General features: G+C 39.5%; 7 protein-coding genes and 1 long non-coding RNA gene across 8 annotated transcripts; 6 read left to right on the top strand and 2 right to left on the bottom strand.

The window, feature by feature from the left end:
* Positions 1 to 778: 778 nt before the first annotated feature.
* On the top strand, positions 779 to 14310 carry LOC135461740 (uncharacterized). The gene is given in 15 exon segments (XM_064738967.1): positions 779 to 956; positions 1786 to 1947; positions 2752 to 2839; positions 3647 to 3764; positions 4247 to 4370; positions 5495 to 5651; positions 6241 to 6431; positions 6788 to 6913; positions 7784 to 7951; positions 8512 to 8673; positions 9494 to 9705; positions 10274 to 10394; positions 11965 to 12114; positions 12585 to 12776; positions 13766 to 14310. Coding segments are annotated over 15 exon segments (2694 nt in total).
* A 9458-nt stretch (positions 14311 to 23768) lies between these two features.
* On the top strand, positions 23769 to 29611 carry LOC135461731 (uncharacterized). Its single transcript, XM_064738956.1, has 4 exons — positions 23769 to 23775; positions 24561 to 24638; positions 25896 to 25980; positions 28017 to 29611. The coding sequence occupies exons 1-4, from the start codon at positions 23769 to 23771 to the stop codon at positions 28564 to 28566; spliced, it is 720 nt and encodes a 239-aa protein (XP_064595026.1). The 3' UTR covers positions 28567 to 29611.
* Positions 29612 to 53695: 24084 nt separating this feature from the next.
* Positions 53696 to 56245, top strand: LOC135482305 (uncharacterized). Its single transcript, XM_064762221.1, has 3 exons — positions 53696 to 53799; positions 54420 to 54530; positions 55995 to 56245. Exons 1-3 carry the CDS (start codon positions 53764 to 53766, stop codon positions 56175 to 56177), a joined length of 330 nt encoding a protein of 109 aa, XP_064618291.1. The 5' UTR covers positions 53696 to 53763; the 3' UTR covers positions 56178 to 56245.
* Positions 56246 to 63430: 7185 nt separating this feature from the next.
* LOC135461730 (cytoglobin-2-like) lies at positions 63431 to 65485 on the bottom strand. Its single transcript, XM_064738942.1, has 2 exons — positions 65451 to 65485; positions 63431 to 63770 (listed from the first exon to the last, which is right to left on the bottom strand). The coding sequence occupies exons 1-2, from the start codon at positions 65483 to 65485 to the stop codon at positions 63431 to 63433; spliced, it is 375 nt and encodes a 124-aa protein (XP_064595012.1).
* A 12504-nt stretch (positions 65486 to 77989) lies between these two features.
* On the top strand, positions 77990 to 96893 carry LOC135476259 (uncharacterized). The gene is made up of 2 exons (XM_064756234.1): positions 77990 to 78306; positions 88496 to 96893. Exon 2 carries the CDS (start codon positions 90011 to 90013, stop codon positions 95165 to 95167), a length of 5157 nt encoding a protein of 1718 aa, XP_064612304.1. The 5' UTR covers positions 77990 to 78306; positions 88496 to 90010; the 3' UTR covers positions 95168 to 96893.
* A 6543-nt stretch (positions 96894 to 103436) lies between these two features.
* LOC135481983 (uncharacterized) lies at positions 103437 to 115260 on the top strand. The gene is made up of 9 exons (XM_064761788.1): positions 103437 to 103660; positions 105613 to 105747; positions 106862 to 107045; positions 107746 to 107866; positions 109478 to 109598; positions 110910 to 111092; positions 112034 to 112157; positions 112623 to 113048; positions 113762 to 115260. The coding sequence occupies exons 3-9, from the start codon at positions 106925 to 106927 to the stop codon at positions 114028 to 114030; spliced, it is 1365 nt and encodes a 454-aa protein (XP_064617858.1). The 5' UTR covers positions 103437 to 103660; positions 105613 to 105747; positions 106862 to 106924; the 3' UTR covers positions 114031 to 115260.
* A 1537-nt stretch (positions 115261 to 116797) lies between these two features.
* On the bottom strand, positions 116798 to 129842 carry LOC135469040 (sphingomyelin phosphodiesterase 2-like). Its single transcript, XM_064747561.1, has 8 exons — positions 129713 to 129842; positions 128450 to 128552; positions 127899 to 127975; positions 125441 to 125624; positions 124467 to 124670; positions 123819 to 123957; positions 123245 to 123370; positions 116798 to 121374 (listed from the first exon to the last, which is right to left on the bottom strand). The coding sequence occupies exons 1-8, from the start codon at positions 129745 to 129747 to the stop codon at positions 121034 to 121036; spliced, it is 1209 nt and encodes a 402-aa protein (XP_064603631.1). The 5' UTR covers positions 129748 to 129842; the 3' UTR covers positions 116798 to 121033.
* Positions 129843 to 129912: 70 nt separating this feature from the next.
* On the top strand, positions 129913 to 143039 carry LOC135469049 (uncharacterized). Its single transcript, XR_010444279.1, has 3 exons — positions 129913 to 129947; positions 133075 to 133330; positions 142775 to 143039. It is a non-coding gene; the product is annotated as an uncharacterized LOC135469049 (long non-coding RNA).
* Positions 143040 to 144179: the final 1140 nt, after the last annotated feature.

Here is a 144179-nt window from a genome sequence, read left to right as displayed (position 1 = left end):
TCAGTCAAAAGGTCACAAGTTTTGAATCAGAAAGTTTGCGTTAAATTTAAATCAGTCCAGAACGAGACTGGAAGAGGAGTAGTCTTGTGCATATCCCTTTATCTATATAATATTTATTTATTTGATTGGTGTTTTATACCATGCTCAAGAATATTTCACTTATACTACTGTGGCCAGTATTACTGTGAGAGGATTCACCTATATAATAGACCCAGCTTACATCATGTAGTCTTGCTGGCTTCCACTTCGGCTGTATGTGAGAAGGTCTTCAGCAACCTGTGGATGATCACGTGTTTCTCCTGGGCACTGTTTGGTTTCCTCCCATCATAATGCTGGCCGTCGTCGTATAAGTGAAATATTCTTGAGTATGGCGTAAAACACCAATCGAATAAATAAATAAACCACATCATGTAGATTTGTATTTACTGATAATACTAATTATAATACTGACTAATTCTGCTTGACCAATGCACGTGTGCTGGAATTTAACTGTTTTCATTGCCTTCTAAAGTCAGGAAGTTTGTAACTTTTGAAGACTTTCTCCAACTGCTATTGCTTCTCCCAACCAAATACATGTATGTAAAATTGTGGAGTACTGCATTAAACATCAGTCAAATAAATAAATAAACACAGTTGAACATATGGTCAACATTGTATTTCTCGCTAGTAATGTTTAGGTGTAATTACAACAGATGTTGATGCAGTTTTTATTAATTTTTAATTTCATGACTTCTCACTATAGATGAAGGTGATGAAAAACTGATGCCTGTCAGCCAGTATGGGTCGTTTCTATCGCTGTGCCGGGGAGGTCTTGTATGACACACAGCAAGACCCCAGGGGAGGACGCAAATGTAAAGTAAACCTGCCACAGAGCTGCCAGGCCTGGAGCTTCCTCCAGAGTCTTCAGCCCTTGTCAACAGCTTATCCCTCCTTCTGTCTGCGGGTCAAGTCTCTGGGTGAGAGCCTTCTTCAGTGCTTAATATGATTCCAGTGTTAAAATGTAATTTGATTAAATGAGATTTCACTGAATATGATTTGACTGATTGAGATTTCATTGAATATGAGATGACTGAATGAGATGTTACTGAGTATGAATTGACTAAATGAGATTTCATTGAATATGATTTGACTAAATGAGATTTCATTGAATATGAGATGACTGATTGAGATTTCATTGAATATGAGATGACTGATTGAGATTTCATTGAATATGATTTCACCAATATGATTTGACTAAATGAAATTTCAAATATGATTCACTACAGGGGGCCAAAGTGGTTAGCCTTCCTCTCATACTGCACATGGGAAGTTTCGCCAGCAACGTGCGGAAGGCCTTGGGTTTCCCTCAGGCCCTGCTCGGTTTCTTCCCACCATTGTATAAGTGAAATAGCCTTTGAGCATAGCGTAAAACACAAATCAAATAAATAAATAAATTTCACTACATATGATTTTATTGAATATGATTTCACTGAATATTATCTCACTAAACTGTACAGGTATTTTACAGGTTGTTAAGTTAATTACACGCCGCCATAGGCATTGTCAGTCAGAAAATGACCCACAATGTGCATGTTATATGAAAATATAGGCATTGAAATTTTTTTTGTTCTTGAAGTGTCTGACCATGCTTGTAAGTTTAGTACAGTACATGTAGTTATGTCAGGATAGTTTGCTACATATTTTTGGTAAAACTAAACATGTTTTAATAGTTTTTTTAGTTTTTTAATAGTTTTTTCTACTAATTCATTGATTTTAAGAATGTTGATGATTTTACATACATTTTAGGTCCTGAAAGCAAAATAGTTGCAGGCATCGCTGGAAGTGCTATAGAGGAAAACAGGGCCCCAGGACATTGGAATAACACAGTCGGTTACCATAGCAACACGGGCAGGTGCTACAGTTCCCATGATTCAACAGCTAACACAGGAGGAGAAGTGATTGGTCAAGGTAAGATCTATATGCAGAATTAAATCTTTGCAAATTCTTCCTGGTTTCTGTATACTGAGGCCACTTTCACAAAGCTTCCTAATTTTCCTAAAAATTTCATAACTTTTTTCATCAAAGTTACATCAAATTTTCTAGTTTTCTGAAAGTGACCAAAGAGTTTTAAATCTGTGCGTGAATCCAGATGAAATGTACAGCAGCAATGTATGCAAAGGGTCATTCACCAGTATGACTGGGTGATTTGTCTTGGCTCTATTAAAGTGTGACAAAAACTAAATTTATTTTTGTGTTTTCAATATTTGTATGAATTGAAATACAGGCACAAATAACTGTATTTGACCTAAATTTTGTTATTTAAAAATCCACTTTCAAAATTACATATAGGCTATAAAAGTATACCTTTAATGCCATAAGTTAACAGTTTTTGACAAGAAATTAGTCCCCCCCCCCAAAAAAAAAATGTTCAGTTGTGCTATAAGGTCTAAGAATCGGTCAGAATCAAATAAAGTGTGTGAGTTTAGAAATGCCAAACTTAAGGTGAGAAAGTAATATTAGAAATTGCATAGAAGGTTATCTCTATAATTGGAAGATGGTTTTTTTTGTTTGAGCTGGCATACTTTCAATTCAGACAATGAGTTGCATGCTGTATAGCTGTTCTTAATGTCATGCTGAACAGTCTGTATCGTTGGAAAGTGCACGGCGTTCACATACAGGCCTTCTTTTATATGCCCAAAGTCTCAAGCCGTACCTTAATACATGTTTTGGTTTAATGATCAAAAGATTAAACTTGTGTTTTGTTTTTCTTAGGTGACAAGCTCTCAGTCGAGGTGTCATACTTTGGGAAAAAGTCATCAACTATTTTTTTCTACAAAAATGGCCTTCCTGTTGCTACCCGGTATGTACAGTACATGTATATCAGTGGCGTGTAACTTTTAAGCTTGTGTTATATTCCATAAACTACAGTTGGTGTAAGTGGCTTGTATAGCCTTGATAGTTTCACAATCTTCCAGTAAAGGAACACCCTTCAAAAACTTCATCCCTAATATTCGTTGACACATTGTGTCGGAAAGCTGACATTTTTTTGACACAAAAATAATGACATTATGCTCACCAAGATAGCATTGGTGGGATCCAGCTACCAGCATTTAGTCACAGTAGGAGCAGTGAATATGTGTCCTCTCGTGATTGGATAATACTGAATATTTGACAGAGAACAGTCATACTTAGTACTGATGTTGTTCTGACTTAAATTTTCACATATTAGCAGTAATTATGGGGAATTCCATGACACACCTCTCATCAAATGGCTAGTGAAAGTCCTCTCCCAGTTTTCTTCAGATGATACCTCCAATGTGCTGATGTTTGCTTAAAAATATGTTTTTCAACATTTAGACTGGTCTTACACTGAAATTACATGTACTCTCGTCATAACATGTTAATTTGTTTAATTATATATTTGATTTGTGCGTTTCCACCATACTGAAGAATATTTCACTTATATGACGGTGGCCAGCATTATAGCGGGAGGAATCCACAGTCGTCCAGTCATGACATGTTAATAAATAATTTTGAAAAGCATTTGTTCATTAATAAACCCAAGCAAACAAAGGAAACATCAGTTATGAGGTGTAATAATATGATACAACAAAAATGAAGTATCAGTTTATAATCTCATTTATGAGTTGGTATGTCGTTTCTGCAGGTATCTGTTTGAAACAGACCACAGTCAATATTTCCCCTGTCTCTTTCTGGAGAAAGGACCAATAGAGTTGGAGGTGATCTGGCTGGTACCTGCTGTGGAGAAACAACCTATAACACAGGTCTGTATAGAAAAAATGCTTGTAACAGTTTTTGGAAAATTAAAAGGGTTTGCAAACAGCTGCAAAAGTTGCAGGACTGTATAAAAAAAAATGCTTGTAACATTTTTTAAAATTTAAATGGCTTGCAAACAGCTGTAATATTTGCTTTTCAAAGATAATTCTCCCCCCCTAAATATGTAAACTGCTGAAGTCTATTCGTGTTGTGTCTCCTTATGAAGTTGTATGTTGTATGTCAGTAAGTCTTCACACATTTAGTACAAATCACTGCTTGCAAATGTCATTTTATACAAACTGCAATTTATTAGGTGAAAACTGTGTCTTCATTTCTGGTGATGGTTGCTGTGTAGTACATCAAGAAATCTGTGAGTTATCTGGCAAGATCTGGTCTGGAGTTCTAACCACTTTCTTAAACCAGGGAAGCTGACCTGTAATTATATATTTAATATGTAAGCAAATAAATGAATAAACAAACACTTTTGCAGACCGACGTTTCACACTGGATCCGCTCACCAGCAACTAAATTTGACCAAAATGAAAACATCTTCATGTGTGCCAAGGACAAAGATGTAGAGGGTTTTCTTCAGGGGACAGTCTCTCTGGGACCAGGTCTGTAGTAGCTGAAACTGTCTGACACAGGACTGTTAGATCTCTGTCATAGTGTGAGTTAGGATGGTGTAAGGAAGGGCTGACCAGCTCAGGGTTTATGATGTTAGATGATGGACTCTGGTATGACGATGGCCATCCGGTATGACTGGGTGGGTGAACTGGTATGACTGGGTGGGAATCTGGTATGACTGTGGGGGCATCTGTTATGATTAGGTGGGCATCAGGTGTGTCTGGGTGGACATCTGGTATGACTGGGATGGCATCATGTATGACTGGGTGGACACCTGGTATGACTGGGTGGGCCTCGGGTATAATAAGGTGGGCATCGGGTATGATTGGGTGGTCATCTGGTATGACTGGGTGGGACTGGTATGACTAAGTGAGCATCTGGTATGGTTAAATGGGAATCAGGTTTGACCGGGTTTGTGAACTGGTATGACAGGGTGGGACTGGTATGACTGGGTGGGTATCGGGTATGACTGGGTGTGTATCAGGTATGACTGCGATGGCACTGGTATGACTGGGTGGGCACCTGGTATGACTGGGTGGGCACCTGATATGATTGGGTGGGCACCTGGTATGACTGGGTGGGCACCTGCTATGACTAGGTTTGTGAACTGGTATGACTGGGTGGGTCTCTGGTATGACTGGGTGGGACTGGTATGGCTAAATGAGCATCTGGTGTTGTTAGATGGGAATCAGGTATGACCGGGTTTGTGAACTGGTATGACTGGGTGGGACTGGTATGACTGGGTGGGTATCCGGTATGACTGGGTGGCACACAGGTATGAGTGGATGGGCACCTAATATGACTGGGTGGGCACCTAGTACATTTATGACTGGGTGTGTACCTGGTGTGACTGGGTGGGTGAACTGGTATGACTGGGCATGGTATCTCGCAGGACTGGGTGTGGTATCTGGAATGACTAGGGTGAGGACTAGCTACTTGAAACATAGGTGATCAAAGTAAAGTCTGAAGAAAATTAAGAGCAGTAATTCATTTTTAATGGTGGAATATTGATCCAGTCTGTTATTTGCAAATATTGTATTGAATATCTCAGTTCAATGACCAGAAAGAAGTGGTTATAAATTGCTCTTATAGTGCCACTTACTATTTGTCACAGATTTACCATTTTATGATGTAAAAGTGGAGGAGTGCACAGCAGAAGGGGTGGGGCCAACAGTTGCCATAGCAACTGTCAGTCCACTGAAGCCAACACCTCCATGTGTTTTGCTGAGAGACTATCTAAAGTGGGAACCCAGTAAGTGACTTGTTTATCAGTGTCAAGAAATCCTGTCATAGAGCTTCACTTTGTAGCTACAGAAACTGATCAGTGTGGCATTAAAATGAATAGATAAAATAAGTCTTTCTTAATAAGCTGGGAGGTAAGCTATATTTAATAGTGCACGCCTTATTTGATTTGGGTACATGTATGTTTGGCGAATTTACATAAGTTATTATACATCCTGCAACCCCTCCAAGTTAGGAGGGGTGAGAAGAAGATATACTAGCATTACTGTCCTTCTGTCCGTTGTCCTCTTTCCCCATGATGAAAACTTGTGCATGCATAATTTTCATGCCATTTATTGCAATGTTTATGAAGTCACCCTAGTCGAAGTGCAAAGAAGTTCACATGAGATTTTGTCTGCACAGTGTCATGTATTTTTTGTATGCATCTTTTGAATGACCTCACCTTGTTCCTTCTTAATTTTTCCTGATAATAAGTTCCACATTTACAAAATTACTGCCTTCAGGTTCTTACCATAATGATGCTTTTTCACAAATAAACAAGTAGTCAAAAGGTATTTTGGACACCTGCATTCTTGTTAATAACAGTATGATTCAATTCCTTATTGTTTCAGCCAACAGTGTGAAGACTGGAGATCACATAGGCTGGGGTGTCCATTACTCCCCTGAGCGCAGGGACAGACCTGACTTTGACCCCAGGGCTGAGCAGATAGTCCTGTGTTATGTGGTGAAGAACAGGGTGATGCAGTGCTTCCAGATGATGCTTCAGCCAACAGGTGGCTTTTACCCCATGGTGCTGCTCAGTCAAAATGGTACCACATAGTTTGTCTTTTTTTTGACCCAATGTTTTTACCTGTAATGTATATCATCATTTATTAACACCTGCCACATATTATTCTGACCTTGAAGATTTTCACTCTTCCTAAATTTATTTTTCTCTCTGGTCATCTGGCAGCAACCTATGGATGGTTATGCATTTCTGCTATGCTCTGCAGGATGTACTGCTCTTCACAGGCAATGGAGACCACCCATATATACATACAAACTGAATATAAGTCAGCATAATGGAGGAAATTGGGAAGGTTGTTTTCAAATGATTCTTTACTATTCATGTTTACTAAATTTCAATGCATTTTAAAATTTTCGGTCTTTGTTCTTCCTATGCCAGCATCAAAGATTAAGGTTGAGAATGGGAAGACAGTAGAGGCGGGTTTACTGAAGGAACTTGACAAGATTTACAGGGATCTGCTGGCAGACATTCGTGATATGCTGGAGACTGATGCTGTCAACAAACGTAAGGGCAAGCTTTTGTGCAAGGTGTATGGTTGTATGTCCATTGCTACATGTGTGAATTAATCAGGTGTTAGATGTAATATGCAGCAGTTCATTTCAGGCTAAAATTTCCTGTCAATTTGGTGCTGGCTGATATGCCATCGTTTGGACTTTGTGGGGGGGGGGGGTGAGTGGGGGATGGGGATGTGTACACTGGTGGTAGCTAAATAGAAGTGTGGCCAACCGTATCGGTAGACCACTGTCGTAAAGGTGTGCACCAGTCGAGGGTAGGTATAATGGTGGTGGAATACTGAAAGCCTGAGGTAGGCTCTGTGGTAGAGGTCAGCTAGAGGTCACTGGCCAGCCCTCTGTGAATGGAGAGGTCAAACATCAGTAATGGCACCAATCATAATCTTTGTTTCATTACCATGTCTACAGAAAGAAAAATCTGACATCCCTTTAAATACATAAAAAATTAAAAAAATCAAATACATTTGGTTGCGCTAATAGTGGCTTGTTGAGGATACCAACCTGACGTAGTCTTTACACTATGCTGACATTCTCTTGGAGAAATTTATTTTCCTCCATGTTTAAACTTGGTTGATGCAGTGCTGTGTACATGTATATGCAAAAATTCAACTAATGAGGATGTTTTACATTGCTTTAGGGTTTATTACCTTGAAGTATTTATTCCAAGTGGCTTTGAAAATGTGAATTTTTATGTTTTAAATTGTACAAACTCTGATTCGCTGTACAAAGTAGAGTGAATTACAGGCACAGTCTGTAGCTGACATTCTTCTGAGAATTGTAACTCCTAAATCTCTGTCAGTCTGTCAGTCTGTGAATGTATGTATCAGTCATAATCTTTTAGCCGTTCATGTGATTTATCCAGGACTGACCTTACCCATGCTGAGACTGTCTGAAGCTCTAGAGGTGGATATAACCCCTGATAACTGTCATGTGACTTTACCGAGTGCAGCCAGTGGCGTTCATGCCGTGCAGTTCCTACATCCATTGACTATAGACAGTTCGTACTTCTACATAGAGGTCAACAAACTCAGTAAGTGTTACAGAACTTTTACGTTAAGGTCAATAAATTCAGATAATCTGAAACCCTTCTGAACCTGCGGGTGGTCATGGGTTTCCACCGGGCTGGTTTCCTCCCACCATAACACTGGCCTCCGTCGTTTAAGTGAAATATTCTTGAGTATGCATAAAGCACCAATCAAATAAATAAATAAATAAATAAAAACTTTAGTATGATTTCTATATCAATGTCAACAAATTTGGTTAATCTTACAAATAAACTTCAGCATAGATGTCAACAAATTGCATTACTCTTACAAAACTGCTGCATCAGTTAATTTTACAAAACTTCTACATCTGGGTCAACAAATTAAGTTAATCTTACAAAACTTCTACAGGAAAATCAACAAATTCAGTAAATTTTACAAAACTTTTACATAGTCAACACACTTAGTGAGTGTTACAACACTTCTAGATAGTTAGCAATGAAGTGTTACAAAACTACATAGGTTCACACTCCATTAAGTATTTACAAAACTTCAATTAAGTGTTACAAAACTTCTACATGGAAGTCAAGAAGTCTACATGTTACAGGCAGCTTGTCCAGTGTGTCTCTGGGGGTGGCAGGCCCCAAAATGCCCCTTTCCTCAGCCCCTGGGTCTTTGCCAGCCAGTGTGGGTCTGTCCTCTAAACTAGGACAACTCCTCAGCAATGCACGCGCTACTGGGAACATGGAAGGAGAGACCTTCTCTGCAGGTATTACCTGATCAGTTAATTCCTCAATAATAATCCTAACCTTCTGTTTTATTTCATAAGTATATTTATATATTAATTTGATGAGAGTTTAACATTGGGCTCAAGAAATTTTGACTTGTAAAACAGTGGTCAGGGTTATGGGTGGGAGAAAACCAGGGTGCCCAATGTAAGCAATTTTTTTTTTAAACAATATTTTATTCAAACAAATGAACTGGATTGACAAACAGGCTGAGCCGATATGAAACGTCTTAATGTGAACCACTGACTTTTGCCATGCATTGCTCAAACCTAAAGCTGTAACAGAAACAGCAAGAACTGGATTTGAACTCGCGACCTCATTGATCAATGGCCTGATGGTCAGAACAAGCTTATATGATTAGTGTGCTGAGTCTAATGAAAGTGCTTGAATAGGTTTGTTTACACTCTGCTCTTATTTTGCATGACTACATAGACTGAATAGAAAAGACTTTCAGAATGTTGACCATTTCTTTGTCTGTTCATCTTTCTGTCTAGCACAACTCTACTTGCACTTAAGCTCAAGATTAGCACTTGCTGTGCAGTGCTACAGTGTAAAGTATGTGAAACTTGTGAAACACACTTCTGAAATATACTTGTGAAATATACACTACCTGTGTAGAAAAAATAACAAGTTGTGTGTTTAAATAACTACACTAATGGTCATTGCTAAGCCTTTCCTGAGTGATTTTATACATGGCTAAGCTTGGTGGGGGATCAGACTTCCATTTGCCTACATTTGCTGCTTTAATGTACATCTAGTTATGCGATTTACTGATCCCATAAGTGTGTTTGTCTTTTGTAGGTGATAAAATCGGAGTAAAAATCAGTGCCTTTGCTGACAAAGTAGCAGTGGTGTTATTCTTCAAGAATGAGCGTCCAATCGGCACGCGCTACCTGTACGAAGCGGAGCGGAATCGCTACCTGCCCACGGTGTCCCTATGTGCTAACGGGCATGATGTGGATATTAACATAGTCTGGCAGACCAGGGTGGAAAGGGGACCCCTTCTGAACACAGTGAGTTCAAACTGACTCTTTCCCTTCGAGTCTCGTGCAATTTAGGCATTTACAGTCCATGTAGTTTCTCTGTGTTGCGCGAAGAACGGTCTTGCCTCTATGTTTTATTTGGTTTTGTACCTCCATTTTCTCTTTACTGGACATTTTACCAAGTCATGTTGTCCTTTTTGAACTATATAGCTAACCATTCTCTTTGCTGTCATGGCCTGGCAAGAAAGTAAATTGTGTTGATATCTCATCGTGCATTGTTTTCAAGAGTTGTGGCCCCCTTGATGATGATGCATGAAGGTTGTCAGCTTTGTAACTGGAAACGCCAAGAAACATGTGGCTTTTTTTGGTTGTTACACAATTTTCTTGTGTAAATGCAAAAAACCGTGTGGAAGTTTTCCAGTCACTAAGATGACAGGTATGCATTTTTGTCTTATTAAAAAAATGGCACAAAGTCTGAATGTGTGTGTGTGTCATCCTGAATTGAGCTAACTGCCACAGAATGTCTCAGACAGGATATTGAAGTCAGATATTGGTATAGTTTTAGACATTTCCATCTTCTTATTTCAAATGCTTGCAGACAAATCCGGAACATTGGTGTCTTCCTGAAGGGTCCATGGTTGATGAGGATAACATTGTCTCAGTGATGCCTAATAGCAAGAAGGTGCAGGTATTGCAGGCTGCCTCCAGCTTACACACAGGTAGGTTGGAATGAGGACTAAGGTTTTCATTTATTAAGCAGCTTAGGAAAACATAAAAAGCCAGACTTAAAAGAGGAAAGAGCACAAGTTGTAGATGGAATACTGTTCTGCAGTAAAGAATCAGTGTCAAAATTTTAGACTTCCGAGAGCAAAACATTTTAACTGTAGCTGTGCTTGAATTTTTGGCTGAAGTCTTAAGACCTTTGATAAATGTAGTTCCTGCAGCTGATTCCACAAGCCATTTCTAACTTGTGTTAAAATCAAGGACCTCATTACAGTTCTTAGTTTTGGGCACTGGAAGTTGAAAGTTTGACCCATTTGTCTGAAGATTATATGCTTGTTTTTTTTTTGTTTTTTTTTAATGAGTTGTAATACATCGTACGTTGAAAATAGCTTGCAAGACTTGCCTGTCTATATATACAGTACATATATTTATATGTACTGTGACATACATGTCGGGGCCTCCGTGGCTCAGTCGGTTAGTGCGCTAGCACAGCGTAGTGACCCAGAAGCCTCTCACCAATGCGGTCGCTGTGAGTTCAAGACTAGCTCACGCTGGCTTCCTCTCCGGCCGTAAGTGGGAAGGTCTGTGAGCAACCTGCGGATGGTCGTGGGTTCCCCCTACCGGGCTCTGCCCGGTTTCCACCCACCATAATGCTGGCCGCCGTCGTATAAGTGAAATATTCTTGAGTACAGCATAAAACACCAATCAAAAAAAACAAAAAAACATACATGTCAGTGCTTTAGCGCCAAGTGCCCGAAGTGTGCCCGAAGTCACATTTGCTTAGTTATAATGCTGCTAGAACATACTGGGTTCATTTATTAACAACTTGACTGTGCAGTAAATTTGTTTAAAAACTGAACAATCACCTTGTTTTTTCTTGCCTGTTTGCATTTGGCCCGCGATCAAGGCTGGGAATGGTTATTCCAGAAAGCTTGTGATGTATCATGTGGGCTACTGCCAAAATAATCACAAAGTTATGGGTTTAGTCAAACTACTCCATACAAATATCTGGACCAGTGATGTAGCACATTTCTCCGTCTAAACCGCATATCCCATGTATGTTCAATAGATCAGACACACTGGATACACATGCATTAGGTGTCTTATAGGCTGTAAGAACCACTATTATGTTTCCCAATCGGTGTTGTTTTTCATGCAGAGTTGAATCCAGCCTGTGGAAGATTGAACCATATATCCCATGTATGTGTACATACATGTGATAAGGTACAGATGGGGGCCTCTGTGGCTCCGTTAGTGTGCTAGCGCAGCGTAATGACCCAGGAGCCTCTCACCAATGCGGTTGCAGTGAGTTCAAGTCCAGGTCATGCTGGCTTTCTCTCCGGTCGTAAGTGGGAAGATCTCCAGCAGCCTGTGGATGGTTGTGGGTTTCCCCCGGGCTGTGCTCGGTTTCCTTCCACCATAATGCTGGCCGCCATCGTATAAGAGAAATATTCTTGAGTACGGCGTAAAACACCAATCAAATAAATAAGGTACAGATGTATTAGGTGTAATATGGGCTGTAAGAGTATCTATGAAGTTGTTCACGGGGTGTTGTTTCTCTTGCAGAGTTTAACCACTATGAAATCCAGCTAGTGGATGCGTTTGATGACTGCTCTCCCCCTCCTGTGATCGCACTCTGCGCCGCATCACCCAGAGATCCTCCACTTAGCAGTCATTACACCCAGGACTTCATCAGGTTTTGGGCGACAGGAAAAGGTATATAGTACTAGTACACTCTTGTACATGTATATGTTGATCAAAATGTATCCGATTTTATGCAGCTTATTTATTATGGCATGGCATTGTCAGTTCACTCCGTCTTTCTGTCCGTTCGATCCGTCCGTACGTTTGTAAAAATTTGTTCACGTTTTGTCTCTCCAACCAGAGCAGAAGTCTAGTGAAAGCAATTTAAATTTACTGAATTATGCCCCTTTTTGTGACTGATATACCCCACATGTATTTGAAGAACTGCTTCACTTAAAGAATTTATGAAAGGAGATGTTGTGTGCAGGATTGTGTGTTGATATATTTCACTTTGCCTTGGCAGGTATATTTTGATTGAGCATTGTAGTTTTGTTTATGGTGGAAGAAACCAGGCAGAGCTGGGAGTAACTAAAAGTGCATGCAGTAAGCTCTTAGTTGTCTTAGTTCTTAACAATTCACTTCTAACTTGCTAACTCTTGCAGCGGCATCTTCTGTGCAACAAGGGGATTTTATCGGCTGGGGAATTATCTTTCCTAAACACAACTCTTCAAGGACAAGACGCAGGGAGGATCTAGTCATCTGTTACCTGACACTAAACCGGACTGTGGTTTTACGACGGGTCTTAGTGCTGCCACCTGGTGGATTTTATCCTGTGGTTATTTTACCCCCAGGAGGTGAGTAGACTTAATTATGCCGTAGACTGACTGGCAACTCCAGTATAAAATGAGCCAAAATTTGGCTCATGATTCTGTCTGATTCTGGTATTTTTTTTTGATTTTAGAAAGTGTTTTAAGGTTTGTTTGGAAACTAAGATGGTGTCTATAAAAGATAACACTATAAAACTGTTCTACTGGACAATGTATATTATTTACTGACCTTGCGGCGACAACCTATCGCCTTCAACAGAGTAAGGTGTTAAACAAACAGAATTCCTATTTATATGGAAGTTATAACTTCTAGCATTTTTACCTTTACAACCTAATTTTTCTTTTTAATCCATACATTTTGCCACTGATGCCTTACAATATGACACAGCTTTTGGACTGGTACTGGTCAGCTATTGCCTTCTCGTCATACAGGTGCTGACCGGATGCCTTCAGCTTCTTCTCTGAACTTTTACCAACGCTGTGTTTCTTCTTAGATTTCTTCTCCTTTTTCTCATGTTTAAAACTTCAATATAAATAGGAATTCTTTTTGTTTGACACCTTACTCTGTTGAAGGCGTTAGGTTGTGGCCGCAACATCAGTAAATAATGTACATTGTCCAGTAGAACAGTTTTATAGTGTTATCTTTTATGGTATACTAACCTGGATGTCTGAAAATCTACATTCCTATAAGATCATGTCTGTCATTAAGGTGAAATATTCTTGAAAACACATATCAGATACATGTAAACAAAACAGTCGACCTCAGCAGTAAAGCCTATCCAGGGTATTACACACGGGACATGCATTGGAATTATCCAAATTATTTGAATAATTCCAATTCGCAAAAAACTGTCAGATGAGTGCACGTACATGCAGATGCATTAGCATGGTCCATGGAAAAAGGTCACACACATAAATACAGTGTGATGAATATTCTATTACAGAAGACTTCTCAAGGATCAAATGACCGATTTGTTTCCAGAGTTTTATTAAAGCATGTTATCTGTTTCTTTCAGTGGCCAGAGTGAAGTTTGAGTTCGCAGCCTGTTGTATTGAGGAAGACCCTCTATCCTCGGAGGAGGTGCAGCAACTGATTGAGGATGCTGAGAAGAATCTTGAGGAAGAGGAGGAGTCCGCTAAGCTGTATGGGCCATCAAAGGGCAGTGTGATCAGCCAGGGTCCGGGCATCAGCAGGGATCTTCCCATGGGAAAGCAGCCAGGTATGGACAGGAATCAGGCCCTAGGGAAGGGCCCTCTGGGTAAAGATCCTGTCAGTGATCCCCGCAAACAACTGAATGCCACTTCATACAGCTTGAACAGCCTGGGCTTGTCAGATGATGAAGGGATGACATCTCGTGGGAAGGGCTCCTCTCGATGGTTGGACAGTCCAGGCAGCAACAAGAAATACAAGGACAAACCTGAGAAGAAGGAGAAGAAATCTAAGAAGAAACACAGCGTTGGTAAAAGTTCCGAGAAGAAGCTGAAGGCATCCGGTCAGCACCTGTATGATGAGGAGGCAATAGCTGACCAGTACCAATCCAAAAGCTGTGTCATATTGTAAGGCATCAGTGGCAAAATGTATGGATTAGAAAGAAAAATCAGGTTGTAAAGGTAAAAATGCTGGGAAGAACTGATTGAAAGGAAATTAGCTTTTCATACACAACTTGTCATAATCATTAAAGCTTTACGGACTTAGTATGTCTTATGGCTGACTTGTAATGTCAAGAGTCCACTTGTGTGACTCCCCATGAACAACATCTGACTCTTGCATACAACATCTGATGCTCACATACAACATTTGACTGTCATACAACATCTGACTCTGATACATCTGACTCTCTCACACAACATCTGACCCTCTCATACTACATCTGGCTCTTGCATACAACATCTGACCATTCTTTACATCTAACCCTCACATGCAACATGTCACCTCACATACATGTCACCCTTACATACATCTTACCCTTACATACAACATCTTACCCTTACATACATCTCACCCTTACGTACATCTCACCCTTACGTACATCTTGTGTTCTCTTTACATAGAACATCTCACACTTACAAACATCATCTCACCTTTACATGCACCTGACTCTTATATACAACATCTGACCTCGCATACATCCGACTTGCATATAACATCTTACCCTCACAGACAACATCTGACCATCTTGTACAACATTTGACGCCTCATGTGCAACATCTGACTCTTCGTACATGTGCACATCATGCAGAACATGCGACTCGTCATGTAGAGCATGACTCCTCATGCACAACATGTGACTCCTCATGCACAACATGACTCCTCGTGCACAACATGTGACTCCTCATGCACATCATGTGACTCCTCATGCACAACATCTAAATCCTCATGCACAACATCGGACTCCTCATGCACAACGTCGGACACTACATGACTAAGAGCCGATTGGACAACAGCTGATACAACTGTAGCTGACGAGCATTTCAACATCTGGTTGATGGCTATCATCTAGCTGGAATAGTGCCCCCAGTTGTTTGCTCCCGTAGACTGGGCAAGCTGGTTATTCACCTGAAGATGCATTTAAGTTCTTAATTCTATTCATGGCATTACAGCTCTATATCCACATCAGATATTCAGATTTCATAAAGACATAGCTCAACATCCAGGCACCTCGCCTAGTCATATTCTCTGCCATACTTAGTGATATTCTGTTTTTACTGGGGGCCGTGCATACGTAATTAAGTTCCTGGTAATTAAATGTACAGTTCCTGATTACCAGGAACATCTGGTTCCTGGTTATCAGATGTAGCCTACAGTTCCTGATTACCAGGAACATCTGGTTCTTGGTAATCAGATGTACAGTTCAATTTATTTGGAAAATCAGACTTGTTCATCTCATTATTATAATTTCAGATCAGGATTTCCTGTTTCTCTAGATCAAAAAGTCTTACCTAGTCATGTACTCTGATGTAGACCTACATGTGTGTTATGAACCATAAACAAAAGGTTTTGGTTTGACTGAGCCAATTGTCTTGGAACTGAGTCTGAATTATGAAATGTCATGCAGTGCCATTAGGTTTCATTTTTACTTTTACAGTTAAGGAGACCTGTACGCATGATAAAACTTACTAAGTTACAGCTGAATTATAGCTTTTATTAAATGTACTTAAGGTTTGTACATAATATATAGTTTACATAATATATAGTTTATACATATTTATAAAAATATAATACATAATTATAAGGTTTTTACCCTCTGGTGTATTTTATTCAGTATTCAGCTTGTCTCACGTTGGTCAGTTTGTCTGCTTAGATTTTGTTTTGTACACCAAACATGGATACAAATAACAGACTTTAATGTAGCCCACTTCTGCATGTCGGCCTAACTGCTTTCCCAGTGTCCATGATACTGTGATATGATATAAAACATTTTACTTGTTAAACTCCTCAGACTAGAGAGCATTTGTTATGTTTTGTTTTCTACAAGATTTCACTTTTTACATGATTCTTGAAAACATTTAAGTCCAGGATTGTTCCATTCTGTTTTTCATGCAAACTTACATGTAGGATGTCCATTCTAAGAACCTGATCATTTATTTGAAGACTTTTTCTTTGAATACTATTTGAAGTTAAGATTTTAAATTTCACACTTCATATGTAATTAAATACATGTTTGTGCTATTTATCTGTGATAATCAGTGAGTGATTTTTAATTTACTGTAGTATTCTTTAACTAGTAAGTGTTGAGGTTTTATTTTCAGTTTGATATTTGCTCTTCAATTTATCATGTGTTCAACTTATCCATATACACTAAGGTATATTTAAGACTGTATATTATGCAATTTACAATAATATAATATTTGTAGATCTGTTGTCAATAAATGTAGGATTTATGATATTGGAACCTGTGATTAAATGGAAGATGTCCTTTCTCAAAGACGATCCAGTGATACTTTACTATGTTTAGAAGAAAAAAGATTTTGTTTCCGGTGATACTTGTAGTTGTCTTCCATTCTATAATATTGCAATATGATAAGTACCCATAATTTAAATGAACCATTTGTTTATGTTTATTCAAAGACAGCCTCAAGCTGTATCTGATTTACTAAAATATCATTCTCCACATATATTTTCCACTGAAATACGTGTAGGTTCATGTAAATATTTTGAAATTATCTACATGAAGTATGCGAAAAAAAAATGAAATAAAAGGGCAAGTTTGTGTAATTGCTGATGAAACATTTGCTGTTTTGTGTTGTGGCTGAATTCAGGCCAGTTAAGGGGTCACTTTCACAAAGTTTTGTACATCAAATTCTTCTGAATTCAAATTCTTTTTTCTGTGTTTAAAATAATATCAGTTGCCTAGTTCAGGCCTGTTGATAAGATTTGTGAATGAAGTTAATATTAAGAAAATAGTTTTGGCTAACTTGTACTTCTTTTCGTACGTCTCCAAGCAAGTTATGGCAAGTTTAAAGCATATATCACTGGGATAATAGTATTCTATTTTTGTGTATCAAAATAAAAAAATGTACATTTCAATTTGTTTTATAACTGTGAAGTATGCATTTGCTTTGCTGGGTTTTCACAACTCTTTGAATATTAGTTAGATTCCATAATGCTGTAGTAAGACAAACAAAAGTTATTGAGGTGTAGCCTTAGTTTGCCAGTGGAGCAAGCAGACTAAAGCTAGTTCTGATACCGCGATATCTGAAATGCTTGTGCATGACCCCCTACATGTACCTGTCAACCACATTGCATTCCGAATGCATATCCGGACCCCTCACAGTGCAATTTCCGAACACGCTCTCAGACTCCCCACAGTGCAATTTCTGACACACTTCCAGACTCCTCACAATGCATTTTCCAAACACACTTCCACAGTGCAATTTCCAGACCCACTTCCAGGCTTCTTACAGTGCAATTTACAGAGCCACTTCCATGCACCTCACAGTGCAATTTCCAGACCCATTTCCAGGCTCCTCACAGCGCAATTTCCGACCACACCTCCAGATCCCTCACAGTGCGATTTCAAGACCCACTTGTTCACAGTGCAGTTTCTGAACACACTTCCAGGCTCCTTCCAGCCAGATAAGAGTCGTATCAGCCACCCAAGCTAGGACCAACTGTCCTACTTCCCTCCGTCTGCAGAACGAGATTAATAACAGCTGGAGTGGTTTAATACCGCAGAACTTCTGAGTTTTCTCTGTAGATTGTATTCTGATTGGATCGTGCATGTAGTAGCTACATGTGACTATGGTGCCTGGGCGTACTCTACTGGTCACACTGGAAAACGAGGACCTCTCTCCCACCTCCTCACACACGCTTCCAGCCTGTGTTAATTTTGTGCTGATCCTGCGAATGGTCATGTGTTTCCCCAGCTTCCTCCCACTACAAAGCCGGCCGCCATCGTATAAGTCAAATATTCTTGAGTGTGACGTAAAACTCCAATCAAATGACTAAATAAATAAATTCCATGCTGTACGATGGTATGTGTTTATTAACCTAATTGTGAAGACAATAGAGCACTTTGAGCATTTCCAGACCAACGTAGGCTGAAATTTTAGTATAACTGTCATGTCACTGCGCTTGTTTTCTTATCTAATGTCTTCTGCAAGGGGAGGTATAAGTTGCAAAAACGCCCCAAATACGGTAAATGGACGAGAGGCCGTATTTCAACCGTTACGTGTGACCATTTGCCAAGTACCACACTGTCGTCGCTACTCTGGTTTTACTCTCTGTACTTCATAAACATTCTAGTCTTTCATATATTCGATGAAACTTGCAGCCATGCAGTTGAGCCGCGAGATTGCAAACTGGCTTACGTCGACTCTCGCCCAAATGGGACACGTACTAAATTTACTTCCATACTGAACGAGGTGCCCACAAAAATGTAACGTTTACTCAGGGCTATCAGGAAGTTCTTCGTCAGCTCGTCTAGTGTTACAATTGATTATACGTATAGACGGTGTGTGAGGTTAGTACCGGGTTATATTTGACAAACCATACACATCGGTCAAGACAGACTGTCGTTGATCCATTCCAGGAATGACGGAGATAAGGACAGTCTTCAGTTTTGTGATAATCATAAAGCTATTCAGCTGTATCTCGGGCTATAATGGTAAGTATTAGTTCACGTCATATATGCTGTTGAATATGAAATCAAGAATTACCGACAATGTAGTATTCTGGAGATTTGTGTTACCTATAACGTTTTGGCACCGTAAGGTAGGCTGTATGCGGATAACAATTATGGAACCAAACAGCGTACTGTAGGCCTATTATAATTACAGGGTACATGTTAGCTTGTATAACCCAGTACGAATGGACTTATTTAAACAAACAGCTACACGTATAGTGCCCATTTCATTTGTCATTCTTCTTTTATACAGTGTAGTCATAAAAATGAAGTGAAATTGGTTTTGCCCAGTAATACATTATTTATGCTCCGTAATGTATATAGCACTTCATCTACAGTCCTAAATATATATTTCGTAACACGTACTAAAAACATGTAGTATACACTATTTGCATATGTGTGTGGGGGCGACCATCTCAAAGGTCATTTTTCTCTAAATGTGCAATTTGAACACACTTCTGAATCAGCATAGCTACACCAGCGACCTACATATCTGCCTGATGTTTGTACATAGCCTTCATGTTCTGTGTATATATTCACATATACACAGGAGCCTAATGGCCAAAATGGGCTGCATGTATATCATTTAATATATAGACCGAATCCGGGTTTAGATTTATATATTATAGGACCATGTAAGATTGCTCAGCCCTAGTGTTTCAAGCTAGAAACAGGAGTAACCCTGTATGTACTATGTTATTGGACCAACTTTATTGTCCCCGCAACTCTGAAACATACCGAAAGAGTTCAACAGGAGAAAATAGAGACAAAATTACCTGGAAAATTATGTTTTCGAATCCACTATATATAACAGAGGTAAAAATACCGCAACAGGAAAAAATGAACTTGTCAAATTTTTACAGAATGTAATCAGCTGGGAGAAGAGATGTCTATGCTTAACCATGAAGGGTGGCGGCTGTCATTTGCCCAGAAAGCGATAAATATAATAGGCCTATTTCGATATGCCGTTAGCTTGAAAAACACATAGAATGAACCCTAAAATGTCACGTGAGTTAAAACTTTAGCATGTTGATCAATTAAAGCAGGTAGCTTTATTTTATTTAATCATTTTTTGTTCTTCATCCAGAAAACACATGTGGATTGTGCTGAAGCAGTTCATTGCTCGTCATGTCGATTAACAACACACATGTAGAATCCTCTCGGTGGACTATCTGGACGAGTCCCTTTGTAATTCCAGTTCGTTTTTATTCGCAAAATTTTGGATCTATCCTTCATTCCCTATTCCTTGTCCCATCATATTCCTATTCATAACATACACAAGCAAAGGACGATTCAATGCGGGCAGATATCTGACAAGAATTTGTACCCTATACCCTATATTCATGATTATAGGGTGAATAAATTTGGGAATACAGCTTAACCTTTCAGACAGGAAGTTAAATATTTCTGATATACAGGCCTCCAGAGTGAAAATGAAATAAGCTATAAACCGATGTTAACTGAGTAAACATATAGGCTTAAAAGGGATGCGATATAAGAATTTTAACGTTTGAAATGTAGGTGTTGGTCGAAAAACTTTTTTTTTTTAAAAAGAATGAAAGTGAAAGTTTAATGAAAACTATAATTAAGCATATCTCATTATATCAAAACATTCGTATGCCAGCCGTCAACCAAAATGGACGTTCCCCGTTAATAATGACAAAGCCCATTCCCAAAACGACACTTAACACAAACCATCATACAAAGGACTAAGAGAGAATAGTAGATATGAAATTAGGTCGAAATCACGCAAAGAGAAGCAGTCAAAGGTAATAAAACTCTGATACAGTTGTGTTTTGATAGCAAGTGTTCATATATCCAACGTGGCTTTATACCAAAGCAAGAGTTCATATATCCAACGTGACAATATACTACAGCAAGTGTTCATACATCCACCATGGCGATATACCAAAGCAAGTTTTCATATATCCAACATGGCGATATACCAAAGTAAGTGTTCATATATCCAACATGGCAATATACTACGGCAAGTGTTCATATATTCAAAGTGGCGATATAATTCAAGACGATGAATGTTCAGCCCCCTAGCCCTGGGTTAAACTGAATTACACACAGTTATCATGAAGAGATTCTGGTTTGCATGTTATCGTTGTGTATATTGTTCATTTTTTGGAGCATTTAATCCCTGTATAACTTGTTCACATTATCTCACACCTACTGTTTTTGTTGTCTGGTTGGAAACACGTTCTGGACACATGAATTTATTATTTATACATCAGTGAAATTCCATTATTTCCTTCACTGATAAAAATGCTTCTGGAGATCTTGACCCTTCGTGGACCGCATTACAAGGCCGTTCACTTCCGTGAAATATATAATTCGCCAAAAAAGGAAGTAGAAATTCCTCATGTGCTTAATTTACGTAAATACCTATATTGCATTAGCATTAAGCACCAGATGTAGAATGTACAATTACATATAGACTTTGTTTAAAACTCTAAACAGGTTTTGTGAGCGCGGACGTGAACGAAATTGCAGGGCTTATGAATAAAATCAGAAATATGACGAAGATGGCACATTGCTTATTTTCTTCACGGATGCAACAGCTAAACTGATGCGCATTTATATACATGCAGAGAAAATGTCAATATATAAATAATAAATAGAATATTCGCGTCTCATGGGTTATCATTTCCACCTCTCACTCGAACAATATTTATGGTATTCAACCTTCACTGTGCAATATCCTCTATATCTTAAATTCAACCTGAAATTTACAGTTAAGCCTATATACATTGCATTAATGTATGTGACCATCTGAGTTCATATCACCACGATATGCGAGTTCATATCATCAGTCTCATACACGGTAGAGCGCATGCGCTGCTCTCTACGTTCGCTTTATAATCACTCCAAAGGTCAAGCTTGTCTAGTGGGGACAGTGATGTAAAATGAGCATAGGGAGCGGCACATGCGCTGTAAGGAGTATATACATATATGTATCAGTCTATCTAGGCATGCATTTCCGACGCTCAAGAACTCGCATCTTTGATTGTCTCCATGTGAGTGGGCTAACTTTACGGAAATGACATCGAAACACATGAGTATTTGGAGAACATTAAAACCTCCAAGAGCATTCTGTAATTCTTAGCATAAGATCACTAGCCAATTAAAGTAGTTCTCAACTGAGAGAAAAATCAGAAATCTTCCACTTTGTTGTTACCACAGATCCTGTTGGCAAATACCGCGACTGAAGCATGCAACCAATCACTACTGAATAAAAAATCATGGAATGTTTTTCTTTTTGTGTATTCAGTATTGAAATAAAAATTACTGAATTTATATTTATTCACAAAATAGAACATATATGTAGGCCTATATATCCACAACTTCTTGTCTTTTATCAATCACCAATCCAGATGTTTCATTTGGTGCTGATCCGGAAATACTTTGATATACTGTGTTTTTTCTTTCTCATTGAAGACACTATCTTTGGTTTTGAAGAGAAGAAAGCGGTTATATGTGATTCCGGCCAACTTCGACTGAAATGCAAATCTAATGACGTCATCGTTCTGACTGAGGTCAGGCAATACTACAACAACGTCACCTGCGCGGATAGCAGCTCGAAATGCCGCCAGCAAAAGAAGAATGAGGAGGACCTATGTTTTATGAAAGGAAATAGCAGCGTTATAGCTAGCCTACAGCACGGATGTGATCTCATGAAGCATACTGCAGGGCACTGTGAACTGCCTTTGGTAGCGGTAGGAGACATCACTGTACACTATGTCTGCTGGAACCATACAGGTATTCGTCATCTAAGTTCCTATACATACATACATTATATATTCTTTTTTTCATGTTATTGTGTATTAAATTTGATGGCAACATAACATGTTGAGCAATTCTAGACCAGTGACGTCTAAGAAGCTGTATATTTGTTAAAACCAAATTTTGCTTACACCATGGTCCTACGGAGCTGTGTAAATCGCTACTACTTAAGCATTTACATGAAAACAATTCTTAACTGAGCTGAATTTCACTGTTTATGTGTGACTGTCAACTGTCACAATGTCGTGGCAACTCTGTTATTAGCCTCCATGCTGTCTTTTGTATAAAAGAGATTATCGGTTTGGTCCGGTGATCCCTTATGTGTTATTAACCACACTTTGTTTTTCATTAAACCTTTGACTGTAGAATCGGTGGGCAGCTGCGAGGGTAATTGTGGGGAACATGTCCATGGTCTGAGTTGCGAGTGCGTCTCAGACTGTGTTGGACGCAAAGACTGTTGTCCGGACTATGGCTACCAGTGTGTCGAGGACCCGAAGGCAACTTGTGTGTTTAAATAATTTTACGACGGCTACAAATAGTGGAGAGTATTTTCGCAGTATTTGATATTTGCTGCTTTATTTCGTTTTTTGTACATAATGGCACTGGATGTTGATGTTTAAGTGAGAATAAGTGTTTATAAGATGTGATATACTACAATATTGACTTCACAAAAGCGTAAGCTCAGTAGGTAAACGTGCGATGTTGTACTGTATATGTACTTATGTACTCAGTGCGATATGTAACGAGTACATGTGTTGTATTGCTATTTTTCCTTTCATTTCAGCGACTTGCTGGGGTCGTTGTTTTGAAAAGTTTCAGCCCGGTAGTGGGCGTCCATGTCACTGTGACCAGAATTGCACGTTGTATGACAACTGTTGTCCGGATTATAAGGAGCTTTGTCAAGGTAACAGCAAGCAATACCATGCCACCGCCCTGATAGAACGATGTACGGATGTTTCAGGGTCATGAATAGAACGCTATTTGTCGGCTGTTGACCGGTGACGTACAAGGTTGGGCGTATTTTGCGAAATGTCCAATACCACTAAATTCTAATCAAGGTAGTACAAACTACGTAGGTGTATTATAGGAAATAGTTGCATGTAAAATGAAAAGTGTGAGTGTTGGTCTTACGATTTACGTGATAGGTGTTTTACGCAATTCTCAAGAATATTTCACTTATACGACGGCGACCAGCATTATGGTGGGTGGAAACCGGGCAGAGCCCTGGGAATGCCCGATACCATCCGCACGTTGCTGACATACCTTCCCATGTACGGCTGGAGAGGAATCCAGCATGAAATGGACTTGAACTTACAGCGACCGCATTGGTGGGAGGCTCCTGAGTAAATAGCGTGCTAACGATTGGTCTTGCGAATTTAACGGTCGTAAAATATTTTCGGTGTTTTTATACCTCACAGGAAACAATCATGCCCCCTCCCCCCCCCCCCACCATTTTGAGATTTTTTTCTTAAATATGTTGCCACGATATTATGCGAGTGTAAAATAACTTTACACCATACACGACTGTGTGACCATTGCCAAGTGGATGAATCTGTGAATCATTTTTTACTTAGATGTGAAAACTTCATAGGCAATCTCTGTTTAGGTCGCAACAGTGGGTAACCCGACTTGGGGTGAAACACCCTTCAGTACACGTCCTTCAAGAAAAGAACAGGGCTGGAATACCGTCGAGTTATTTGTGTCTTCTGGAAGATTTTAAGATGTCAGTTATTTTTTCTTTTCTTCTGAATAACCTGAAAGAGAAGATTTTGGATCCTCACCCCCCCCCCCCCCCCCCCCCCCCCCCCCCCTCAACACACACACACCGCCATTCAGTCAACCAGTCTGTGAAGCAGCCTGCCTGTGTGTCTGACTTTTGCTGGTTGCTGCTTTGTAGACTGTCCATCGGAGTGCGCTGGAGACGACCTAATATCCGGAGACAATAGAGTTGCGTCCCCTGAGACTGAGAGTACTAGTAAGTTGTTTTGCACCTCGATTTTTCGTAAGACTCCCGTCACCGTCAGATGACCTTTCCATAGCTTGCAACCTCGCCTTGTGTAAGACAGGCAGCCAAACGAGGCATCTAGACAGCCAAGTAGCTAGGTGAACCATCTCACTGTCTCGCTTACTACCTTGCTATGCTAAGTTATATTGCTGTCTCGCTTGTCTGGCTAACTCGCTTGGCTAACTCGTTCCGCGGCTGCCTCGCAAACTCGCTCCGCGGCTGCATAGCAGACTCGCCGACTGGCTTCATTATCTCGCTTCCGGCCCTGTATGGCCTAAACCTAAGCGGTGGAACTAATATATTAGCCCAAAATACACGCGAACTTCTAGTTGTAGCTGTATTCCTACGAGCTTAGGTGTAAAGCCGTAAGGGTACAAAAAGAACCACAGTAGCCCACATGACGGGCTGTATTTTCATCGAGTTGAACTAGATCGCCCCACGTTGGGTATATGATGACTTGCCATCAAAGCGCAACTATTTTATTATCGACAACTTATGTACCAGTATGGTACACGATGTAATACTGATTCGTCTGGAACAAACCTAGCATCTTTCAAACGTCCTTGTAAACTGCTGACTGCTAAGCTTTTATTTGCTTGATTCCGTCCTAGTTTCGTTCTTCACATACTTTCTTAGTTCTGCGGTGGTTCGTGTATATACGTCGTTTTGGTAATTGACCTTGCGGTTATTGATCTGGAACATTAATTTCTGTTGACGGCTGATATACGAATGCTTTTTGCGACTCATGGATTCATTTTAAAATAAGGAAGCATGAACACCATTGAACCATCAAATGGCAGTCTGAGAGTAGCCTATATGCATTTCTCCTTATCTTATTTATTTATTTGATTGGTGTTTTACGCCGTACCTAAGACTATTTTACTTATACAACGGCGGCCAGCATTATGGTGGACGGAAACCAGGTTCTCCTGATCTAGTTATAGGCATTTCAATATAGATCTGAGTATTGTTATATTAGCCTTAAGCTTTTGACATACGTTATCAAGTACTATTTTCATAGCCGTTGTAAGCCTGTGGATTAACGAGGTGTCACAATGAGCAGTTTAAGATGTATGGAGGGACCAGCTATTCAAAATTTTCAAGGTTTTCAGAGCTTCTGTGTTCGTTTAACATTTTGTCATTTTCGCCATTGGATATACATTTAATGGAGACATGTGGAGTATTTAAATTTCCATAAGACAAAGAGAGTGATTCTTCTTATTGCAGATGCTATTATTATCGGCCCTGTTATTGCTGGTGTCTTCATCCTTGTTGTCGTTGTCGTCCTCCTTTGCCTTTTTGTCAAGCGAAGGTAAGTCTAACTGCCTGATATACTAGTACACATATATCAGGCCTGTCTGACTATACTGACACTTTGTCTGATTATACTGACACGTTGTCTGATTATACTGTCACATGGTCACACTGTCTGATTGCACTGTCACACTGTTACATTGCCTGATTATACTGACACTTTGTCTGATTATACTGACACATTGTCTGATTATACTGTCACATTGCCTGATTATACTGACACTTTGTGTGATTATACTGACACTTTGTGTGATTTGTTTACAAAGCCATTTGCAGCGTAATCAATGTGACAATATAATCAGACAATGTTTCAGTATAATCAGACAATGTGACAGTGTAATCAGACAATGTTTTAGTATAATCATACAATGTGACAGTGTAATCAGACAATGTGACAGTATAATCAGACTGTGTCAGTGTAATCAGAGAAAGTGTCAGTATAATCAGACAATGTTTCAATATAATCAGACAATGTGACAGTGTAATCAGACAAAGTGACAGTATAATCAGTCAGAGTGTCAGTATAATCAGACAAAGTGTCAGTATAATCACACAAAGTGTCAGTATAATCAGACAATGTGTCAGTATAATCAGACAATGTGTCAGTATAATCAGACATTGTTTCAGTGTAATCAGACAGTGTGACAGTGTAATCAGACAAAGTGTCAGTATAATCAGACAATGTTTCAGTGTAATCAGACAGTGTGACAGTGTAATCAGACAAAGTGTCAGTATAATCAGACAATGTGACTGTATAATCAGACAAAGTGACAATATAATCAGAAAAAGTGTCAGTATAATCACACAAAGGTCACATTGTATGATTATACTGAAACATTGTCTGATTACACTGTCACATTGTCTGATTATACTGAAACATTGTCTGATTATATTGTCACATTGATTACGCTGCAAATGGCTTTGTAAACAAATCACACAAAATGTCAGTATAATCACACAAAGTGTCAGTATAATCAGACAAAGTGTCAGTATAATCAGGCAATGCGACAGTGTAATCAGACAATGTGTCAGTATAATCAGACAAAGTGTCAGTATAATCAGGCAATGTGACAATATAATCAGACAATGTGTCAGTATAATCAGACAAAGTGTCAGTATAATCAGGCAATGTGACAATATAATCATACAATGTGTCAGTATAATCAGACAAAGTGTCAGTATAATCAGGCAATGTGACAGTATAATCAGACAATGTGTCAGTATAATCAAAGTGTCAGTATAATCAGGCAATGTAACAGTGTGACAGTGCAATCAGACAGTGTGACCATGTGACAGTATAATCAGACAACGTGTCAGTATAATCAAAGTGTCAATATAATCAGACAAAGTGTCAGTATAATCAGACAAAGAGTCAGTATAATCAGACAAATTGTCAGTAGAATCAGACAGTGTGACAGTGTAATCAGACAATGTCACAGTATAATCAGACAATTTGACACTGTAATCAGACAATGTGACAGAGTGACAGTGTAATCAGACAATGTGACAGTGTAACCATTACATTTGATTAAACAGTCACATTGTCTGTGTGAATGTGTAATCATCACATTTGATTAAACAGTCACATTGTCTGTGTGACGGTGTAATCAAACTATTTGACTGAGTAATCAGACAATGTGGCATTATAGTGCGACTGTAATTAAGGTAGCATTATCATCAGACAACGTAACTGTATGAACAAACGATGTGATGGTGTAATCAGACAACTGGCCGTGTAATAAGACATCCTAGCAGGATAATCAGACAAAGTAGTAGTGTAATGAGACTGAGCAGTGGAATCAGACAATGTAGCATTATAATCAGACACCATATCAATGTATTCAGACAACCTAGCAGCATGATCAGGCATCGCAGCGTTGTAATCAGACAACCTATCAGCGCAATTAGACAACGTTATTTTAAAAAAAAATTGAAAGTGAAAGTTTTATGATCAACTTCATTTTGTGTCAGTAAGTGTGCTAGATTGTTTACCTTTGTGATTCTTTTCCTTTTTGTTCTTTTTTATTCTCTTAGAAGATACCGGAAGCAACAGGCTGCCCAAGGAATCCCTGTATCAGAAGAAGTCAACGCTGTCCAGACGCAAGGCGGGTCACGAGCGGTGACGTATGCTGACATTATGTTCCAATCTGACGAGAGTGACGTCACTAATGACGTCCTGAGCGTACAGTACGCTTCTGTACACAAACCTCGAAAGCAAGTTCCGGTTCTGCCGGAGGTGTCATGTTTGCAAACGTACGACCATATTCCTGAACGGTCATCGACTTTTACGACATCTCCAGATGCTCACTACAACACCCTTCAAGACTCCGGTTTGACAGAGGCCGCGAAGGAGGAGGAGCCGAAGCCAACAGCCGAGACGGAATACGACAGGTTAAACAGACTGCTGCCTGGAAATAATGTTGACGTTAACAAGCCACCGGATGACGCTGAATATGACACACTGAACCGTGACCTGCATCCGGACGGACACATGGACGTACAGACAGATAGAGTGACCCTAGCCCCTTATTTTGATGACACCGGGTCAGGTTATGAGTATGCTCAAGTTATCCCCAACAGGTGACAGCATGGAGAGCCAAACTTGATGCTCACTTGTTGGAAGTTTGTGTAAAAAACTGTCCCTTGACAGCTAGGCCTATATAAGAGCGAAGCCACAATGTTGGATTCTCGTAAGATATTTGTTCAGTATGCTATGATTGTTTAGCTATGGCCCGAGCATCCAATGACGACATCGGTGTTGCTAGTTGGGTGAACACAGTGGTCTCCCTTTCCAGGTTAAATATGGGACACTGATTGATTCGTCTTACACAAAGAATGTATTACACGTATTATCTAATCTGCCAGACGAATATAGGAATATACGGATGAAGTACTTTTCTGACGAAGAAAGTACGGTTTTCTGAATAGAGTGACGTCATAACAAGCGCTTAATAAATGGGATTCGTGTTTATTTCCATTTACTCATCGGGCTTCAGCATTAAATAGTTCTTTTTGTTCTAAATCTCCAATGGATCTTATCTTCTACATTGTTCAGTATAAGTTATCTGTTAACCAAACTTGACTTTAAAATCTGATTTCGTCATATTTGAAGGTCATCAGGGAATTACCAGGATCAGTGTCATTTCGTCCCTAATGCATGGACACCACAGTTACGTTATATTCCGTCAGTGTAAGATTCCTACCGCATTATTTGCAATCTACTTACAGATTTTTTTGAAACGTTTGTTTAAAGAATTCATGTTTCTTCTGTGAATATTTAATCCAGTTCAACTTTGTGTTCTCTCCAGAAAGTATTTTCTGATTATATTCCTCGTTGATATATGATACGGAATCTCTAACTTCTAAAAGAGGTATTGAACCGTGGTATTTCCATGCTGGTAACGTCTCGTCGAACATTTTCCTCCATGTTGTGTCAATAAGGCTTTCATCACAATGGCTAATTTACCCTTTTGCATTTCCCACTTTACTGCCGACTGTTTCTGACGCATGTAACTCCACAATCAATTTATGGCTTATGTATTAATACAGTATTTTTTCTGTATTCGATTTCACATGTATAAAATACATTTGTTATTTTTAAAGACGATGAAAATACAACCAAAACATTGTAATGCAAATTAATAGTTTAGATCTTATTACTGCGTTCTTAAGTTCATGTGTCGATATATATGTACATGAAGCGATATTGCAGCTTTTGTCGTTTAATATAAGCCATTGAGTAATTATTTACTGGGCTACATTGAGAGCTATATTCTTCGGGATGGCGCAATTTCTCCAATGAGCGCAGACGTGAAGTTGTTGACAATAGATTTATTTATTTATTTGATTGGTGTTTTACGCCGTACTCAAGAATATTTCACTTATACGACGGCGGCCAGCATTATGGTGGGAGAAAACCGGGCAGGAACCCACGACCATCCGCAGGTTTCTGGAAGACCTTCCCACTTGCGGCCGGAGAGGAAGCCAGCATGAGATGGAATTGAACTCACAGCGACTGCATTGGTGATAGGCTTCTGGGTCATTACGCCGCGCTAGCGCGCTAACCGACTGAGCCACGGAGGCCCCTCTGTTGACAATAGAGGCCTTTGTTATAAGTGACGTTATAAGTTCAACGTGTAACTTCAAACTAGAATAGAGAAACTAGTTCTGATTCGAAGTTACACCTTTGTACTATTATTAACTGAAGATCTCTATTGACTAAAAATACTCACGTCATTAACGCTGTAGAAAAGGCATGGTGTGCATGGTGTGCAGAAGAGACAATGGCTAAACATCTCTCCAAAATGGGTTGAATGACAGAAGTCTCTGCAAAGCAAAACAAAACAAAGAGCAACTAAATTTACTGTCCATAAGTCATAAACATTCATTGTTGCACGTTCTGTGACTGTGGTATACCATGTCTGGATTATGCAATACGGACAGGGCGATTGCAATTGGCCTTTTGGAGGCTAACACCGCTGTAAAACAGACTGCACGTCTAATGGGGGTGACACCAAACGCCATTCGAAAATTGCGAGCGAAATTTCTCGCATCAGGAGATGTTCAGGACCTGTCAAGAAGTGGAAGGCCCAGGGCAACCACACAAAGACAAGATCCACGAATCGTAAACGACGCACTAAGGAGTAGAAAGACATCAGGTATGAGGGTCTGAGTGTGCCACAAAAAAAACCAAACCACCCCCCCCCCCAAAAAAAAAAACAAAACAAAAAACGAATGCCATTTTCGACTCGCGGATTCAACTCGCTCGTCATGTCACTTAACATTCATTCTGAATTTCAGCACCAGGGATTCGAGATCATCTTAGAGCAGATGCCGGGTCGAGACAATTGAGTGCCCAAACAATCAGGAGGCGCCTACAAGCCCGCGGGGTACGTCTCAGGCGGCTGGTGAAGAAAGTCGTTTTGTTCCGCCGTCATAAGATAGCAGTGGGCGATGGGTTAGACGGCAATGCGGCAACGCTCTTTTCATTGACGAAACGCGTGTGTTTTTCCGTCGACTCTTGGAGAGGTGTGTGGCGTCGGCAGGGTGAACACCATGAAGAGTGCTGCGTGCAGCCAGTAGCCAGTAACGGACTTTGCTGGTGGCAGCGTAATGGTCTGGGCAAGCATGATTTTGACAGGCAAGACCGATCTGGTTCCTACTGAGGGAAACTTGAACACTGCTGGCTACGTTGGTCAAGCTCTCAGACAGCAAGTTTTACTGTAAGTAGCCGCCGTTGGGGATGGATTTGTCTTCATGGACGACAATGCGCGATCACATCGTGCAGGGATTATGAATGACTTCTTCCAAACTGAAGGCATTGACGGGATCCAGTGGCCCGCTTGTTCTCCGGATCTCAACCCTGTCGAACATCTTTGGGATCAGTTGAAACAGTCAGTCTGTCGTCGAGTTGGGATGGAGTCCACGCTTGACAATGTGAAACTCCTCCTTTCGGAAGAGTGGTTAGCCATCCCGCAACGATGGATCGCAAGCCTCATCAACACAATGCGAGCACGTTGTCGAAATGTGATACAATTTCGTGGCGGCTACGCACGATATTGATAATTACTAGTCATCGAGTGAAAATGATCGAATTCTGTTATAAAATAAAGAACTGCCGTTGGAAAGTCTGGTTGACTCCTTTTATGAAATTTTCAAAATCGATCGATTTTCAGTTTGCGCATGCCCTTTAGCGCAAAACTGCAACTGCACGTTGATGTACCGCGTGTATCAACGGATAGTGTGTGCAAGTTCCCGCCACGTTTTGGAGGGAACTTTCTTTGCGCTGTTTATACATAGATGTCTCAGTAGCACTTTAATTCCATTTGTCCATGAAAGCACTAATGCTGATATAATAAGATGGGTGATACAGTACGATAAAAGGCATCTAGCGATTCATTGTGAATCAATATTTTGAATAATTTATCTGTAAAAACATTGCTTCTGCCAAAACACAGGTTCAGCTGTGTGGTTGAGCTTGACTGATGTTGGTTTACAAAATTTAAAGCAGAGGCCTAAAACTACGAATCTTCATGCTGGAACTTTATCTAGTATGTACAAAATAGTCGCGGCTTCAAATCCATGAAAACGTACACATTAACTTTAATAAATATATCGCAGGTAGAAAGTGGCTATGAATCATCTGTACAGTTATTGGCCTTAACTAGTTTTAATGTTGAGGCCATCGTTGCTCAGTTGGTTAGCGCGCTAGCGCAGCGTAATGACCCAGGAGCCCCACACGAAAGCGGTCGCTGTGAGTTGAAGCCAAGCTCATGCTGGCTTCATCTCCGGCCGTAAGTGGAAGATCTGCCAGCAACTTGCGGATGGTCGTAGGGTTTCCCCCGGCTCTTCCCCGGTTTCCTCCTACCATAATGCTGTCGCCGTCATAAAAGTGAAAATATTCTTGAGAAACACCAATCATATAAATAAATGGGTTTTAATGTTCGTCGGACGTTAACTATTTTGTTGTGGTACTGGACTTCAGATAAGGTTGATCTAAAAGCTTGCTCACCGGAGCTTGCCCTGACTTTTCTCACCTATAATTTGTAGTTTCCAAATGGCTTTCTTTACATTACAAGCCGAATTTTTGAGCTTATTATATGAAATTATATGCTATGGACATATATTTATTCGTCAAATTTGTTTTGAAACCTCTTGCCTTATCATGCTTTAATCCCTTTCTGTATTTTTTTTTCTGTATTCCTATATTAAAATACACTATAAGGTTATTAGGGTTTCCTTTACATATTACCCAGCTTTCAGTGCGTTAAATATAGAGAGTTTGCCACAATGGCTAGGTTTATATTTCCTCATGTGCAGATGTGCAATGACACACTTATGCTTGACACTGTCGTTTTTAATAGCACGCGATTTATACACTTGGCATTAAAACGGAAATATTTCAGCCGAATCGCATACATTGTTAACAATTAAAGCACACTCAATATCTTTATGTTCCGGCTCCACCGCCAGCTGTTGCATTTGTTATGTAGTCCGTCGTTTGATACACTAATACTATAGCTTTTTATGTAGACAGCATCCCTGACAAACACTGCGTTGTCGGAAATCTTACATCACAATCGACGAAGAAGTCCGTGCAAATTGTACACGCTGTGTGAATTATGGCGGTAAGTGTTATCTGCTAACTTTAGTGAAGAATGTTTTGAAAATCCATGTATACAACCAATGAAAGTTAACTTGTCTTATATGCTGGTCGTGTTTGAAATTCATGTGAGGCTAAATCATGTTCTAGCGCGAGATTTACAATTTGTGAGATGGACCCGTGTTCACATAACAGTAGTATCAGTTTGATATTTCGGTGCGGAGATTTCCCATTGCCTGGCAGCCGTTGTGGTATATATAATGAGGTATTACAATGGTTACATGTCTCCTCAAGTCTGAAGCCATAAATAAATAGGCAAGTAAACTTGTAATATAAGTTGTTTTCCTGTGCTAAAATAGCAAAATTAGTTGCATCCGCCTATAATATACATGGACAGCTGCCCCATTCACTGTTTTATATATCATATGTTAAGTTATATACAAAGGAGCTGGCATGAAAATTGTATTTTCCGTCAGCTAAAAATATATGTATTTCTGTTTAAAAGAGTCCATATAACTGAGGTTTAGGACAAAAAATCCATTTCACTAATCTGTGTTTGCCAAGAATAGTTCGAATCATTGCCTTTCAGTAAATAACAGACTCATGCCTGTACTAGTTGTAGGGTTAAAATGATTCTGAAGTTTGAAAAAATTATATTGCAACCCGCTTTATAATTTGTAGGAATTTTATAACAGATTTTGAGCGTTAAAATTCCACAGGCAACTCTTGTATTTTGGGAATGATAATTATTTTGATTATTCTAAGATAATAGCAAAAAGCCATTAGTTCAATCTGTATATAAGTGAATTCGAAAGTCATTTGGTGGCAGATACACTAAGTATACATGTCTTCCTGGAAGGGACACCGAAAGTTGTTTGCTGAAAGCTGTATTGAGCAGAGAAAAACATTGGCAAAAGGTCGGAAGAAAGGAGGCAAAATGAAAGGAAAAGAGTCGAAAAAAGAAGTCGATATACAGCGCAATGCTGAAGAGCTTTCCACAATAATTTGTTTCTGACGTACCTGATTAAACCGCGTTCACACTGATTAAACTGCGATCGTTGAATAGGAAATGCTTTAAATATGTCATTCAATTTAGCATTTAACACATTGCCTCGCTTTACACACCCTAATTGTTATTCTGTATGGCACCCTTTGACCAATGAGATCGCACTTGTTGGAATCCAACCTATCTACGTTCATTATAAAGGAAAAAACAATAGATCAAATGTACATGTATACTGAAAGAGTACCCTCACAAAATTTAAAAAGCCTTCCTTTTTTCATTTTTGTTGTGCTGTTGTATAACCGAGATGTCATTCCGCGTTGGCAAAGTCGGGCACATCGAGGAAATCATGCATGTTTTCAGACTGATTTTCAGTCAAGCGTTAGTTCATCAGTGAATGCTTGGGGTTTAACGTTGTACTTAACAATTTTTCAGTCATACGACTACGAATGAATCCTTAGGGTGTATGTAATGAGCCTCCTTGTTGGACGGATTTCCACCTCTCTTTTATCTAGTGTTGCTTCACTAAGACGACTTACTGAAGGCAAGAAAGCCACCCAATCCGAGCCATTGTACTGATAAAAGGTCAACCAGTCGTTGCACTATCCCGTTAATGCTAAACGCCAAGCGAGAAAGCTGCAACTTTCTTTTTTTAAAGTCTTAGGTGTGACCCAATCCAAGATTAACACTGGATCTACCAGTCCCGAAGCGGACGCTCTAATAACTGAGCCATCGGGACCGCTAATATACTGTATGAGCAATATACTCTATGAGCAATATAATTAAATAATTTTATTTAAATCAACTTCCGGGAAGTATAAGCTTGTATTAAGCTTTATTTATTGAGCTGGCAGTATTACATACGGTATATAGGCGATGACACCCATGTTATCGTGCGCTGGGTAAGTTTACGTATATACATATCAATTATTAGACGCCAACTATGAACCATTTCACCATGACCATCAAGTTTTATTACTTATTTATATATTTTATTATTTGATTGATAAAGCTTGAACGAATGATGAACGATATCATCGTCCTTTCATAAGGTATCCTGATAAACCACTGATGAAGCCAATGTAGTAGGCTGCCAACAAAACAAACAACGCCATCCAATAGGCTGTTACTCATCCTCTGGCTGCCAACAAAACAAACAACGCCATCCAATAGGCTGTTACTCATGCTCTGGCTGCCTACAAAACAGGCAACGTCATCCAATAGGCAGTTACTCATCTTCTGGCTGCCTACAAAACAAACAATGCCATCCAGTAGGCTGTTACTCATCCTCTGGCTGCCTACAAAACAGACAACGCCATTCAGTAGGCAGTTACTCATCTTCTGGCTGCCTACAAAACAGACAACGCCATCCAATAGGCTGTTACTCATCCTCTGGCTGCCTACAAAACAGGCAACGCCATCCAATAGGCAGTTACTCGTCTTCTGGCTGCCTACAAAACAAACAACGCCATCCAATAGGCAGTTACTCATCCTCTGGCTGCCTACAAAACAGGCAACGCCATCCAATAGGCTGTTACTCATCTTCTGGCTGCCTACAAAACAGACAACGCCATCCAATAGACTGTTACTCATCCTCTGGCTGCCTACAAAACAGGCAACGCCATCCAGTAGGCAGTTACCCCAATTCTATCTGCCTACAAAACAGACAACGCCATCCAATAGGCTGTTACTCATCTTCTGGCTGCCTACAAAACAGACAATGCCATCCAGTAGGCTGTTACTCATCTTCTGGCTGCCTACAAAACAAACCATGCCATCCTATAGGCACTTAACCTCTATCATTAAAACAGACCACACCATCCAGTAGGCACTCAACCTTTGACTATCATCAAAACAGACCACACCATCCAATAGGCTGTCACTCACCCCCTGGCTGTCAACAAAACAGACAACGCCATCCTATAGACACTTAACCCTTGGCTCTCAACAAAACAGACCACGCTATCCAATAGGCACTCAACCTCTTGCTATCATCAAAACAAACAACGCCATCCAGTAGGCACGCAACCTCTGGCTATCATAAAAACATAAGACACCATCCAGTAGGCTGTCACTCATCCCATGATTATCAACAAAACAGACCACGCCATCATGTAGACACTCAAGCCTTGGCTCTAAGCAAAACAGACAACGCGATCCAGTAGGCACTCAACCACTGGCTATCACGCCATCCTGTAGGCACTTAACCCCCAACTATCATTAATACAGACAACACCATCCATTAGGCAGCCACTCAACTTCTCACAAAATGGCTATCCACAAAACAGAATGACAGAAGAGTAAATTTGCTGGAAGCCATCCACATCAAATAAATAAAGCCGAAGTTGAACAGCTATCTTTTTTTTTATCACAAATTCTTATAACATGTTCATCCACCAAAGAATGATGCTCACCAAAACTAATCCCTCAGCCACAGAATATTCATTTAATTGTGTGATTATTGTTTATCGTTAAAATACTTTTTTCACGTATACGATGTCAGTAACATAATATGGCCTACATGTTACTCGGCAAGCGTAGTCGTATGTGTAACGGTATTCATGTCCTCTCAGTATGTTGTCATAACTATGTATGTAGATGTCTCACTGTTGACGACATGAAAATTTATTTTGTTTATTTATTTATTTATGTTCGATTGGTGTTTTACACAGAGCTCCAGAATATTTCACTCCTGGTCAGTTCGCGCTTACATGCTCACGATGCAACAGTTACTTAGTAAACTTAATCTACATACAACGAGGAATCGAAGAACATACCCAGATGATGTCAGTTAGCAGTTATGGTGGATATCAGTTGCAGTAATACCGCCAGGGTTGCCAGGCTGCTCCAAAAAACAGCTTAGTTGTGTGACGATTTTACTCACAGAGAATTATACACACAGGTGAATTCACTGCATGTATTCTGCTAACAGTTTATCCCTGTTTTTACTGGAAGGTGATGACAAACAGTACTACTCAAGTCTCTATCACTACGCCAGGTAGTGAGAATGGTGCAGGTGAGTTTACTTCCTACACATATGCTTAAACATGAAACCGGTGGATGTCTATGTTATTGTATGTTAAATGCTCTGAGAGCACAGCATTTTCAGTAATTGTTAATTAAAATGTAATTTGTTACTATTTAAGCATTAACATGAACAGTTAGGATAAATCCTGAACTGAGGTAAATTAAAATGAGGCCGTATTTAGTGTACAGGTCATGTGTGATCATGTGCACTGTCGTCCCTGCTCTGGACTTACTCTACCGTCATGTAATGTATGTCTTTTGTTATATGCTAACAAAGAATTTAATAATCCATGCTTATCACTAGGAAAGCTTTATTCGGTTTGCAATGCAACATGACTTGTTCCTCAAGATAATCGTGACACAAGCATCAATTCGCCAAGTGCTGTCATCATCACGAAAGTGAAAGCATAAAATAACTTATGTCTGAGATGAACATTGAATCCACAGTTATACCGTTGTTGTTGTAGGCAAGTTTGTTGGCGAGTTGTTCGGTTTCCTTGTCTTCCTGGTTATAGCCGTGAATGTTACAATGTATCTTCACAAAAGAGCCTGGTAAGTCACGTACTGTAGACCGTTCCAGCCTGTTAATCTTCGGGACAGTCATAAACCATATTATTGTAAATAGGTCAACCGGATACCCCAAGCTTTAGTTGGATGTCGCAGTTTCTCCTTAATACCATAAAGTCACGATAGGGGCAAGTTTCAATTCCAAGATTTACAAGAACACACGATTCTCGTCAGTGCTCATGGACTAACTCTTTTTTAACGAGTAAAACTAGACACAGTTACGTATTACAAACGTTACAAGTACAACAGGGTAAGTCACTTTATTGGACCAACTTAGATGGGCTGTGTTCCCCCATTGCTTTCTTCTGATAATCGGCTGCGGAACACTGGACATGTGTGAACAGTCCATTAAGCTAATCCTAGAGACTTGAAATCTTGACTGTACCTTATTTTGCCACACGAGCGTCTGGTAACATGCGTACTACCTTACATTTTGAATCCTTCAGTATGTTCGCTAAACTGATTGTATTGGGATGTTCAAGCGTAAATGATTGATTTGAGTCTCTTTAAAGTACCCATTTTAATGATCAAAATTAAAATAACTGGGTCCATTATTTGTAAACAAATAAACCATAAATAGCTGCTGCATCGGAAGAAATCACAATAGGCGCACCATTAAATTGAAAGTTCATTTATCTTTGGTAAATCGTTAATCACTCAGTTTGTTACCATGGTAACTCTAATTTTTGTAGGTGGAAAAAGAAGTTGGATCAGGCGTGGATAACACTAAACAACTGCCTGTGTCGCATTAGAGAAACCTTAAGAAGGCTTTTCGCCCGCGTGCCGGATCTTTCTACCATTGTGGACCGGACAACTCTTACCGCTGTCGCCAGGCGTCCGAGTGACAACCGTGGACTGGTTGATAACCATTCCCCTAAATATGCAAACTTACCTGTCGTCCATCCTATCATCTACACTAATGACAGGAGAGACGAGCAAACCAGTGAAAACGTTCAGACAAGAGATTTTGCTGGAAGACATCCTGTAGACGAGCCTATCTATTGCCTAAGTACATTGGACGTGAACACGGGCGTGCCCACAGTCAACCCTAAAATCTCTGCCCCAATGGACCGCCATCAAAAAAGTAACACTGGTTATTACAATGTAACCGCAAAGAGCGACATTCAAACTACCAAAGAGCATGTGTCGAAGACGGTGGGAAGTTGGCCAGGCTGTGATGGATCGGAAAGCAAGAAAGAAAAACTAAGCTTGGCAAATCAGCCGCTCACAAGAGGGTTGGTTTCGAAACGTCGTCTAGATTTTCATGTTCGTGTTGCACCTAAACACAATCGGCTCAAGAGTAACGATAAAAGTACCACACGTCTTCAACCTGGTAACCAGTGGAGAGACGGCGGCGTGCCTCTTGAAGGAAAAGGCAATAAATCAGAGGAAATACAGAAACTAGAAACCAACAAATTGAAAACTGTCCTGAAAGGAAGATCAGCATCGGGATGCGAGAAGGCCCAACCTGCGATCCTGCCACCAATCTTTTTCCCCGGGGCTAAAACCGGCCTGTATGTAGTCGGCACCGTTGGACATCGACACGACAATCTCTGACTTAACTCTTTATTGTGTTTGTGAATATAGTATTGTCTACAATACGACTGTGACATTCTGTTGGGAGCTGTTTCGATTAAAAACAAAAGATTCCTCTCCAAGTTGACATGCATTCAGTTTGGTATATTCCGTTTCAGTCTGCTTCTGGAAAATCTCAAAAGCCTGAACAACCTCGAAAAAGCCTGAGGTAAATTGAAGTGGACGTATTTCACCGGTTATGTGTGACCATTTGCTAGTCATCACAATGTCGTCAGTGCTCTGGTTTTATTCTCTATCCTGAAGTCTTTTTTTGTATTATTTCACCTTGGTAAAGCCAGAAAAAAGTAGAGGAGAGACATAAACGTATCATCACAATGGAAAACAATGATCAAATGATGAAATGAAGAAAATCATTAGTAGTAATTTATTGAAATTATTTTAGTCATACACATCTTAAACATACTTCTCAACATGCAAATCAGAGTATTTTTGCACCAGGCTACAAAAGGCTCTGTCGATTCAACTGTTCCTATCACGATAATCACTCACTTTCCTCGCGAATGCGCATGCGCAGTCTTATTCACTGAGATTCACAGAAACTTCACCGAACAGGTAACACTTAGATAATATCACTGAAAATCAACTCACCTCACTAATAGAAGTGAAATTAACTAAGGCTAAAACAGACACGCACTTCAACAAGCTAGCGGATGTTTTTGTAAAAAAAGGTCTGGTTAATGTATAAAAGACGTAAGTTGATCCTCACTGTGTATACGATGTGTCAAATTGAACTTAATACGTGGGGAATATCAATGTAATAAATGACGTGCAGCGTAGAGCGTAAAACCAGGCAACACGACAATGTGATAATTGGCAAATAGTCACACGTAACCGGTGAAATACGGTCTCCTGTCAATTAAGCAACCATGGCTTAAACAGAATTACATGTAGGTGTCCTTAACTGCAGTTTAATGGAATTGCTGGTCTGGAATTACTAAAATGCTGCGTTTTAATGTACAACATTAAAGGACAGATTTCATAGGTATTAGCGAAGGTGAGGATGGGAAAATCTTAGAGGGAAGGCTCAACATTCACAAACTCCAACTACACAATATAACTACAACTGTGTCTTAGAATTGCTTTCTTTAAGTGCGAGTGGTTTGTGGCGCCGTGTCTTCCATGAATGCCCCCCCCCCCCCATTTTCATTAAATATAGGTGAAAAACAACTGGCTAAGCAAATGCATCAATTCAGAGAACAACATGTAGACAAACACTTATGCTCTATGGAGAACTTGATTTCAGATAAACAAGCAGGAAATAACCAAATATTTTTACTTAAATCTATCACTGATACTTTTCTTAGCTGTCGAAAAATTTATGTTGTGTCTGCATCGATTGCAAAGTGGAGTTCGATTCCGTTTGTATGATTGCATTATTGAATAAATTAAGAGCCTCTAGGATCATTTGCAAGATTCTTCAGTTTATTATTAACAAGTGTAAGTACAATGGTATTATATTCTGTACGCTTAAAAGTGGAGTTAAAATCTGATTTCCTGCACGAAAGTTTTAAAAGAGAAAACGAGCGATTGACTATCTACACTCATTTTCGTGTAGTTAGCATTATGAATTTTACATTAAACAATATGCCATCAGTTTTAATCAAAATCGATACAGTTTTATTACCAGGTATGCATGATAGCTGGCTTATCGTCTCAATAATTCCAAGTGTGAAATTGTCATATTTTTTCAAGTACAATGTCGTTCTGAATTAAAACTTTTGACAGTAATGAAATAGATGTTGTTGGCAGTTCTATATATTATGGTATTAAATTTATAGATACACATACAGATTTCATCGCTGAATTGATTTTACATATTCTTACATATGAAAGTGGGACCTCGCTGGCCCAAATGATTGCCAGTTGAGACTGTGATTTATTTCATTTATTTATTTGATTGGTGTTTTATGCCGTACTCAAGAATATTTCACTTATACGACAGCGGCCAGCATTGTGGTGGGAGGAAACCGAGCAGAGCCCGGGGGAAACCCACGACCATCCGCGGGTTGCTGGCAGACCTTCCAACTTACGACCGGAGAGGTTGAGACCATGAGACCCTGAACGAATGCAGTCACATGTCAGCTTTAATCGGTGATGTCAGCGGAGAAATCAAAATTGAACGATCGAACATGGGTAGAGTATAAAGATTATGTGTTAAGTTAGTGCATGTTTAGAAAGCTATATCGTAAAGTTGCATCCTTCACAGATAGTCCCAGTGTATGTAGTGACGAGTAATCAATGTTTGGACTTTGGACTGGTAAGGTATAGAGGCATTCGATGTATAGTATCAGCGAATCTGCTCAAAATGCAGTATGAACGTCACTGGTGAAGGATTTCATTTCAGTGTAGACTTTTGTGCATTTTTCTTTGAAAGTAAACCCAGCACGTCCGCAGCTGACCATACTCAAACATTTGTATAATATACAAGTTAGCACTTGAAGTACATTAGAAGTTTCTGAAGAGAGGCTTTAAGTCAATCATCGATTATGAATGAAAAAAAAAAATCATTTGAAAAATTTTGTAACGATCCATATACGGGAGCAAATATAATAAGAGACAACATTTCTAATTCCCTCAACTTCATAAAGTATAGGAACCAAAGGGCTATTTCATAAAGCCATGTCTTATTGAAGTCAAAATTAAAACGCCTAGTCACAGCCTTTTTAGGTTTTTTACGCATTTATCTGAAGATAATGTTTATGAGACGGTCACTAAATTAATTTCTAGTCTCTAAACATAAGCTTTAACATATCATATTTCACATTTCACACAAATGCCTTTACTAAATCGGTCCCAATTCCATGTACAAATCCAGTTTTGACTTAAGCAGAAATTCGAAAAGTGGCCTGAACACTTACGCTTATATTATATGAGATTAAACTGTGGACACTCAGTAAGAGCTCCGTTGTGACAATACGTTTTCAGCTGGATTTATGAAACAAAAAACTAAATAATATGTCAAAATGTTTGGATTTTGACTGAAACCAAAAGACACTGCGTGAAATCGGACTTTTGCGTTTAAATTCATCTTCGTGAAAATAATTTCATGTTCATACCACGCAGAGACAAAAGACTAATGTATGCAATACTGGGCGGAGTAGTGTTAAAACCGAATAGCGTGAGCAGGTTCTTCAGCACTAATGGCACTTGATCCGCCATCATGGTGAAAATATGGTCTCGCCCTATCATCGAGATAAGTATTTGTGGGCTTGACTTTTAAACAGTTATTGTACTTTCCTTATCAACCGTAAATCATATCACTTACAATTACTACACCCTAGCAAAATAACAGGTATCTCTAATTCAGTGAGAAAGCTTAACTTCGAAAACATTCTCTGTTGCGAATTGCCGCCATTTTACCAACAAATGTAAGGTTAAAGCGTATTAATTTTTTAACAAGAGTTATACCCTTTGGTCATTGTTGAGATAAACATGGCTCCCCAAGACCTGTGGGGCGCTATGTCTTATGCATGTTATATGTTTGCTGTACTATCAAACATTGAGGATGGAGTGCCGGTGTCAAGATATTAGCTCGAGTTTACCTCTCTCCATGTCAGGGAAGGTTTCGGATGGACAAACCCACGTCACAGAGAGTCAGCATTATTAAGGCGTGGTTCAATAGCAGGAAAAGAAGCCTGTGTTAATCTACAGCATCTTTCTTTGTAATTTGTCATAACACACCAGTGAAGAACGATGGGTCATATTTCTGTCACAACTGGATTCGCCGTTTTGCTATTGATAACAGGTAAGTGTCGAATTTATCTGAAAATGAAGCATTTTCTGTATGTGAATATGAAGAACGTTACATTCTGTTTAATGATTTTATTACTTCATGGAAATTTAGTCCCAGTATGTTGTCTTCGAGTATTTAAAAGGTTTTTTCATGACGTTCACTTAAAACCGGGTTTACACGGTGCGATTTGATGTATCGACTCGTCGAATTCAATCAGTAAATAGGACAAACACTATTTCACACGATTTCGTAGCAACTGAAAAATCGCATCGTGTGAACGCCGCTTATAAAAGAGACTGGTTGTATATCCATTCGTGGTATGAGAACGAATTCGACAAATCGTAGAGTGGAAAGGCAACTTAACACCTGCATCTGTATAAAGTAAAACGCCAAGGCAACTCCGTTAAGCTGCGTTCACACAGTACGATTGTTGTGTCGACCCATGCTCTATTTTATGCGTTGGTAGTATCCACAAATTACTTCTTCTGAACGTTGCTTATAAATAGACTTGTGCTACAGTTTCGTTCCACTTGTCGAATTCGATAAGTCGACATGACAAATCGCATTAAGGAGCTAACACAGTTAGGAGTAACGAAGAAAGTTATGCCAAAAAAATGAATGAAAAAGTTTTGAAGCATTTTTTATATCGTTTACTAACTCGTCTATTTTATTGATATCTTTCGTCCATGGTCCGAAATTTTTGGAAATGACGTCATCGATGAACTTAAAGCGAACATCGTTTATTCACCCCACCGAGTTGTTTTGACAGCTGTCGCCGTTGACGTCATGATCACAGGCTACTTCATTTCCGGACATACTGGAAATTAATGCCATTTTTAACTTCAAAAAAGAAAACAGAAGTTTTTATTGTATCTATGACACTGCATATTAAAAAATGAGAACTGAACGTGTCAATTATCGTTTAAATGTGTCTCATAGCCGACATGTTGTGTCTACACTGCTACCGTTTGTCATTTCTCATGCACAGGTACACGAGCCATGAACGCTACCGAGTCCAACGCTTGTTATGGTAATCCAGGCATTCAAGATACCAGCAACTATATTTTTTGTCCATCAGAATTGGAAATATGCATCGAAGAGGCCCGGTTTTACGAACATATTCCTACCCCGAATTGTCCGAGTAGCGAGATCACTGCTCCGTCTCCAGACTGCTGTAAGATACAGGATCAGCAATGTTATTGGAAAGGCAACGTGTCTGTGGTACAAGCCTTACACGACGACTGCAATTCCACGCGCTCCATGTTCGGTCAATGTTTGTTGCCTGCAGGAAGTAGTATATCCCCACCAACGACATCACTCTGTTCAAACGATAGTAGCATCCGGGTCCTGTTTTACACTTGCCGCAATGGTAAGTGAACTTCAGACTTTTCTGAAGTCATATATTATATTTCAAAAGTGCCTCGCATAAATGATAATTATTGTTTTACACCACATCAACAATACCACTTCTTTATTTATCTGCGAACATGTTTATGTCAGAAATTAACACTGTTCTAAAAGGTTAATGTCTAAAACAGTCAAAATCCTGGCAAAGGGATCTAAATTCCATAGAACTTCAAACGTTGAAACGCAAGAGAATAGCGCTGAAGACAAGGAGCAGAGATTTTTGGACGAAAATACAATCCAAAGAAATTTAGCTACAATTATATTTATAGATTATATTTCATCATAAGAAGTAATGAATTATAAAGTAGAGATTTCATAGTTTCATAACAATGGCTAAAATGCATGTTGTCAGTCACGTAGCAACAGAAGAAATTCAGCGCAGACCCCTCAAAACTTTCTGTATTTTGGGTAAAATATTTATCCTGTTTCCAGTTCATTGATGCCTCATCATTAGATACTACAGACAATATTTGTTATTTACCATTTTGTTTAGATTTTAAATCATTCATTAACATTAATGTGTGCCTCATATATTTTAACCCTGTCTCTTCAACCAAGGAACATGCCCGGATATTGTACCAGAAACAACAACAACAACCACCACCGAGCCAACCACTACAGGTAGTTTGATATGCTCATTGTTATGTATTATTATCATTTTAATAATGTTTCAAAACGACTTGTCTTTTCACATATAATAAATAATGAGGTGAAAAGATTTTTAAGGCAGTGAAATCGATTTTTTGATATTTTTTTTTATAAGTGATAATTATGTTGGGAAGAAACAAAACTACCTTAGGAAGGAAAATATACCACATGTAATTCGCAAATGTTTTGTTTTATGATAACGACAATTAAGTTTGATATTCATGCTGTGAACATCTGTAACTTTGATCGTTTTCACTTTGGAATCTAACTTTGACCACATGCCTATTACGTACGAGTTTACGCTTTCACAATATATATACATGTATATAAATGAACCGAACCGAGCTTGATGAATTTAAGACGTCGATATATATATATATATATATATATATATAGCGCAATGAAAAATGACATGGTTAGCCCGGTGTCAGTAAAACGTGACTGGATAGGGTATTACAGTGTATGTCTAGTGTCTTGGACTTCATACTTCAGCGGTGGCAGCACTTTTACGACATGAACTCGCACTGCAAGAAGACATAGTATATGTCAGTATAACTGGTGCGCATATATAGATATGATCGAGCTAACAGGAATAACTTATCTGTTTGAATGGGTGTTAATTACAAATAAAAAAGAAAAAAAACATCGATTTCATTGGTATTTAACACCGTACAGCCCATATGAAACATCACATTCAACTATGGTGATCCAGTTTTGAGGTTTAATTACGCGCTGCGCCCAGTATAAACCACCGTCCTTCAGCAAAAAGCTAACTTGATGACGAATCCAAACCATCGAGAACTGATCGGACTTAGTGACATCAACGCTTTAGATGAATAAGCCAGCTCCTGGCTTGATTCATTACCCTCGCACACTCCTTGCGTCTTTCCGTGCAGCGTCATTAAAAGTGTGGACTGCTCCTCTTTTGCTTGATTCCATCCTAATGTCGCACTTTCTAATTTCTTTTTCCTTGGTCGTTTATTTTAAACATCGTTTTTGACAATTTGCCCTTGCTCTTATTGACCCAGTGCGTTCATTTTGGTTTTTGGTTCACGGCTGGTAAAAGAATGTCTGTTTGGACACATATACCTATAAGTTCATTGTGCGTGGAATCTACACAAGTATCCGTTTATCTCTGGTATTTCAAGTTTACAATGAAATATTTATTGTATGTCAACACTTGAGACGAGGGCCACACTCATGGCGTTGTTGTGCACAGGTCAGTTACGGTGCACTTGACTTTTTGGTGCGTCAGAGAATCATGTAGAATGGTTTTGTGGTTTATTTCATTTAAATACGATTAAAGGTCAATGAGACCGAGCCCCACTACAGCAGTTGCTTTAATACCAAACGCCAAGCCCAAAAGCACATAAATAACACCTTTACTACACTTTAAATCCACAGAGGATGCTAGAGAAGTTTAATGCGTAGATAACAGACTTAGATAAATTACCCAAGGAACGCAGTGAGCTGGATTACTGAAGGAAAGCGAGATGTTGAATTATCTATCAACACTTCATCTTAGACTTTAATATTTGTACAGGGGCCTCCGTGGCTCAGTCGGTTAGCGCGCTAGCGCAGCGTAATGACCCAGGTTTCTTTTTCCCGCCAGAACGCCACTTGTCTATTGAACGCTGACTTGTGTCATGCATGTTTGTACAAGTACGTAGCTAAAATAAACGAAATATTTATTAACTTATTTGATTGGTGTTTTAAGCCGTGCAGTACTTAAGAATACTTTCACTTGTACGATGGCGGCCAGCATTATGGTGGGAGGCAAGCTAAATGAAATTGAAATAAATGAAATAAGTGATGTGACAAACTTGTTATGATGTTAAGATGTTAAGAGTGAGTGAGTGAGTGCTTGTGGTTTAACGTCGTACTTAACAGTTAAGTCATATAACGACAAACGAATCCTTAGAGTGCATGTAATGTGCCTCCTTGTTGCAGGACGGATTTCCACCGCTCTTTTATCAAGTTCTGCTTCACTGAGACACCTTACCGAAGGCAAGTTATCCACCCACCCGAGCCATTATACTGATACGGGTCAACCAGTTCTTGCACTATGCCCTTCATGCCGAACGCCAAGGGAGGAAGTTACAACTTCCTCTTTTAAAGTCTTAGGGTGACTCAAACCAGGATTGACCCTGGATCTACCACTCCCGAAGAGGACGCTCTACCAGCTGTGCTATCGGGACCGGTTATGATGTTAAGAATGAACTGATATTCAGCTTATCGGGTTTATACTCATGAAGTTTGATTTATTTTTCAGGAGTAACGGTGGATAACACAACAACAGCCCCGACTACTTCTTCCACCACGGAATCTCAGACTCCTCAGCCCCAGGGTGGGGACAATAACGACACAGGTGCGCACTGTAACAATGAAGGGTGAACAGCGACGTTTTGTAAAAAATTGTCTCAACTTTACGATCCCGTTACAATAAACGTTCAAAAACGTTCAGACGCAACAGCATTTCCTCATTCACGACCAGGCTTTGGTATACTAGTAACTATATGTATTGGGTACCTTTTCACCAAAATTACAGAAGTATCTACGGATGGTACAAAAAAATGATGTTCATGTATTGCTCTTTAAAAACTGTAAATTTACAACAACCTGTTCAAAGTTAGTGTGTATGAGGTCTGAAGTGTAAATTGCCACTCGTGGTACTTAAACCGTGTATCTTTTCTATTCATCAGCTATAATCTTGCTGTTCGGTTCATCAGCTACAACCTTTCGGCTCCGTCCATCGGCTACAAGCTTGCTGTTCTGATCTTCATCTACATGTTTGCTGTTCTGCTCATCGGCTACAACCCTGCTGTTCTGGCCATCAGCTACAACCTTGCCGTTTGTCTCATCAGCTACAACCGTTCTGTTCTGTTCTGCAGCTACAAGCTTGCTGTTCCGGTGATCAGCTACAAGCTTGCTGTTTTGGTGATCAGCTACAAGCTTGTTGGTCTGTTCATCAGCTACAACCTTGCTGTTCGTCTCATCAGCAACAACTGATTTTTCCTGTTCTGTAGCTACAAGCTTGCTGTTCAGGTCATCAGCTACAAGCTTGCTGATCTGTTTATTGGCTACAACCGTTCTGTTCTGTTCTGCAGCTACAAGCTTGCTGTTCTGATCTGCATCTACAAGCTTGCTGTTCTGGTCATCAGCTACAAGCTTGTTGGTCTGTTCATCCGCTACAACCTTGCTGTTCGTCCCATCAGCTACAACCGTTCTGATCTGCATCTACAAGCTTGCTGTTCTGTTCATCATCTACAACCTTGTTGGTCTTTTCATCAGCCACAACTTTGCTGTTCTGCAGCTACAACCTTGCTGTTTTGATATACACCTACAAGCTTGTTGGTCGGTTCCTCGGCTACAACCTTGCTGTTTGTCTCATCAGCTACAACCGTTCTGCGCTGTTCTGCAGCTAAAAGCTTGCTGTTCTGATCTGCATCTACAAGCTTGTTGTTCTGGCCATCAGCTAGCAGCTTGCTGTTCTGTTCATCAGCTACAAGCTTGCTGGTCTGTTTATCAGCTACAACCGTTCTGTTCTGTTTATCAGCTACAGCCTTGCCTTTCTGTTTAGTATACCTATTAGGTCTACTTTTCTGATCAGCTTTGCTGACTTTAACTTGCTGACACGAATTATACCGGTGTCAATAGCCCAGGTTAAATCATCCCTTTGCGTTTACAGCTGCTATCGTTGGTGGATGTGTAGGCGGGGGGCTGGCACTGATATGCATAATCGCCATCGCTGTTGTAACATGCAGGAAGAACAGGTAAGCTATATTAGGTAAACACGATCTTAAGGTAAAAAAGAATTGCTTTTCATGTTTTGCAGCCAAAAGTAAAGGCGTTCAAACAGAAGCAGAGGAAAGCAGTGTAGCATGAATTCACACCAATACAGAGATAATCTAGGGTTCCATATTGAATTTAGTTTATAGAATGTTGGAAAACGTTCGACTGTTTGACACAAAGTCAGGGGTGCAGGAGGCAAGTAGCTGTTTTGTATTTGATCTGATCATAATTTCACTTTGATCTCGGAAATATTTAACAGTGTAATTGCGATGGTTTGTAAAAGGTAAGTGCGTACGGTTGAATTTATAATGGACAAAAGGAGGTAGCGGTGTTGACCGAACATTTAGTGTATTATTGATATATTGAAAATTCAGAGCTAAACGTGAATGTAAATGTTGTCTTATTTCATCCATTCAGGTCTAAGAAATACATCGGAAAAGGTACTCCCCAAATTCCACATTACGTCGGGGATAATGGTGAGACCTATGCCGGGACGTACAACGTATCAGTATCAACTGCCGACGAGAAAACACACATGTGATGAGCGGTCGCCTGGCTCACCACGTGACTCATCACGTGAGAAACCTCGTTACAGGCAGAGTGATGCGGATACATGGGGGCATCAGGGAAAGTGACTGCTCCTTTTGAGATTTCAAGGAGACGGGACTGTGTTGTAAATATATAATTACCAGGGCATGTAGTGGTTTCTGTAATACTTAAAACATGTTTTAAAGTAGCATTGTTGTCTTCGAAACAATGCTGCTAAAGGTTTTGACGTGTTTGAAGATGATTTGCATTTGTCGCTTACCCCTTCCGCATACCGAGCGGCACTGAATCTGTAGGCTCACGCCATATCATTTTATAAATTATTTATGTCGCTAAGTCCATTCTGAGAATTAATTATCTCTCTTTGGTCTCCCAAAGCAGCAAAATTTGTGAATAGATTATCTATGTATGTAAACTTTCCACCATTTAAATTAAATTTCATTTAAACTTCATTCCTTGTTTGGGTGTAGCTTCCTTGTCTAGGCCTACTATAACCACAATACGTTCCATATACCATGGTAATTTTTGTGGATAACAAAAAAAAAAAGCGATAACTGACATAAAACTGAGTTGTTTGTGAATTTTATCAATCCGACGATTTAGCCTGCTCAGCGGACAAAGGGCTGGCTTATGGGTTTCATTAGGAAAAAAAAAGGAAGTAGTCAGGGAGATGAAATTTAAAGTACAAATACTGAATGATCGATGCGGCGAAATTCTCACGGAAATATAAAAACTTAGTTGTGACGACGTTTTGTTCACATCTGTATGTGAAAGCAATAACATTCATATGGGAGTTTATGTGTTAAATGTATGATTGAGCAAGACATACACCACTACACCCCATTGGTTGTCCATGAGCTTTCTTATTGGTTAATGATTATCTCTATCTACTGATGTGTGTAAAACAAAAAACAGGGATATTAATGACGATAAAAATTTAGGACAAAATATGAAACATAGGAAGTTAGGCGAATTTATATCCCATAATTTAACAGAGAAATTAACTTTGTTGAGTGTTTTGTATGAATATTTTATATGTCGTGAATCTTGCAACACCTGGCTCAGTGCATCCTGGTTAATTTACGAAATACCCTAGGAATTCTGGGGAACTGCAGTGCATAAAATGCGAGGCATCGGCTGTCTTACCAGCTATGATCTTCAGCCCATCTGTTTAATTGCATATGTGTTTTGTGTTTACACTTATACGGAAGACATGAGATGTGTCATAAGAGCCTTACTTTTTTTTATAATAATTAGTACGTGTATTTTACTACAGCTTCCCTTTGCACGATAATGTTACATCTGTATTAGAAGGTCTGCCGGGAATTTTCCCCGGACTCTGTCAGGTTTCCTCCCGCCATAATACTGGCCATCGTGGTATAAGTGAAATATCCTTGAGTACGGCGTAAAACACCAATCAAATAAATAAATAAATAAATATATCTGTACTGTTTAGTTTGACCATATAACAAAGTCTCAACAGGGCTCTTTTGATGTGCTTTGTAATTGTATTGTACTAACTTTTCACTGGTAATTCTACACCGCTTGGGCCGGCCGGCCGCTTCCCTGTACCGGCTACACTGTGGTGTCACATTCAGAGTTCACCCGTACTGATTGATCTGATAATATAACATTTTTCAATGGGACTTTTACAATGTTATTATTATTATGATTATTTTGTCATAGTATTGAGATAATAACTGTTTTTTTTTCAACATGTAGATATAATGGATACATATATGCTGGAAGCAACCTGGGGATGGTCGTGGATTTCCCCAGGGCTCTGCCCAGTTTCCTCCCACCATAATGCTGGCCGCCGTTGTACAAGTGAAATATTCTTGAGTACGGCTTAAAACACCAATCAAATAAATAAATAAATATACGCTGGAAATAAAGACCTGAACAGTTACATTTCTGATGGCCTATTCGTATGTGATGGGCAAATATTTTGCACATTTTCTGCAACTTGTATGGTGTCATCATTACATCTCTTCAACGTCTGCCCACTGGAATGTAATTTATATTTGAACGCTTTCTTCTCAACGGCATGAAATATGCATGGTGAAAATGTCTACATATATTCCATACCCTTATTAGTTTTCTATTGATCTTTCCGTAACGTACTCTAAGGCAGTCGTAACCACTAGATGGTATCAGCAAACACAACTCACCTATCGCTGTAATATTACATTGTCTCCACGTATATCATATCAACCACACAGCCACATATTACTGATCCACTAAAGAAAACGGCTTCAGTGAATAGAATGATATAATGCCTGACTATTGGTACTTAGGTATCAGCCTTATTTCCCTCCAGGCAATGTCTGGTCTCTTCTTGACTGCTCCTGTTTGAAGATCTTTCCGTTTGCCCATAACTCCTTCTCCACCCCATTCGGTATTGGATTTGTATGCATACCCATCGTGTAAATGGTCTATGTAGCTGAATGTGCACTTACAGTTAATTATGTCTCTCTTGTTGTCTCCTTTTTGTTGTGTTTGTTCTCACCCAATCTGTCTGGCGTGTTACTCCAGGTCTTGTTTGATCTCCAGATCTCCTTCCATCCATGAGGTCTCGAGACCTCCTTCTGGACCCTGTTTGGTCTTCCCCAGTCGGTGTCTGGTCTCCTTCATTCGGTGTGTGGCTTCCTCCAGTCTGTATCTATTCTCTGGTTTTCCTCCAGAGCGCCGTTTGGTATCAGGATTTCCTCCAGGCTGTGTTTGGTCACGGGATTTCCTCCAGGCTTTGGGGTTTCCTCAAGGCTGTGTTTGGTCTCGGGATTTCCTCCAGGCTTTAGTACTTATCTGGTTTCCTCCACGCGTAGTTGTCTCTGCCAAGCTGTGTCTGATCTCCTAAAGCTTATGTCACGACAGCATAAAGCAATAGCACCATGGCACAAAGAGATGACATGATGGTAGGAAGCGATAGCACGATAGTACGAAGAAATGTGAAGATGGTACGAAGAGAAGCGACGATAGTACGAAGAGATGTGACGATGGTAGGAAGCGATGTAACGATGGTACGAAGAGATGTGACGATGGTACGAAGAGATGTGACGATGGTACGAAGAGATGAGACGACTGTGCGAAGCGATATGAAGATGTTGTGAACAATCGTACGATTATGGCATATATCGGCTTCTGTACCTATCTTTTAAGAGAAACACTTTTAACTTCGTCATTTAAAAGCATAATAGTTTTCTCCAATCATGACGAGATTACCGTTTGTGTGTTTAAGGAATCTCTCTGGTGCTTAATATTACCGAGTTATGTAACTAAAGGGTCGTATAACCTTTGCCCTCCTATAATTCCCGATGTAGGCCGGTCTCTGACGACTGAGCAGGAGAGAAGCTGTAGGCCCTGATAACAGGCTAACAGGGTACATCGGGATGACAATCGTATCTGGTGTCAGGCTATCCCCGGTTGGAATATAAGACCTTTTTAAGAAAATGGTTACAGTCACGTGTAACGTGAGTTATGAATCGGCCGGAATAGTTCCTTTATACGACAGCGGCCAACAGCGTGGTGGGAGGAAACCGGGCAGAACCCTTTCTGCACATAACACATAAGCTGTGTATCTGTGCTATGTTCGAGACAAACTAGCTGGTAACTCCACTGTTTATTGTCTATTACCGGGTATCACATTTTCTCACAACTAATCCATTCATTGTATACATCTTAAAATGACAATGGTTAAGTCCTATTTCCTCAACTCTGGTCACTAATCGCCGATATATACGTGGGATATTTTACATATACGACATTGGGCATAAATTATTCTATAAAAAAAATCAAAGAATCGAATCTTGATGATGAAGCCATCAGATTTTACTTTTGTTTTGAATGAATGATTGAAGTTTAAGGTCACATTGGCAATATTTCAACCACATCGTGTTGAGTGTTATATTCTGTGAGATGAATCAGTCTCTTTAAAACTTAATTAAGTTGGCCAACAAACAGTCAATCAATCACATGTTAAATCGACAATCAAACATTTACACCGATACATTACGTGGATGGTTGGTTGTTGTTTACCTCCCCTAGACGCCTCGCCCACTCACAGCACACGGCTTATCCCCTATCTCTGTAAATCCCCAGGGACCTAGGGAATGGCGCCATAATCTTTGTGTGTGGTGTTGAATTTCTTGACACAAAGTTCAATGTGCCAGGGTACGAAGTATATTTCGGTCAGTTTGCCCAAACACGGCCATTGACATCTGATTGGTGGAAAATTGTATGACACCGGCGATATCCGGTGACAACTGATGTAATAAATAGCATGGCTGAGTAGCCTGTCTCAACCAGCTTCTCGGGCCCTTGCTACCAACCCAGATACCTCACAACTCTGTACCAGACCATCATGATCTCTCTCGCCGTACTTATGCTGCTTGTTGGGGTAAGAGCATCATTTTTTTTTTATGAAATATGTCCCAAAGTTTTGATTAAACCTAATCAGATATATGTGTACGATTTTTTTTTATGAATAACAAGTTTCAACCTTAGTACACATTTTCCAAATCATCTCGCTATAGATTAGCTAAAATATTTTTTAGCTGATTGCGCTCGGGGCTCTGTTCATTACATACCTATGGTTCCACTCCGTATAAGTGGTCAAATTAGGCCTACTAGCACATATGGTACCTTCGCTTAGAAGAACTATAGGTGAATGGAGTCTACTTAAAACATTAATAAAAGCAGCTCTTCAAAACAATGTCGTCATACACGTTTTATTATCCTTGTCACTAATGATTGATATCGTTGTATCATCAAGCAAACGCTTTCCTAACTACTTAGATGCGGGAGGTCGTGAAAAACTGCTTCTAATCGTGATTACCGGGAAAATGTGGCAAAAATAGGCACAAAAGATTTATTAAAATTCTAATCTGAATATAAGGCCTTGTGTCCGCATTATTAGTTTACTAAGTTCTATATCATGCAATAAATTCTCATTTGAACCGGTACATAATGCTGTCATGATTGTCTAACTTCTTATATTATCCTTTTGACCAATCACAGACGAGCCATGCTGCCCTGGAAACACGTGGCGGCGTTATTGTTGACGTCATAAATGACTGTGAACCAGAGGATCCATATTCTTGCGGAGATGGGTACTGCTGCGTGAAAGACGTAAGTTACTAGCATTCTTGAGAAAATCCAAGCAATTCATTATAATGCTATTCTGGTATATAACAGAGAAACTATTTTAGAAATTCTATGAACAAAACTGTTAGAGAAATTCTAGGCAATTTTAGACTATCAGATTTTCAAAATAACTGTGGAGTGCAATGCTAGGCGATGTTACCAGATGTTCGCCAAATCATTTTTCAGCAAAATCTCAACGTTTTCTAGTGTTCTCAAATCACTGCAAACATTCTAGGACTTTTTTAATAATCGTGGTGACGGAGCTAAAATTGTGGCACGTTTTGTAATCACTATTACATACAATTAATAAATGTTAAACTAGAGTTCTTTCCATTGACCTACAGACCGTTTCATCGATTACATAAGCCACATCATGTAAAGGCAGCATATTGACAATAGGCGATACGCTGAAGAATGCTTGATGAATAAAAACAAAAGTTCCGGCCGCGAATGGTCGTGGGTTTCCCCCGGGTTCTGCCCGGTTTCCACCCACAATAATGCTGGCAACCGTCGTATAAGTGAAATATTCTTGAGTACGGCGTAAAACACCAATCAAATATATAAATAAAACAAAAGTTAAAGCGACATGATCTTAATTTCCCACTGTGACTAGTAGAATGATAAGCTCATCCAACAGGTAATTCTTGCATTAAAATTAATTTTCTCTCCCTTCAAAATAGCCGCATTTACCACCACCAGCGCTCCACTCCCCCGCCGATATTACAGAAAAAAGTATCGAAAGATATATTGACATATTATCTCTGGCTATTAGTATTTAACTTTCGGTTAACAGACGCAGCCTGGGCCCTGACTAAACCCATAGTCTCTCATCTGTTCGGATTACAATGTAAAGCCGTATCGATTGTGTATGTCACTACAGTATTACTCATTTCTGACTAGTGCAGTTTAAAAAAATAAAATACATTTAAGATTACCGAAAAACACTCATACTGCAGTTTTCATAGGTCTTTCCGTTTAAATCAGTCAACGTGCATACAGCCAAACGATAATGGCTGCCACTCCCAGCATAGACCCTACAGACAGATGCATCCATTCTATAAAACTGATCGCTTAAAACCTAATTTTGTCCTCGGTAGGAGCTGTCCGCAAGTGTTTGCAGTGTGGATAATTGACTTTATGTTTCTATTGTTTAACAGCGTCACTGACGAAACTGTAATCAAATATCTGACAAATACTTTAAATATGTATGGATATTGTTTATTCATTTTCGAATTTAACTGATTTTTTTAATTTAACTTGATTGGTTTTAAAAACGTCTATTTCCTCTTTTTTATTTCTGAGTTTGAACGTTTCAAGGCGAAAGACAACTTTTCCTTGGTTGTAATACGTTCTTGACACGATATTGATGGAACACTGACACTGTGGCGTTAAACCTTAATCACTGACGGATTCATGTCTACTTTCATTCATTTTGTTTCTCTACCATAGGATTATGTTTACCTGGATGGCTATACAGGGGAACGGCCTGCTTACCGCTTGCAGTGTCAACCGCTGAGAGAGGAGGGCGAATGGTGTTTGGGACACATAGGGGGACCTGTGTGCCCGTGTGCCGCGGAATTCGAGTGTCGGAGGAGCAACTCGTTCTTAAGGCGCTGCACCAGAACATACTGAACAGCTTTCCTCACAACCTTTTTTATTTTACAAATTCTGCTAATAAAATTATGTAAATGTTTATTTTACCTCTTGGGTTTTTGTTGACATCTATATGCCATCTACATGATACCTCATGAGTGCTCAGTAGGCGATATTATTGAAGGACGGGTACCGTTCACTGGGTGCGCGACTGACTTATAAAGCGATAGACTTGTATATAACTGGGGGTTGGCAATCATTTACTTTAATCTACTGTGTTCTTCCTGGAATAATTAACTTCTATCTTTAACTTTTGATATGTAATGTTTTTGGTGTTTTATCGAAGACTTTCACTTTTAAAGCTTCAGTCACTGTTCTTGTAAATCCGCAATAATTGTGGCATCACCCAAACGCCGATGTCGACTGGCACTATGGATGCTCCTAAAGTGAATGGGTCATGCTGAAAAGAACCACTTGCAGCAAGGCAGGAAATCGCCCCACTTCGGTGCAGCAGTGAGGTGTAATTTTTTTTTCATGCAGAGAAACAAATAAAACTTACTTGAATGTGAATTACAATTACTGAGGATTGTGTGTGTGAAATATCGGAGTAATCCGATTATACTTTTTGTTTTATCATAAGACAAAAGTAGCGGCAAAAGCATATTTTACTATTTTAAGGCGCTTTACTGCAGGAATTCCCTTTATAATAAGGACATGATTACGTGAACCAAAGTCATTTCCACATGTTTGGTGTCTAGTTAGGAAGTGATCAGCCATAACGACGTATCGTGTTGGTTCACGAAATCATATTTACATGAATCGAGCAAAAAAAAAAAAAAAAAAAAGAAATAATTTGGAAGTTTAGAGGCACACTACATTCACCATAGTATTTCATGCATTCAAAGACATTGACCGCATTATGTTACAGTGGTAATATACCTGATTTCAAACCATCGTTCGCTTTTTTTAAAGTTTTTTTTTAAGTTCTTAACAAAGTGCGGTAATGTAGGGGGGATGAATTTGAGCCAAACATTTTTTTATATTTATATTTCTTCATATATTGTCAAGGCATATGTTAGAAAGGTTTAAATATATTAAATCTATATAGATTATATACAGTATTTTCCCATTGAAAGCTCAACGCCATTTACTTCAGATAACAGCATATTTTACAATTTACGTTAAGAAAAGGGGGCATCTATTTCTCAGTCTAGCTTCGTCATGAATAACCGTCCCGGATAGCACAGTTGGTAGAGCGCCCGCTTCGGGACCGGTAGATCCAGGATCAGTCCTTGATCGAGTCACACCTAAGACTTTAAAGGAGGAAGTTGTAACTTCCTCGCTTGGCGTTCAGCATGAAGGGGATAGTGCAACGACTGGTTGACCCGTATCAGTATAATGGCTCGGGCGGGGTTGCTTACTTGTACTCGGTAAGTCGTCTCAGTGAAGCAGCACTAAATAAAAGAGCGGTGGAAATCCGTCCTGCAACAAGGAGGCACATTACACGTACATGCACCCTAATGATTCCTTCGTCGTCATATGACTGAAAAATTGCTGAGTACGACGTTAAACCCCAAGCACTCACTCACTCACTCGTCATGAATGTCATAATATGGAAGCCGGATGAGGACATCTCCCCCGCGCGCCGTTTTCATCGCACTCGTGCCGCGGTCGCAGCCCCCGCGGGGCGAGATGTCGTCATCCGGCTTCCGTAATATATGACAGTGTCACATATTCACGGTATAATTCGTAACACAAAACTTGTTTCAAATACCAACATTAGAAGGAAAAAGGATAATATCTATGCATTTAACAGCATACGATAGGCTGATAGTTAGCAGCTAATATCTTAGCTTGGCGTATTTCATCGGCTACATCTATTACATAACTACTTCAACTGCATACCGAGGAAGCGACATGAGGACGATTTCCTATCTAATCGCAATGGGACTGACGGAGTGACCAACTAATCGGCAGATCGATAGACAGACAAAGCAACTTACAGACCTGCTTGTGGTAGTTTTAAAAATGACTGGATGACGGTGGATTGTGACGTTATTGCTGATCTTGTGATGACCTCGTTTTCGACTAGCAACAAAATCCTATTTTACGAATGTAGATAAATCAGTTTTGAGCACAACAGATATGGGATAATAATTACAGCTGACATTCCTTTTACTCAGATATTCAAGAGAACGACATAAAACTATAATCAAATAAATACAAAAATAATTCGTAAATCAGCTTCTATATATACACATTACTGAGTATATGGAACCCAGTGTCTGCAGACAATTCAGACGTGTAGAATGACCTGCGGCAAATCTCACGGAAGGCGCAGATACCTGACCGTATGAACCATGTCTAATTAGCAGATTATTAAATCCTAAACTTTTTTTTGTGTTAGAAACATATCTTGATGACACAAAAGGTCTCACATCCAAAGGCTATTTCAAAAGGTAATAAAAAGATGGTCAGGAACACAGCATTCTTATTTTGTTCCGCGAGCTTTTGGCAAAGTCCGGTAATTAGCATCAAGAATTTGCTCTGAAGTTCTCTCCTTATAATAGGGAATAACCCTGCTATTAATAAAGACCGCTACCTTAAGGGTGTTCCTGTGCATTTGGTTAAAATTTCCCATAATTACACGGATGCGTGGAGGAAAAAAAAAGAAAGGATTTCTTTTGTATGTCATGAAGTCATTAGTGTCATCAAACGAGATTTAGAGTAGGTCTAACCCCTGATTAACACACTTGTATTAGGCTAAAGCAAGTTTTTGCAAGTTCAGCATCCTGTTACATTTACCATTACACACTTAACCATCCATTTAACATATTGTACTTAGTAACAATTGGTGAGGTAATCCTGGTGATCAACGCATACACACGATCTACAACACTGTCTCATTCTCTCGCTCCCTATAGGCATGAGCCACTTCAGTGGCGGCAGCGCTTTGGCAGCATGGACTCGCGCTATCACAAGAAAACATAGTGTATATATGCACTCCGAATGACTACTCGTCGCCATATGACTGAAAAATTGTTAAGTATGACGTAAAACCCAAAACATATACAAACATTCGCTCGCTCTCACTGTTCTATTGGCCAATAATAGAACAATAGAACAATAAGTAACCGACAGTCTAAATATTATTCATTTGTTGACCACTTGTTTTCCATCGAAATGGTGTGCCTACATGTATATGTACATCCCACGCAGAAAAGTTCGTCACTACCAAGCCGAAGTTCGGTTGTTTAATTCGAGGACACCACAGCATAAGTAAAGAATTCTTCAGTACGGCGTTAAACAACAATCAAATAATTATAATTCTGCCTTGCATATTGTCGGACTTATTTGATTGTTGCTTTCTTTTTCTCTCTCACCCCTAACTCGCGCGAGTCCTATGCGCATAAGAAAACAAGTCGAGCGAGTTTTTGTACATGTGCGAGTGTTTTCCTGGCGAGAACTTATGAATACTTTTTTGTTTTTTTGCGTACACAAGAAATTTCGTGGGACGCGCATATGGAAATTTGCCACGTGTACGTGCTTGTGTCCGTTTTGACGAGCGGACGCTATCGGCCTCCATAGTGAAATGCGTTCCATTTCATCAAATTATTCACTTTCGGCTTTTGATATACTTCAGTCCTTTTGCATGCTATATTTCACAGGCGTTGCCAGGAATAGTTACAATAAACCACCCAGGTATAAACTATCTCTTGGTCTACCTCATCGGTTATACGTAACTATTGGTCGGTTAACCACACTGTCGTCGGTCAATCGTTTTACGGCTATATTTTAACATGGGCCATTCATTTACTGAGGGGACCGAGTCAAAGGCGACACCAAATTCTTTCAGAATATATCTGATACTCGACTTTGCGTTTATTTCTTCATCACAATATATAATACAAAAGACGCGAGCACAGAGTAAAATCAGAGCAATGACGACTGTGTAATCCCAAACAATCTGTGATGTTCGGCGTATTGCCAATTTACCTCAGTTGGGGTTTTATTCTGTTTATGTAAACGCCGAAATAGTAGTAACCTACACTTTTGGTACACATGTACAAGTAATTACAGGACATCGCTTGTATCGCGTAGTTACCCCACCCTTTACCACGCGAACAAACGTTACATGCCCATGTACCGTTACTTTGGAACATTGTAAAAGGATCACTTTTTGTCATTAGCTAGTTGTTCAATGTATCGCTGCTTCAGAATGAGTGGTGTGTACACCACATCCCTAAACTACAAGGAAATGTACATGTTAAATATTACTTTTAGAAACGCAAGATGCAGTAGTAATAAAGTTTTTTTTTTGAGTAGTGACACAGGCCAAAGCAGGGACACACTTGCCCTTGGCTTACTATACTGTATTGACGAAAATGCGTGGCGTATGACCGTTGCAAATGCTAATTGTTATCTTTCAGCCTGAATCAATTTCCAGGAAGCAGTGCAGCCTTGAGGCAGCTCTATCCCACATGCGCTTCACACCGGAACTTGAACAAAGAAACCATGCAGTGTTTGCAACAGATCACCAACCGAGACCTTAATAACAAGTCACACGGAGATAGACTGTTATTGATTTTTACTAGTATTTATTCATATTTACAGGAGGCCTTTACGGATTGGCGGTGTTAAGCAGAGTCGACCGTTGGGTATATAGCGTAACTCAGATGTAAATATTCAATGTACCAAAACAGACACGGTAAGGTTGTTTGTGCAAGGTTTATCCAACCACATCACCAACCACATCACCAACCACATCGCCAACCACATCGCATGTGCTGTGTCCATGCTCTTCAAAGAGGCACAGTGGGATTTCATGCACCAGAGATTGAGCTTTCTAAACTGAGGAAATAAAGGAATCAGTGATGAGCTTCGTTACAGTTTGAATTCTTCCTTCGAAATGCTTGCTACGAAATAACCACACACATAATTATTTCTTATTTATATTGAGGTGAAAGTGATATTTCGCACTGTTTAATATCGAATATGTCATTACACGTGGATTGTCATACACAAGGCTGTTATATATAAATTGTAATTCATACAATTTTCAGGCTGAGCTGTGTATAAAACCAATAAAACCAATCACTGCAGAATAATAAATTTAACGTCTGGTTTTGTCTTTGGTATTTAACGTCATACTCCTGATCTTTTCACTCATTTGACAGCAGTCTTACAGCAAGCGCCTGACAAACATCCTGACTTAAGGCCGCCACAATCTTGCGGCCGATATGCTGCACCGAGACCACAGTTTTGCGGGAATAGGTCAGCTTTTGATTTTTTTACCTCATAAGTCACCTTATAGTTTCGCTTTACAATTTTGTTTTCTGTATGTTCCGTTCGTGCATTATGATCCACAGAGAATATCGGCGTTGTGGGAAACATAATTACTGTGAACAAATGTTTAGATACCAGCATTCACTGCAAAGATACAAAGCCATTAATCTCAAATCCTGCCAGCCAAGTTGACAGTCAACCTTGTATCATGGATGCATATTTGACGATGTTATTTGCACGATGTTAATTCGTCTTGTGATTTATTGGCGGCCCAAGCTTGTCGTTTACTATCCAGGCGTGGAGCTCTGTCACAAGAATGATACATACATCTTCTTCTCTTTGTTTCCCAATCCATACTCACACGTGATAGCCTACTAACAACGGAAGGTCACGTGATGGATTGTGCCATTATATACCGGTTCTTCCAATCCCTTTGAGTTTGCGCAAAGGATAGATTTACATCAGATAGCACGTACCCGTAAGCGGAAGTCATCTTTTTCCGAGGCGCACAATTACAATCATCTCATCGGACATGTCTGTGTAGCCTGCCTTTTGTGAGAAATGGCTACCGTTTGTAATACTAGTCACTTTGACCCTATGTCAAAATCAATTCAGATCGTCAGATGGAAACGTCAAAACCGAAACAAAACAAACATAATTTCCAACAATGCCAATTGGGGTGTATTGTTTATGTCGGCATTAACTTGATAACATATCATTCAAACCTGTGCTTGCTAAGCGCTTCTAATACAGGAGTACTATAAGCTACTAATTTGTCCACGGGTCGCCATTGTATGAGTATCAATTAATGATAGACTGCTCAGCTTGGACCCGAATTACTTTAAGTGGCTTCTAATTTCCCCACAAAGACCTGTTCATCGAATGCATTTAGTATTACAATTTTTTTTCAACCACTACTAATTCAGCTATCAACCATTTTCAATGGTGTCAGATGGACAACGTGCATTTGATAGTCGCGGTATCAGATCCATCATGTTTTCAACAACGATATATATATATATATATATAATTAACTAATGCGAGTACATTCTTCGAATACTGTAATTCAGTATTCACTGCTATATTATTACACCGCAGTATGATTTGGTATCTGAAATGCGTTTCCATTGTAGATGCTCATGTAATCATACACCAGCCGTACCCCCAAAGGGATAATCATTTGTTTACAAAGGGCACTGTTGCATTAATGTTCGAAGCTGTTCATAAATCAATGTCGGTCCGCTCTCTCTCTCTATATAATATATAATGATTGGTTGTTTTATTGCTCAGAAAAGTGGTAATGTTCATTTTGCGCCTTTGGCCTACATGTACGCACAGCGTATATAAATATATTACTATGAAGTATAATATCATTAATAAATGGTAATTCTATGCAAAATCGTAGAAGCTTTAAGTGAAGATGACATTTCCTCACCAGACGATTTAAGAGATGGGATGAAATGTCCATGTTTTTACAGGCTCTGGCATATCCAACTGGGCGAAATAGGCTTTCTGTGATACTCCTATGATGGATTATAACTATAACACTGACTAGGCACACGCGGTTTGATGGCTTGCAATAGACAAGACGACAGCTAGGATTAAGCTAAAGAAGCTTTTCCCGCAGAATTTTGCAATGAGCCTTGTATCGGGATACATTATATGTTCTGTTTATATGTTTGTTGACATATATATACTTTGTTGACCTATATGTCGTAAACATAAACCATCGCATAGTACGTTAACTGGTCTCAGTTAGGGCGACATTCCGTGGTATGAAGTACCATAACAATCAACTCACGAAGGCGCTTTATTAAATCTTTCAGAGGAATGTTTGTCTAAAAATCTCATCTGAATATACATGCTTGCAATTATTATACTATTAACGTCTTTGTGGAAATATTTAGTTGATTGCGGACTCAATTCTCCATGTAAGTTGGACTGTCACGGGCGGCTAGAATACATGTCTCACATGTCACCTTTCCTCTGCGCCCCTCCTTTATATTTCACTCGTCCTTCTTGCAACTTTGAACGTAACCAATTCTGAACTTTTCCGTGACGTACACAAACACCTTAGACCACGCCTTCTGACACTCTGGAGTGAACTCGTCCCCTAACTCCTCCTCCCACACTTCCAGTAAGGCTCTCTTGAACACGTCGATGTAGTCTATGTCAAAGCCATTGAAGCCAATATGGCGCCCACCGAGCGTCTGTAAAATGGGCGCCACATCCTTGTCCAGATCTGTCGAGTGAATGTTCTCCACTGCCGCACCCACGGCTTGCATGAATCGCCCAGCGTGCAGACGAAATCGAGGATGTAAAACCATCGCTTCCTTCTTCATACATCTACAAGCAGAGGACAATACGGGTTAATATGGGCTGTTTTGGAGATAGCGCAGATGCGTGTGCGGTTACTATAGCTTTACGTAACCTTCGTGATTATTTTTATTAGCTCTCTACAGTTAAATTTATGTCTATTCGGAATGACCAGTCCACAACGTTTTTGCCATGAAAATTGATATATTTGATCGTGTTTATGGCTTCACCTCTGGTATATTGGTGAGGAGGGGGGGGGGGGCAGAGACCAGCCTAAACCACTGCCCTTCGACAAGGATCTGACGAACCTCCTGACTCGAAGTCGCAGTCCGGCGACAGCGGGGAAAGAATTGGTATTTGGCAGCATAGACGCTATACTATATGCCGTTCATAATATCTGTTTATCGCTACCGCCTATTAAAATCTGAAAGTGCCATATAGACATCTTCAGAAACGCAGTGAGACCTGGGTAGAAAGATTTCTCAGGGTTTTAGAAGAACAGTTACGTTGAGCAATACATTCCAATTTGCAAATGTACGGTTTCACATTTGAAAATGATAAATGTACCGGTTTTCCGGCGTTCTGATTCGGTCTATTTATATGTAATTGCCCAAAGTTCAGCTCCGTCCTCAATTCTTGATACACGGTGTACTTTCATTATCCTTCGCCCTGCAGAATGCATAACATTTCATGGAGAATGCAGCGTCGAACGTGCTTTTCTGGAGACAAACTTTGAATTAATGTTACATCGCCATCAATCAATCTATACACACTGCATGTAAATGTGCATTTGTCTTAATTGCCAATACACAGGCTCTTTCATATAGGAGTACTTGAGACTTTGCCTCTACTCTACTTAACGCTGACTGATGTCCAGGTGCCCAAACACGTGGTTACCATGACATCTGTTAATTCCCATCATTCATATTGATTAAAGGTGAGCTACAGCTTTTACCTGTGTGACAAAGTGAACTCTGTTTGTTCAGAGAGTCCAGCTGAGAGCAATTAGCAAGCATAGTGTGTTCATTAGTGCAGCCATCCCAGAGGGCAACAATTAAACAGGAGACAATTGGGTTTGAATGGAAACGCCAGTCCTAAATCGAATCAGTACTTCTATGGTATGCCATGTGCGTTATGGTGAAATAATGGACGTATTTATGTGTTCAAAATGTGTGTTATCGCTGGTAGTTCTGGCTTCAGAGAACGAATCTTGGCCACACTACATTATTAGAAAAGAATTTAAATTTAAATCGACCATGAAATAAGGAAGTTGACGACAGTTACAAACCATGTCATACAGAGATGATATTGGCCTTAAATCTTCAAAGTTTTTTTTTGTAAGGAAAAGGTCATAATTATATCGAGATAGATAAACAAAGGAAAGATTTTATGGTATAGCAGCATTTAACCGCAGCTTTTCTATATATCTATGTTTTTATATATATGCATATATGTTATGTAACAAAACTTAGCCTGTTGGTAGCTTTATTAAATTTACCGTTATTAAATTTAGAATGTGGAGATACAACTGTTATCACGTACTTGGGAAGGTCTGTCACTAACTTGCGGATGGTCGTGTATTTCCCCTGAGCTCTACCTGGTTTCCTCCCACCATGCTTAATGCTGGCCACCGTCGTAGAAGTGAAATATTTCGGCGTAAAGCACTAATCGAATAAATAAATCAGTCAACTGTGATCACTTTATACTTACTGAAAGCCGAAGACTTCTTTGACAAACGGCGCCATGTCGAATATCTTGATAAAGAGTTTGCTCCCGTTGCCCACCATGTCATTATGTAAATGTCGACGCCAGGTTTTTAATATGAACGCAATCTCAGCGTCAGAAAATATTCTGTTATCTTCAGGACTCCGAAAGTTGTCGTAAATAACGGTAGATTTACTGTTGTCACAACCCATAGCTATAATCTTGATATTGTCTATTAACATCTGCTTCTTGTCGTGAATTCTGTTGTACGTATTCCACGTACTGCCTCACATGCCTTTCATGTTTTCGTACACGCTATACTTCTTCTCGCGCATACAAAGTACAGCACATCTGTACTTTTCTGGTACCGACGTTACTTGTATGTACTTTCTTAATACCTGAAATAGGTCTCCATCCCTGCATTTGTTGTTGTTTCGCTGGAACAGTTACTACTAATCCATCCACGTGTCTTCTGTACCGTGCCACTCACAGCCAGTAAAGCTCTCTCCAGGAAACTGTTGCACTTCACAGAGATCCACAGTATAGGTCTATGACGTCTGTTACACCATGCAGTATAACAGAAAGCCTGGATCTGTCACATACGTTATGCTTTTCTCACATCAAATTTACTTCCTGAACTTCTGAAATTTCACCCAATCAGCTGTCACAGGCATGCAACGGTCATATTGTTCACGGTACTAGTATAACTTCTTTTGTCATTCATTCCCCAGGATATACGCCATTATTCATCAGTCTCAACGCAACACACATATAGATATTTCCTTTTTATTCAGCTGAAGATCCCGAAGCTATCCGTTAAATGTGAAATACTGGAAGCCGATCCTGGCCACCGGCCATTCATGCCATTGCTGGTTGCCAGTATTTCTTTCCTATCGAATACAAGTTTTTTTAGAAAACTTCCTACAAATAGAACAGCACTGGTGTTAAAACAACATCGCTAGGTGACAATATACTATTCAAAACACATCCACAGCCACAGACCGTGATCAGTGCATTATTACAATTCACCTGACCCATGAACGATATCTCACTTATCTCACAGTACAACACAACGGCCTTTCTTTGCTGCATATGAAAACATCATCAGTTGAAGATCACTGGAATTCGATGAATATCTGGTAAGGAAATGGTCGTAGTCTCAGTGACTCATCCTTTGGATCAGTGCTTCTAAAAAACAACATTTTTGGAGGAATTTTCAACCAATTCTTGTTTGCTGGCTTAAATACTTGCAAAAATTCTACAAGTTTATAATAATACTCTATCAGTCCGAGGCCTGTCACAGTCTGGCAGTGCAATGTCGTTTGATTTTTTTTCCAGTGCACAGGTGTGATCGCGACATTCATTGTAGTAAACGCCCATTATTTTAATATTACAAATGAGTAATGTTATCGAGACACTCAATCACACTCGACTACTCTTTCGTCGTCATTAAGAGGCGAATCACATTTAACTCTGATCACAATGTTGAGTTCTCACCAAATATCAGTGATCGATCCTTTCTTCAACATTCTGGAAGAGTGGAACTTCATAACGTCGACTGCGCTCTCATTCTCTGGCCATATGTTTAGAAAGCCCAAGTTGTGTGAATGCCTTCCAGACACGGAATTAAAAAATGCGTCGAGAGTTATTCTTCGCCACATACAGCGAAAAAGACAAAGTTGATATGACACACGTCATGTCGTCATGGTAACGCATTCCATCAAAACTCGCACCGATGTTGTTGTCGTTGTTGTTTTTAGAACACATCCCGAAGTATTTTTCGTCAAGTTCAAACTGCTACATCCCACCAATGCAACAAGATGAACATTCTCAAAAGGTACTCTAAACACTATACACAAACAAGAGTTGAAGTAGTTGTCTATCAAGTTATCCAAATCTGTAAGTCTTTATAAAGCTTAATGGATGGAATCAAGCCGTCGCCAACTTTCTGGATACCTCTATGGCAGTTTGAACAGCAAATATACAGAACTTCGCACCACGTGAATACATATTCCCATATAAAATTAAAACACTTTTTAATCAAGACGTGAATCGGACACAGCTCAGTCTGGGTCTTAAGGATTATCCAGCGTGTTGATGACTGAAATAATCCCCAAAGAACATGAAAACCATCTGCGAGTCGAACTTGCAATCAATCGCTTGAACAGGTATATATTCCCACGCCGAAAAGTACGGAGAATGCCAGTTTCATAATGAAAGCCCAGGTATTTATACACAGGCGGTCCCTTTGGTGAGGCATGGTAATTGGCGATCAGTGCCAATAGCTGCTCTCCACATGCGATATGCTCGCTCCATTGAGAAGACCACATATGACTCGTGTTTTCTGAGAGAATGGGCCTTATCTGTTTATCTTTCGGTCTTATCTGTCTGTCTGCAGCCTTTCAGTCTATTTGGTTGACTAAAGAACATAGGGCCAAATGAGTTCCCCCAAAGCAGTGCTATAGTGGTCGTAGCCACAGGTCATGATGTGTAACGTAAAGTCGCCAGTCCCAGTGGGTTAAAATGATAGCCGCGAAGACAGGCCAGAAGGTCTATCTACAATGATTGACGCAAGTCATCTGACGCAAGAAAGATGTAAAAAAGTGATTGTATCCATAGCTGCAATGGTGTTTCATTACTCACAACTTGATCGTTAGACATTTTTATTTGAGTCAGATGTGGATTCTATGAACATTACAATTTTCTCCTAGGAGCTAATACGATCCCCGTACAATGTTCCGAGGAGCAATAAAATACCAGACATAAATAGAGTGTACTTAAGATGAATCGTTCCCGAGATAATTCTCTTTTCATAGATTTACTCTCTGCCATTCCGGACAAACAGGTTGAATTTATCCCAATCAGTCATAGATCTGCGGGAGTATACTAAGGTGACAAAGGCGATCTTACAGACCTATACGTTCCATTCACAAGAAAATCAATATTCTAATAAAGGGCCATCATTAATACTTTGAAAAAAGGCATTTTATACAGAAGACCATAGTTTCTGTTAGATTCTAGGTTCAATGTATTATCGATTGTTTGACGGATGAAAAAAAGTTTTCTCCGGCTATCCTAAAGTGGAGTCTGTTTAATACACAACACGATCATTTTCACGATGGAATGGTTATAGACATAGCGTCTCTCTTGATGATTGGGACAACTCGTGCAGTGGTGGCCAAATCATTTTCTTACCAACCGCTAGCATAAGAGTGCCAAATCAAATATTGTAAGTGGTAACTATCGAGTAAAAGTTATTTCTTCTTATATATACATACATACATACACATATGTGAAGAACGCATTTCCTTTATACATTTAGGTAATATTTGAGATTTGTCCGCGATGCTAAATAAATCAGCAGAGTTCAAGTCCGCAAATGGTGGTGATATGTCATTTTGTGGTATTTGTGTTCAGATCAAAAGGAGAAAGCGTCAGTTGGCATGCAAAAAACGGCTACACGATGAGCCTTCACGGCGTCACGATGAGCATATATGGCGACACGGCAAGCATTTACGGCGACACGGTGAGCATTTACGGCGACACGGCGAGCATTTACGGCGACACGACGGGTCTCAGTGGGGACATGCAGAATATTCATGGCGACAAAAGAATTCACAGCGAAGCAATTACTGAGCCTCCATAGAGACACGATGAAGTGCCATGGCGGGAAGTATTAAATCAAACTATACACGGCAACACGCGAAGCACCCATGAACAAAGACACGCTGTACTTCGACAGCGACAAAAAGTATGTCGACCTCGATCATGATGACCTCCACAGTAATAATCTATAGTTGTTTAACCTGGTGGAAATAATTTCTGGGAACAATACCGGTATCTATTTTATTTGTTTGACTGGTTTCAAACGCCTTATTAGTGATTATTTGATATAATAAACTATCGTGGCATATATTATGATTTTAACACATTGTGTTATGACTACTGGTTTAGATGGTTGAACTGATAGTCTACTACGATTATTAAGCCCTAGAACAATGGGGACGCGTGTTCAAATCCTGCTCTCGTTGGGTGGAGTACGGCTTAAATCAGGAGGTTTGTCAGGTAAGCCTAGTTGGCAAGTGGTCGTGGCTTACTACAGGCACTCAGGTGTCCTCCACCCATATAAACCTGACCTCCGTTATATTAGTGAGAAATTCTAGAGCGTGGCATTTAACGTTAGGTGATACATTGAACTTATTATCCCAAGCCCAAAAGTTCCTGTACATCATTAGCCTTCCAAAAATTCTTCTGGTCGGGATGCACATTACGAATGACATTGTCGAATCGTAAATAATTTAACACAGATTGTAAAAGAAGTGTCAAATATACGGTCATGGACTGTTTCCCACTTTGTTGTGGTTCAAATCTCCTGATTGATGGTATATACAGGCATAGTGCTCCAGTGCTTGGAATACGAGGATCGATTTGGATAAGCAAATTGGACAGTTGCACCGCGACATAAATGACCTGTGCTCTTAAGTCGAGCCGTACGAATACAATGTATTTCACTTCCTGAAGTTAAAACAACCACTCGTAAAAAGCAGTTTATGGATTAGTGATGATGCACAGATGCTTTAGAACCGCTCATGCAAAGGGAGGCTACTCTAAAAGCCTTTCCATGAAATGGTCCAGGCAAATTAGGGTATGCTGTTTAGGGAAATGGAAGGGCCTCCGTGATCGATGGGGTTTGCACGCACAATGACCCAGGAGCCTCCCACCAATGCGGTCACCGTTACACGGTTGCCGTGATCTATCGATCCTCACAGATCCGTTACACGTCTGTTATCTATCTATCCTCACAGATCCGTTACACGTCTGCCGTGATCTGTCTATCCTCACAGATCCGTTACACGTCTGCCGTGATCTGTCTATCCTCACAGATCCGTTACAAGTCTGTCGTGATCTATCTGTCCTCGCAGATCCGTTACAGGACTGTCGTGATCTATCGATCCTCACAGATCCCTTACACGTCTGTTGTTATCTATCTATCCTCACAGATGCGTTACACGGCTGCCGTGATTTATCGATCCTCACAGATCTGTTACACGGCTGCCGTGGTCTATCGATTCTCACAGATCCGTTACACGGCTGCCGTGGTCTATCGATTTTCACAGATCCATTACACGTTTGTCGTGATCTATCAATCCTCACAGATCCGTTACACGTCTGCCGTGATCTAGCGATCCTCACAGTTCCCTTGGAACCTTAATGGCCCTTGGCTTATAAACGTGATCTGTAATTTTAACAATGCCCTTGCAAACTTCATTGTGTTTTTTTTCTACACTAAAAAAAATTAACGCTGTATTAACATTGAGGTGTCCGTAAGCATCCCCCCAGCTTGAAAACACATATGCACCGCCTTGCTTGAGTACACATATGCACCAACCCTACTTGAGTACACATATGCACCACCCTGCTTGAGTGCACATATGCACCCACCCTGCTTGAGTACACATATGCACCACCCTGCTTGAGTACACATATGCACACACCCTGCTTTGTTTTGAAGCGGAACGTGGTTCAGTGATAAAAGTGCTTGACTCCTCAATACAAATCACACTACGTGTGATTTCAGTACACGAAGGTTTTACCTTGGGCACTCGCTTCTTGAGATTGTGTTAACAAAAATGCATGAATAATATAAATTTAAGACAACGTAGGACATGTTTGGCGCTGATATTATCAATCTAATTATTTGTCCAGCTGACCACTTAGTGTATATGATGTTCAAGAAGATGAAACTGAAATACCTCGGGGTAAATTATAGATCTTGGAAAGGTACCTGCAAAATTTTGGGACAAAGCAGACAGCTAGGTTCGAACCTGTGGTCTCATTGCTGAGAGGCCGAGTGGTCATTTATTTATTTATTTACTAGCTTGGTTGGTGTTTTACGCTGAATATTTCAATTATACGACTGCGACGAGCAAAAAACCCCCTACTTTACTGGCAGACCATCCCTCAACCAGAGAGGAAGCCAGCATAAGCTGGACTTGAACTCACAGCAATCGCATTGGTAAGAGCGAGGTTCCTGAGTCATTGTGCCGCACTGGCACGCTTACCAGAGACAGTATATACACACTTTTAAAAGAAAATGACGCAGGCACATATATTCTGGGCTTTAATTACTTGCGTGTACAAAATGATTTAACCTGCTGAGAACTATTTACGACAGCAGATTGACGGATAAAAAGTAAGACTAGAAAAACAGCCGGTATAACAGTATTTCGTTACTTGTGGCAACGGTGTATTTATGAATCAGTCTCGGTGGGGAAGCCACTGGAAAAGTGCAACCAAGTATTCTGTTCCAAAATGCCCATAATGAAGGTGGCGAGCAAATACATGTTTTGAATGTTCCCTTATCTGTATTTATAGACGGCCCCTGCTGTAGTTAGAGATAAAGCCGTGTGTGTCGGCCAGAATTCGCCCGCTGTGTGGCGACGAGGGCTGTAACGCACCGCAATAGGTTTGATTTTCATCCACAATGTTATTTAAACCACACTCAGATAGGTTTAGGTATCCTCCCTGACACGTGTTCGCTCTACGCATATTCCAGGGCATTACACGTAAATAGAGGCAAGTGGAATACGATTATTTACGGTGGTGAGTCACCCTTTAGATGTTCAGCAGCACCAGTTTGCTTGTTCTCAAACTGCAACCGTTCTCTACGGCCTTCCCTTAACGAAATACCGTCTGGTGTGAAAATAACAGCCATCTTTTACGAAGGGGATTAACTCTGGGTAAAAGCGAAGTTAGCATCAGACGGTTGGGAAATTTGGATAATGGCTTACATATGTACAAGTGGTGTTTTTTTTTTCTAGTTGGCCTGTAGAGATCTCAAAGTAGCGGAATTCCACTTCTTCACTCTGTTCCCTGCCGTCAGCTGGCTCTAACCCTACCCGCACAGGGACCTGTCCGTACACATGTTAACACAGCCCAGATATCTGCTAAACCACTTAGGACATCATGGCGTTCTTATCACCAGGAAATCCTATCCGGTTATAGGTGGCAATCAAATCCAACTTACACAACCCTCCGCTTCCTCAAATCGCTAATTTTACACGTGGGAATTTGTCCAGATAAATCCAGACAGCGGAAACGGAACCTTAAGATAGATTGAATATAAAGTGTAAAATTAGTTGAAGAGAATATACGCCACCTTTCAAAATATTTGCATTAGGTTATTGCTCATATTTAGTTTCAGACGTTAGACTCCAATTAACTTAGTCATGACGACTATTTAGTCTCTATGCCAGTACACTATCTTATTTGTATGTGGATTTTACATGCGCAGATAAAAGATGCAATGTTTCAAAATTTTGACTTAAAAATCCGATTATAATTATAATTAACAAATATTGAAAAAATGAATCAGCTGTTTTACCTAAACCGATAACAATAAATGTAAAGGTATCAAAGAAGGGCGTTACATACAAGCAACTATACCGGCTGCCATGTTATAGTTACGTGCTTTGTAAAACGGCCACAAGGGACCAAAGGACCACATAGATGCCTAAGACTTCAGGCAGAATTTATTTTTAGTTATGAAAACTCTATTATAATAAATATGTCTAAAGTAAGTAACAGCTTTAAAGCAGCAATTAAACTTAAATCTGACTTAATTAAGTGTTTCGTGGGCCCAAGTGATCTTAACAACAATTATGAAATAAATCAATGTAAGCATTGTTAAACAACGTTACTTTGAAAGAAGTGTCGTGTGATATTCGTTCTGACGAGACAATAGTAACTGCGATACTCGTTATAACGAGACAATAGTAAATGTAATACTCGTTGTAACGAGACAGTAGTAAATGTGACACTTGCTAGGATACTATTTACTTGTTCGAACGAGACGACAGTAAATGTGATACTCGTTCTAACGAGGCAACAATAAATGTGACATGCGTTCTAACGAAACAACAGTAAATGCGATACTCGTTCGGATGAGAAAACAATAAATGTGATATTCTTTCTGACAACCCATTAGTAAATTGATTTGACACGAGAAAAGAATCCCCTAAAAACTTTTAAACTTTGGCTGCATAAAAAATTACGGAGATAATGTGTCTTTAGAAAGAATCAGATTTTATCTTATATACACATTTCCAACTTATCAATTGCCAATGATACTGTACACGTGACAATATGCCCATAGGGTCATCATTTAGGGTTAAATGCGTTCCAGGCATATGTATAATAATCGTGCTTTAGAGACTGAAAATAACAGCACATAATGTGCAATAATAGGCTTCGAAATCGGCTAACTGACACAAAATATGGCGGAATAGCCTGCATACACACATGCACGTGGAACATGAGATTGTGTTGTAAAAACAAGACAAGTGGCTGTCTGCACTGGTATTTTTACAGCAGTATTTTTAGAAACTATAGAAAGCGGTGTGTTTGTGACAAGGAAATGCTTAGCATAGGAAGAGGTTAGAAAAAGGCTGATCAGCCGCTATCCTCCGTGTTTCAGAAAAGATACATTAAGACAGTTTGGTTGAAAAAAAATTGCAGTGTAGAGTATTGCGTCGCATGGTATACACTTTGAGAAAGCTGTTCTTCAACGAAACATGAAGGCTTTTGCGTTTGTTTCGCTCCGATAGAACTCTTCAGGCGAGTCATTTCTGAAAAAGATTTAGTAAAAGGTTTTAAAAACATTACTGTGTGCATCGATACCTTCTACTGGCTTTTTTTTCTCTCATGGTTGAACATTTGACAAACTTCGTTGATCTTCAAATTAACTATTCGAACAGTCTGTATAGTTCTACGTATGAAATGCCTACATGACGAGGTAAGTAATGGGATGACAATCGAATCATCATATATACACACACACCTCTTCAGGCCTTTTAACGGAATTCAGTTAGGACATTGGAGAATCCCCAATAAGTGCGTACAATGTTGAAGAGGACAGCACGCGTCTGTCAGGCTGAATTTATCTTATTTGATAAACCAAACTCAGGAATGGCGGTCAGATTTACGGGAGGAATAAACCATTGACCTTTTGGCAAGTTACTGACGAACTTTCCCACGTGTGAGGTTCAACTGACGTTGGGCTGCGCAAACCGCACGCAAGCGTCGTCGGCCTCTAACCCCTGTCAGCAAGGCTTCACGAAAAACACCGTGATCTTCTCTGGCGGAAAGGATCAAGTCAGAAATCACGACCTTATATTCACTGACACTTTTCGGCGGAGAATAAACGAATTCTATTTATTTTAGGATACAAAATCTTTGTTTCCTTATATTGGAACATGTTTCATGTACAGATGAATGTTTGGTACGACAATAAAGGAAATTTTCTAGAATTTGTACAGGCATGCATTTTAACGGCCAAAGGTTGGAATTCTTGGCATGTAGTACATTCTTGTATCTATCATAGGTGCTGCCATAGAAAAGTTCGGCTATTAATGCTTTCTCAGAGGATGTAAAAGGTACACGCAGACACAAATGCTTATTGCATGGCCATCAAGCGTTTGTGGGTGCATAAATGACAACTACCTTCCAAAATTACCATTTGTTTTTATTGGATTTTTTTTAAACTGACAACAACAAAGTCTAATGTCTGAATTACATGCATCATGAGCTTCCTGGAGGAATTTCTACGTGACTGACGTAGCAAAGAGTTTTTTCATCCACAATAAAGTATTTATAGTGGGATTGTTTTCTTTTTTATGTTTAGACATTGCGCTGGTAAACGTCATCCAAAACTTCATCCAAACAGGCAATTCTTCGTTCAAACGAGGCACAGATTTTTTAATTTACAGTATGAAGATCGTTGTTAACCTGAAGAATATTTTTGCTGAAACGTTCATGTATGTATTTTCTACGTGCCGCGAAAGTTTCGTTTTGGTTAACGTTTCTCTTCATATGAAAAACTTAAACTTTATAACCTTATCAGTTTTGTCATTTTTTGACAAGTTGTTGACAAGCCTCATACAGCACTTATACAGGGTATAGCTGTTGGCTTAACACTTTACACCTTATTTGATTTACCTTAGATTGCCTTTTATGCGCCACTTGATACCAGTTATCATCGCTGTTTTACGATTCTTTTTTTTTCTCTTCTGTACTGTGTGATTTATCTAAGGAAAAAGTGCGTCGGAGAACGTCAAAAATTATGTCATAAATTTACCACATGTCATGGACCTGAATCAAACAAAACCCTTCCAAAGTAGATATCTCTGGCAACTGCTGTGTTTATCGTATGCTGTAGTATGCGCTATATGTGCGGCGTTTGCAGGTACAGGCTAATAATAATCTAAATATAACTTTTGGCAAGGGTTGCAAGTTTGTTGGTAAACAGTGGTACTGAGGCAAGAAAGACGCATTACATGCATGGAGTCGTAAGTGTGTTATCTGTGCCAATATTCAGTGATAACTATCGTAAACACTATAGACTGGCATATTTACCACATCAGATTTAGATTAGATTTTGCAACAATCTTGTTGTACGCTCTCTATTTATTTATTTATTTACTTACTTATTTGATTGTTGTTTAATGTTCCACTTAAAATGTTTCATGTATTCTATGGCGGTTAATTTGATTGGGGTGGAAATCCCATTGAAATCCCACGGCAGTAAACCATCGGCCTTTGGTAAATTACTGACAAACTTTCCCACACGTATATGACGTACGGACAGACTTGGTTGAAGACAAGTGGTTCTCATCAAACGTAGAACTGTGCGAACTTAGCATCAAATCGTTTTGATATTTCCCCATTTGATATACCTCAGTTAGTTATTTATCGATATAACTTTTAATCAGCTGTGTCCTTATTCTTTTTGATTCGTGTCTATGGGGGGGGGGGGGTTAATTGCGTTTTCTCGCCGGATTCCAGGCTATTACGTCGTTACGGTGAATGACCTTCTGTGTAATAACCAGCCATACTGTAACTGGCATGACAGCCCAGTTATTCAAGTGCTTTGTGTTTGGGGATGGCTCCAGAAGATATGGCAGAACCTTTATGACTTCCACATTTTCTTTTCAGGACTGGCCTCATCCATAAACACACGTTGTTCTAGCTCATCTTATTAACCGGTATAACAACTAGAGCTGCCTGTAGTTTCACGGCTTCCAAGCAGTCTGCAAGAATGATTTTCAGTTTCCGCTTCAGTACAGAGCAGTTTTTGCGACATGACAATGTGACAGTCGTTCAGGAATGACCCATCTATATCCTTGTAAATGAAGATACACAGTCTGTTTTGGGGAACCATGCACAGTCAACTAGGCATTTCGCGAGCATTTAAGTGTCAAATGGTTTAAAATGGATGAATGGTTTAAATTTCTACTTGTGAAATAGGTGATGCCATTTATACGTGTCTACAAAGATAAAACTACTAATGGGGGCTCAAATATATTACCGTATAAAGTGCATACCTTGGAACACAGTTTGTTGCAAATTGCAGAATTAAATAAATAAAGTAACTTCAAGACCCTAAAACTAGTTTTTTGACTCCATGTATAACTCAGAAATTTAAACATATGCAAAAAACAAAAGCACAATCAAAATTCATCCTCTTCATGACGTCATATATTCAACCAATGACGAGCTTCAAAAGATATTAACGGATTTTAAACTTAACTATCATTGTAACTATCATTGTTCTATATGCACAGCAAATTTCAGAAGGATCCGTCCATTGGTTCTTGAGAAAATATTTGAAGGTTTTACTCGAAATCCAATATTGCGGCCAAACTAATTAAGTGACCTGGAAGGACAAACGTCAAAACTCTTATAGCGCCGTGCTGGCGTGCTAACCACCTCTGCCGCGGAGGCCCCCTAATTTCATTATAAATTGCAAAGAATGACCGATACTTTGATGAAAACTATATACCATATATATATATATAAACTATATATTATAAGCTATATAGTCACTTGGTAACTATGTTTGATGCAAACGTATAAATTGCAAGGCAATGGTTGTAAAACTCACCCATAACAGTTTGATGGAAATACTAAAATTGTTGGATTATATGATAATTAAATTATAGCAACTTGATAGCCTTCATATATTCATCCCAGACCACCAGTCCGAAGAAGGGTACCTACATATACATGTTTATGTCTATCTGATCCGCGTGTATACACTGACTGACCTACCAGCTGTCTTAATACCAACCTCATTTCGGTGAATCTCTTTGAGCACAGTTGATTATCTTACCAGGCGGATTTATTGAACAAACCAGCTTATGTTGTGGGTAAAACAAACGTCAACAGTGCATGCGAAGACGAATTTATTCCACTCCCTTTAGGCCGCTGATTTTTGGCAGGAAACGGTGCTCGATGAAGTGTGTTATTATCGTAATGTGGGGTGGGGAGCGTAATGTGGGATCGTGGTGGCGCTCGGCCTACCTGACCCTAGCGCGAACCCGGTTCCTCGCACAACTCACTGACGGTAACCAAAGAACATACAGACAGATATTTTTAAAGAGCAGAGGTAGTTGGCGCAGGGGAAGCAAATTTCTTTGAGGCATTAGGTTAGAGTTTGGGGGTTTAGGCGTGGAGGAAAGCTGGAGAAGTAAGTAGGAGTAAACGTACGTGTGCTGGCCTCACGCACAGTCCTAGGCGCTGTCAGTTTGGAGTTAACACAACAGCTTGGTACCCACTGCACTTCTTTGTTGAGCCCCAAGGAAACGTTTGTATCGTTTACTTAGGCTGGTCCGCGGGGCCACAACAACATCTGCTGTATGAAGACGATAAGCATTCTATTGGATTAGTGGTGTTACAGATTTTCGTCCGCTATAGTCCAACTATATATTCCATTACTGAACACGAGAAACGAGATTTGTCTGTGTTGTTGTTGTCGTTGCATCTTCATTGGAAGTCACAAGGGCGAAACTCTATATCTGCTAAGGTACGTATCCGGATAGTTTCTCTATATTTCTGTTAATTCGTATTCTGTTAATTATACAGTCTTAATTCATGTGTTTCACTGGATTGCAATATTGGCGCGTTAGCAAAATCTGTACTCGGGCCGTATAAACTACAGCTTCGTGTAGGCCTACGTTAGATTGATGCTTGTATTAGGTCTTCATAAGGTGTCATATGTTACCTATGGTTTAAATTGATACATATCTAACAAAGTATGTAGGATCACTAGGAAATGGGTACATTTTTGAAGGGCGAATATCACTGGAATACCAATAAATATAAATTTGTGCGGAATGCATTTTTCTGTAACACTTAAAAAGACACATGTGAAGAATGAATTTACAGAATTTCTGCACCTTTACTGTTTTACTTATGGGTTCAAGCTAAGGACACCAAGAAACTCATATGTGAGGAATTAATATTATTGGGACACTTAGCCATGTTTATGTGAAGAATGAGTCTCACTTTTAATGTACACCATGTATGAAATGAAGAAAGAGTATTGCTGCCTGAAGACACCAGGAAACGCATATATATGTGAAGAAGGAATGTTACTGGTGACATTTAGAAATGTTGATATGAAGAATAAATATTACCCTCAACATTAAGAAATGTGTATGCATTTTAACACTTTTAATGATACGCATACGCACAGCATGATCTTTAAACTGTTAAGCATGTTCACAATCCAACCCAGCATCTGTATTGACACCGTTTAACATGCAAGCGTCATATATACACGGAATGGCACTCTTTCTTAGAAAACAAGGTAGCCTAGGTGACGATGACAGCGGATATGCAGATCCATGCAGCGTGTGCCACCGGCTCCGTAGTTGCTCTTCCTTGTTGTATGGTGGCGCGAGCACATATGTTGCTTGCAGACGTTATATTGGCTCATCGCTTCTTTAGTTAGCGTAAACAATTGTATATAGGTCTGAAATAGTGAGCCGGGTTAGCTTAGGGCATGCAATGTGGACTTGCTCAGAGCAGACAATGTATGGACCTTCCCCTGTGGCAGTGATGGGACTTCAGTCGGCATTAGTAACCCTGAGCCTTGGGTAACAGGGTATAAAGTGTATGATGGCTAACAGTTAACTCCGCCCTGATGAAAATGACTACAAATAATCCATCTATTTAGTGCCCTACAGCTACCACGTGCACGCTTAAGAAGGGGTGTTGGGATGGTGGGGTATGTAAGGGGCCGGGAGTGTGTGTGTGGGGGGGGGGGGTAAGGGGGGGGGGCGCAGGGAAAAGTTCCAGAGCTATGGCTGTAGGAACGGAAAACGCTGCTGCAATCTGCATTATGTATGAAACCAGACTTTATACCAGAAGGCAAAGGACAATCGCAAAGGGCCAATGCTTTCACGCTATTGCTACGATTTATCACGACTTGACTATCAGCTACTTCTGGCAGAACTATACCACGGCAATTTAACCTTTACTGGTTTGCCGTTTCTTTGTAATAATATTATGTGTAACTGCTGTTGCACGATTTTATATTGACGATACATGATCCAAACATAGCTCGAATCTATTGGACGATGTACCACAAAGAGGCACATTCAAAAAATTAATTTTAACAGAAAGTCTGTTGTCTGAGTGATACTACAATGAATTCTGTTATTATATCATAATACTGTGTTATATTGAACAGAATATTCTGTTACCCTAATAGAAGCTTTATGTTGAATTAATAGAATGTGTGTGTTATATTTAACAGAATAATCATCTGAAATAGCAGAATAAATTCTAGCATCACTCATACAACAGACTTTCTGTTAAATTGAACAGATTATTTTTTTAAAATAACATCACAACCGATCGATGTTTTGTAAGGCTAAGAAGGTTGTTACAAAAATGTGCGTAAGCCAAAACATAAGCAGGCATTCAGGACAATCCCACGGATCTGTAAGTAGGCTCTCTTTATAGAAAGACATGTCCTTAGAATTAGATCTCAACCAACCACCTTTATAGTTTTTCTCAACTCAAACGCTGCTGTTCCAACCAAATTCTTGCTTCTGTTTTAAGTCGGCTTTTTATTGTTCAGCGATTCTGATTGGCACGTAGGTATGGCCTCTCTATTCAGGTAGACGTTATGTTAATCTGGTCCCCACCTCCGGAAAAATCACTTCTGTGATGTGTCTTACATGGTTGGAATTATCAGTACTTTGGTGTATAAAGGTAGATATACCTCTGTGTGTGTATGTAGGCAGATGTATAGAACTTTGGCGCATACTATCTTTTTGTTTATTGCAGTCTACATGAGTTGTATACAGTATTATTATCTATATGCATATATGTTATGTAGATCCAACTAAAACCGCTCAATCTCACAGTGGGCGTGACTAAATAGGTGTATTTTGCTGAGCACGTCAGTTCCAGTTTCACTCAGTTACACCAGACAGTACCGTAAGGCTATCTCAGGGCGAATGAGGTCGGGATTAAGGGTGAGGTACCGGTCACGTTAAATTAGAAAACGATGTTCCCAACCTTAGCATTACACGCCAGAAATAGATAAAAAAAACGTACTGGCTAATTTAAAGTAGGTGGAAAACATGAGGCATGGCATATGAAGACTTTGTCACGAATCTAAACAAACTTCACATATTATATATGCTAGAGTCTGTGGGCATCTAGCGTCTAGAACAGCATGGCCGGTAATGGTTTAACAAACACATAAATCACATGTGGTCCATTTTAGCTATACAGAGGGGGTATTACTTGGTTCTATTACTTAAAATTTTTTTTTATTTTTTGGTTTATGAAAATGATATATATTTTCAAAAGATCCATGAAGTAACGATTCATGATCTATAACTGCATGTTTAAAATACTTCCTCGCTGATGTCGTTCTGGGAAAAGAAGTGGTCTTAAGCTTATTGAGGACAGACTACATTTGTTGTCGAAGATTGGATTTTCAGACACCAGTGTAAAATGATCTGGAATATGGGTTATCCGCACACAAGCAACATTTGTTGTCCATTTTTGAAGATTCCAGCGGCGGAAGAGCGTCACATGGTGCGTTCAAGGTCATGTGACCCCAAAAAGTAGGCTGATTGATTGATGTAGACGGCAACCATCTCACAAGATCCAGATTACCCGCAGACAAGCGAAATCTTGTGTCCGGTTCATTTGTTGCTGGATTTTTTGTTGCCCAAAATAAACAAGCTGAATTTGTAGACCAAGTGTTCCAGACTCAGGAATTCATGTTGAGGTTACCCGCACACGAGTAAATTTCGAGGATTTTTCGTTGTCTGGATGAACAAATCTCGTTTTTGACAACAAATGTTGTCCGTGTGCGCTAGGCTTTACGTGGGTAAAGGTATTCATGATATACTCGATTCTAGGTATTTCAAAAAATACTAGAATTGTCCCCTCTTCCTCTGAATTTTTGGTTATTTTTATGTAAGGTTGTTCAAAATTATCGTCTGAATGAGATCGTTATTGGGTTGTGGCCACGCCAGTAAGAATCATATTTGCAAGTTCAATGAAAATTCCAGACACGAATGGCAGTTGAGAGGGCACAGTTATACATTGTAATTTATCACAAAATTCCAGACAAGAGAGAAAAGGACTTTAAAGAGCAAATCCTGAATTTCCCACCATACTTACAGTAAAGACCAGAATATGAATGAATCATTTCAAAATGTTAAACATGCAGAGGTTTGCGCGCTCTCCAATGCATTGGATCAAGACTCAGAGTCAAGCAGACCAAAGAAGTGCAGTTACGGTGCAGAGAATACAGCCCGGAAGCGGTGTGTGTGGATGCGTGGAACCCTTGATCCACACACTCGGAAAATTATCAGTTTTAACCTTTGGGAGGTTTAGAGCCCTTTCCACAGACACTGGAACGACCTAGATCTCCTTAACACGAGAGGACGAAATTATCCAAACTACACCGTGCGAAAACGTCGGCTATTTCGACAGGCTCCGTAGCTATCACTAATCTACATTAACGTATCATAAAACCAGCGGACAGCCGATGAGCCAGGGACGTATTTATGACCGTAACCCCTGTTTATGGGTGGTCAGGTGTGTTTAACTGAAGAACTGGGCAATAGCGAAGCAGCTCATTAGCTTGCTGAACATGAAGACTTTCCCAGTCAAAACTTAGCACATGTGTAGACTGGTGTTGCCTTGCCATTACGGCAGTAATCCTAGTGAATGTAAACGTTGGATAAACAGGCGCAATAAAACATGAGACTCCTCGTACACAAAAGCAGAATTATATAGAACCAGTGATGATTATTGTTTTTCACCAGTAGCCATGGCCCGATGACACCAGTCAGGCCAATATGGTCATTGCAAATGGCAATGTTTGGCAATGTTTTATATCACTGATTTCGATCGTTATTACCATTGCTTGCATATAGGTATAATTGCTCTGATGAAATATAGGATTTAAGTCATAAAACTAGGTGGACCTTCTTAGTAGATGATTAACTCAACATTTCTTGGCAAATATTACAAAAGGTATGTAAAAAAACCCAAATACTTCATGATATGTGAGTGCTACTTATAACCGTGCCCTGGCAGCCCTGGCTGCGGTACATCGTGTTTTCGTGAATGCATATAAAAAATGTAGGTTCTACCCGAATATCATGAAGAACACCATACCCAACAACAACAGCACTGACAACTGCAACCACAGCACAGCCGTCCTCCACCAACTCAGCTATGTGTCAGATATACCTATCATTGACATCTCTGCTCACCTTTTCATTTTTCGTGTTATTGATAGATCTTATAGGCCTACACATTTAGAAAAGAATTAGCCTTATTCCATTGTACATCGTAACCGCCGTCGTATAAGATAAATATTCTTGATACGGCGTAAAGCATATATTAAATAAATAAAGATTATACATGGGCATATGCTGTCTTCATGACGAAGTGTCCATGGCGTTTAAACAATAATACTTACACAATGGGATGCAGTGGTTTTAGACACGTTATGTATCATTGGAGAAAACAAATCAGTCAGTCAACTGGCGAGGGACCTTTTCCCGCCCAAACCAAGTCATTGATAAGCTGTGTAATATATTCTTCATTCCGAGCATTGTAATGGCGTTTTGTGAACAAACTTTAGCTGTAGTAACGTACTACGTATTCATTGCCAGAAGGCAGTTAAGCTTTAGACCGAGTCACATTTGCGCGGCAAGGGGTACCCTATTAAGCAGTCTATTAATTGATGGACAGGCAGAGTGTCCTTTCAGCTCTATCAAACTAGATTGACATCTCTTGCATACTTGTTCGATAATAATGCCAATAGACCCTGACGGAATGAGTCTTTAGATGAAGCAACCTAATCACTCAACCAATCAAAGCTACTCTCAAAATATATAATCTGTTATATTTAACAGAAAGCCTGTTGTTTGAGTGATGCTAGAATGTATTCTGCCATTGCAGTATTCTGTTGAATATAACACACGCTTCTGTTAATTCAACACAAAGATTCTGTTGTACGTGGGAAGGTCTGTCAGCAACTTGCGGATGGTCGTGGGTTTTCCCCCAGGCTCTGCCCTGTTTCCCCCAACCATAAAGCTGGCCGCCATCATATATATGAAATGTCTCTGAGTAAGACGCAAAACGCCAATCGAATAAATAAATAAATCAAAGATTCTGTTAGGCTAACAGGATATCAAAGACCTAGACCTAGCTAGAAGTTACAAATTGTAACTTGTAACGTCGAACTTCAAACTACAATTAGTTTACCTATTCTAGCTTGAAGTTATAAGTTGCAAGTTGAACTTGTAACTTCTAACTAAAGGTCTCTTTTATGTGGAATATGACACAGTATTATGTTATAATAACAGATTGCATTCTAGCATCGCAGACAACACACTTTCTGTTAAACTTCACGGATTAATGTTTTGAGTGTATCCATCAAATGATGACCCAACAGGACAGAGTCAAAGCTCAACTTATTATTACCACTTGTTATAACGTAATTGTTCCATAACAGTGTAATAAAATACATACAGCATGGACAGTAAAACCAAACTGAGAAATGGTCACACGTAGCCGGTGAAATACGGCCTCTTGTCAATTTACCTTACTTACCGTTTTATTCTAGCTGTTCATCTAAATGCTTAAATAGTAGCAAATTACATGTCATCTACCGCCATAGCTTAAGCAGCAATAGTTAAAAAATGCAGTGGTTTTAATGCCAATTTATTCGTCACTGATCTGAATACAAACATACCACTGTGCTACTGTGTATTTCAGGCTACGCTGTGTGCCATTGTAGGTGGAAACATGAGGCATGGCATATGAAGACTTTGTCACGAATCTAAACAAACTTCACATATTATATATGCTAGAGTCTGTGGGCATCTAGCGTCCTAGAACAGCATGGCCGGTAATGGTTTAACAAACACATAAATCACATGTGGTCCATTTTAGCTTACAGAGGGGGTATTACTTGGTTCTATTACTTAAAAATTTTTTTTTATTTTTTGGTTTATGAAAAGGATATATATTTTCAAAAGACCATGAAGTAACGATTCATGATCTATAACTGCATGTTTAAAATACTTCCTCGCTGATGTCGTTCTGGGAAAAGAAGTGGTCTTAAGCTTATTGAGGACAGACTACATTTGTTGTCGAAGATTGGATTTTCAGACACCAGTGTAAAATGATCTGGAATATGGGTTATCCGCACACAAGCAACATTTGTTGTCCCATTTTTGAAGATTCCAGCGGCGGAAGAGCGTCACATGGTGCGTTCAAGGTCATGTGACCCCAAAAAGTAGGCTGATTGATTGATGTAGACGGCAAACCATCTCACAAGATCCAGATTACCCGCAGACAAGCGAAATCTTGTGTCCGGTTCATTTGTTGCTGGATTTTTTTGTTGCCCAAAATAAACAAGCTGAATTTGTAGACCAAGTGTTCCAGACTCAGGAATTCATGTTGAGGTTACCCGCACACGAGTAAATTTCGAGGATTTTTCGTTGTCTGGATGAACAAATCTCGTTTTTGACAACAAATGTTGTCCGTGTGCGCTAGGCTTTACGTGGGTAAAGGTATTCATGATATACTCGATTCTAGGTATTTCAAAAAAAAACTAGAATTGTCCCCTCTTCCTCTGAATTTTTGGTTATTTTTATGTAAGGTTGTTCAAAATTATCGTCTGAATGAGATCGTTATTGGGTTGTGCCACGCCAGTAAGAATCATATTTGCAAGTTCAATGAAAATTCAGACACGAATGGCAGTTGAGAGGGCACAGTTATACATTGTAATTATCACAAAATTCCAGACAAGAGAGAAAAGGACTTTAAGAGCAAATCCTGAATTTCCCACCATACTTACAGTAAAGACCAGAATATGAATGAAATCATTTCAAAATGTTAAACATTCAGAGGTTTGCGCGCTCTCCAATGCATTGGATCAAGACTCAGAGTCAAGCAGACCAAAGAAGTGCAGTTACGGTGCAGAGAATACAGCCCGGAAGCGGTGTGTGTGGATGCGTGGAACCCTTGATCCACACACTCGGAAAATTATCAGTTTTTAACCTTTGGGAGGTTTAGAGCCCTTTCACAGACACTGAACGACCTAGATCTCCTTAACACGAGAGGACGAAATTATCCAAACTACACGTGCGAAAACGTCGGCTATTTCGACAGGCTCCGTAGCTATCACTAATCTACATTAACGTATCATAAAACCAGCGGACAGCCGATGAGCCAGGGACGTATTTATGACCGTAACCCCTGTTTATGGGTGGTCAGGTGTGTTTAACTGAAGAACTGGGCAATAGCGAAGCAGCTCATTAGCTGCTGAACATGAAGACTTTCCCAGTCAAAACTTAGCACATGTGTAGACTGGTGTTGCCTTGCCATTACGGCAGTAATCCTAGTGAATGTAAACGTTGGATAAACAGGCGCAATAAAACATGAGACTCCTCGTACACAAAAGCAGAATTATATAGAACCCAGTGATGATTATTGTTTTTCACCAGTAGCATGGCCCGATGACACCAGTCAGGCCAATATGGTCATTGCAATGGCAATGTTTGGCAATGTTTTATATCACTGATTTCGATCGTTATTACCATTGCTTGCATATAGGTATAATTGCTCTGATGAAATATAGGATTTAAGTCATAAAACTAGGTGGACCTTCTAGTAGATGATTAACTCAACATTTCTTGGCAAATATTACAAAAGGTATGTAAAAAAACCCAAATACTTCATGATATTGGAGTGCTACTTATAACCGTGCCCTGGCAGCCCTGGCTGCGGTACATCGTGTTTTCGTGAATGCATATAAAAAATGTAGGTTCTACCCGATATCATGAAGAACACCATTACCCAACAACAACAGCACTGACAACTGCAACCACAGCACAGCCGTCCTCCACCAACTCAGCTATGTGTCAGATATACCTATCATTGACATCTCTGCTCACCTTTTCATTTTTCGTGTTATTGATAGATCTTATAGGCCTACACATTTAGAAAAGAATTAGCCTTATTCCATTGTACATCGTAACCGCCGTCGTATAAGATAAATATTCTTGATACGGCGTAAAGCATATATTAAATAAATAAAGATTATACATGGGCATATGCTGTCTTCATGACGAAGTGTCATGGCGTTTAAACAATAATACTTACACAATGGGATGCAGTGGGTTTTAGACACGTTATGTATCATTGGAGAAAACAAATCAGTCAGTCAACTGGCGAGGGACCTTTCCGCCCAAACAAGTCATTGATAAGCTGTGTAATATATTCTCATTCCGAGCATTGTAATGGCGTTTTGTGAACAAACTTTAGCTGTAGTAACGTACTACGTATTCATTGCCAGAAGGCAGTTAGGCAGTTAAGCTTTAGACCGAGTCACATTTGCGCGGCAAGGGGTACCCTATTAAGCAGTCTATTAATTGATGGACAGGCAGAGTGTCCTTTCAGCTCTATCAAACTAGATTGACATCTCTTGCATACTTGTTCGATAATAATGCCAATAGACCCTGACGGAATGAGTCTTTAGATGAAGCAACCTAATCACTCAACCAATCAAAGCTACTCTCAAAATATATAATCTGTTATATTTAACAGAAAGCCTGTTGTTTGAGTGATGCTAGAATGTATTCTGCCATTGCAGTATTCTGTTGAATATAACACACGCTTCTGTTAATTCAACACAAAGATTCTGTTGTACGTGGGAAGGTCTGTCAGCAACTTGCGGATGGTCGTGGGTTTTCCCCCAGGCTCTGCCCTGTTTCCCCCAACCATAAAGCTGGCCGCCATCATATATATGAAATGTCTCTGAGTAAGACGCAAAACGCCAATCGAATAAATAAATAAATCAAAGATTCTGTTAGGCTAACAGGATATCAAAGACCTAGACCTAGCTAGAAGTTACAAATTGTAACTTGTAACGTCGAACTTCAAACTACAATTAGTTTACCTATTCTAGCTTGAAGTTATAAGTTGCAAGTTGAACTTGTAACTTCTAACTAAAGGTCTCTTTTATGTGGAATATGACACAGTATTATGTTATAATAACAGATTGCATTCTAGCATCGCAGACAACACACTTTCTGTTAAACTTCACGGATTAATGTTTTGAGTGTATCCATCAAATGATGACCCAACAGGACAGAGTCAAAGCTCAACTTATTATTACCACTTGTTATAACGTAATTGTTCCATAACAGTGTAATAAAATACATACAGCATGGACAGTAAAACCAAACTGAGAAATGGTCACACGTAGCCGGTGAAATACGGCCTCTTGTCAATTTACCTTACTTACCGTTTTATTCTAGCTGTTCATCTAAATGCTTAAATAGTAGCAAATTACATGTCATCTACCGCCATAGCTTAAGCAGCAATAGTTAAAAAATGCAGTGGTTTTAATGCCAATTTATTCGTCACTGATCTGGAATACAAACATACCACTGTGCTACTGTGTATTTCAGGCTACGCTGTGTGCCATTGGAGAAATGAATCGGTCAGTCAGTCAATCAGACTGTCAAAGCTCTGTTCAAATTTTTTTTATTTCTTTTACAGACTTTTCTTTTGCTTTCAAGTGCCTAACTATTATTCTACAACACCAAGTTTCAGCTTAAAGCCAGAAAAAATATGAAATTAATATGCTTGTTCTATCAAGTGCTCCGTTTTAGTATTTTATATATGTTTTACTTTATTCCTTTCTTCAGAGCCAGTGACTGGGTGGCAACAGGAAGAATGCTCCGAAGTTCCCACGATTTTGCCCGATGATTTCAGTAGTGGGTAAATATGCTGGACTATAGTTTACATTTTCGCTGCTCGATGTAGAGATATTGAGTGTTTTGTTCCTCCGGCTGACGTCATCTTGTGATAAAAAAAAACTGTCCAGACTCCCCACTATGACAGCAGGAAGCCGCTTACCCCCATCAATAAGAGACTGCATTCCGTTCTGTGACTCCGTTTGTTTACACGCCTGAGAAAAGGACTAGGGGTATCAGAACAGCAGATACGGCCGGGCTCCCTGCTTCCCTTCAGTCAACCTACCACAGCTGCACCTTGTAAAGCCCATCACTGATGTAACCATCCTGGTATTCTTCACCCAGAGCCTCTAAAGCTGGAGCCAACGACCTCACCTGCAGGGCTGATAAATTGATAGCATGACCTATAACCTTAAGCATCGACACCTGAACAACCACCAGTTGCCTAAGGGAGACCGACGCTCACAAGCATTTTTTTTCCGGACGCAAATACTTTCTCTCGCTGTGGTCAGGGTTTATTGTTTCCATTTAACGACATCGTGGGTTGGATGCTTACGATAAATAATAATGGACCAGTGCTATACGAGTGAAAGCCATATTTGTGCTTGATAAGGCTGATCACTTTAACAGATCACTGAGGCCCAAAGAGTCACACAACTTCCTTACTTCTCGTAGCGCCTCGTATTAAATGTGTGTAAGACGTCTTTTCATCTACGATTACAGTATTTTGTTCATGGACAAACATTGAACTTGTGAAAACTGTTTATTAGATAGTTTGCTGCAGGCGATTACGCTTCGTTGGTACCTTCCCCGTGAACAGAACCAACACTGCCGGCCATTTCAGCTTCCAGACCAGTTGTCTGTACAATTCCGAACAAGGTTCTCGGTGGATCGAATTTGATATATTCGGCTTTAGTGTGTTCTCAGAGATAAAACGTTTTCAGGATAAAGACAAAACCAGATATTGTTATTGCGGAAGATGTGGCTTATGCAAATGTGATTTATGTGAAAGTTTGACATAAATACCGAGATGTTGTGCTCAATATGCTTTGCAGAGTGTCTGATATCGTGTGGTGCTGCGCATTCCAGGATCATGGGAACATCTTGATAACTAATTATCACCTGGATATATGTTACGATCAAGGATGACGTGATTTACATGTACTTAAGTTTCTTTACTCTTCTGACTCCAGTCTGTGAGCGTTCTTAGTGGACTGAAGGCAATTCGTAACGTTCGGCGACGATACCTTACCCAAATCGGAAACACATCTACCTCTGTTGTGTCGCCATATTGTTTATTGTGTTCTTTATCTCACTGTGAGCGTTATTTTATCATATCTAGTTGAATCCTTGAGATATTCACAGGTACAAACCTGTTGATTATTCCATTTATTGTAATTAGATGTTATAATTTAAATAAAACTTCTAGAAAAGGAGATTTTAGGACACAGTCGAGATACGAATGCAATGGCGGGCGGGACAAAATTTATCAAGGAAATAAATGACCAATTTCTCATCTGCAAAATTTGTCACGAAACATACAAAGATCCCAAAACGTTAACATGTTTGCACACTTTCTGTACGGATTGTCTTCAGCAGCATATTGACTCAGAGCGAGAGAGAGCCAGTCGTTTCTCGCTCTACAGTCGTTACATTACGTGTCCGCTCTGTCGGAAAAAGACGGAAATTCCTAACGGGGGCGTCCGGAGATTACCGGACAATTTTCTCGTGTCCAATTTGACGGATGTTGTCAATAGACGGCGCTCCGTCAAAGCGCCATCTTGTGAGATATGTCAGACGATGCGTTCACGAACGAACCAGGCATGTTCGAAGTGTGTGGAATGTTCCAAATTATTGTGCAAATCATGCGTGGAATTGCATCGTAAAACCAAAGTTACTGAGCACCACAGTTTGTTTGATATAGAGGATGAAAAGGATATTGAATGTAAAGTTCACCCAGATGAAATCGTTCGGTTTTTCTGTGAACCATGTGAGACTTGCGTGTGTATTCTTTGTACGTTCCAGGAGCATCGGGACCACGAAGTCTGCTCCTTCAGTGAAGGATTTGCTAAGAACAAGACGGCCTTGGAAAATCTGATGGCCAAATGCAGAGGTCGCGCCTCAGATGTACAAAACCTGCTGAGCACAATTAACAAGTGTGAAATGCTAAAAAAAGAAACTCAGGAAAGCATTCGTGATCTGGCGATAAGTTACACGTCACAAGTTCGGGGCATGGAGAAAAAACTGCTGAAAAAAGTGGAGAGCGTATTCGGAGGAGGTGAATTTATGGCTTTCTTACAGAATAAAGATTGGCTGCGTGAGAGCCTGGGCAACCTGGAGAGCACTTGTAATTTGACGGATGTCATTCTGAAGGATAAAAACCTGGAAATGTTGCTATTAAAAAAAGAAATAGAAGAGAAGCTAACCATGCTCATGGAGCCGTCACTTCCTCCAGTACCAAGTGATCTTTCCAAGCAAGTTAAGTTTATCCCTGGTTCAGTGAAGTTGGGATATCTGTCTGTGATCAATGGCTCGAGTGATGGAGATAGTGATAGCTTACCTACTGACATTATATGCTCTGATACGCAAACCGACACGGTTTCCATGGAGGATACGTCAACCACCATGGGTTATAACCTTGCGCAGCCATTTGCCGAGCGGTCTAAGTCATTACAGACGGACCCTGTAGAGGTAATTCAAACGGCCAACAAGGAGGTGGGTACTATTCCTGTGCTAACTCGGGACAAGGGCAGCGATGCTCTCGAGCTGGATGTGAAGAGCAAAGGGGTTCTGACGGAAAGACCAAGCTGCCATACCGTCAAGTCCCAGACTGAGAGAACTTTAACCTATGACCAAGAGAGCATGACAAGCCTAGGGGGCAGCGACGTGGCGGTAAATACACCGCTAATAGAGATGCTCAATAAAGTGATACAGGTCTACCCGGACGTTACCAGTCGAGGGGTCCAAGCTAAGACAGGGACAGACATGCACGATCATCGTGCGAAATATGATACAATAGATTCGTCTTGTGTAGAAAAAATTCATGTGGATTCCAAACAGCCGATGACAAATGGCACGACCCGCGACCATACTCCGACAGCACCGGCGGGGTTACCGAGGACAAAATGGCCAGTAAGCAATCGCGGAATCCAAACTATGCTCACTGAAGAGGCGAGACTTACGCTCCGTGCAGTTACAAAAGATTCAGGAATTATGACAGAACATGTTAACATTGTAAGTGATAAACACGATGACCCATCCCAAGGGCAAACACTTTCTCACAGTTTCGGATACGGAAGGGGAGCAGTGTGTAGAAAGTGCAAATGTCCAGTGGTTGATAGAAAAAAGGGAGATCGTGAATCAGAAGTAACTTTAGCTGAGAACTCCGATGTAAGAGATCAGACTTCAGCAGGTGTAGCAAAAACAACTCGAAGTTTTGGAACAGATCCAATAAAATGGCCAGATTCTTGCAAGTCTACAGAAACAGAAAAGATTCGTTCATCCGAAAAATCAGTTCACGTGTCTGTTTCCGTAAATGATGCTGGAACAGTTGTGGACAGGTCTTTATCGTCCGTTCGGAATAAATCCACTTCAACTCCAGTTATACAACATAGTGATTTGGACACTCAAACAGCCGCGGCTGACGTGAAGCACAAGTCTACCTGGAGTTACGTTAGACAATTCAGTCGCGGAACGTTGACCGACAAAATCGAGGAACCCGACAAAAAGGCGACCAATCCGCAAATTACAACCCGGAGCAAAACGACAAATACTCCATCCGTTGTTGTGTCCCACAAAGCTTCCACCGCCACAGTCAAGACCATGGATAGCAGCACGGAGATACTCGGTAGTGAGCAATTGAAAATGGTTCCGATCCTGACGGACTCATCTACATCAACAGACGCCTCCCTCCACACAGCGGATGAGTGTGAGGAAACAACAGAAGCAGGCACGAACAAAAACTCGATTCTACCTCTGCTGTTTCCCGTGCGAACATCCGTGGACGGCCAGCTGCCCGTCACTGTGGACAGTTTTACCGCCATGTCTCCAGTAAAAACACGAGAAACAGAGACGTTGACAGCTCAGCTGCCGTTGTCGGATAGGTGGACCAGTACTGATGTCACGCAGTTATCCAACGCCAGCACCGCCACCAACGTTATTCACACCAATGACAAAGGCGTGTTTACTCCGAGGACGGCGATGTCAGATCAGTTTACCAACACGCCAAAGGTAGAGTTGAGAGAGTGCGAGACAGAAGCCATCGTCACAACAACGGACAACGAAACGCTAACGGACAAGATGGTGTTCAGCGACGCGCAGACCGGAAGTGAGCTGACATTCAGTGACAGCACAACCTGGATTGACTTTCAGTCCCATTTGGAAGCGGACACGATGACCGATCCAACTAGCATCAAAGACAAAGAGATGATGGTGAAACCCACCATGTTCAGTAAACGGACAAATACTTCACCGGGTGTGGACTCCCTGTCCAGGTCAGTGGACGGCGCATTTCAGGTGGAATTCCAGCCAGTCCTCACTCGAAGTTTACCGGAATTATTACTAACCTATTTCCCCGGCCCTCCAAGCGAGCCGTACCAGGAGATCAGTATCCCAGTCCCCACCGTAGAGCGGGGCACTATGTACTCACCCATCATGACATGTGACCAGAGTACCATGGCCATGTCTATACTACCAACAGACGAATCACTGACTGTCTCCACTCAAACTCCAGGCGCCATGTACGGGGAAGTTAATTCTTATGACTGGCCTTACGAAAATGACGATTTGTCTTACGAGGAAAAAGCCACATCTACCGAATCTCTAGTCTACATGGGACTGTTAAGTGAATTGGATAATATCGATGAACTCTTCTTCGTTCCAAATGTTACCTTGGAAACGGTCTCCTCGGCAACGTCGCTTTCAGATGTATCTATGGAAACGGATCGAATAGAAATGTTGGACCAAGAAATGAGCACAGAACAAATAAGCCTGTATGATTGTAGTACTCAAACTTACCTAACAATTTCTCCAGACGAACAAAACTTCCCTGACCCCTCACAGTTGCTGCCTTCACCATCCAGTGATGGAAGTCCGGCTCTTTGTATGATAGATGCCAGTACCAACACTCGCCCTGTACGAACAATGTGTCGGGAAACAAGCACACCTCCCCGGCATCTTCTCTCCAAATCTACCATGACACATTATGTGGCCAGAACCGACAAATCTACGAACACCGCTCGGCGCATGAGCAGATGGGACCTTCCGCAGATCAGTACGAGTGAGATGGGAGTCAGCACGGATAGCCTAGCCCAGGAGGACAAAGATACCATGACGGTACCCAGCAACTTGAGAGATAGCTGCGTGTCGACAGACTCCATGTTTCTCGACGAGAAGATGGCGGAGTGTATAGTCAAGCTGAAGAACGTGTCTGAAAGACTACATAGTCCCACACAGAAAGTTCCTAACGAAAGTCCCTTTGGTTCCCGCTCTCAGTTGGCACGACGCAAGTTGCCAGATCTGGAAGACATGTTAATAAAACCAAGAGAGGTCCTGGAGAACAAAGCGTCTTCACCAGGAGATGAGCACTCGTCTTCTTCCCGGAGTCTGACCGAAGACGAACGACAAAAACAAGTGCAGGACCTGCTCCTGCAGACTCAGATAGCTCTGCAAAAGACGAAGTCAGATGCCACTCGAAAACTCCAACCTATCACAACTCTCAGAGCCAAATCTGGGGACAGACTGGCAGCCATTGAAGAGGAACACTACAAGAGCAGGAGTTTACCCCGGCAGTTTCCCGAGAGGGAGCAATTGACAGGTGTGAGGATGGGGCGACAGGCCATGACTCCTAGCCGTTTGCCTCTGTTACGTTACAACTCAGCACCAGGGCGGATCGCCACCGTCCCCACACAGAAAGGCAAGATGCCCAGATCACCCACCCGCGCTGTACCCACCAAAATCCCCGCACCTGTCAAGGCTCAGGAAACGATGCCAGCACAAATACCACCTCTAGCTGCGGATAGAAGGAGCTCTGGTCAGCTCCCGTCCCTACCCGCAATTTCGGAGACTAGGACACCATCCTCCTGCTCCGGTTGTTCCACGGTGTCATGTTCATCTGTAGAAACCTCATCCTCAGGGACGGTGTCCTCTGATATAGTGCCTCAACATCAGCTAGCGAAGAAACCTCTATCGCCATCTTACTCTTCATCTTCAACATCATCTGTTCAGTCGGCTGCGGATCCAGTTAAATCCCAGCGCAAATCTGCCATGAGCTTTATGCAAAAACTTCTTCCAAGGAAGAAGAAATTTTCTGCTTCGCCAAGTCCAGAACCACAAAGGCCCTCACCGATAGCTTCACCAAAACCTACACCCAAATATAAACCTGAAGAAAAGTCCCCAAAGAGTCCGAAAAGAGCAAGGCCGTTCGTTTACATGAGACAACGAATATTTTCAATTCAGCACGACGGGGAATCATCGAAACCAAAGAAAGACAAGGCCAAAAAAGTCAAGTCCAAATCCAAGACGGACATCAGTTCTCCCGGCTCTACGAGACGAGAAACTGAAGATCCGGGGTCACGTGATCCATCTGCCTGCGCCTCCCTACCTACCGCCTCCAAGAAAAACTAAACTTTCTCCGTCATTAATATATATAGGCCTGTTGTCAGATATCGTTCAACATACTGGAATAGTTTGGACTTTAAACAGTTATGGTAGATGGACAGAGACAATGGTTTAACTTGTTGTCTGGCAGCATTTTTCGTAACAATCATCCGGTTGTTCGCTGTCCACGACATGCTGAAATTATAATATTAAATGATCTTACCCAATAGTGCTTGTATGTATTAACTCTTCTGTGAAACGACGGATATATACAAGTTCTGAAAATGTAAAATTCTGACCAGATTCTTTGGCAGGTTTTCAACTCGCTGGATCAAGGGTTTTACCGAAATTTACATTGGGATTCCATATTCGATGTTGATAATATTTTTTCTGCAAAATGATTCAGTTGAAGATGTGTACAATATTGAAGAGAAAACGCAAACAGATGAATAAGACGCTGGACGTCTGTTTATGAATTGTCTATGTATCTCAGTTGTTAGTGTGCCTACCATAAACGTAATATTTCCATAGTGCTTTTGACACACGGAGCTTTTGACACACAGATTAGTGCTGATGTAGTTTCTGCTGAATGAAATATTTGTACGTATCTGTAGTTTCACGTATAACGCTTGGTTTCTGTTTCATGTGTATGGGCGGTTACGTTTAAACTCGTACATCCCTCGGCCTCTCCATTTGAGATTATGTAAGCTGATTTCAAGAACATTTTCGTGGTGCTTTATTTGGGATATTAATTTGGTGCTCGATAAATATGACTTATTTGTAGCTGGCTGTATGTCATTAAATCCTCAGCAGTCAACAAATCTTCAAGACTTGTACAAGTTACAAAAAGTTACAAAAATGTGTTCTTTTTTGCTCGTGTTGCCACCGATGGCTGTATATATATGTGTGTATCATAAAATCGGTTGCGCAGCATTATGCTACAACGATGCAATAAAATAAGTTTAAATTTGCCCGTAAGTAAATGTATTATGCGTTGCAAGTTACGTAATAATCATGCAGGCACAGTGTATTATATGTATAGTGGTATGTCTCAGGGACATTAAGTTTTCGATTTTTTCATCTTATCCATATATTTGAAGATATAAGGATATTTGATCTACATGCCCTGTCGTAGCACCGTCCATTGCTGTTAAATCAATCTGCGAGGTCTAGTCTACAATGTTATCAAACTGGTTTAGGTGTAGATTTTGATATCGGTTGTGCCATTCTACCTTATAAGTATAACAGAGGATTGATTTTATTGATATATAGATGTAGTATTTAATTTATGTGAATTTTATATTCGAATTGCTATACTTGAAAGTATGAGTCACCATATGTCAATAACAACACTTTGGTTTAGTTCACACGGACTTATGTTTATTTATATTTTGTAAAGAAAACACGATTTTGGGAGAATCTGTAGTATTTTACCGGACTGAGATCTATAGTATACTATCGCCTTAAAAGTAGCGAAAATGTGTCACAAACATCTCTAAAGTAATATGATCCTTAATGTGAATTTTATCAGGACCGCCGTTTTAATCTGTGAAATAATAATTTATGTTACTTCTTTAATGATTTCAATCATCCAATGCGCATGCGTTGTTTTGTATCTTTCTGAAAAAATTTCATTTCTTAGAACATTTTTCTGGTGTAGTCAGAAACGTTCCTCACCACAAATTCTGGAACAAATAGGTAGGAAATGTGGATTCGAATGCAACACTTCACCAAATAAATGTACTTCACCCTAGTTACATTGGTTTTCTCTGAATCTACCATGTTTCAACAGCGGACAAGTTAATTACATCGATTTTCCCTGACTCAGGTTGTGTCTCCTCCACAGATAAACTAGTTACAGTGATTTCCCGAGACTGTGTCATGTTCCTCTAACCTTCATGTTTCCTCCGCAGATAAGCTAGTTACCGTGGTTTCCCCTGACGTTTATGTTTCCTCCGCGGGTTATCTAGCTACAGTGGTTTCCCCCGACTCTGTCGTGTCTCCTCCACGGATAAAGCAGTAACAATGGTTTCCCATGACTTGTATATTTCCTCCGCGAATTAGCTAGTCACAGTGGATTCCCCCGACTTTGTCATGTTTCCTCCAAGGATAAACCAGTTACAATGGTTCCCCTTGTCTCTGTCAAGCTTCCTCCGCGGGTAAGTTGGTTACAGTGGTTCCTCCTGACGTTTATGTTTCCTCCGCCGGTTATCTAGCTACAGTGGTTTCCGCCGACTCTCTCATGTCTCCTCCGCGGATAAAGCAGTTACAATGGTTTCCCATGACTTGTATATTTCCTCCGCGAATTAGCTAGCCACAGTGGTTTCCCCCGACTCTGTCATGTTTCCTCCAAGGATAAACCAGTTACAATGGTTCACCTTTCCTCTGTCAAGCTTCCTCCGCGTATAAGCTGATTACAGGGTTTTTTCCTGACTCTGTCGTGTTTCCCCCGCGGAAAAGTTAGTTACGGTGGTTTCCCCTGACTCTGTTATGTTTCTTCTGCAGATAAGCTGGTGATAGTGGTTTCCCCCGACTATGTCATGTTTCCTCCGCGGATAAGCTGGTTGAAATGGTTTCCCTGACTCTGTCATGTTTCCTCCGCAGATAAACTGGTTACAGTGGTTTCCCCTGACTCTGTCATGTTTGCCATTATCGACGGACACTAGGCTGACATCTGACCTACAGGAAAGAGGAACCGTGCCACACAGTTATAATACTGTGTGGAAACGTCTGTGAAAGTCTGTGAACCTCGGAGCATATGAATTCAAAATTCATTGCGAACTTCATTCATTAACATTGTATTTCGTGAACATTTTATAATCAATGACCGACAATGCTGGGACCGGGATCAAACGTTGCTGGAGTAAAAACGTTGATGATATACTTTGATATCTTGTAAGTTAGTTCTCTGGAAATCCTGAATTAGTTGTATAACACAAGCCAAGATGATCTGCCCTGCAGGGCATGTGTGGTACATGCTTGCTGAGAAACAGCATTAGGACAACGGTAACCCACAATTCCGGTATTATATATATCCTTCCTTTTAATACACAGTTTATTTATTTCCCGTTGGAGCAGGTAAGGTGACCCGGTAGACAACATTTGGATCATCTTTTTGTTCTCACGTGTTTGTTATCCTTAGTCTTGTGGTAACGCCAGAGTCTGGAGAGTCGGTAGTGAGGTAAGCCACATGATTGTAGATCTCCCCAGGGGTCGGGCTATAGGCTGCTGAGGGTGGGCGGACGTGGCATTCAGGCCAGGATATACAACTTAACGCCACCATCTGGGAATGCCCTATCTCTTACCCTACTCGAAGCAGGTGTGAATTCTGTATGGGAAGGGTATCTGGGAATTGAGATATTCGAAGTCAAGCATTGATTACTTAAGATGAATTATCCGCTCCATTTCACTTAAAGGAGAAGAAAACATAAAAACTTGCCAAAATCAGATGAAAGACTGTGAAAACTTATTTACAAATATGGTCTTTAAAATTTTTTTCAGATTTTTTCTTTCTAGAGAAAAGAGCATTTGAAAATATTTTTGTATGGTGGGTATTTGGGTCCACCTCTTGGTATATAACGTATTTGCGTAATAATGTTCAAAATAAGAATGTGATGCATGTCTAATACATTTATTTGATGTAAATATGTTATTTTTATCCAGACAAGTGCATTTAATCTGAATCATGATAATATTTATGAATATATTAAAATATAAATATGTTCAAAATTGTTTTCAAATGTCTTTTTCTCTTTAACTTTCCACATACGTTCATCTGAACTTTACGTAATTATTTTCTCCACCTTATTATCAAGACTGAGCCTTCTGGTTTTAGTATCCGTCTCCACATATTATTGAAATCTTTACATGGTCAAATCTAGTTTCAAGTCAATTCAGAAATTTACTGTTAAATTTAGCCTTAAGAACTTGCTGAAAGCTCCTGGCAAATCTAACTAACTCGTGACGTAGAGGTTAGCGTGCTAGCACAGCACAACAGCCCAGGAGCGTCTCACCGATGAAAATCCCTTTGAGTTCAAATCCAGCTCATGCTGTCTTCATCTCCGATCGTACGTAGGAAGTCTGTCAGGAACCAGCAGGAGGTCGTAGGTTTTCTGCGATCTCGCTGGTTTCTTTCCACCATAATGCTGACCGCCGTCGTGTATGTAAAATATTCTTTAGTACGGCGTAAAAAAGAAAGCAATTAAATAAACAAATTCAGGAAATCCCCAGACAAATCCCGCTTGAGGGCATTACTGAAGTCTCCTGTCAAATCCAGTTTCAAGATAACTACTGAAGTCTCCTGTCAAATCCACCTTCAGGACATTACTGAAGTCTCCTGTCAAATCCAGTTTCAAGATAACTACTGAAGTCTCCTGTCAAATCCAGCTTCAGGACATTACTGAAATCTCCTGTTAAATACAGTTTCAAGACATTACTGAAGTCTCCTGTCAAATCCAGCTTCAGGACATTACTGAAATCTCCTGTCAAACACAGCTTCAGGACATAACTGAAGTCTCCTATCAAATCCAGCCTCGGGGCATTACTGTCCATTAGGGCATTCAAGACAACATATAAATCTCCAGACCTGTGAAGTCTAGACATTACTGAAATGTCTCCGAAAATCCATCTTTAAGACCCTACTAAATTCTCCTGTCAAATCTGGATTCGAGATGCAAATTAAATTTCTGAATTACAGAATTATAGAATGTCAGGACCTTGTTAACATGATTGTAAAATGGTGCGTTGAAAATACGAATTTATGTGTCGGGGATGTAACAATGCGAAATGACGCACTAAAACATTTGAACGCAACACAAACCACCAGTGCTACTATACACCATGTAAGGAAATGACACACACTCCATAAACAATGAATAAATAAACTAAAGATGTAGCATTACATCTGAGAGCCAATAGTCTCAAATATTATTTTAGAAAAGTGATTATTCACTTCTTCATTTGATTTGGATTTTACGCTGTACTCAAGAATATTTCACTTATGCGATGGCGACCAGCGTTATGGTGGCGGAAACCGAAAAATAATTAAAAATCATTGAAAACATAATGGTCGACCGTACTGTATTTCAATTAACTTTTGTAGTCGAGTAGAGGAAAGCGGTAATCACCGCACATCATTAGATACCTGAAAAACCTCCTGATTTGAGGACGCAGCCGAGCTGGCGAAATATGCCGGCCGTTTACTCGACTGATGTTTTTGCTTTGATTTCATTGTTTAAGGCCATACTCAAGCATTTTTTCACGTCCCTTTTTCGTAGTAAGTTTTCTCTGTGAAGGAACCCGGAATGTGACGTACAGGCATGCACAACATACTGGCGGAAGACAACCTATTTTCTACGACCGTTATAGACTTCACAAAGAGCCCTATTAGAGCCGTTGACCGCGTCTACAGTTAATACGGCCCCACAGGCAGTGAGATCAGGTGCACACAAAAAACACTTGTGTTATATGGATACAAAACTGTGCTCTTTCCTACAAAAAGTCTTGTGTCATATTTGAACAACTCTATCTTGTGTTGAATTAACACAACACAAGCTGCCTCATTTTGGTTCAACACAAGTTTGTGTTTTATAATTGTGTAACACAAACACGTGTCCTTTACATTTATTAAACAAATGTTTTTGTTGCGGTAACACATTGCTGTGTTGAATGAAAACAATACAAGTTGTTGTGTTAGATTTCAACACTCGTGTGTTTTGTGTGTGTTAATACGAATGACTGAGCACATTTGTGCACATTATTTTTGGTAGACGCATCGACGTTTTTCCCGTGAGAGTACCTGGATCACACTGTCGGACTTTCTTCACACGTGACCAGTGTTTTTGACAGTCGCATTTTATGCTGACATAAAGTGTCAGAAATTCGTATTACCAAAGTTCTGTAAAGCACTCCCTCCGAAAGGCTCCCTTCACAAGGCAACACAATTTTAGAATGTTGGAATGTAAAATTCACTCATTTTCAAGTTTCATTGATACTAATGTTACAGTTATTTCACTCCAGTAACATTAAAATCCGGTAAGCCAATGGAATGCTGTTTAGAGTATTCTCCCCTTCCGTGCGCTTATATTATCAAGTCTGTTAAGTATTGGGTAGTTTATTTACCGATACTATTATTAATCGATCGGCATTAGTAAATCAAGCTTAATGCTGGGGGGTAAATATCGGAGTTGACAGGAGACCTGACCTCAAACACAAACAAAGCGCTTTATAAATCCATGTGAGATCTTGTAAGTATACACAAACATTTCCAACACTACAAACTCATCCAAGCATACTCTGTGTGCTTTGCCTAAACACGCAAAGCGGTCGTCTCTTTCACGAGAGTAAATACCTAATAGCGTATAGCGTATGGCGAGTGTATGAGCTGGCCCTTGACGAGGGCAACCTTAACTCGTAAATAACATTGCTATAACTTTCAGTTTTCAGATTCGGCTAGAGATGGAACCAACACAAAGGTTCGGCATTAATAGTTGTAAAAGAATGCCTCAAGAAAAGATCAAAAGTCTTTCCGTCAGACCTGTTTTGAAATCAAATCGTGTAAGTCAAATATGGCACACAGTTCGATTTTAACGGCTACGTGTACAATTGCCAGATAAACAGGCCGGTCAAAAAGTTCAGAGTAAATGGATCTGTATTTAATACGAGTTCTAAACATGAAGAGTTTAAAGTAGATGGCACTTGGATGAGAGGGAAGCACAAAGAATGAAACGGTTAAAACTGAATTGCCATCGGAATTTTTGTTTCGTGCATTGAAATGATTTGGCCTCTAAATAGGTACGGGAGCTAACGGTTTCGGAAACAACTATGCCGAACCTTTTTGCAATATCTTCCTTTAGCAGAATCTGAAAAAATAAATGTCAAAACCTTATACATTGGCAATGTTATTAGCTAAAATATTAAGTTGCATTCATTTTGGTCACTGTATAATGAAAAACCCTTTAAAACGATTATAATTTATTACGGAATAGCACACGGGGTGAAACTTACTTTCCTGTCTTTTTTTTTTGGAAAAAAAAAAGTTGATTCCGGTTTGTTTCTAAAAATAGATCAACTATAAAGGGAAAAAATCAGTATTTTACGGTTGTAGACGAAAGTGTGTTGTCCTGTAATGTCTATTAATGCTATGTCATTAAATATTTAAACGATTTCCTGTATTTCCTGTCATTAATTCCTCTTAGTAATACGGAAAACAGGTCCGTTTAAATACTGCGGGACAAAAGGATAGATTAAATGTAAACATTGTCGTGAACTATGACAGGTTCATTGTTCCTCATTTCACGGAGTTCCCCTGGCACGGTAGGTTAAAGTGTGTGGTTGGAACTGCACCCACGTTCCGACTCGACCATTCACAGAAAACTTGTCAACTAATTGTGAAAACTTGCTCAAAGAGCGTGTCGACTTTTGCACAGGCGATATGCGGATCTTTTCCCCCTGGGTCTGCTTGTGTGTGGGTAGAGGTGGGCTTTTTAGTGGAACGTGGCGTGGGTGAGCGAGGAGACATTTAAGGAACCGACGCTCCTGAACAACGGCGCAATTTACCACCACACGCGAGGAATCAAGTTTTCACTGAAGCAGACGACAGCATTATCCACAAGGCGCGGGCTTGCATATTCTCATAAAGGGTCGAGACTTTCAGAAATACTGCATACTAGTATTAAATTCTTGGATGGATGGATTAGAGATTGGACCTTTTCACGAGCATGGATGCTAACAATGCATAATAAACGACCTAAAAAAGCCGCACTTGACGACCAATACGTGGGTCTGAACGTGGTTTATGAAAGATGATTTAGACTTCTTCACAAACCATAGCACCTTTAATGAATGGGAACGTTAATCGTCGTGTTTGGGAAGATACCAAGTGAAATTCTGACTCATGGAAAGATTTGACATTGGCAAAATAGCCTGTGATGGAAGCGATGTGCATTTTACAGCTAACACGAAAGAGTGGTACAAAATTAGAAAGTGTGGTACAAGTTTAGTTGTATGGTGATCAGCTGTGGATCGTCATTTCCCTCCTCAATAAAGTGAAGTACATGTGACGTAACAAACTTGTGTGACGTAAGTATTTGTTAGGAATATTTGACTCCTGGAGATTTGATGTATGCCAAAAATCGTGACGTGAGAAATAAGTTTTCAAAACTAAGTTAAGTGTGACGCACAAGTCACGTGTGTGTTAGTGACTGACTAGGAAATTTCTCATACCTCTGTGACAGATTGCATAGGGGCTTTTTACGGCCTGGTCTAGCTTTCAGTACAGGTAAGCTGCCACGTCGGTGATCACATTTAAGCTGTGGTCAGTCACCAAATAGTTGAGTAATATGAGAGTAATTTACTCTACAACTCACCACCACCATGCCTGGTTGTATACCTTCTGCCTGCTGTTTGCCTGGCTATGTGATGGGCGTCAGACCAGAATTATACGACTCTACTTGAACCTACCTGACCACCATCGGACACTCCGGGCGCTGACGCACAGAGACCCATGGGAAATAAACACAGGTGAGACAGTGGCGGTTAGCTCAATACCTGTTGAGCATACCAATAAATCAGATAGTTTTTGTGCGATTTTTAATAGGCCGATTATCGTGTTGGCGATCGCAAAATCGTAGAGTTGGTACCTGTTGTGAAAATGTCGTGACCCTGAATACTCGAGTATGTAGGTTGACTGTGGCTATTGTAGTAGGCACGTTAGCTAATATTTAAACGTCTAGTCTTATAGGTTATCTGAGAGAAATGGCTTACAGGGACATTTATAGGCATGCATGCATTGGTAGGTAAAACGCCCAGGCCTTCTTCATATGTAGTTCATCTCCGAATCCAACCTCCGCATGGCCTTTCCCACTACATTCCTCAGACCAGCTGCATACTAGTGTATGTACCTTTCATCCCAGCTCTCGAAACTCTTAAGAAAATCACGTTTTGGTCCATTTCTCCACGTTAAAAGTATACTGATGCCACAACGGTTCACATGGTTGAATCTGTCATATGATCGATGATAAAGCGAAACATTGTGGAAAGGCAACTTCTTTTGACGGCTCCAAAAAGCTATCACTGACTAACGTGATTGTAACGTCAATGGCAATGCACATGTCAGCGTGTTGCACTGTTACAACATTGTATATTACAACGTTGACTCCCTACAACTCTAAGGCTATTGGCCAACCAAGTCACAGGTTCGAATCATGCTCTGTTTACGTCGGCTGAGTCGTTTTAAGTGGGGATATCGGTTAGGATTCAGGTGAAGGGCAGGGGTTTACTATGAACACTCCGGTTTCTTCTAACACTGTCATATCTGTATATTTACTTCTCGAGTACCGACTAAAATGTAATAGGCGCTAATGATGGCACAGCGTTTACACGTGCTTCTAAAGCAATGTATAATGTGAAGATGACATCAGATTCCAATTCCACAAAAGGATAATACAACATTTAGATAAGAATTCGTAACGACGTTTTACCATAATACCGAGGCCTGACGTATAGAAATAAACGTCCGGCCTCGGGATCACGAAGCGATCTTAGACTTAAGTTTAAATTTCAAATCACTTTAAAAATGTTGTGTCTCATATTACAAGGTCAAAATTTTGCTTGAAAAGGTAATTTTTGGGTAGGATATTGTACAACAAATATTAGGTAAACGGAAAGAAACATAAAGTAAATGATTGAAGTTAGACTTAAGGGTAAGATCGCTTTGTGATCTTACCAGAATGATGTTGATTCCGTACTGTGTAGTACTTTACGTAAAACTCACACCCGATTCTAATGCGATTTCAGAGTGATGGAACGTTTACATCCGGTTTGACTGTGACACTCTAAATAAAGTCTCTAATCCGACACCATTGGGTCACATTGGTTCTCTAACGGTGATGGTGTAAACTTCGTGCCTGGGTAACCATTTAACAACTAACGTATAGGCCTGTTTAAATCCAACACGCATGCACCAGCGTGCAACGATAATGTCAATTTGGTTTTGAAAGTTGAACTCCGATTTTAAATTCGCATAAGTACACAACGCATTCTTAACGTGACATAATATATAGATATTGTTAAAGTGTATTTCGAGTACATCTACCCAGGTCACCTATAATTACTCTTCCGGCTCAGTGTCAACATGTACCAAGACTCGTGATAATAAACCTAACCCAGCTTTTTAGGGAGCATATGCCAACCATATGGCACCAACGCATGTTTTCACAAATGCATGCTATAATATACGAACTATATACACCTACTACAATCACTACACAGATTCATCTTGTAAACATCCGCAAACTTTACACACTAGCACCCTCGTGAAAGTGCAATCACAGGCTCATGTAACAACCTGTGGTTAGGGAGGGGTATGGGAGAGAGGTGTGGGTCTCTTGCAAGCCTTTTCTCTTATTTGCGTCTCTGGACTCTCAAATATCTTATTCTAAAGTGTACTTTAAATACCTGGCTATGTTTTTCAGATGTCTGTCCCCCGTCATTGTGCGCCTGGCACGAAGAGTCGAAAGCCCACAAACCCCGGGTAGCAGGTGGGTTATCCCGATCCCTTAATAATTACCTCCGTGGCACCGAGACTGAGAGAGACACAGATCCCGTGGGTTGGTCATGTTTGTTGCGATCATGTGTGTGACTCTAACATGATCCACTAATAACGGGGGATGGTCATGAGTGTTCAATCGTTAACCTGTGTCTGGTTTTAACATTGTCCACATCATTGGGTTTTTTTTGGTTATAGATACTTCGTTCTGAACTAACATGATCGCCACACATTACCTGCAATAAGAGTTGTGCTTCAGGCATACTCTTGGTAATAACTATAGAGTCAGTGCACAGTCTAAACAAGTTTGCTGATTGAGTGTTGTGCTAACTTTTTGTAACTACAAACACGATCACTTGTTAACGTTCATAACAACAAAGACCCAACGGTATTGAATGGCAGCCAGTCACTTGTCCTTTCATTAAGTACTGTTTTTTTTACACTATTAACTGCGTCCTAAGGTAGGTGTATTACCATTTAACAAGAGTAAAATGTTTTCTCTTCTTGGTGGTTATAATTGAGAACCCGTTCTTCTTTGTTATAATTTAGCACCCAGCTACTCTTGATGGTTAGAACTTAAATTTTGGATGGTTATAACTTAACTTTTGGACGGTTATATTTAGAGCCCTGGTACTATGTTCTTTTTGATATATATAGTTTAGAATCCTTCTTTTCATGATCGTTATAATTTAGACTTCAGCTCTAGAATATCTGATGGTTATAATTTAAGAAATACCATAAAGTAATTCCAGAAATACCGTAAACTAATGTAAGAAATACCGTAAAGTATCTTAGGAAATATCATAAAGTAATTTAAGAAATACCGTAAAGTAATTTAAGGAATGCCATCAATCGACGACGTCCACATTACTGAAACAGTTTTGTGTAACGTGGTATTGCACTTTGTCCAGCTCTTGGCGACGTAAAATAGCATTACATTTGGTGTATTTATTGTTTTTCGAAAGTAGATAAATATTTTACATTTCATGTCATATACGATATGGAGGTTTCTATCCACAGTAACACTGATTAAGAACTCGCAAATGTTCCTTCGCTGTTTATCTTTGCTTCTGTTTTTGAACTGAAACTTATATAAGAAATAAAACCCTTGTTATGAGGATCTTATTTGTATAATATATATAATATTTTATCATAACACATTAATTTTCTTGCAGGTACACATGACAGCTCGCCATTTTTAACGGGACATTGTCCTGGACGACGAGCTAAGGTTCCAGATGTTTGACAACGTCGGTCAGACATCTCAGCGTCGACGTCGGACAAAACGTGCCGCTGTTCGGCGTAAATCGCGGCTTTGGCCAAAGGGGAAGGTTCCATACGTCATCGACAAGGACATGCGTGAGTACTATCTGATTTGCAAAACGTCACGAAATTATGCGGAGATCCGTTATGTTTGATGCTCTTTTTGTATCGTTCTAACAAGTGGTTCACTTATATAATAGTAACCAGGTTTATGGGTGGGCGAGATAGGTAATCCAGGGTGTGTGTGTGTGTGTGTGTGTGTGTGTGGTGTGTGTGTATATATATATATATATACACACACACACCATACTAACGAACTGGGCCAGGACGTGAACTGGACCTCCAACACGCAACCCCCCTGATGGCACAAGGTCAAGGGCTGGCTATCTTTCGGATAAATCTGCTACATGCCCCTGCCAACGATGGCCCAAGAAGTATTGTAATACCGTAAGCCATAATATTGATATGTTTAGACAGTTAGGTTTAAAACATCTTGATATTTCTGCGGGTTTGTTCTGTAACATGTTGTCCAAAGTTTGTTCTGTGTAGAATGTAACATAATAAAAGTCTTACAATACAGAGATTAAAACCAAAACAGCGACGAGAGTATGACAAATGATCACATGTAACAGCTGAAATACGGTCTGTTGTCAATTTACCTCAATTGGGCTATTCTAACTCTTCATGTAAACGCTTAAATAGTAGCAAGTAAATCCATTCGGAATAGCGCACAAATCGGCTGTGCATGCTATGCTAATTTGTGTGTAATCTAACTCTTGACTTCATGTGTTCCCAGCCAAGAATACTGAGAACGTTATCAAGAAAGCCATGGCACATATAGAGGAGCACACGTGTATACGATTTGTCAGGAGGAAGTCTAAAGACGAGGACTATCTCTACTTTATCAACGAACCTGGTGAGTTACATTTAGAAAGAATACGTATACAGTACCTTCCATGAAATTAACGGAAATATTCCTTGCCTGTTAACGTTTGTGTATGTTGTTCTATGCATCATTTATTTCAATTTGAATAATATTTCTGGCCTTGACGTTGTTAGTAATTATGCAAATTATTGGTAGCACATTCTTAACAACTGAATGGTTAATTTTGCCGTTTATCTCTTTCGTCATCACCATTGTCATGTATTTGATTATGATGGCAGGTAAGTATATATATTTTTTACATATAGCGATATGATTCTATTCATCCTATCTCATTTCTACCCATTCTTGTTATAGAATGTGTTTAAATGCATTACGAGGTCTGCCAGCAACCAGCGGATGGTCGTGGGTTTCCCCCGGGCTGTGCCCGGTTTCCACCCACCATAATGCTGGCCGCCGTCGTATAAGTGAAATATTCTTGAGTACGGCGTAAAAAACAATCAAATAAATAAAATAAAATCAATAAATGCATTAGGGAATGATTACTCTGTGGTTTAAACTGTTTCGTTTATTTATTTGAGTGTTTTGTAACACTTATTCTGACTGACAGCGATCAGATTTACGGGTAGGGGAAGCCGGTCTATCACCAGATACCTGACAAAAGTGCCTGACTGTAGGCCGCGGCTGATTCCTCTAGAACTGGGTTCAGTTCACCCACCACACTGGCCAGAGGCCGATAAACTAAGGGTTCAGGTCAGCCACCACATTGGCCAGGGTTCGACAAGCTAAGGGTTCGGGTCAGCCACCACATTGGCCACAGGTCGACAAGCTAAGGGTTCAGGTCAGCCACCACATTGGCCAGGGGCTGGAAGCTAAGGGTTCAGGTCAGCCACCACAATGGCCAAGGGCCGATAGGCTAAGGTCAGCTACCACATTGGCCAGGGGCCTATAACCTAAGGGTTCAGGTCAGCCACCACACTGGCTAGTGGCCGATAGGCTAAGGGTTCAGATCAGCCACCATATTGGCCAGGGCCAATAAACTAAGGGTTCAGGTCAGCCACCACATCGACCAGGGGCCGATAAGCTAAGGGCTCAGGTCAGCCACCATATTGGCCAAGGTCCATGAGCTAAAGGTTCAGGACAGCAACCACATTGCCAGGGTCGATAAGCTAAGGGTTCAGGTCAGCCACCACATTGGCCTTGGGTCGATAAGTTAAGGGTTCAGGTCAGCCACCACACTGCCAGGGACCGGAAAGCTAAGGGTTCAGGTCAGCCACCACATTGGCCAGGGGCTGATGAGCTAAGGGTTCAGGTCAGCTACCACACTGGCCAGGGGTCGATAAGCTATGGGTTCAGGTCAGCCACCACATTGGCTTGGGTCGATAAGTTAAGGGTTCAGGTCAGCCACCACACTGGCCGGGGGCTGGAAAGCGAAGGGTTCAGGTGAGCCACCACATTGGCCAGGGGCCGGAAAGCTAAGGAGACTAAAAATGCCCTCTGTCTGTAATCTTCCTACTCCAGAAAATGTCATCCTTGTCCAAAAGAGAAACAAGTTGTGAACAGTTGGGCCGAGGTAATTGGGATAATTCTATAGACCTACCCAAGCTCATATAAATATACAGGAGAATTGTATCGTCTCTTGCAGATGCTGGTCGTCCATTGGTCGAGTAAAAGGTCAGCAGAAGATCAGCATGGGAGACGGCTGTCACTTCTTTGGAACGGTGCTGCACGAGACGGTGCACGCGTTAGGATTCTGGCACGAGCAGGTATTGGGAAGTCATAGGGCTAAAGGCAAAGACGCCAGGGAAATGTAATGTTAGAATCTTAATGCATCAACTTGGTACAAAATACATTTCACTCTGGTCACTTGAACCATATTTAAGAAGCAAATTAGCGAAAAACCCGGATTTTATTTTGTTATTGCTTAACGCAGTAATGAAGAATTTTTCACCTGCATGTGATCGAGACAGTGTTGTGCATGATACCCGGATAAAACCACCGACATTTGGCTCGATACTAGCGTATTCCCCTTCGTGTCACATATATCATACTGGCGGAACGTGGTCTCAAGCGAACATTAAGGGTCACAGAACGATGGAAGTTGGCGAATCTTAGGTTACCTGTCCAAATATGGGATTGAACCCACGTCTCGTGTATCCTAGTCGGTGAAAGGCAAACACCTTAACCACTGGGAATCAGGCTAATATAAAATCTGTTACGGTTTGGGAGGATTTCACACAGATTATTTTCACAGAATGTTTTTTCAATCCTTGCCTGTTCACGGCCTTCAGCGATGGTAAGCGAAGCCGAATAGTTCTGAACTCTGTGAACCCAGACGTGTTCCATAATAAAATCGAAACAATAAATCATGGAATATTGTATACCTATAGGCTTCAGTTAAGCCGTGATTCCACGTGAAACCACCGACAACATAGGTCACTTAATTACTATTCAAATATTTAGCCGCTTTCTTGATACCGAAGTTCTTATTTCTTTAAACCTATGCAATGGTGTATTTAATATCGCCTTTGACATTTTTATTTACCGTACCATATTTATTTTCTGACAGGAATTTTATTTTTTGCTATTAAACAACACTTGGGGGTTGTGGGTGTGCATTTGCAGACAGACTTTGAGAGATTAAGCTAAGACAGAACACTGATATTTACTGTTGGTGTTTTAAGTAGAAATGTGTTGGATGTTTATATATAGGCGACCGCTATCACATTCTTCTTTTCATTAGGTGAAAACCGTAGCTGAAGTCAAACTTTTGATGAAATTCAAATGACTAGTTTTATTCTATAAACTTGTCTGTAAACTTGTCTGTAGCTCCCTTAATTGTTATATTGCCGGGATTAGTTGGCCAAGTTATTCAGTTTCAGGAGCTTCGGAACCATGCGATAACCAGTTTGCAGGTTCGAATCTACATGTAGCCCGACTCTTTGACTATGGTTCTGAAGATCTGTCACTTGTTTGGTGCCATACTTTGATGTTCGAGCCCGGTATTTTCCACCCGTACCTGACAGCAGGTATTGTCAAAAAACGGCAATAATTTTGTCATAATATTACTTCACCAGAGTCGTCCAGACAGGGATAAGTACATCCGGGTTCTGAGGGACAATATTCCAGACAAATATATGAAGGATTTCGAGAAGATAAAGACCACTATGACATCCTCGAGGGGATTCCCTTACGACTACAGAAGTGTGACTCATTACAGTCAGACGGCGTTTACTAAGAATGGAAAAAACACGATACAGGTAAGAAACGTGACCCATTACAGCCAGACGGCGTTTACAAGAATGGAAAAAATACGATATAGGTAAGAAATGTGACTCATTACAGTCAGATGGCGTTTACAAGAATGGAAAAAACACGATACAGGTAAGAAGTGTGACTCATCACTGTCAGATGGCTTTTGCCAACAACGCGAAATACACGATACGGGGAAGAAGGGTCACTCGTTAAAGTCAGACGTTAATTACCAAGAGCAGGTAAAGCACGATAATGGTAACAAGTGTGACTCATTACTGTTGAAAAGCGTTTACGAAAGACGGGAAAATTACGATACAAGTATAAGAAGTTTGACTCAAAAGGGATTAGGGAGATATCGTTTTAAAATGTAACGAAGCGATGTATTTTCTTCTGTCAGTGCGATGTGTACTCTAGTCTTTTAAATATTATTATAGCTTGTTGCAGTACTTATTATTTTAATTGCTTTATCCGTTGGGTTAAGGTCTATTCATGAATATCTTGTACAGTATTGTTCTATCCATTTGTAATGGTCTATTCATTTGTATTAGTCTATTCATTTGTATTGGTCTATTCATAAGCTGGGACCAATGTATAGGTTCCAGACGTAAGGAAAAAGATACTTCACTGATGAATATTATATAAGATGCTATATCTGGCCAGTGATAATCAGTACATAAGTTATCATTTACCACATGCTTGTCTCCTGTGCCAGGAATGCTGCACCACAACGCCATCTGCAACTTTCAAAAAGTGGTTCATTTTATTGTGAGCATGTCTGAAATTTTCGCCATGCAGAACGTATCTTACGTGTGTGAATTTTTATCCAGTTGATCAGATTTAAAGTTTTGCCTTATAAATTGTACCTGGATGGCTCAAAATATTCATTATTATGTATCATATCACATTGTATAATTCGCTTAGTTATACAGAAACCATTGATTGGCAGGTTATTGGTCCGGGTAAGAGGTTAAGGCTGAAGATCGGCCAGAGGAAGGGACTGAGTAACCTAGACATCGCTCAGCTCAATGATATGTACAAGTGTAACCGACGACGGGATTCCAACGACACAGGTAACCGTTCACAAGCAACTTTAGTAGCTTTTAGAGGTGTCATTGTAAGGGTTGGTTTGACACGTTTCGGTGTTACATAATAAAGCCATGAATTCTTGAATTATGTATAAGGAGTGGCTCCTATATGTGAAATAAATAAAACCTGATGTGACGAGATAAGCATATAATTCTATGGGCAATTCGTGGGATTTGCAACAGGATTTGGTTAAGAAAATCTATATACACAGGTACAACATTATATATAATTAATATAATTAATAACATCAAAAGTTAATGGCATCAAACTATTTTTCTAGATGATCACATTTTATCTTCCTTTAGCGGATGATGTTGCCACGGAAATATCACCAATACATGCTCTCATATATAATTGGTTTAGTGGGCGTAAAGCCTTGAGAAAAAGTTGTCATTTTCTACCTATCATTAAGAAGCTCATTTTGACTTTTCGCAAAATTTCATATCCAGTTTGTGAGAAAGGTTGGCAGAAATTCAGGAGAAGCTGTTACAAGTTCAACGTCTATCCAAAGTCGCAATTCGCGGCTGCCAGCAAACATTGCTTTACCACCGGGTCCAAGCTTGTTAGCATCGACAGTGCCAAAGAAGACCAATTTCTCAAGAATCACCTGAAGAAGCACCATTCTCACGTCCAAATATGGCGGACAGGCGGAAGGAAAATCCAGCACAAATTTGTATGGTATAACGTGGCCAAGAAAAAAGACCGACCAATGAAATTTAGCCATTGGGTCAAGGGACATCCGGGCACTCACAGCACCTTGGCACTGGTCAGGAAGGAGAGGGGCAAAGGTTTTGGTTGGGAAGGCGTGTGGGCGGGCTCTGAGTATCAACTTCCCAATTACGCCTACCCATTTATTTGTGAGAAGAAAGCCAAGCGTAAGTCATGCAATAAAAATGTTTTCGTAACTCACATGCAGTTACGTGATGAAAATAAAATCAGAAAAATGCTCAAGTATATCAAAGAGAATCGCTGTGTTCTTGCCTACAAATCTTTTGAAGAAGAATATCACTTTCGTCGTTTTCGTAACGTTCCAGACATATCTTTCATAGTCTTTATACATGAAAAAATATGGCCTTCGTGGAATCGTAAATCATAACGAATACCTTCTAGCTCAAATATAACATTAATGCCATGCATACGTAAAGAGTAACATTATTGGGGCATTGATGGTCTACTTGGTGTTTTTTGTTCTTGAATGATAGGATGCAAAAGTTGGTTTAATGTTGCATTATGTATTGCTCTTAGCGTTTTATAGATAGGATTTGTATTTATTTATTGGTAGTAAGGACCATTTCAAGCCCCTAAACACACCGGTTCCAAACTGTGTAAAATACATCATTCTATGCTATTATACACAGCGGAGCTTGTGAACCAAACCTTTCTTTATGAATGAATGAATGAATGATGTATGACCATGGCTTAACGCCACTTCAGTCCATCAACAGACTTATGTTAGATGGATAATTTTATAGCTGTTACCTGCTTTATGAAGGTTTACATTTCTTATGTATAGAGAAGTGTTCCTTCAACAGTTAACCTGCATATGTATAGCGTAGTCTTCATCCGTTATCTCCTTTCTTTGTCACAGGGAAGTGTTTCAAAAGTAAACACAAAGACGGACGGGATTATCGCGGGAAGTTGAGTCACACTGAGTCGGGGATCACCTGCCAGACGTGGACCTCAAAATGGCCTCACAAACACCTAGTCCATGTGACCCCTAAAACCAGGCTCAGTGACGGGCTAGGAGTCCACAATTACTGTCGAAATCCATCCGCTGTGCGTAGAAAATGGCCTTGGTGCTTCACCACGAAATTAAGTAGTGAGTGGGAGTATTGTGACGTAACCATATGTAAATAAAATGCATAATTATATAACAGACTTAGGGGAACGTCGTCCTTCCACATTGCCCAAGGGTTCCCGTCTACCAAAACGCACATTAGGCTTTAGCTCTGAGATCGGTTGGTCATGTTCCCAGCTTAGCCTTCACATTAAACGTTCTGAGCCCTTACAGTCACTAACCAGGAACTCGATCCTGTCACCTGTGCTCTCTCCAAAGACCTTAAAGTAATTCTGAAGTCATACGTCATTATGTGGGAATAATAAAGACCCTAACCACGTCATTTTGCCATACTATAGCTATCTAAAGTGACGACACAAAACCTAGGAGCTCTCCCGCACCATCGGTATTAAACAATGTCACAGTGGCATAATACAAACAAAAACAACCAAAGAGTATCAGCTCTGTTCCATATTCAAAGGGCCGATGTTTCGTTTAGTTTGGCGCTCGCTCAGGTCGATGTTCATGGACACATGCGTCGTGTTTTAGCAGTCCTGCTCGTCCTCGTCTTGCATAGGTGTAAACATTTACAACATCACAATATTTCTCTTCAAACAATGACCATGACTATGATAAACAAAGGCGCTTTTCCTGCCAGCACGCACGCATTGTGACATGGGCAGCAGTTTTCAGTTCTCTGATCATAAATGTGTGGTCCAAAATGCATCAATTTAACACCCAAACTAACCGCAATTTTATTGCATCGATATCTCTCTATCCACTATTCATAAGGGCTTCTACAACATTGCTACTTAGAGTGAATTGTCCGTCAGTGCCATACCCTCAATGCTGAACTTCATCCCTCTCGGATTTCAAAACTTTATAGATTTTTAAAAACATTTTTGTCAATGATAACTGTGCCCTATATCCTTTTTTCTATGTATACATAGCGGCAGGTTTTATGCTCACTTGAAGTGTGATATGGAAATACACATATTAGCTAGTAGACCTGTATCTACCTGTCAAAAACCTGAGGGACCTTACGGTGACACTGGATGAATGGATTGATTGTTTTGTTGACTGTTGGAATTTCCACTATACCCGTGATTCCATAATAAGATTTGGCTCGAGGAAGCTGTCTGCTTGTCGCATACGTGTAACAACTTCGGTATTATTGATCATAGCATTGTATATTAACCATTAAGCCATGCGGCACTGCTTGTATCCAGTGTTTGTGTGACACAAGGCCGGATCAGCAACTGTTAACAGTATTGTGTATATACTATATACCTTATACAATATGCAGGCATATATAATAAAATACTACTATATATATATATATATATATATATATATATATATATATATATATATATATATTTGTCCCTGCCATATTGGTGCTTATGCAATGTATTCATGTAACTACTTTCCGGCATTTAATATGTATATATGTCAGTAATATATGAACAGTTTTTCTTCTTCACATTTTCTATTGTTTTATTGACTTAATTTCTATTCGGTGTTTATGTAAATTGAAGAATCATCCTCATCCAAATCAGAACTTTACATTCAGGTCAGAAATGTCATAGAAGCTGAAAAATAATCACATATTAAACCAGTTTTAAGATCCGTGCTGAGGTCTTCTGTAAAGCGATCAGAAGTGTGTAGGAAAATTGCTGTTCTTGAAACCAGGTCTTAGGGTAAGATCTATACTGTGTCGAGTATAGAAGTGTATCATAAAATTGCAGTTGTTGAAATTTATACACGTAAAAAGTTCTCGAATACTATACCTACATATCATCAAAACATAGATTTGCAGAATGATCGTGAAGTTAGATGCCAGTTCGCGGTTGCCAGTTTGATATTCAAAAATATGTTAGATGTCAGTTGCCAGTTTGATATTCAGAAATAAGTCAGATGTCAGTTGCCAGTTTGATATTCAGAAATAAGTTGGATGTCAGTTGTCAGTTCGATATTCAGATTAAAACAGCAATATCATGCTAGTTTAAATTAATATGCCATCAAACCTGGTACGTTTACACACAAACACACCGCGCACACTTTCGTGACATTGGTTTTTAATTTGGCCGCCAGAGGGCGAAATGACAACTGGCTTCTGGATTGGCATCTGGCTTGTTAACTCTTCTTTTAATCAGACCACCGCCAATTTTCATTGGTACGCTTACACACATCCCGCACACATTAGTATTGGCCGCCAGGGGGCGAATTCGCAACCGCATGGTCTCTGAATAGAACTCAGAGCTTGTACGACTCATACAGACAGGGCATGCCCGCAGACAGACATTTGCTAGTTGCTATGGTAGATACATGCTCTTAACGTTAAGAGGGCTTAATCACTCACCACCAAACTTGGTACGTTTGCACACACACACACACACACACACACCCCGTACACATTCTCGTGACATTAGTTTTGGATTTAGCCAAAACTGGGGTCGGCTCATACCAAAGATTTGAAAAATGGTATTTGCTGCTGCCTCACTGCGCTCAGCTGTGAAAGGTTAGAACAAGGAAACATGACTGGTTGGCACAGTGTCAGTATAATGTGACTGGGTGGTGTCATGTCTGGCGTCTTCGGCATCATGCTTCAGTGGCGGCATGGACTCGCCATGCCACAAGAAGACACAGTATATGTACATGTGCACACATGTAATGACTCCTGCAAAATTATTAAGTACGTTGTTAAACTACAAGCACCTGAAAACTGCATCTACAGCCAATGACCAACTGTTTATGTCAGATTTGGTTTAAGCCTAACAGAGCTGATCGAACAACCAAAACACACACATATAGAGAAACACTCTACTAGTGAATTTTTCCAATATATTTAATGTGCCCAGAACTGGTTGGAGATTACAAATTAATGGACATCACAAGACAAATGATATTTTGTGTTGGTTTATCATTTACTGCAGCAGCCCACATTCCTCAAATAATATTAACAGCATACAATCTGATCGTATCACGAAAAAACAATAAGTTAAATTCAACGAAAAGATTAAATGACCTGACAAGGTATTAAACGCCACAGTAATCACAAGTGTTCCGAAACAGCGATAATAATATTCCTGCCCCAGAAGAGAGATAGACCATTTCTTGGTCGAGATAAACATACTTAGCTCTGGTTGTGTAAACTGCTGTACAATAAAGAATAAAATCATAATAAAATAAATAATAACAATTATCAGTATCCATGATGGGGTTTATATCTATTACCATGCAATAGATGATCATCACTTTATACCCCGTGACAAAAACAAGTGTCTTACAACAAATACAGCACAGCTCTGGTCAAAACATAAATATTACCCAGCATGGTGCTTTATTAAATGCTTATCACATTCCATGTTCAAAGTATTTGTCTTTTTTCAATGGTCACCACATGCCATGAGGCATGCGTCTCTTACAATGGTCACCATATTCCATGAGGCATTTGTCTCTTCCAGTGAGACGTCTCTTACAGTGGTCACCACATTCCACAAGACATGTCTCATAAAGTAGTCACCATACTCCATGAGACATGTGTTTCATGCAATGGTTAACGCATTCCACACGACATTTGCCGCCTACAGTGGTCACCATATTCCACAAGACAGGTTTCGTAAAGTAGTCACCATATTCCATGAGACGTGTCTCTTACAATGGTCACCATACTCCATGAGACATGTCTCTCTTACAGTGGTCACCACATTCCATGAGTTTCATGCAATGGTTAACACATTCCAGACATTTGTCTCTTACAGTGGTCACCATATTCCATGAGACACATGTCTCTTACAATGGTCACCACATTCCAGGAGATGTGTCTCTTTCAATGGTCATCACATTCCACAAGACATGTGTCTCATGTAATGGTTACCATATTCCATGCGACATGTGTCTCTTACAATGGTCACCACATTCTATGAGACAAGTGTGTCGTGCAATGGTTACCACACTGCGAAAGGCATTTGTGTCCATTGATATCACTAAGAATACTCACAGTAATTACAGTGCATGTATGGTAGTTGAATAGGATGCTATATATGATGTGTACTGTATGATCATTTAGTACACAACATAACATGGTCATAGCACTTGACATAAAATGACCATTATAGAGCATGGCATCAAATGATCATCTAATATATGATTTACAATGATTTTCCAACAGCATATGGCATAAAATGACCACAACAAAGCATGGGATAAAATTACCATCTAACAGCATATGGTTTAAAACGACTTTCAAATAGCAGCTTACTTAAATGGACCAGAGCATAACACTGCAGCTGTGAATAATTTCCAGTTAACAAATGTTGTAACGACCTTGGTCCATGATTTGCAGACAATGAAAATTTCTTACAATAAAAAAGTTTATTTTATTCTAAAAGTCTTTTATGAATAAACAAGTATATTGCACTAAAAGTAATTTTTTTTAAAGAATAAACATGTACACGGCACCAAAAGTACTGCCAATCTTCATAAACTGAGTCCAAGTCCACAGAATGCTGTAAGACAGTAAATGCTACTATGTAAACTCTATTTAGAATAAAACTTTTTAAAAAATTTTCTTTTCCTTTTGCGCTTTAAAATTTTTCTTCCCCACCAGATAAACCCTGTGCAACAATATAAAGCTTTTCTATGAATTTAACCAACTACAAATATGGTATATACATCAAAATTTGTAAAGTACACATATACACTATGCTCAATGTTAATTAAGACAAAAGGCATGTCCAGAATTGTGACAGAAACTAACAGCCTATGACATGTGAAATGTCTATTTTATAACCTTTACCCCCTGGCAACAAAAACAAAAGAAAATTAAAGCCGTTCTCCAACAGCGTTGCCATGGTCCATGTGACTGGACTTTTACCACTTATGGTAGCCTGATGTCTATGAAGTTCATGATAATCATACAAAACATGAAAAAAATGTAAAGGAATGTACTGGATTTGAACCCTACACTGTCAAGAATCATTTAAAACTGGCAAAGCACTGAAGATTAGAATAGAGATTAGGCAGCTTTGATATTGCTGATACCTGAGGACAAAGGACAGAAAGAATACATTGTTGTGAAGTTGGTGCCCAAGAGCAAAAGATAGAAAGAATACACTGTACCAGAGCTGATGACTGTTCTCAAGGTAAACTGCAGTCAATGGTTTCATGCAGTCTAGCCCGAAGCTCCCGGGTTATTTACATAGAATGATTTTGTCAAATTTTTTTTGTTTTTTTGGTCATAACATGAAAACAGCAAAAGTACAAAAACAATTCTTGAAGATTTGTAATTGTGACATCAATGGGCACCAGACAGTGTGTTTAATGATTTTAAGCAGTTTAAAAAACTGACCTACTTTGAGCCACATTCATTGGGCAGTTTTGGCCTTATTTGCATACCAAACTAAAGTTTTTTACAATATGGGTAGAGAGATTCACCTAAACACTGTAAACGAAAAGTTTATCTTGTTAGGTTTAGTCCGTTTGAAGAAGATTTTTTTAGCTTATCAATAAAATTCAAAATGGCCGCTAAATCATGTGACTGGTAAAACAGCAGAAAACGTCAGAAGTTGCTTCATAAGTTCCTCATTAAGACTCCAAAGTTAGGTTTTTCTAACTTTACCAGTTTCCGAGATATTGCAATTTTACGAGTTGAATAATAATAATAATAATAATAATACGAACGATTTCAAGTATCCGCTAGGATACTACAATGGACACCTAATAAGCACATTAACACGATAAGATCCCTGCATTGCATTTCTGGATCTTACACATACATAATACATTATATTATCTTTCAGCTGTGTTCAATACAATATTTACAGAAAATAACTTTAAACAATAAAATAAAACCAATATGAACAGAAATGATCCATCCTCTCATATAAATGCCTCTCTATGCAATCCTGTCAAAGGTGATTGCTTCCCTTGTGTTCAGCAGTCTTACTGTGCCTGCTGTTTAACAGCTGTTACTGGAACAGAGCTGTTATAAATGGCACTTTCTCCTCACAAAAGGATCTCTTTAGAATTTGAGTGCTGCAAGGGCAAATAGCCCAATGGTGAGACTCACCTACATGTATGTACCAACCTGATGAAATCAATCGGTAAGATGAAAAACATGAACATTAGCTGGATGTAACAATAAACGTAAAAATAAATCTAAAAATAACTAAAGGCAAACCGATTATATAACTTCTGACACATATATATATATACACAGTACATTGTGGATACCAGCTAAGCAATCTTTGGGACAATTCACTATAGGATAAACTCTTCTGAAAAATCATCAGTTAACTCCTGCAGAGAATATTTCTCTCAAAAATTAACCAAGGTATAAATTATTTTATCCTTTTACAGTCACATAATAGCACATAGAAACTACAAGGCTTCTATGCCCATTCTGATCCAAGGAAACAAGTAAATATGTAACAGACATTTGGAAAACAGACTCTTCTATGTACGCCCATACATTAAAGTCCAAGTAAGCTCACAGATGCATCAGTCCAGTGAACAGACTGGAGTTAAATAATGATTGTGAACGTGAATAGAGGATAACATGTAGACTTATTGTCTTTGCTACGGATGTATGTCTGTGCCTGTGTTTCTGCTTTTCAGCAACTTTGCAGAAAAAGTTATTCAGGGATGTGAATGTAATTCTGTCCGCAGGTTAGTGCTATGGGCCAATGCATGACATTTTATTCGTGATCCAAATTTTGACATTTTTCTAAATGATTCTTTGGGATTAATAGACAGGATAAAATGCAAGTTTCTTTTACCTGGAAATAGTGCCTACCAGAGTAATGTCCCTTTGCTGAACCTTGTTCGTGGGTATCTTCATTTAGGTCTTGAGGAGATTTGTGCCCATGGAGTGACTTCTAGCTTATGTATTAATAAGAAAACAAACCTCTGGATATAAAAGGCCAGCTGAACCAGCAGTACTAAGGGACCATTAACAGATTGTACAATAACAGGATAAAAGCTATAATACATATAAATGTGTAAGTGTGCCAAATTACAGTGAAGCCTTACAAATATTGGATATTTTTATGCTGATATAGACCTGTAAGCGCTTACAGCTCAGTTCTGTCGTTTAAGATATTCGCTTGTTTGCAGGAGGTTGAGTAAATCTGCCTTTGTCTCCAGCAGCCCGTTTTCTTCCACGCGTGACAAGACCATGCGTGTCCAAACCGCGTATGCGCATGTCAAAACCAAAATGAGGCGGCAAGTCATGGCTAGTATATTGAGACCGAAGGGCAGGTTAACCTCGCTGGCCAGATACAGCACGAAGAGGCAAATGAGGAAAGTAGCTGTGAAAAACCCTCGGAGGGCGTGAGATTTCTTCAGTCCTTTGTCCACCACTGCCAGGGCATCGTTCAGGAGGAGGTCCAGCACACCTAAACCCTCCTTCTTTTGCACTTCTGGAGATAAGAAGAAAAAAAAAGAAGTTTATTATTAATTGTTCAGTTGCATTCATCCCGCTGATGAACTAACTTTATAAGAATGTTCTTCTGTTAAACTGGACATGTATATATGTTGTAAATCATCAACCTTTTCGACCTCTAAAGCCGTTATATTTAGTCGCATTTCTGCATACAATTAATATGAAAATGATCCTAAAACCATTTGTGTGCGTCACTAAAGATGCAAGTCACTAAATAACTGTGCAAATTATTTCTCACACCTTACAGTTATCTTGAAATGTTTCAAAATATTGGTTTCACATGTGGTCGAAAAAACTGAAAAATTAGGTTAGCTCCTCAAGCATGCTACACTGTTTTACTGACACCTCACTGCCTACACTATAAATGTTCAAGAGCTGAAGTCTGTAAAATGTCAAACATTAAATTACTAGTATCTCAAATTCTGAGGACCTTTATATTCTTTGATTAATTTGCATTTCAAATCAGCGGTCATATCTGTAACTGGAGGAAAGTGTTCAGAATTCAAATAAGACAGATTTCTGACACACAACCTCTGAGAGAGCGCCAGAATCTCTGGTTAAACATATCAGATAATCCCTTATCAGATCTTGGAGTGTTGCTAGTGGTTAGGAAAGTGTTGTTTTAATGTTTCAATGAAAAATCACCCAAATGTGTAACATCATTTAATTTGTTACACTTATCACTTAATCACTTATAGAATACTATAAAATCCTATAGTATTTCTATGTGGATGCATAAGGTGATTATCAGGCAGAGGCAGCAGTTCCAGTGTCACAATGAGACTGTGTTATCCCCTGTTGGTGCCACTGTCAACATGACGTTTGTCAGCAACTGTAGGTTCCAGTGTCAATATATTGAAAGTATTGGAAGGTATGCATGATAAAGCTCAACTCATTCCTATGTGGATGCATAGGGTGATTATCAGGCAGAGTCACCAGTTCCAGTGTCACAATGAGACCGTGTTATCCCCTGTTGGTGCCACTGTCAACATGACATTTGTCAGCAACTGTAGGTTCCAGTGTCAATATATTGAAAGTATTGGAAGGTATGGGTGATAAAGCTCAACTCATTCCTATGTGGATACATAGGGTGATTATCAGGCAGGGGCAGCAGTTCCAGTGTTACAATAAGACTGTGTTATCCCCTGTTGGTGCCACTGTCAACATGACGTTTGTCAGCAACTGTAGGTTCCAGTGTCAATATATTGAAAGTATTGGAAGGTATGCATGATAAAGCTCAACTCATTCCTATAAGGATACATAGGGTGATTATCAGGCAGAGTCACCAGTTCCAGTGTTACAATAAGACTGTGTTATCCCCTGTTGGTGCCACTGTCAACATGACGTTTGTCAGCAACTGTAGGTTCCAGTGTCAATATATTGAAAGTATTGGAAGGTATGCATGATAAAGCTCAACTCATTCCTATAAGGATACATAGGGTGATTATCAGGCAGAGTCACCAGTTCCAGTGTTACAATAAGACTGTGTTATCCCCTGTTGGTGCCACTGTCAACATGACGTTTGTCAGCAACTGTAGGTTCCAGTGTCAATATATTGAAAGTATTGGAAGGTATGCATGATAAAGCTCAACTCATTCCTATAAGGATACATAGGGTGATTATCAGGCAGAGTCACCAGTTCCAGTGTCACAATGAGACTGTGTTATCCCCTGTTGGTGCCACTGTCAACATGACGTTTGTCAGCAACTGTAGGTTCCAGTGTCAATATATTGAAAGTATTGGAAGGTATGGGTGATAAAGCTCAACTCATTCTTGTGGATACATAGGGTGTTTATCAAGCAGAGAGAGAGACAGAACAATATTACATTCAGCTTGTTTTATAATACCTGTTTCAGGAGGATTTGGTGTTACACAGAGGACAGCATTGACAGCTTCATGGTCAGAATAATTGTATGGTTTTTCCAGGATCTTCCCCAGGGTCACCCGGCATTCCTCACAGTTCGCTTGATAACCTACCACACCAAGGCAAATAAAATGGTACAGATGACCATGAGTCAGGTAAGCAGGAGATTTCATCTGACACTAGTCAATCAGCAACGAATATGTATCCTTTAAAGTATTGTTTGGCCTAGTGCTGGTGCACTGCAACCTGGTGACACTGGTGTCTTCGCTAATCGGTTTCAGTGAGCCCCAAAACAAAGAAAGCTTTACACTAACAGCTTTACTGATTCTCTATCAGCTTGGACTTCAAACTAAAAAAAATAGCCCAAAAGAGAAAAAAAAAAAAAAAAAAAGACAGATGACATTTCCTTTAACTTATTCCTGTTAAATGAAAAATAGAAATTAGACATTTGGCTTTTCCTTTGTACTGCAAAAACTTATTCTGCCTGGCGTGTATAAAGGGTTTTCTTGTATCAGTAGTTAGACAGTACTACCCCCTACACCTTCACCCAGCCTTACCTGGACCAGTGCGGTACAGAATGTAATCAATCCTCTTCCCCTCAGGATATTTCAGCAGAGAGGCAGGACTTGAGAATGAGTTGCTGGGAATCTCATTTGTGTTCCCATTAGGATTGCACTCGTCGGGCGAGAACAATTTCTGAAGAGATTTCACAAAAGACATATCCTTAAATCTCCATTTTCTGGAAACATACATATTTTCTTAAAACAGAAACTGACATACACTTACATGTATTTTCTCAGCTGTGTGTAATATGGGTAATCTTAAGGGATAACACTGGAATCCCCATGTTAACCTGGCCAGTATCATATTGGCATTGTGTCTTGTAGCCCCAATATTCGTTCACGGGACTTCCTCGGCTCAAGACAGTTCAAGGGCTAGGTCAAGGTTCTTGACCAATGACGTCTACATGTACATGTAGTTGGTTCGGCCGTGACTTTAAGTCAGGAGGATTGTCAGGTACATGACAACGAGCACTGGTTTACTCAGCAGCACTTGGGTTTCATCCACCCATAAAATATTTTAAAATTCGAAGCTTACACATGTAAATACATGTATTAAACATTTGAATGCTACAAATATTTGAGGCTCACGAATTTAAATACTTAATTTAAACCTGTATAAGACTGACATAAGCAATGCCTCACCCTCTCTAGCCAGGCATCATGGAGCTTGGCATTTGACTTAATGAGCTTATATCCCAGGTCCACAGGCTCCAGATTGAGGTCCCCACCAAGTATCACCAGATCTCCACTCTCTGAGGTGTGCTTGATGAACTGACTGATCTCAAACGCCTGTGCCACACGGTGAGCAAGATACTCATCGCGATCACGGTCATACTCAGCATGGATCTGCAACAACATCATCATCATTGATTAATTACGTTATTATTTGATTGGTATTTTATGCCCTTTTGCAGAACTGCTCACTTATATGACAGTGGTCAAGTTTATGGTTGGGGAGAAGGAGAACCTCACAGCTTGGACATGAATTAAAATTTAACCTGTTTGATCCGTGTCACATGTCTTATTTCTGGATGGTTAATTTAATATATGTCACATTTTCAGGGCGAGCAAAAATGATTTATTTATTTATTTATTTGATTGGTGTTTTACGCAGTACTCAAGAATATTTCACTTATACGACGGCGGCCAGCATTATGGTGGGTGGAAACTGGGCAGAGCCCGGGGGAAACCCACAACCATCCGCAGACCTTCCCACGTACGGCCAGAGAGGAAGCCAGCATGAGCTGGACTTGAACTCACAGCGATTGCATTGGTGAGAGACTCATGGGTCATTACGCTGCACTAGCGCGCTAACCAACTGAGGAGCAAAAATGAGAATAGCCTGGATTTGTGGTGAAATGAGGTTGGTCAACATGCTGGCAGTTCCAGTGTCACGATGAGACTGTGTTATCAGTTGTTGTTGCCACTGTCCACATGACCTTTGTCAGCAACTGTTGGTTCTAGTGTCAATATATTGAAAGTGCCCTACTACACTGTTGTGAGGAGTGCAAGACAATGTTACAGACAATGTGCATGGTGACTGAAAAACATTACATTACAATCCAACCAAGCACACAATATAAAAGCTTTGACCACTTTCATCTACAGTTTCTTACATGTGTAGAGTAGACATTAATATTGAGTCCCTGGTACTGGATTTTACACAAGCCCACACCCTTCCCTCCAAACCAGTCACCATGGTGGATCTTGTGTGCATAGCCATTCAGGTGAAAACGGTGTAGAAAAGTCTCTCTGATTGGTCCTTTAGAAAACACACATACTCCACTTCCCATCATGCCACTGTAAAACAAAGGTAAAACAACTACTGAGAATCAATAGGATAAATATTTGTCAGTGGTATTCTTTCAGCCATTTGCATAAAAAGGTGTTCTACCACCACTGTGTGCTACTTGTATTTCAGCATAACCTTCACCTGCTGAGGGTATAGAGTTCTTAAAAAGAACAGTCTGTGGATGTAGTAACCAAGCAGCAAATAAATTCTTATAAGCAATTTATAGCCATCTGACAGATCCATCACAAAGTCAAAAAGTCGAAGGGCAAGTGGAAAAAGGATAACCACACATGTAGGTTTCCTTGGTCAAGATGAAATTTACATGTGAGCCTCGCAAGAGACAGATGACCTTGAAAACTGCACCAATCCTTCAGAAAAACCTTTAATAAAGAGAGTGAAATTCTATTCAGATTTCTCTTCAGTCACTTTTGACAGCAAAGGTTATGAGAAACCTGACAACTCACCAGTAATAGCTTCAGTTCAAATGGCAGCCTAAGTTGACAGGACATTTGATTCATACTGAGCAGTTGGTAAACTTTGATAGAACCGAAGGTGTTTGACACTGGGGTTGAATATGCATTGAAAGATGTAATACTGTAGCTGACCCCAACATAACAGCTTGCTCTAAGGCCAAATACACATGTATAGAGAATAAAATGAAATGTAACAAACCAAGGTAATTTGGATTTAAAAAAAATCAAATATAGTATCAAAATATTACATAAAGTGTACATCATAAAGGCATGTTTATCACTCCCATGAAGTTTCATGAAGATATGTTGAAAGCTGATAACAGCTGACCCATTAAACCATAAAACATAAAACCTAACACTGAGGCTACATATAACCTGTGAAGTGAATGTGAACACAGCAAGTCCAAAACATGGTTGTTTTTACCAAAACAGAAAAATCAAGTATAATGTCAACATCTTCAAAGCATGTTTATCAAGCTCAAGAAGTTTCATGAACATATCATGAAAACTTTGACAACAAGTGACCCATACAAAAAAAGCTTACTTTGTAATGGAGAGCTAAAAATGTAAATATCCCTGATTATTCAAAATCAGTAAATCCCCAAATCCTGTTGATCAAGCCCACCAAGTTTCATAAAGATGATGTGAAAACTGTTGGAATATCTGACCCAAACACAAAACCTTACCCCGGCTCACAAAACTGAATAGTACTGGCTAAGATAAAAAGTCCAAAACCTGATAATTTGAATGAAAACATAAATATATCTAATTATTTAAAATGATTTATTTGTTGAGGTCTTCAATGCAAGCCCATCATTCCCACAAGTTTCAGCAAGATGGTGTAAAAACTGTGGCAACAGCTGACCCAAACAAAAAACCTTACCCTGGCCCACAGAAGTACTGGGTAATTTGGCCAAAACCTGATGATTTGAATAAAATATAAATATACTTTATTATCAAAATGATTAATTTGATGATGTCTTCAATGCATGTCCATCGTCCCCACCAAGGTTCAGCAAATTGTACTAAAAACTGAGGCAACAGATGACCCAAGCAAAAACACCTTACCCTGGCCTACTATAGTACTGGCTTGGATAAAATGGCTAAGTCCAAAAACTGATAATTTGAACAAAAATGCACACTTAACAATTTTATAATCAAAATGAGTAAATGTCCAATTCATGTTCATCATTCCCACCAAGTTTCATAAAAACTGAGACTAGCAGAACCAAACATAAAACCTTACTCAACAGACGCAAACACAAAGATTACCCGGACACCGACACCACCTTTCTCCCACACTCACAACACCTCGCCTTACTTTGTAGCTCAAGCTAAAAACTGTTCTTTTCAAGAAAGATACATCAAATATGGAAATGTGGAAAATCAGAGTCGTTTTTCAAAATGTTCAACATTCTCAAGTTTGTATTTGTCCAAGTTTAGCATTTAAATTAAATAATGGCTCCATGGGCTTTTATTTATTTACTTATTTATTTATTTGATTAGTGTTTTACGCCGTACTCAAGAATATTTCACAGCCCAGGGGAAACCCACAACCATCTGCAGGTTGCTGGCACACCTTCCCACGTACGACCGGAGAGGAAGCCAGCATGAGCTGGACTTGAACTCACAGCGACCGCATTGGTGAGAGACTCCTGGGTCATTATGCTGCGCTAGCGTGCTAACCAACTGAGCCCCCCCCCCCCCCCCCCCCCACGCCTTGGGCTTTTAACACTGACCTAAAAACAGTTTCCTGAGTGATGATTTAATGTTATATGTAGAAATTAAACAATTAAAGGGGAAAAATACCTGTAGAAGTAATGCGAATAGGGCATGGTTTTAAGCATCTTACTGCAGAGCACCTGGTAGTCGGACTTCAACCACACCTGTTCAGCAAACAGACCAGAAACAAAAACATTGGCAATCACTATCAGGGCATTTATATACAAAGGATTTAGTACTCCACATGCTGTATGTTATTTTTTGGAAATGAACATTAGTATGTTGTTCATTAGGTGGTCTAACCATGTGAGAAAAAAGAAACTAAATATTCCTACTACAGTAAAATGTATATTTGCTGACAGGAGCAGACCAGGTGTCACAAAAATTAGAAGAAATAGAATGGTCACACAAAGTTAACTCCCTTGCGACTGGCCAGCAGTATCTCCTCTAAATTGTTTTTACAGGTGTTTCAACTTCCTTTTCATGCTGTACAGTGGAAAGATGTTTTCACTGCACATAGCTGTAATCCAATCAGAATATTACACCAATGTCGTTGGCTTGAAGACATGATTATTTTAGACTCTTTACAGTTCTACTAATGGGTTTCCATGTGGGACAACCATCAACCATGCTCTTACCTCTTGCAACATCACAATGTCATAATCCCCTTTGCCAAGTTCACATCCTATTTCTTCAATTCGCTCTTTTCGGAATTTACAAGCGAGTGGTGTGGGAATCCCCCTAAAACAAAAGTGAATGTGTTTTCTCATTTTAAATATTTTTCAACCTCAGTAAGTCACTGACTTAACATCCATAGACACATATCCATAAAACTTAAACAAAAAAAATCCATGTTCTTAAGAGGTTAATCTTCAAACTAATGCATAATTGAAGCATCATGTTACATTAGTTATCAATCTTCAAATTTCAAATTACAGTGAGATAAACCTGATGGAGGTATTGTACCAGCTTTAGAAGTTTAATATAAGAAATGTCCGCAAAAGGCAGAAAATAATAATCTCTAGATTGCAGAGTGTGGACGGCAAAATTTTGCAACAAGCGCTACGAATAAAAGTATTAAACATCTTATCCCACACAACTAATGTTTATTCAAGCTATGTTGTGACATGTAAACATTTCTAAAAGATGTAAACATTTCTAAAAGACGTACACAAGATCTTTATAACTGCGACATCCTGCAAAAACCGGCCATTGTAATATATGGGTCAAGCAAAACATATATGCGTGATGTTTAGTTTTTCAATTATAACTCGATACAGCTGTTATACACACAAAATTAACCCTCTCCTCCCACCGAAAGACTTTTGTGCGTTACCTCGTCACAAACCAGTAACTAATTTCGAACCGTCACGCAACCCAGTTCATAAGTGTAGGCTTCCATGTCTTCTACCATTCTAGCCCCACGTTAAAAGATACCTCATAAATTTGACAAACGACCAATAGAACAGCTTAATAATAGCTAAACTATGGGGAGGCAACATATTTTTTTATCCCGCAAGGTGGTGCCAGTGTTAAGCAGGACCTTGAGCCATTGTTAAAATGGATCTTAGCTTTATGTCTACAATGCTGAAGATCAGAAGTTCATTGTGAAAAGCATTGTGAAAAGCAGGTTCTTCAATCACTCACTGTGCAGGCAAAGCTGATACTGACAGTGACACATCATCATCAAAACAGTGTTATCACATTATAATTTGTTTCACTCGCAATCCGTGTACTTAACCACTCAGTTAGCGTGCTCTATCTACATCAGCTGAACGCGTCAATAACAGCAGGTATAACATTTATTTGTGGTCATTGTTTCGTCACAAGTCACAAGACACAACACAACATTCCGAACCTCAACGCAAACAGACATATTTTTACCCCCATCCTGCACGTACCAGCAGTTCAGGGTAAGAACACTCAAGGTAACCATCTTGCCGGCGTCTTGTGCAGGTCAGTAAAGCATGATTTAACCTGTTATTATTGGAAACACTGACGTCTGCTTAATCAGTTTCACTTCCAACCTTTATGCACTCCACTTCCGCTATAAACAGAAGAAGCAATGTACAAGTTAACGCGTACATTTACGGGGCCGTCAAAAAAAAGTTTACGAAACTTGTGTTGTTTTGAACAGTAAGTTCTTCGGCAATTTTATTATTGTTTCATTTCGCGCAGTAAATGTCAATTATGCCATGAAGTGGAAATCTTCTCCCGAATCTATGTCTTGTAGAAAAATTGATTGACATCGCTTGAATAGCACACTTCTTTCAATGACATTCATGCGGTGTGAGTCGATTTACAACAACAACGTAATTGTTTTAGTGGTATGGCTATGAGTAGTAGGTGTATGTGTTTATTTGATTGGAATGTCCACAGTTTCTTACTAAGTACTAATCGGGGTTTCGGCCACTACTGCCTTAATCCTCAGGTTTTACACCTTCTATTGTACCCGTTTTGCGCAACCATCACTGCCAGGGAGTAAAACAAGTTATTTGGTGATATAACTGTCATTGCCCCTTTCCAGTACAATGATTGTTAAGTTTGTGTAAATATAAAGTCAGTTTGCTGAATGCACGTAGTCTCTGATGTATCTTATTTATTTTGTGTATCCTATCATTTGCACAGAAATTATCCCCCAAAAATTTCCAATATAATTGTGCGCATCAAGTTTTTTTTTACCTTACATAATATGTATATAAAATACGCTAGCTGCACTAGATTTGAAATTGTTGTTATTAATGGGGAGATTATTTCCACTTCGGTGAGGATCTTGCCAAATTCAGCCTCAAAATCTTGATATTTATATTAATTTATATTACTAATCTTAACTAGCTAGAGCATAAAATTTAATGAAAGAATATATTTTATAAATTTTCTGAGTTGTAATGATTGGCGACATCTTCATGTAACTATTACCCTAACTGCAAGTGTATATAAATGAATATTCTTGACATATACATCTGTGTTAGGTCATCAGCAAAACATTGTTTACTATAAACATGAACAAGAATGCAAAACCCTTATGGCTATATTATTATTTATCTCACACGATCTCACCAGATATGAAGCTGACCATAGTTTGTCAAATTTTTTTTTGATTAGTCTTTTTTTGTTTCTTTTCATGATTCATCATTCGGAATCTGGCTGCGTGACTGATTCTTTATTTTCACAAGTTTTATTGGAAGGCTGAAATGAATTACTCACTTCACTGTGGTAGTGAAGATGTTAGTGTTTCTAGCCCTACAACACTGTCAACTCATACTGTTTTTATTCCGGCAATCTTGTACAACTGCGCCAACCTATCATGTGTGTGTTTTCGTGGCTATAAATTTTAGAGGTATTAGTGTGTCCACCTCATGAAAAGCACACTGTAGTTCACTTTTAAGAATCAAAAAAAAAAAAATGTTTCAAAAACTTTTTCAATGTTTGCTTTTTCTTTGGAGTAGATGAAATACATGGACATATGGGGCATGTGTGTACTTTTCGTTAAGCTGCATATCTAGCGTGTTATGTCAGGTCTGTGCTGTGACTTCTTCATTAGATGGGATCCTAAAATTTTGGCCTGGTGTCTATGCACTGTGACTGTATAATGGGGACATCATCTCCTTTGTCCTTCCCATGGCATTGCATTGTTGTAAACTGTTGTAATATTACCTAAATAACGTTGGACGGTCAAAGTATTTTTCCTTACACTTACTAGTGTATCTTTCTAAATAAATAAATATATCTGATACTTTTTCCTGTTATTTACAAGAGTTTAGGATTGTAGAGGATAATCTTGATTTTGTGTGTTGTGTCTTGATTTTGTGTGTTGTAACTTGAAGTGTGCGTTGTATCGTGAAGTGTGTGTTGTGTCTTGATTTTGTGTGTTGTATCTTGAAGTGTGCGTTGTATCGTGAAGTGTGTGTTGTATCTTGATTTTGTGTGTTGTATCTTGAAGTGTGTGTTGTATCGTGAAGTGTGTGTTGTGTCTTGATTTTGTATGTTGAATCTTGAAGTTGAACTTAATGATTGAAAACAAGAATGGTACATGTTAATATTCATATTTTAATTTTTATATTACTTAGGGACAAAGGTCAGAATTTTCCATTTAAATGGTTTGTTATATGAAAGGAGTTGAGAAATGTTCTATGTATTTGGTCTTTATCATCTGGCATTTTACGAAAGCCTTTGTGGATTATGTATTTTATTATTCTTATAATTATGAAATCTCTGGATTTCCTTCACTGATAAAGTGATATTTCACTCAAACAGTTTTTTAATTACATTTTGATATTTCACACCCAGATGCCATGACATCAAAAAAAAAAAAAAAAGAAACATTTTGTTTCTAGATGTTCCCATCTGAGCTCAGTGGAATGATGTCATAATACAAGTTTAGTCAACGTTAACATTCCAACGTCACCCATCAAAACAGGTACAGTGTCATACAAGACATCACGTATGATGTCACGCTGCAAAAATCTGTGAAGGCCTCCAGCGAAAAACGTTGCTTAAACTGGTTTGAATACACAAGATCATGATATTGTAAAAATATAAATAATAAATGAAATATTGCACAGTGAAGGTTGAATACCATAAATAGTTTTCTCAAGAAAGGTGGAAATAATAACATGGACGCTTTGCTTCTTGTGGGTTATGATTTCCAGCTCTCACAAGAAAAATATTTATGGTATTCAACCTTCACTGTGCAATATTAACGGTGCAGTGTTATTTAGCTTAATTATTTACTCTTTCTGACATGGTCTAGAGTTGACTCTTAATGTGAGGCATAGTTTTGCAGCTGTTGTACTCCCTTTCTACCCCTATTCCTAAACTCTCTTTTTTTTTTATATAGATTTTGAAACCTTTTAGAGTAATGATTCAAGATCTTGTATGGCAGGTGTTGTCTGACATCTGCATGAGATGGTGTGTTTTTGAAAGATTACATATACATGCAGCTTTACAATAAGTGCTGACCAGCAGGTGGTCACACTACTTTATAAGTACCAGGGTAAGTAATGTATTTAAAAAAACCTGTTGGCTGCTTGTCACAGTCTCTAGATCCTGTATAGTCAACCTATATTATTGTTGATGGTTGCAAGTTTAAAAGTAGAAAGCCATATACATGTGTACATGTACAAATTTTCAATGTGGTCATAAACCATGACGTTTTTTTTTTTTTTCCTGGGCTAATGGTTAGTTGAAGATCTGAGGTGTTTTGCTTGGAGACATTTGAGGAATTCCAGCTTGTATACTGTTAGTTTCCTCTCTTGTACAGATGCCTGCATGTCTTTCACTTTGAGCACCTGGTCACTCATCCATAGCCATGTTAATGACTACTCTGCCTGTGCACCGCAGGGATCACAGAGTAGGGTGTTAAGACCTATGGTCAGCATGCTCTGAGGGAGGCACTCTCAAAGGGCGTGGGTGCGGTTGTTTTGGACTTCACTGACAGACAAGGGTCAGGGTACAGAAAGCCAGTGTCCTTGTTTTCAGCAGAGCTCTGGGACATGTAGACACAGTAGCCTGATAAGGTGAGTTACTCATGTAAAACCTTGCTTGCTTAATTCTTTCTGAATCTCTGTTTAATTTTAAGAACATGTCCATGTAGGATGGGCTATATAACACATCAAAACAACTTTATGTACTTATTTTATATAGACTAGAACTTATTAATTATACCATTCTTGGACATTAGTACTAGTGCAAGAAAAGAACCTATGTGTAGTGTGAAACGGGTTGAAGTTGTTGAACAGTATTTTCTAATGATAAGGCACACTGATTTGATTCGTGAGCTATTATTTATGACTGCTGGAGATGCAGTTTTCAAACCTTAAGGGTTAATAGTCAGAAGTGTATTTTTTTTTCAGTACCATAATTGTGGACTACTATTCTTGAACATATCCTACATGTTAATGCACAAAATGTGTTTATGTTTGAATGGTTTTATAAATTTACAGTTTGCTGGTGTGAGTCAGTACATGTATAGATTTGATATTGTTATCAGTGGCAGAATAAGGTATGACTTCTGTTTACTCAAGTTAACATTTAAATAAATGGGTACAATTAATGAGAGTTTCGAAGTATGATGGGAAGCTGTTTTTTGTTTAAATGTTTTTTTTTTTAAGTGATATGTGTTTTTGAAGTTGTATATCTACGTACAGATCTAGGTGAGTTGAGTATTTGCGCTCATGCATGACAAAATGAAGGCAGTATTAGATGTCATGAGATGTAATATTCATGTGTATCAAAGGATTGATTTTAGACTCTTGTTTCTCTGATTTGGAAAATTAAAAATTAACCTTCTAGGTATGTGAAAGAGCCAGAAATGCTTCAGTAGAGGTATTAAGGGACAGACTTTCTTGTTGAAAATTTCAGACTATTTAGTATTGATAATATTCTCACATGCCTGGTTTTATGCAAATTAGGCTATGAATACACACAAACAAAGACTCTTATATACATGTACCATGAATAAGATTGCGATGTGGTACCATTGACTGCATGGTGGTTATGTTGAATTCTTATGTGTAGCTTTAAATAAATACTGTCAAATTCAGTGTTAAAGTAGAATACATCTACATGTGGCAATCAAGATGCACTATTTTTGTTATTGCTTCATTACTGTTTAGCACTATACTCAAGAACATATTTCACTTATATGCGATGCCATTTTGTATGGGTGATGGAAACGTGGCAAAGTCTATGAAAGTTGGCCAACCAATTAAGCTCGCTGGAGCTTAACATGTACATGTGACCTGATTAAGTCAAGCGGAACTTGATTGCTGTATCATGACGCATGTTCAAATTCACCTACGGCAGTTTTGGCACTGATTTTAATTTATACCTTGAACTTAATGTCATATACTTGGAGAAAGGCATTGATGTCCTCTGAAGTTATTGATTTTTTTCTACTTTTCAAATTCTTATATATGATACCTGAAATGAGATATAATTTGTCCACAAAAGTGTAATTTTAGACGCAAAATGTCAAAATATATTATTTTTGGTGCTGAATCTTACATTTTTGTAGTAGGCCGGATATCACTCTACTATGCAAACAAACCTTGAAGCACCTTTCTAAAATCAATATCTAGAACTTTTAGAATCAGGAAACCGGCCCAGACAGCTCAGTTGGTAGAACGTCCACTTCGAGAGTGGTAGATCCAGGGTCAATCCTGGGTCGGGTTACACCTAAGAGCTTAAAGACGAAGTTGTAACTTCCTTGCTTGGCATTCAGCATTATGGGCATAGTACAACGACTGGTTGACCAGTATCAGTATAACGGCTCGGGCGAGGCGATTTACTTGCCTTTGGTAAGGTGTTTCAGTGAAGCAGCACTAGATAAAAGAGTGGTGAAAATCCGTCCTGCAACAAGGAGGCACATTACATGCATTCTAAGGGTTCCTTTGTCTTTATATGACTGAAAAATTGTTAAGTACAATGTTAAACCCAAAGCACTCACTCATACAGAATCAGGAAAAATGAAGAAGTTAAATTTTATATCATTTACAGAATGTTAAATACAGGTCAGATAAATTGCTAAATAATTAACTTATCAAAAGCCAGTGGTCAGCCCTGTCAGGGTGACCAGCAGGTCCAGGCATGTGTGTCTTAAGTTCATGTATTTACGTGGTTATCTTTTTCCGTTCTAGTTTTACTGGAAATTTGGGTTCAGTTAACATCATATCAGCGTAAGTTCATACGATAATAATTGGCTTCAGAAAGTGATCTTACATTTTGAGATTATTTATTTGTTCGATACAACACACACATATTATTACTTACATGGTTATTCAGCAGTAGGATACAGAAATATATGTCAGTGTTCCTGATGACGCCCAATATGAAGGTCCCTGACACCATATATTTCCGTATCCTATCACTGAGCTATCATGTAACAAATTTAATTTATCCTGCAAAGGACCTTCTTGATTCAGTGCAGAAAACCGATGCTTCAGCAATGTAACCATTGTTTTCACCACCAAACAAAGGGAGATAAGCTACTCAGCAGACACATATGACAGGATTCGAGAATATACACGTTCCCCACGTGACCGTTGTTGTCCAATGAAAAGGCGAGTATTTGTCTGATAGAGGATAAATGTATGTACATATTTATACACTTCCTGTTTGTCCAAATTTGCCATGGCTGTGAAAATAAAATTACATAAACTGTATCAGTGTGTATAAATATGCTGTGTATGAGGCATTGAACTCTACATGCACTGCTCTTTTGTGCACATGCACTGTTCTTCTGATCACCTGTCACCACCTGTTCCTCGCATCTGGTGCTACATCTATGCTCCTACGCCCCTCATTTTAATAGATACAGAATTCTGAGGTCAGAGCTAGTGGCACATGTATGTGCGTATTTCTACAGTAGGCAACACTGTTGTATTGTTGTATGACTACAGTCATTTGCTAGGTATGACGTTCAGATGTGACGTTCAGACAGGTGAGTTTACGTCAGTAAAGAGGCTAATCCATGTGTTTACCTGTCAGTGACACAGGTAAGCCGTGTAATAATATTAATGACTGTTCATCATCAGGAAGATTAAACTTGTAATTGGAAACTGTGCTTGTTTCCAGAAGGCTTCATAAACAACGATAAAAGCAGCCTTATGAAGAGATATATTATGGTTAATGGTGTTTACAGCCTGTAATGTTGGAATGTTCTTGAGAAATCTTGATCGGACTTTCCAAACCTTTCCAGATATATGCCTTACTGGCACTTACCAAATTTGTTATTTTCCTTGCAGTTACTTCACATTCACTGTTTATGGAAATTTTTATTTATTTATTTTTTAATAATTTTTCAGATCATAAACTCCTTATCTTAATGATTACCTTTATGCTCTATTACCACTTATGGTTTTCAAAAGTTTTTCACTTAACTTCCAAAAAAAAATTCTTATATGACCTGGTGATGTAGAAGAATCAGTCAGAATCAATCAAAATGTGTCACTTGAAAAAAATAAAAACTTTTGGTGAATGACTGAAAAATTAAAAAGTGCTGTCCTTGTGTTTATATACTGTATTAACAATATTAACCAGTCTTCAGATGTTTGTATCATAGGTGTTAAATTCCAGGAACGACAGCGTTATAGATAGAGGTGTTACATATTTAGCATGTTTGCAAATACATGTATTCGCATGCAACCAAGTTGAAGAAAATCAATATTCATGTGCACGCACCAGACACCATTACAGACACTGCTGATTAAGTTGGTTTACCTTTTCTTATCATTATTGTTTCATCTCTATATGGATGCAGTTTCATACATGTAATGGGCCATGTACATAGATATGTTAGGCTGAACTGGTTCAAGTTTGCATCATGAATAGGCTGTTTTTATGAATTCAGTGTACAATAATGTTAAAATTGTCATGTATGCATGTGTTTCACATTCATGAATTAAGATGGCTCAGTATCTATTTCTCCGATTCTGATTTTTTCTAAATTCGTGCCTAGACAATGTATGTATCCCAACTCATGCGTGAATAAAGAAATATATGATAGTTCTTCAGTCAAGTAGTGGTTGTTTAATGTGTTCTGTCACTCTGTACAAATCCCCATAGCCGTAAGCTGTTGACATCTCACCATATATGTAGTGCGATGTGAATCGCATAATATACACACTGTGCTTCACATGTTGGAAAGTTCATCAGTTACTTGCCAAAGGTTGGTGGTTTTCCCCAACCACTTGAATACCGAGTTGAAAACCGTGAATCACTGAAACCAATTTATGTCTTTTTTAAAAAGGAACATATTTAATGCAGAAAATGTTGCTGTGCTCGACTTAGATGCTCAGATGTCAGAAGCTCAGGTAATTATGCTCTTATGAATTAAGCACAGGAGAGCTTTGAATCTTTTGGGAAGGGAAATTAAGGTGGCTGTGTTCCACACTCACAGTTGAGTCTGTCAGTCACTCTGTCAGTCAGTTAGTCAGGTAGTCTGTCATTTTTATTAAAACGGTGTCACTGGTAATCAACGTTTGGATATGTCAGAGAACCTTGGTCATAAACGTGACTCATGACAGCTCTTACTTCCCGGGCTCTTCAGTTTATATGTCCTAAACGTGGCTCTAGCTATTTCTCCACTACTGAGATTTGATTGGTTTTAGTGTCAAATAAGAGATTGGGGATCAAAAGCATTTGCCATTTTGAAAGGTCAGTACCTTAGGCATGGATGTGTGGGTTTCTAGGACAGGCTGTTGGCAGCTTACTACAACAGCTTTGAGGGATTTTATTTTTTTGAATTATTTCTGCTGGTACATGTATATAGAAATTGCTTTTTGTAGATGTATGTGGTAGCTGTGTCTGTAAATCAGCCTCGGGGGGTGGGGAAGGGGGGGAGGGGTGTATTCAAGTGCATGGATGATCAAGTCAGACTTTTCTCTCCTTAAAGGTTGCTGTTTTATGGGAATTAAAGAAAATTCATTTGATTCCCAAATACATTCAAATTTTATTTTGAGGCAGATTTTATCTCTAAGGTTAATTACCTCTCTATTTTATGTATGTTTTCCACCAGTAATAAACAATTTTCGGAAAAACGATAGGCCTACTAACTTAGTGGGACCAAACTTAACACCTCTTGCTGGCTCTTCTCCGTACAGATTGTTTTGCCAGCTATATATAACCATTGACGTCAAGACTGTAGGGTACTAAATGACTTAATGTCCTTAGTGGGCAGTGGGGCCTCAGGGAAAGTGTAGCATGAAAGCCGTTCTACTACCCCAAGAGGAAAGCTAAGGTGCTTTTTTTATACCTTCATTTGTCAGGACACATCCTAAACTGCATATTAAGAAGTAAAATCCAAACCTTCTATGTATTCTTTTAATACAAGGAACTGCTCAATGACAACCACTGACTTACCTACATAATTAACATTCACCTGTCATACCTGTGTACTTAGGTGTGAATTAAAGCAAATGCGATATTAGGATTAGCTTAAGCCTGCAGTTCACTAAATCTTGCTTGCATTCCTCAAGGCTATAAACAGGCGCACTGAAAAAATATTTAAAGCATAGTTCTACTTCTTAACGGTAATAAACAAACTGTGAAACAAATGCATTTTGACTATTTATATAAGTTAATGGTAGCTTGAAGGATATATTCTTTATCTTAATTGGTTTGATTGTGAAGCCACAATCAGAATTTCTTTGACAAAGATATGCACATATATGAACAATTTATTCACAGTGTGTTGATCAAGGTTACATATCCATGTTCTTGTACAGGTACATGGGCACTTAGTTAGTCTGCTGTATCTATTCAGATTGAACGGCAATCACTCATCAGTATTGTGAAGTATTTCCTCAGCCTCATGCAATGAATTATTCAACCATACGTATTAAAATACGCTGACTATGGAATCTTGCTAAAAAACTAGGCTGGATATTAGTGAAGATATTTAAAACTTGCTTTTAGCGTTCAGCGGATTGTCTGAGCTGAACTTTACAGTTGCTGTAATTCCTCAACCATTTCACGTATGAAAGGGTAACACTTAGTTATATTTATCTACCTATTTTATCTGATTTTGGAGACAGAACTATATTGGTTGGTGTTAGCCAATTCCCGGCTTCTGAGAAAGCTTAAGTTTATCATTCTGCTCTGAATAATGCTCTTAGAAAATGCTTGAATAAACATCTTGCAAACATGTGAAAAGGTTGAAAAGAATTACAGCACCGGGTACAGTTTCACAAAGTGGCGTACAGCATTTTTTTATCGTACATTTGTGGTATGATATTTTTGTATGTCGATATTACCATACTGTTGTCCTACATGTGCGATTATCGTTTGTGTACAATATCTAGGTGAAACTGGGCCCTGTAATTCAGTGACACAGTAAGGGAATTGATAGGTACATGTACTACAGTGCAGGCTGATACTGTGGAGAAATATCAAAATTAAAGATTTCTCATCTGGGTTTGTAGGCTGGATTGACAGTATTTAATAAATACATCGTTAAACATCATATTAACACGGTTAATGTGATGCAACAGTGAACACAGTGGGTGTATTAAAGTACCCTGCATTAACTTTTATCAGGGTTTTTCCATGTGGCGAGTAGCTATGATGTATTGCTGTGCCAATCCATAATCCATGCATTTGCTGAATGTTCTTCACAAGCTTTCATGTAATTGGACAAATGTTATTTTATCATTTTAAGTGGTTTTTTTCTTGGGAGACTATTTCAGTTCTTAATTAGTGAAGGTCCACTTGAACTCATTTATGGCCCCTTTTAATATTAAAAGATATGCGAACATATACACATGGTGTATGGTTTTGACAGCTTTATTTAAATGCCAGCTAACAGGTCTAAACTCAAGAACTAAAACTCAAGTGACATCAACATCTTTGTTTTTTGGAAATATGAACGAAGAGCATGGCGCTGTCCCTGCACAGTCAGCAATATGTACCATATAAGATACACGTCTACATATGTAGCACATTCTGGTACATGTACATCAATTAAAAGATTATTCATAAAATTTATCACTTTAAGGTTTTCATGGAAACCTTTTTATGCCCAGCCCCCAAAACATTTAGACCGCTTCGGTGGCCTAATGGTTAGTGCGTCCGCCTTGAAATCCTGAGACCCGAGATAAAACCCGGGTCGGGTCATATTAGAGGCTTTAAAAATGATACTTGTTGCTTCCTTGCCTGGTGCTCAGGACTGAGAGGTTAGAGTAAGGCAACATGACTGGTTGGCCTGGTGTCAGTATAATGTGGACTGGTTGGGGTGTCATGTCTGGTGTCATGATGCTCAGTGGTGACATGGACTTGCCTGCCACACCTAATGACTCCTCATTGTCATTTGACTGAAAAATTGTTAAGTACAACGGTAAACAATGTTTTTGCATTCATTGAAAACATTAGAATGCAGGCATGTGGATTGACACGTTCTTCGCTACATGTATGAGTGAGTGTGCATGCTTGTCAGTTTGCCAAATTATTTCTCTGCTACTGTGTTTGTAGACACTTAATCTTAAATGTGTATAAAATATCTCAAAATTTATCAACATAGATCATTCATATGTGAGAAAACCGTTTTTGATCACAGGACTAAAATTGAACACAGTTTCTTGCTTTTATCTGTTTTTACCGGATATTTGACTTACATGTAGTTCTCATACTGCTGTATCTCAGCAGGATTACTTATGTACTAGTTTTAAAAGTGAATTTGAACCACGGTGTTGAAAACCTAATTATAGGTGCTGATAAATTGTTGAATTTTTTTTCTTTTCATTTGCATTGTTAGATAAAAGAAGACCTGAATGCTTATATATTTGCTGCGTGGCATTTATGGTAGGCATAAAACGATATGTTTAGAAACGAAAATGTCTGATCTGCGTCATACGGCTATTAAAATGTTCACATATTTGATATTTATATACTGGTTATTTTGAATCTTCATATATTTGTTAACAGCTTTGTAAGAAAAATAAATTTTCACCATGTATTTTTAACATCATAGGGTTAAAAGCATTTTGTGTGCATAAATAATTTTAGGAAAATACTGACATTAAATATTACACATATTACTCTTTTATATGGGTATATAATAAATGACAACAGTGTAGTGTCTTATTTCCATTATGGCTGTTAAATACACACAGGGCTGTTAAATACACAACAGCGTAAATTTGAATAATGCTTTAGGTTAGTTAATGAGTGTTTGATGTGCATGCAAGTGGAATCCAGGTATTATTGTTTTTTTTTTTTTTTTCACCTGAAACTTAATTTCAGTTAAATTAGTAGTTTAAATGTAGATTTTTAAAGCCAAGAAGGCAAGCCAGAACAGTCTTTAATTGTAGTTCCATCTACATTATGTGAATTTTATGTGATTATCGATAAAGTCAACTTGGCACGAAAATTGCTGGTTTCCGGTAGGAGAGCTACTACCTGTCATACAAATGGGTGTGGTGCCCCTCCCCTTGCCCCAAGGCTGTTTAAGGGCAGGCTGTCTGAGGTGACACAACTGCTGGGTGCCCTTTAAGGCTGACCTGAATACCAGGTTCCCTTGATGTGTCATATATGCAGGACGATGGAGCTTGTGTGTCAGTGTGTGGTTCTATGGTCAGCTGTTAGCACCTGTTGTGGCCATTGGTCTGCTGCACTATTGTGCTGGTATGCATGTACATTGTATGTGGGCAGGGCACAAGGCTGAATTTACTGTAGCTACAGACTATAACTGCTGTTACAAAGCTCTCTGTATATACTAACTACAGGTATGGCTTGAAATAAACGCTCATCATGGATACAGGTGTATGTGTGTGGTACAGTAGTCAGGAACATGCCATGTTACAGGTGATAGCGGTAATTTAATTATTCAGCCGATTAGTTCTGTAGACACTATCCAACGTTTCACTTTCACTTATACGGTGTCAATCATTAGTATGGTGGAAGGAAAACTATGGAGAGCTCTGCGGGGGAAATACACAACCCTCCGTCTTTTGCTGGCAGACCTAACTATATATATATATGTATATGGGTTTGGTTTGGATCAGCATTATTGTACATATAACTGTAACTGTTGGTAATTTTTTTTTTACAATATTTTTTCAGCACTAGATATGTTGTATTGTTTCAGCAGTGAATATTACATGTATGTATAGCCTTGTAGTTCTGGCAAAGAATGCAGTGTTGTAATATTAAATTGTTTCGCTCATGGATTTTATAATATTTCAGCATGGGAACTTACAGTGTTAATTGTTCCTGGTGTTATTTTAGCCACATTTCTGATTTGGATTCTTACGGATAGTTGGTACTGGAATATTACAAAACTGTTCCCAAGGTATGATGTGAAAATATTGTAGAGCCGATATGTCCTAAACTCCTGTGTCAAGTTGTATGCTTAGATGTTTGTGAGGTGTTATGTGTGATACAGTGATTCTCAGCCAGAACAACAAGAAAATTATATACAAAACTGTTGTACATGTAACATTGCTTTTTTGATTTCTCATTTCCAGAATTGATGTCGCCTGATTGGTGGAGATAGTGAGCTGAAGTGATTTTATAACCATTGTGTTGATTGGTGGACAGCAACCTATGTCAGTTGTGGCTCCAAAGTCCTACAAAAGAACAAATTGTGGACGTAAATGTGATGTGGAGCATTAGAAGATACCATGGATTTAAAGCATAAATGAATTTTTCCGTTCTTCAAACATGCCACCTGATTGTACATGGTGACACAGTCGATCAGATTTGACAACTCCAAGTGAAATTTCATTTTATTGACAGGTAAGTTTTATAGCATTCTTACAAAATTACATATGTACATAAATCATGTAGAGAAAGATAAATGAAAAACTGCACTGGATGCATGTATATTTGATAGGTGTACGCATGTGCTTACGTGTATGTCAGAGCTGGGATTAAGAGACGTCTCTTAATCGTTCTCTTAATCCCAGGTCAGAGCCACATGTTCGTACTTGTTGGTGATATTGCCATGGCTTTCAGCGTGTTAGATATAAGTTATATTATTATTATTTTAAAAATTTTTGGATTTATTTATTTTTGGTTTTTGAGTACTCTACAAACTACAGCAGTCTAGTCTGTAGGCGATACCAGCAGTGATACTACAACATATAAACTCGCTATTGACATGTCCAGCTAATCCTATTGTAACCACAACATCATGATCCGCAGATAAATAAGAACTGTGGTATTATAGATATTATTTCTCTCTATTAATTTTTGACAAGGTTTGGATAGAGGTTTCTTTGCTGGATTTGCCAGAAATGAAGCCAGTGGTAAGACGCATGACGGTAGAATGTTTTTCTTTGACATTTGATCAATAAGAAAGACCAAGGTATGGTACCGGTAATCAAGGATGTGCTGGAAGTTTAGTGTTCATTGTTCGCCAGCTTGTTGCAGTATCTCTTTCAGCATGTGTTCTTCGCATGCTACTGTATTACTCAAGTGCTAGAATTTCATGTTGCAATGCCTGTTGAATAACGCTCTGTTTTACCTGCTTTGTACTTTAAAATTGATTGACATGCTAGACAATTTAATAGCCGTTCTGGTCACTTGCATGTAGTATGTATCTACAGAAATTATGTTGGTGAACTGCAAATTGATCATTTCCATTCTGTACCTGGTCAGAAGCATGGGAAATTAAACAGATTTCCGCAACATTCCGTGCAAAATAATGCGTACAAAGAAGGAAAAATATTGGTATGAAGGAGTGCCTTGAAGATATTACCTGCTTTATTCTGTTTAGATTGAGCTCTAATTGATTGTATTGTCTAAAACTGGTTGTATATAAAGCTTATGACCATGTGTGTTTGGCAGTATCTGGCAACTGGTACACATGCTTTTAGAGGAATATATACTCGGTATACTTTCTGTGTATTGTAAGAATACACATGTATT

This window comes from Liolophura sinensis, chromosome 1 (assembly GCF_032854445.1).
Source record: "Liolophura sinensis isolate JHLJ2023 chromosome 1, CUHK_Ljap_v2, whole genome shotgun sequence".
NCBI classification, from domain to species: Eukaryota; Metazoa; Mollusca; class Polyplacophora; order Chitonida; family Chitonidae; genus Liolophura; species Liolophura sinensis.
Note: the sequence above shows the minus strand (reverse complement) of the source record. Positions and strands in the feature narration are given on the sequence as shown.

Excerpts from the sequence above, each read along its gene's own strand:
- LOC135461731 (XM_064738956.1), top strand. Across the intron at positions 24,639-25,895 it reads CCCTGAGACTGAGAGTACTA|ATGCTATTATTATCGGCCCT; the intron begins GTAAGTTGTTTT and ends TTCTTATTGCAG. Across the intron at positions 25,981-28,016 it reads TGCCTTTTTGTCAAGCGAAG|AAGATACCGGAAGCAACAGG; the intron begins GTAAGTCTAACT and ends TTATTCTCTTAG.
- LOC135482305 (XM_064762221.1), top strand. The coding sequence starts at position 53,764 with ATGATCTCTCTCGCCGTACTTATGCTGCTTGTTGGG. Across the intron at positions 53,800-54,419 it reads TACTTATGCTGCTTGTTGGG|ACGAGCCATGCTGCCCTGGA; the intron begins GTAAGAGCATCA and ends GACCAATCACAG. Across the intron at positions 54,531-55,994 it reads GGTACTGCTGCGTGAAAGAC|GATTATGTTTACCTGGATGG; the intron begins GTAAGTTACTAG and ends TCTCTACCATAG.
- LOC135461730 (XM_064738942.1), bottom strand. The coding sequence starts at position 65,485 with ATGGCGCCGTTTGTCAAAGAAGTCTTCGGCTTTCA. Across the intron at positions 63,771-65,450 it reads AAAGAAGTCTTCGGCTTTCA|ATGTATGAAGAAGGAAGCGA; the intron begins GTAAGTATAAAG and ends CTCTGCTTGTAG.
- LOC135476259 (XM_064756234.1), top strand. The coding sequence starts at position 90,011 with ATGGCGGGCGGGACAAAATTTATCAAGGAAATAAATGACCAATTTCTC.
- LOC135481983 (XM_064761788.1), top strand. The coding sequence starts at position 106,925 with ATGTTTGACAACGTCGGTCAGACATCTCAGCGTCGACGTCGGACAAAA. Across the intron at positions 107,046-107,745 it reads CGTCATCGACAAGGACATGC|CCAAGAATACTGAGAACGTT; the intron begins GTGAGTACTATC and ends ATGTGTTCCCAG. Across the intron at positions 113,049-113,761 it reads TTGTGAGAAGAAAGCCAAGC|GGAAGTGTTTCAAAAGTAAA; the intron begins GTAAGTCATGCA and ends TCTTTGTCACAG.
- LOC135469040 (XM_064747561.1), bottom strand. The coding sequence starts at position 129,747 with ATGGTTACCTTGAGTGTTCTTACCCTGAACTGCTG. Across the intron at positions 123,371-123,818 it reads TCTGTACCGCACTGGTCCAG|GTTATCAAGCGAACTGTGAG; the intron begins GTAAGGCTGGGT and ends TTGGTGTGGTAG. Across the intron at positions 121,375-123,244 it reads ACCAAATCCTCCTGAAACAG|AAGTGCAAAAGAAGGAGGGT; the intron begins GTATTATAAAAC and ends TCTTATCTCCAG.